The 144,179-nt window shown below is 40.8% G+C and overlaps 6 protein-coding genes, 1 long non-coding RNA gene and 4 other non-coding genes across 12 annotated transcripts in view; 7 read left to right on the forward strand and 4 right to left on the reverse strand.

Annotated features, from left to right (window-relative positions):
- Nucleotides 1–34,163: 34,163 nt before the first annotated feature.
- Nucleotides 34,164–47,276, forward strand: LOC135479201 (methylosome subunit pICln-like). 2 transcript variants are annotated; one of them, XM_064758991.1, is made up of 6 exons: nucleotides 34,164–34,567; nucleotides 35,540–35,676; nucleotides 37,146–37,244; nucleotides 42,746–42,826; nucleotides 43,547–43,693; nucleotides 46,232–47,276. In XM_064758991.1, exons 1-6 carry the CDS (start codon nucleotides 34,446–34,448, stop codon nucleotides 46,291–46,293), a joined length of 648 nt encoding a protein of 215 aa, XP_064615061.1. In that variant the 5' UTR covers nucleotides 34,164–34,445; the 3' UTR covers nucleotides 46,294–47,276. The 2 variants fall into 2 exon arrangements, with proteins under 2 accessions (XP_064615061.1, XP_064615062.1); XM_064758992.1 differs by having other exon boundaries at nucleotides 37,149–37,244.
- A 3,488-nt stretch (nucleotides 47,277–50,764) lies between these two features.
- On the reverse strand, nucleotides 50,765–71,152 carry LOC135479317 (centrosomal protein of 63 kDa-like). Its single transcript, XM_064759139.1, has 18 exons — nucleotides 71,046–71,152; nucleotides 69,726–69,906; nucleotides 68,148–68,337; nucleotides 67,573–67,668; nucleotides 67,078–67,221; nucleotides 66,500–66,613; nucleotides 65,832–65,966; nucleotides 64,638–64,757; nucleotides 63,671–63,816; nucleotides 62,911–62,997; nucleotides 61,847–61,958; nucleotides 61,305–61,367; nucleotides 59,117–59,314; nucleotides 58,297–58,452; nucleotides 57,352–57,494; nucleotides 56,867–57,072; nucleotides 56,096–56,274; nucleotides 50,765–52,279 (listed from the first exon to the last, which is right to left on the reverse strand). Exons 2-18 carry the CDS (start codon nucleotides 69,797–69,799, stop codon nucleotides 52,136–52,138), a joined length of 2,307 nt encoding a protein of 768 aa, XP_064615209.1. The 5' UTR covers nucleotides 69,800–69,906; nucleotides 71,046–71,152; the 3' UTR covers nucleotides 50,765–52,135.
- Nucleotides 71,153–71,467: 315 nt separating this feature from the next.
- On the forward strand, nucleotides 71,468–76,183 carry LOC135479347 (COMM domain-containing protein 2-like). The gene is made up of 5 exons (XM_064759170.1): nucleotides 71,468–71,603; nucleotides 71,910–71,987; nucleotides 73,033–73,115; nucleotides 73,555–73,728; nucleotides 74,919–76,183. Exons 1-5 carry the CDS (start codon nucleotides 71,537–71,539, stop codon nucleotides 75,114–75,116), a joined length of 600 nt encoding a protein of 199 aa, XP_064615240.1. The 5' UTR covers nucleotides 71,468–71,536; the 3' UTR covers nucleotides 75,117–76,183.
- A 3,802-nt stretch (nucleotides 76,184–79,985) lies between these two features.
- LOC135479190 (uncharacterized) lies at nucleotides 79,986–107,608 on the forward strand. Its single transcript, XM_064758971.1, has 22 exons — nucleotides 79,986–80,081; nucleotides 82,623–82,784; nucleotides 83,528–83,623; nucleotides 84,745–84,849; nucleotides 85,407–85,546; nucleotides 86,441–86,538; nucleotides 87,045–87,142; nucleotides 87,862–88,002; nucleotides 88,843–88,926; nucleotides 89,699–89,798; nucleotides 91,848–92,078; nucleotides 92,953–93,129; nucleotides 94,812–95,002; nucleotides 95,509–95,561; nucleotides 96,224–98,009; nucleotides 99,337–99,406; nucleotides 100,229–102,063; nucleotides 103,523–103,742; nucleotides 104,496–104,708; nucleotides 105,081–105,183; nucleotides 105,596–105,695; nucleotides 106,363–107,608. The coding sequence occupies exons 2-22, from the start codon at nucleotides 82,668–82,670 to the stop codon at nucleotides 106,405–106,407; spliced, it is 6,003 nt and encodes a 2,000-aa protein (XP_064615041.1). The 5' UTR covers nucleotides 79,986–80,081; nucleotides 82,623–82,667; the 3' UTR covers nucleotides 106,408–107,608.
- Nucleotides 107,609–112,956: 5,348 nt separating this feature from the next.
- On the reverse strand, nucleotides 112,957–121,359 carry LOC135479439 (lys-63-specific deubiquitinase BRCC36-like). The gene is made up of 7 exons (XM_064759266.1): nucleotides 121,190–121,359; nucleotides 119,443–119,563; nucleotides 118,616–118,702; nucleotides 117,293–117,381; nucleotides 114,550–114,614; nucleotides 113,817–113,992; nucleotides 112,957–113,291 (listed from the first exon to the last, which is right to left on the reverse strand). Exons 1-7 carry the CDS (start codon nucleotides 121,292–121,294, stop codon nucleotides 113,146–113,148), a joined length of 789 nt encoding a protein of 262 aa, XP_064615336.1. The 5' UTR covers nucleotides 121,295–121,359; the 3' UTR covers nucleotides 112,957–113,145.
- Nucleotides 121,360–121,467: 108 nt separating this feature from the next.
- LOC135479000 (uncharacterized) lies at nucleotides 121,468–127,051 on the forward strand. Its single transcript, XR_010445801.1, has 3 exons — nucleotides 121,468–121,814; nucleotides 125,814–125,925; nucleotides 126,981–127,051. It is a non-coding gene; the product is annotated as an uncharacterized LOC135479000 (long non-coding RNA).
- Nucleotides 127,052–127,131: 80 nt separating this feature from the next.
- On the forward strand, nucleotides 127,132–133,328 carry LOC135479318 (uncharacterized). Its single transcript, XM_064759140.1, has 3 exons — nucleotides 127,132–128,125; nucleotides 128,741–129,684; nucleotides 130,619–133,328. The coding sequence occupies exons 1-3, from the start codon at nucleotides 127,132–127,134 to the stop codon at nucleotides 130,904–130,906; spliced, it is 2,226 nt and encodes a 741-aa protein (XP_064615210.1). The 3' UTR covers nucleotides 130,907–133,328.
- Nucleotides 133,329–142,286: 8,958 nt separating this feature from the next.
- On the reverse strand, nucleotides 142,287–142,368 carry Trnal-aag (transfer RNA leucine (anticodon AAG)). Its single transcript has one exon. It is a non-coding gene; the product is annotated as a tRNA-Leu (tRNA).
- A 439-nt stretch (nucleotides 142,369–142,807) lies between these two features.
- Nucleotides 142,808–142,889, forward strand: Trnal-uag (transfer RNA leucine (anticodon UAG)). Its single transcript has one exon. It is a non-coding gene; the product is annotated as a tRNA-Leu (tRNA).
- Nucleotides 142,890–143,332: 443 nt separating this feature from the next.
- Nucleotides 143,333–143,414, reverse strand: Trnal-aag (transfer RNA leucine (anticodon AAG)). Its single transcript has one exon. It is a non-coding gene; the product is annotated as a tRNA-Leu (tRNA).
- A 728-nt stretch (nucleotides 143,415–144,142) lies between these two features.
- Trnal-uag (transfer RNA leucine (anticodon UAG)) overlaps nucleotides 144,143–144,179 on the forward strand; it is an 82-nt gene continuing 45 nt past the window's right edge. Inside the window, exon 1 of the tRNA in view lies at nucleotides 144,143–144,179. This exon is cut by the window's right edge and continues 45 nt beyond it. This is a non-coding gene — a tRNA (tRNA-Leu).

The raw sequence follows: 144,179 nt of genomic DNA on the forward strand, positions 1-144,179 counted from the left end.
TAACAAAATATGTATCTCAGTTGCGTTTTAATGGCATCTGTCCCTATATACCAACGTGGCAATTTAATTAACCACGATGAATGTACAGCATCTAGCGCAGGGTTAAGCGGAATTAGACACAATAATAAATCAGAACGCCAGAGACTCTACACTCTCCGTCCATATTTACTTGCAAAAGAATATTACTCATTGTAAAAGTTAAGAAACTTAGAGTGAAGGCGTTTGATGGAATAACCTTGACACACAAGATTTAAAGTAATAATTTGTGACGTTGATTGAAATCGTCACACAACACGCAGGATCTATCAAAGGCTACAAGGCGAGATATGTACACGCCATATCTAGGATCCTCCGGTGTATTGCTGTCCAAGTCAGGATAATTTACAATGTCAGAATTGAAACAACCTCTCTTGTCGTAAAGTCTGCCAGAGAAGAAACCGTTGGAAGAAGTCCATATATAGGACTTGTCGTCTGAGCCCGAGAGCGTGGAAGGTTCCCATTTCACAGATTCTTCAAACGTTTACACAATCAGCTAAGTAATCCTGCTCATGAGAGCGCGTCGAATGAACGGGGTAGCTCTAGCTAGCAGGAACAGCGTAACGTTGGAAACAGCGGGCATGCAACTGATTTGTTGGATCGTTCACAGGAAGCTTTATGACTTTGGAATCTAAGCGTCGAAACAGACATTGGTGTACCAACCGTTAAGCAAAAAGGACGTTCCAGGGGCGGAGTGCACAGTCTTGACAGCGCTTACACTGGAAGTCGAAAATTTGACACACTTGTCTTAAAACAATATTGATGAGGTCATCAAAATTTTGATTTTTTAAGTCTAAAAGTAAGCTTTAAGATTATAATTTCAAATTCTGGATTAAGTCAGACGTTGCTTTGTAGAATCGGCCCTTGGTCAATAATCGCAAGGCCAATTCCCTAAACGACGTTAAACACAAAGTACCAAAGAATCCAAAAAGTATAACAAGTACAAAAGTAGCATGGAATCATGCAAAGCGAAGCAGTCAACATTTTTCAGTGTTGTTGGAAAGGAGCAAGGTATGTTGGAGGCTACTGAGTAAACTCAGTATTCAAATCGTGTAGCATGCTAGAATATCAGTTGTCGATATTAAAATGTGTATCTCAGTTGTATGTATATGAACATTCATACCCTTCGTAGGGATCTGTAGGGATTGCTGTCCAAGTAAGGATAATTTACATTGGCAGAAATGAAACTCTCCCTCTTGTGGTAAAGTCTGCGAGAGAGGAAACCGGTTTGATCTTTGTACAAATATAGGTCCAAACAATACTTACCATCTGAGTAGTCTATATATATATATATATATATATATATATATATATATATATATCTTTCACAGCCTTTACTGTATATACATAGTTTGAAACCATCTGATCATCAATATGCCATTTAGTGAATAAGAAAGATTGGGCCTGGTGGGGATTACTCCTTAGTAGTTTCTGCATATAGTCGTATTCATACCAGAACAGGTATGTCAGTCAAAAAGAGAGAACAACTTGTATCCATTGGCCTACCTATGCATTGTTGATAAACAGTTTCCCCGAATTTCACATAGACGAAATCCCAAGTAGAGATATCTTTACACTGTATGCGTATTTTAGCGTCCGGTTCTTAAGTGAGATAACTTGATTTTTTTAGGCATCCGCATATAGTTGACGCTAGAATTTTTTCCAAGTATACAACAGTACGTCTTATCAAAATGATTACTTCTTGTAGTGTCTTCTTTAAGAGAGCAGATACAAGTTTGGTGGTACAGCTTCTCGATCGGCGATAAATGGAGCCGTGTATGCGGATTTACACATTTTAAATCGGTGTGACGGGAAGGTAAGAACTGTGAGAGGAAGGGGTGGCGTTTTGTAAATAGTTCCTCCAGAGCATTGATCGTTCTTAAATACGTTGATACCCAAGTAGGTGTTGTAGTGACACTAAACTTCTCTACAAGAACCATGTAGTAGTAATTCTTGCAGACGAATATTATATTTATAGGAGCTTTGTCCGTAGAAACAATAAACTTCTCTCTCTAACGGTCATAAAGTACATTTCGTACGGTAGGATCATACAGAATTTGCTCGGCTGTCGCCTGCGTATTAACATTAATGTCTCATCATCCAGGCTTATATCCTGTGTGAAAGTAGGCCTGTATAACAAACACACCTATAGGATAGCACGGAACTTTTATCTCTGCATTAAATGCCTTGTGCTGACAACTGAAATGCGGTTAGTTATATTTACTTAGCAGTGTCGAACGTGAGAAAAGGGGTCTACTCACATGAAGTTGAAATTGATAATGAGGGTCATTCGATGTGAACACAGATCTTCAACAGGGTAAGAGCACTAAGGTGGGCTTAGTGTGGCTCCGCTAACTTAACCCGCTCGCTCGACATGTCACTTTTCTCATTTTTCATGTCTTGTGTATTTGGGAAAAATAACACGCACCTTTCACATTTATGCACTGTTAGACATCAGGAGGTTGGCCTGGTAATACACGCCTTGAGTTTGTCCATTCTGGATGCAGATAGTCAACCATGACATATTTCTTGCTAGAGGTATTTTTCAATGTCCGAGTTTTACTTGTTATGCGGGAGTATAATTTATTGTAACATGAAGTAATGTAAAAGACTTTCAGCATAGAGTAAAACTACAGAAACGTCAAGTGTCAAATCTCTTACAAGTGAGGAAGACGCTGTGTGAGCCTTGGGAAGTCACTTACAAATGGAAGTGACGTAGGATGAGCGATGGGAAATCTCTGACCAGTGCGGAAGACATTGTGGGAGCGCTGAGAAATCTCTGGCGATATATATATATATATATATATATATATATATATATATATATATATATATATATATATATATATATATATATCCAGGAGCACAAGAATGTACAAGTTACATGTTATCAATCAATCAGTCAGTCAAAATAATCAATCAATCTAGCTTAATTCATACGGAAAAAAGTTATAAAACTGCCATTTGTAAGTTGATTCTTGATTCACAAGCATTGTATCCACAGAGCCTATTACTTGAATACAGAACCGATGATGCAAAAGATCGGTAATTGACGGTGATTTATCAAACTGTCCGCGTCAAACCACGGGCTATCTGCAATGACAGTCAATGCACTGTCGGGCGTTTTAAATACAATAACGACTGTTCGGAAACAGCATCACATGCAGCTGGTGAAAGAGTCATGAAGTAGCACGTACAATCCATCCTTGTTCAGGATTGGATCATAGCCCTGCTTGTTCGACGGCTCTCTCAGGTTGAGGGAGAGGGGGGGGGGGGTCTTTACTACGCTGACGGCGCTCGTGTGGCGGTTAGAGCACACTGGCATTCCTAGAAGGACGGCAAATGTGTCTGCTGAGCAGGTTATCTCCCTTTGTTGGGGGTCCAATAATGGTCACATCGCTGAAGGGATTCACTTATACATCGGTATCATGCATTGAATTGATGGGTCTGTTTGTTGATGGTGTCAATAATCCTCATATGAGGATACAATGTGAGGATTATTGACACCATATATTTGTGTATCCTATCACTGAGTCACCGGGTAAATAATAAAGTCGGAAAGTTCGTCAGCATTAGTTGCCAGGTGTCTAATGCTGTGTAGACAAACGTCTCTCCTAAGTTACATTCTGTCCAGCATTGCTTTTAACTCTGCTTGGTCAGTGAAGACGCAGGCTCGAATCCAGCTCTCGCTGCATGGCTGGGCCGTGTTTTTATGTAAATAGACAGATGAGGAAACAAAACATAACGCTTCGCAGCTGCTACATACTTCTATGTTAAGAAGTTGAGTCACAAATTCGTGTTTATTTTGTGTCACACAACAGAGTAATAAACCTTAATGCACTAACAAAAACAAGGCTGAATCCGTTACATTAGATTGGTTATAATCACATGTAATTTATCTGATTTTAATCTGTTAAAAAAACACCAGACAATGTGTAATAGTCCAGTGTGACGGATAAATTCCCAGTACACGCTTTTTTCTGTTTTTGTTTTTTAATATTTATCTGTGTCTGTATGATGGTGTTCAGAAGACATTACTGATTGTAAGTTTGATGTTACCTTTGGTAGCTTGGTCACAACCTCCGCAGCGCAGCGAATTAAAGAGATAACGCCACAAACAATATCAAGGCACTGGTTTAGGTGTCGCACAACGACCTGTTGACTGAAGCTATTGGTGTATACGGCTGTCTTACAGAAGCCATCCGGGCATCTGATGTCCGCAAACACGCATGCGTGGAGACGTCAGGGCATACAGCAAACACCCATATTCCCCGCCATTTGCGATTATGTCAACCAAATCATTCATGATTATTTTCATAAAACAAATCAAGGATACTTTTCATTACTTCCTTTGATCTCCTTACTTACCAAGCTGCGCAAAGGAAGTTTGTTTGGACAATAGATTGCGTGTGCTATTATATTTAAAGGTCTGTCGTTTAATTCCTCATTAATTTTGAGTAGACCGGACGTTACTGATATATGTACATGTAAACTTTACATGTCAACAGTTGGAGTATGATAGAGATTTGTGGTCTTTGATTGGCTGTACTTTTTTCAGATGTTGTTTGATGCTTTTGCACCGTGTGAGCGTACAGAGCATTGTAGCAATAAAGCAATAAAGCATTGGGTAATAACTGATCACTAACAAATAAGGTTGGTTGAGCGAATCCAGATTTCATTGGATTGGTTGCGTTTTTTTGGTAGGTTTTGTTTCAGGTTTCAGATAAAGGAATGTTGTTTTCCCCGGGTTCTGTAGGGTTTCCTCCACCCAAAATCTGAGTGAAACTTGTTCTTGAGCACTGACGTTAAACCCTTGTCAATGAAGCATCTTAGGTGTAGTGTGAAAACAAGACATGTCCTCTACCGTTTTGAGTCGTCAGAAGACATGTCCCCTACCGTTTTGAGTCGTCAGAAGACATGTCCCCTACCGGTCTGAGTCGTCAGAAGACATGTCCCCTACCGGTTTGAGTCGTCAGAAGACATGTCCCTTATTGATTTGAGTCGTCAGAGGACATGTCCCCTACCGGTTTGAGTCGTCAGAAGACATGTCCCCTACCGGTTTGAGTCGTCAGAGGACATGTCCCCTACCGTTTTGAGTCGTCAGAAGACATGTCCCCTACCGGTTTGAGTCGTCAGAGGACATGTCTCCTACCGGTTTGAGTCGTCAGAAGACAAGTTCCCTACCAGTTTGAGTCGTCCGAAGATATGTCCCCTACCGTTTTGAGTCGTCAGAAGACATGTCCCCTACCGGTTTGAGTCGTCAGAGGAAATGTCCCCTACCGGTTTGAGTCGTCAGAAGACACGTCCCCTACCGGTTTGAGTCCTCAGAAGGAAAACTACATGTATACGTCAAAGTCAAGAAAAAAAAACGTCAATAATTTTGTGAGAAAAAATCGAAAAAGCGGTCCAAAACGAAACTTGGTTAGTAACCTGTCGGTGATACAATGAGCAAAGCTTAAATTCAAAATAATCCACTGGTTTGAAAAAATTATACGTTACACATGCGCATTTCAGGCTGTTGGGTCCAAGATCTGCCTCCAAACTGAAAAGCCACCGGCCCCGATGTCTCAGTTGGTAGAGCGTCCGCTTCGGGGGCGATAGATCTAGGGTCAACCTTAGGTCAGGTCACACTAAGACCTTAAAAGAAGAAGTTGTAGCTTGTTCGCTTGGCGTGCAGCAGTAACGGATAGTGCAACGACTGGTTGACCCGTACCGGTATAATGGTTCGGGTGGGAAGGCTTACTTGCCTTCGGTAAGGCGTCTCGGTGTGAAGCAGCACTAGATAAATGATTGGTGGAAATATGTCCTGTAACAAGGAACCACATCACACGTACAGCACTCTAAGGACTCCTTCATCGTCATATGATTGAAAAATTGTTAAGTACGACGTTAAACCCTAATTACTCATCCACTCAGCCGAACTGAAGAGTGCAGGCGCACTGATTAGGTAATACTACCACACAGACATTTTAGGTTGTTGATACACTGTAGATTTCTGCACTGTTATTTTGCACCTAGTTAAAACAGTTAAAATATTTTGTCTGTGTAGGACAGAACTGAAAACCTTTTGGCCAGTGTGACTTCCAAGTAACCAAGGTAACACAATGCTATGACTTCACTCCCAACAACCACAGCTCAAAAATGTTGCTCATGCTAGTTTTTTTTTTATATGTTGTAGAGAAAAAAGTAGGCTGCACGTGGCGGTATGACATTTTACCACGCAAAAGTTAGGGGGCATATATTTTTGAGGTTGAAGTTGAGAAATTTAGAACATAAATAGTTAGGAAAATTAATGCGTTCGTCTAACCTTGTAGCGAGATCCATCGGTGCGATGGACGGTAAGCAGTGCTTGTACAAATTAAGGCATGTTTATTAACAAATGACAATTTATTCAAAGATACCTTCTCCCCCCGCCAAGAAAAAAAGCGAAGCCAATATTTATTTTCCTAGACCACAACGGCCTTTTAGATGAGTGCAACTTCATTTCAGTTTTTCTTTTTGCTTGAATTTTGAAATAGACTTGAAAAGAGTAGACAACCTAGACCAAATGTATTGGTCTACATGCATCGATAAAATATACATTAAATTTTAAAAACATACCTTTCTTATTCTGTGATTTAACAAGTATTTTTACTTATGTTGTTTCATAAATACGGGGCTTGTAGGGCCAATTCCACACAGCCATTTTTGACATAAGTCAAAAACCTCGTCACAATGCATAGTATTTATTTCTAGAAGATACAATTTCAAAGCATTTTGTGTTACGATTTGTGAGCTGGTCAAAATTGCCATGTATTGATCTTAAAAATAACTACTAAGATCGAACTGCAGATTTGGACTTCAGTGGATAATGTCTATGTGTAAATGGAGCCAGGGATGTAAACATGCAGGTACAAAAATGACATTTGCTGGGGTTGGATTCACGCAATGGCCTACGGGCCAACACGTGATTTAGCTGTTTGTGATCGATACACTCCAAACAGAGCACGCGTATTTCTCCTTTCAGAGGTATTGAGGAGCTGGTTTGTTATCGACAAACATGGGCATTACTTTTTGATATCAATTCTTGGAGTCGCATTTATTAAACAACTTAACACTTAAGTAAGAAATTGCATGTGTTTAAAAGGTCAAATCCGAAAAATGGAAACAATTCAAATTGTGGTTCGTACGTTTTGCTGTAAAAAATGAGTATACACATTTCAAACTTTCTAAAGCAAAACATGTTAAATGTATAGCTGTGTTAGAATTTTGACTTAAGTCTTAAGGCATCTGGTAAATATCGGCCCTGCTTTTATTAACTGGTGACGTTTCGGTGTAAATCCTAGCACCGTTTACACACCAAATGACCACGACATAACAGTGTGGAAATATTTGCAATAGTGTATATCTATTTAGCCATTCCTACCTGGAGGTTAGGCTATAATTATCCGTTCGTTCATTACCGCCTGCTGATATCACATCAGAAATCCGACTGATATCAGAAATCCGGCTGATATCACATCAGAAATCTGGCAGTTCCATAAATACACTTCCAGTTATATAGGGAATTAAGTGAATAACCGTTCATATCTGACAGAAGTGTCAAGCTGTCGGAAACTGGCAATTCCGGCTTAGCAACACAAAAAACATGGCCGTCGGCGAAGACAGCACCGCGTATCGAAAGAAATGGTTTTTCGGTGTTCGTCAAATTAGGGGAAACATTTGCCGACCCATAACAGTAAACAACGTCATCAAACTGACCAGGCATCTAACTGGGGGACGGTGTTATCGATATGACATGGAGAGTCACGCGCAAACCCGTGATTTGTAAGTTTAACGTCGATTATCAGTTTACTTGGATGACTTTGAACTCTATTAGGGATTCCCTCTAAAGCACATTGAGCGGGCTGAATGGATAATTTTACCTTTTCTGTTTGATCAAGTGCCAAAGTGTAAAGCTTACGTTCCATGCAACATACTTTCTGCACGTTTACCTAGTCAACACTATTTGACTAACTTGACGGTGGTAGACTAATAATTGAACAGGTGGGAAACAAAGAAACCCAGGTATGATCACTCACCCTTGTTCCCTTCAATCAATTAATCATTCAGTCAATTAGTCAAAGTGATTTTAGGCAAATATTATATACAGTTGCATAATGAGATTCCTTGTTGTTGTCAAATAAGGCAATAAAGCCTAATGAAATCGTTGATGCCTTCAGCTGTAACGCTTACAGTTTTCTAGTGAAGTTACAATACGCGTATCTAGCCTAAAGGTTCCATGCGTGACGTACCAATAATTATCATATGATAATAACAATAAATAAACTGAAATATAAATTATTTATTGGTCAATAGACAGTTTCTCCCTCGACATTCACAAGAAATTTAATTAGCCGACGTCAACTGAAAAACAAAGTTTATGCGACAACACTCTCTGAAAACTACATTGTTACATTGAAAACTGTAAGGTCACGAGGAGTGATTGCACTTATAAGAGTTACATGTACCTGACCAGTTTTATTAAGTGTTAATAATTGAACACTCTTCCAATGTGTTCATATTCCAACTTCGTTAGCAGTGGTAAATTTTTAAACTCTCTTTCAAGTGTTGGCTTAAGGTGTTGGTTAACCAACTTTTAATGGAGTTAAAATGTGAACAGCTTGAAGAGTCTTAAAGCATTAACACTTCATAAAAATGGCCAGATAATACAATCCGACCTCTTACAGTTTACTTGAGTTAGGGAATTGTTCTGTTAATGTGATTGCAACTTACATGCCTAGCCTCATGGCTAAGGGAGAATAAAATAAACATGCCGTAAGGTTGAGAGGAATTTACATCCGTCACTGGTCCAGAGCTACTCGGAATGCTGTTTCGTCACCACACATAATACACATGTCACGTGTAAAGGGACCAGTTTTAGTTGGTCACCAAAATTCTGATTTATGTATATAATTAAGACCCACAGCATAGAGAGCAAAATCATAACAGCAGCGACAGTGTGACAGCCCGTAACTGGTGAAATACGGCCTCTTGTCAATTTACCCCAGTTAGGGTTTTATTCTAACTAGTCATGTAAATGCATAAACAGTACCAAATTACACGCTCCCTAGCATCATTTCTTCAGGAGAATTACGTACAAAAAATGCAGTGATGATCATTGCCGGTTATTAAACGTCATTGATCTAAACGTACCCAAAATGCTGTGTTGTCATCACATTTAACATACAACAACATTAAAATAATGCAAAGGGACCGGGGTCCGCATTTATCAAGTACCTCAAGATTTTAAGTCCAAAACTGCAAGTGCTTGAAACTCCAAACTCATCGCAGAAAAGTACTTAAATTGTGACTGGCACATTGTTGTGCAGTAATGAATCACTGCACACATTTAAACTTCCTAGAGCAAAACATTTTGACTGTAGCTGAGTTTGAATATTTGACTGAAAGTCTTAAGACGTTTGAGAAATACAGACCCAGTCCTCAGATATTCTTAGTTCACCAGAAGAATCAGCATGAAGTCATTTAGTTGATGTATGCGTAAGATAGTTTAAAAGTCAATATATATATATATATATATATATATATATATATATATATATATATATATATATATATATATATACACTGTTAGCTCCGTCCAACATCATCATGTTGTTATTTTTTGAAACTAGAGCATATATTAGCATATACATGATTTTTACGGCACCTGTTTAATTATGTGAATGAAAATCGCACTTTAGCTATAAAAGACTACAGTGTGGTGAGTATGGCCAAAGCGGTAATGAGAGTGTGATCGTGGACAGAGTGACACAGGTAACGGTACAGTTTCAGGACGATATACCAGAAACTCGATAGCAAGTCCGAAAGCGTGTTGTCTGCTTTTTGGAACACATGTACTTGTTACTACCAAGTTAAAATATCTCAACCAACACTAAATTGAAAACCAAAGCCCGCTGATATTTCCGCCATCAAGAGATGGCTGACCCAACGAGAATTAAATCAGTTTGGTTCTGAAGGGTAATGTCACATTTTATCGATACTTGTAGCTGACACAGGCCAGTAGATGTAATAGACATGGATGGAGTTTCAGAGTACATCACACATCCAATAACGTATTGCCAGTCCCAGAGATCTTTTGTATATCTTCTTCCATAAAGCTTTGAGATCAATAAGAAATCTTTAGGGCTTTTACAAATGAGTTTGTGATGTTTTCCCCACAGTAGGGAGTTTCTTTAATATGTGTTTGTCTTCACGTTTGACACAGGATGTGAAAGTATACAGATACGGGTTCAGGGCGGGGTTCAGCGGTAGGATAACAGTCGTCAAGATGGCCGCCATCTCCCTGGTGAGGGGTCCTACTGTGATACTGATGACACTAGCCAGGATGACTGGGATCCAAGAAATGATGTTGGTGACGAGAACAATGGACAGGCGCCTAGCAACCACCAAATCGGACCTGTCCGTCCTACCTGCGGTCATCTGGGAATCTCGCACGCGACAGTAGATCGCGGCATACAGACCAATTATCACAATCAGACAGATGCCGTTCAGTCCCACAAAAACCACGGTAGCGTATTCCCATCCAGCGCTCCTGGGGTCTGTGAAACTGAAAGGCATACAGATGGAATTCTTTCCGTAAAAGTTATCAAAATGATTTGTTAGAGCGAGTGGAATTAAGGCCAGAATCAATGAAAAGACCCAAAGGCAGGCCATGAGAATCCACGCTCCTCGTACTGTGTGCAAAGCCAGAGTAAAGGGAAACTTCACAGTTAGAAAACGGTCGATAGCCAAAACTAACAAAGTAAACATGGACATTTCACAAGAAACTGTGGTCAGAATACCTAGGAACTGACAGGCACTTCCTTGACGCCACTCCAGGTCGTTAAGTATATAGGTCCCTCTATAGAACGTGTCCGTGGAGGCCAAGATGATTAGATACACCCCCATCAGGGTATCCGAGACGCTCAAGTTGAGGACGTACACAGACGGTCTGTTACGAAATCCTGAGTACACCCTCCACACGATAACAATGGTGTTACCCAAGATACAGGTGATACCCAGAAACCAGACCAAAGCTCTGAGAACAACGGTGGAGAGAAGGTCTTCACAGGACGAAAACACGTCCGTGTTCGGGTAGCATTCATCGACGTGACTTGACTCGACATAACAGCAGAATCTGAAAGAATCTGTCCACAGTTTCCTAGCGACGACTTGTCGAAATGCCTCAGCCGGTGTCCCATCCAATCGGTTTCCTGTCAAGTACAACCCATCAATACGGTTTGAAGGAGGCAGAAATCCCGTTTCTAAAACTGATATTTTGTTCTGGGTCAAATCTAGTCGTTGTAATTTCGGTAGACCGTCTAAAGCCTTTGTTTCTACTTTCGTGATGCCCAGGCCACTAAGGTTTAGGACCGGTAAGGAGTCAAGTCCCAAAAAACCTTGAGACGGTAGAACACGTAATGGGTTGCCGTCCAGACGTAGTTCTACCAGGCTTTTTAGACCGTCAAAGATATTCGTGTAGAGTGATGTGATGACGTTGAATCTCAGATCTAAAAGGCGTAGATTGTTGAGCTTCAAGAAGGTGTCAGCTGGGATATAAGTAATGTTATTTCTATACAGGCGTAGAGTTAAGAGAAAAGTGAAGTTTTGAAAAGAGGAATTTGTGATTTGTATTTCGTTATGCTGGAAGAGAAGGACTCTGGTTAATGGAGAGAGGTCCTCGGGAATCGCTGTGAGGTTGGCAGCGCTACAGTTCACTACATAGCCCTGGCACGAGCATCCTGACGGGCAGGACCAGCCGAGCAAATCACAGAACTGTTCATCACTCCAGGATCCTCTACAGTGAACTTTACCGTCACAGACTTGTTCTTTAGTCACACATTGGTTCGATCCTTTACACTTCAGCTTCCCAGGACAAGAATATTGGTCACAGTTGATCTCGTCAGCAGCGCCAACACAGTCCGCCCGTCCGTCACAGACTTTATACCAAGGAATACAGTATGACTGTGGACATTTAAACATACCAGGGCATTCGTAGCGTTCACAGTTTTTCAAATGCGTACCGTCTCGACAGTAGAGAATGTCGCCTTGCTCATTCTGATCATACTGACACATGTTCGCTCGGTTCATACACGTGATCCGATCCCGATGACATCTCCTTGACAAATAACTTCCTGGACACCAAGCGGTGTTGTCGCTCTGTCTGATATAGTTTGTATCCTCAGCGACGTAATATTTGAGTCTTTGATGTCTAGGAGACATCTCGTCGGCTTGTGAGCCATCTGGACAGTCTGGTACCAGGTCAGTGACACGGTAAAGAGGCTGACAGTCACCACCAGGGCATTCAAATCCTTTACATTCATCTAGGCCCCAGTCACAGGCCTTCTCATCGGAACCATCGAGACAATCATAAACAAAATCACATTTCTTTTCTCTAGGAATACACTGCTTGTTGTTACATTGAAACTCTTCCCTCAAGCATGCTCTGTGTTGACAACCGGTTTCGTCACTTCCGTTTCTGCAGTCTGGCCAGAAATCGCACACGTCGGATACGGAAATGACAGTACCATCAGCACATGGGAAGAACATATCAGCACTTGGCTCAGAACACAATATTTCGTCTTCACCGCCCAGACAATTCCAGGTCCCATCACAAACTCTGTTGTCATGTAAGCACGTACCGTCATGACAACGGAACTGGTGCTCGAAACAATTGGTGGAGAAAGGAACTGTTGGGCGTTGGCAAAGAACAAATCCCGTTCTCCCTTCATTCATGACACAGGCAATGGAATTGTCCTCAACTTTACCCCTGTCTCGTTGCTGTTGTAAAGTGGAAAACGAAGTACACCCCATCTGACCATTTTCTGTTTGCAACCAGATGTTTCCGTCGCCAGGATATATTCCCCAGATGTCAAGGTAATATAACAGAGTGTTTGCAGGAAGACCCGTCGCAATGTATCCCCCAATTTCCTCGCAAAGTCTTGGAGCTTTCAGCATTGGCGTGCTATGGTACAGGGGAATGTCCTCTGAAATCAAACTGTAACATCCTCCTTGTATGAAGGTCCAGCTTTCAGGACACATGTACAACGTTGCATTTACCGAGTTTTCAGTGATGTTTGCCAGTTTGTCGTGTATGCCCGGAGTTTGACTTTCTTGGAGTTCCCCAATGAAATGTGATGTGGTGTTCGTTACATTTCCAGAGTTCTGGCTGACGGTCGCATTTTCAGACAAATTCGTCCATTTGCAGACGTATGAGGGGTGAGGGTAACGTTTGAAGCACCCAATCTTCCTCCAGTTTGTGGAAAAGTAAACGTTTCCGACGGCCATGGCGACACAGCGTTTATTCTTCTCTGACACAGGCTGTGATGTTTTGGGATCTATTGGTAACGCCGGTTTGTGCGGCAGAATGTTGTTGTCCTTGTCCCACGCATGGAACCAGTCAGCCACGGATAGGGGATTGCCGTCTGTCCACCGATACACACCGGGCTGAAAACAGATTGTTTAATTTTTAAAAAGTGGATTTCGTCACATGTGGGTGGTCAAATCACCTTTTCGACATTTGGTTTTTACGTCGTGCTCAATATATTGTCCCTTATGCTTGGAGAAAACCGAGAGAGGCTCGGAGGAATAAATGCTTCTGTCAGAAACCTGGCGACCCTTCTGACGTCTATAGCGTTTTTACCAGAAACTTTAAAAGTCATCTGACTTTTAAAATGGGTAAAGAAATCTAGACATTGGAAAACCATTGGACATTCAACGTCATAAGGTTATGTGAATGGCTTTTAAAATCTGCAGCCAGAGCGATGCCATGTAAAGGGTGCGTGAAATTTGCAATTGGAACGAAGCCATAGGGGTCTGTGAAGCAGACATGAAGTCTGCGGCGAGAAAAACGCCATAGGTGTATGTGAACAGTGTCTGAAGTCTGCGATTAGCACGACGCCATAGGGTAGGTTAAAGGGTTGTAAAATTATAACCGGAACGACAAATATAGTCTGTGAAATCTGAAACCAGAACTACGACATATGGATGGTGAAGCGCATGTGAAGTCTCCAGCCAGGGCGATAAACAAAGGGGAGGTGAAGTCAGTATTCAGAACAATGGTGAAGCGCGGCGAGAAAAACGCCATAGGTGTATGTGAACAGTGTCTGAAGTCTGCGATTAGCACGACGCCATAGGGTAGGTTAAAGGGTTGTAAAATTATAACCGGAACGACAAATATAGTCTGTGAAATCTGAAACCAGAACTACGACATATGGATGGTGAAGCGCATGTGAAGTCTCCGGCCAGGGCGATAAACAAAGGGTAGGTGGAGTCCGCAGCCAGAACGACGTTATAGGGCCTTTGCCCGTATAAGCACTCGCATGTTGTGGGCGGCTAGACGATTAAGGGAACCTGCACATGGTCGTGTCTCTGCCAGGCTCCCCCCCTCCAACCCACAAATCACCCCCACCCATCATAATAGTGGACGGTGTTGTACAAGTAAATTACTCTTGGGTCCTATGTAAAACACCAATCAGAAACGATTATGGAAACAATGAGGTACATTTTTTTTTTACATGGCTGTATGCTCATGAGCCATGAGCTCGATGCAATAACAGTGTTTCACGCCGTACTGAATAGTATTTCACTAATGCGACAGCGGACAGGTTTAAGTGCATGCACGGGAGCCAGATTTATATATTGTTCTACACACTGTGATTCTAATTCATTTAAATAAATTGATCCTTGGGAAGTTGACTTTGGATATTATTTAACAGATTGACGGCCTGAATTGTGATTTACATACTTGGACGAGAGTTGCTTTCGAACCTTTGACCTCACTGGCCGTGAGTGGATTTGTTGCATCAATGGTTCACACTTCAATAAAATAAATAAATAAATGATTTAGTTGAGTAAAAAAACTTTACCTGTTGGATATCATTTAAGCCTATGTAAAGTAATCCGAAGGGAACTTTGAAGAAATCATTATTCCAGTGTGACAACAAAGCCTGTTTAATAAAGTCTAGTTCCTGTCTGTTGGTAACCGAGACAAGATGACCGCCTTTCTCTGCGCAGGAGCTTTCTGCTTGTTTCCACGTAAACCCTCCCTGGGCCCGGCGAAATTCGTAGCAATGATCCTCGTCACTTGAACAATATAAGCTGGATATGTCTTGTTTCTTCGTGTCTTGGTTCGGCAAAATTGGTGTTGTGATGTATTGTTTGGAGTACCTTAAATTCAAAGCTTGTGGTACGTAGGAGTGTATCCACATATGACTATAAGGTTCCATGGTACGATACCGCCTGAGACGACCCATATTGAGCTCCACGCTCAGAAACCTCGTCACCATGCTGGTTTGGCCGCCTCTGATCAATTCATGGACCTCTAAATAACATTGTTCAGGAGGTTGACGCCTGTTTAGTATGAGAAACAAAATATCGATGGTCCAGTAGAATGGTCTGGTGTCGGAATTGTCCTGAAGATACCAAAAGCATTTTTCCATCGGTTGAAATATAATCCCACATGGCTGGCTCGGAAACACCCGCTGGTTCTGACATTTAGGCAATTTGCTGCAAAGATGCGACCCGACGTCGCCAACAGTAAGACGGCCTAAACGCTGCGACCACGTAGCGTCTTTCCGCCCATAGAGACGGTATCGCGTCGCTCCAGCATCAGTGACGTTCCCGTTGTTGCGACACGTCCATTCCTGTGTAAACTTAGTCTTTTGAACTGGCAAGGTTAAAGTGACCTTATCCTTCTCACTAAAGTCTACATTCCTCATCGACCATATCTCACAAAGAGATGTTGAGACATTAGTCGCAGTCACAACAAATTCCACTTGCGGCTCTGAGTGTTTTCTAGGGTGAACGTAAAGTAAGAAACAGCCTTCGTCTCCATGACGAGAGTCGACGTTGATACTAAGCGGATGTTGTAGGCTCGATCCATTCTCTGGAGTAGGTAAAACAGCGTCAGTGACGTGACCTACGGAACATGTTGTAGGCCAGGGGTCTAATTCATATGTGTGCCTTCTTCTCCCTTCCGCATTGGTGTATCCATATAGAAAGACGTAAATCGTCGAGGAACTGCTTACAAAACTGTCGAACAGTTTGTATAGTCTGTTTGGTGTGGTTTCACATACAGGACCAATAGTTTGACTTTTGCTGAAGCCACCGTCGAAAACAACAACCCCTGCGCGAGAGCAATCCTCGTCATTCGGAAAATCTCGAAACAAACCGACATCACGCAGATCAAAGGCAATTGTTTTTCCCTGAGGGGCCACAACAGCGTGATAGACACAACACCTGAAAATTCTGTAAGGGTTGTCCACGAACGTGTAATCACCAATATCAAGGTAGCGAAACTGGATCTTATCGGTAAGGAAAAAGTTAAAAGTTTCGTACGTAATGTTCAGGTGAGACAACAACGACACGTCTGATAAGGTGATTTTAATGACCGCGTGAAAACCAGCGGACGTTCTGTCGGTGGAAAATGCAGTTAGGTCGTAAGAGTACTGGTCTATGTATGTGTCATCGGGTGCATCAATAAACGTCAGGCGGACTCTGCCTGACGAAACACCTGATTTAAGCTGTGCATTGACCCTAATGCGAAACCCAGGGTCGGCACGGAGATTCCAAGATATAGACGGGGTTTCTCCCACGGTTGACACGTTTTCCAAAGATAGTTGTCCACTCTCCTTTCCTATTAATCTTTTGTTCACTTGCGGAGCGGTTGGTCGTGGAGCGCTAGGTTTGAAAGAGATCACAAACCCACCCAAATTGTCGGAGTCATCCGTTACTAGTGTGAGCCGTGCAGACTTGGCATCCGTCACAACGACCGTCCATGGAGATCTTCGACCGCAAAATGTACCCAGATGTTGTTCCTCGCCCGTGACTATGCTTGTCTTGTACATACTAAGGCTATCCGCTGTACAAGAGTCCCCGGAGAACTCCATCTCAAAACGCCTGATGTCGATTAGAAGGGCACTGCCAGGGAAAGTCTTCAGCTCCCAAGAACAGTTGAGACTGGCGGGGTATTCGGACGTTTTACCGAGATGTTCGTTAGAAATTCGTCCGCCAAACAAATTACCGTGTTTCATATCTTTGCAAATGAAGTCGCTATCCAAATCCATTGCTTCATATTCTATTCTGAAGCCCTTCCCCGAAACTGAAAAATCCGATTTGAAGATGACTTCAATGCCATAAGCGACCAAGTTCCATCCGAAGGTTTTGTTTGGGAATTGCTCTATAGAGCCACATACAATAGGCTGCACAAGAGACTGACTTCCGTGGAGCGAAAACTTCTTTTGTACTTTCAGATAATCGTTTTTACACTGATGAGAATCTTCCATGTCAAACGTAGTCAGATTCAGGATAAACCTCATGGGTGAAGCTGCTGACAGATCCCACTGATTCTCAAGATTGTTTGGGTACGCGTTCGGGTAGAACGGACTTTCTATCACACCTGACCTATTCGTCAAATTCTTGGCCAAAACTACTTGGGCGAAAAATGTCACAACTACGCAGCATTTCAGCACAGGCATCTTTAGAATGTTTCCCTGCATTAATATTTTCTGCCTTTTTATGTTGGTTTGTTTAGCGGATGTTTCGTCTAAAGACAGCACATTCGCTTCTCAGTTCCTTCCGTGATGCCTGAAAAAAACTTTTAAGTATGAACAATGAAACAGTGAGTCAAAATTATGAGACATAAAAAGCCGTGAAGAAGCAATAAATCCGCTCAATAAAAGAAAGAGATAAATGGAATTTGTGTTAATCTCGTTCTATACAAAAATGCCACATATCGTAATTTCTTTATTATTTGATTGATGTTTTACACCGTACTCAAGAATACTTACTTAAAACGGCGGAGGTCAACATTATGGGGGGAGGAACCCGGGCAGAGCCCTGGGGATGCCATGACCATCCACAGATTGCTGAGAGACCCATGTCGTAATGACAATAAAATTATTGCAAGTCATTAGTACATTAATTATTATGTCTACTTTCATTAAGGTAACTCACACTCGAGTGGAAAGGCATGAAAGGCTCTGTTGGTTAGAGCAGGTATAATACGGTCGCAGAACTCACACAACCTGCGGGTGGTCGTGGGGGGTATCCCCTCGGGCTCGGGTCAGTTTCCTCTCACCATAATGCTGTCCGCCGTCTTATAGTTGAAATAGTCTTGAGTACGACGAAGTCAAACAAATAAACAAGTATAAGTCATATAAAACCATGAAAGCGCAAAGTATCCAGCGTACTAGCATGTTCAGCAGCTCTGCTATATTTGTTGATAATCTCATTCAGCCAAAATCGAATCAACAGGTCAGGGACTGTTGCAATGGTAATAATAATAATAAACATCTCTGGAGTCAAGTTCAATAAGCCATCCATTCCTGTCCCATTTGGTATGTGTCTCTCCTGGAGTTAGAATCTCTTACCCAATGGTTCCAATCGGATGTTTTATTACATATAACGATACAAAACTATTTTAGGGGGCTCACGGGGCAAAATAGTTAAGGCGCTGGCTCGCTGTTAGTATCAGACACTTATCCAATAAGGTCCTATGTCAAAACCCAGCCCGGAGGTTTTTCATGCACTTGGGGAAGGCTGGTTAATACCGCCAAGAATTTCATACACGCATAAATATGACTACCTCCATACATGTGGAACTTAACTCTGCGATCAACACCAATCTAATCAATAAATAAATATTTTTTGAATGAGGCTGAAATAATATTTGTAACACACCGGCTAGGTATATCTGGTGTAGGTGGTCGTGGGATATGACAGAGCCCAAAGTAGACCACATCCCACCCCCAGAAACATGTACCTGACATGTCTTCCCGACTGAGCCACAATGCTGGTTTTAGGAATGCGACGAAAACCACAGCAGTGAACACAGGCCTATAACCTAAGGTTGTTGACATATAACCTGAGGGAGTAGACCTATAACCTGAGGGAGTAGACCTATAACCTGAGGGAGTAGATCTGTAACCTGAGGAAGTAGGCCTATAACCTGAGGAAGTAGACCTATAACCTAAGATTTTTTTTTTTTTTTTTTTTTTGATTGGTGTTTTACGCCGTACTCAAGAATATTTCACTTATACGACGGCGGCCAGCATTATGGTGGGTGGAAACCGGGCACAGCCCGGGGGAAACCCACGACCATCCGCAGGTTGCTGAAAGACCTTCCCACTTACGGCCTATAACCTAAGAAAGTAGATTTATAACCTGAGGGAGTAGACCTATAACCTGAGGAAGTAGACCTATAACTAGACCTATAACCTGAGGAAGTAGACCTATAACCTGAGGAAGTAGACCTATTACCTGAGGAAGTAGACCTATAACCTGAGGGAGTAGACCTATAACCTGAGGGAGTAGACCTATAACCTGAGGAAATAGACCTATAACCTGAGGTAGTAGACCTGTAACCTGAAGAAGTAGACCTATAACCTGAGGGAGTAGATCTGCAACCTGAGGAAGTAGACCTATAACCTGAGGAAGTAGACCTATAACCTGAGGAAGTAGACCTATAACCTGAGGGAGTAGACCTATAACCTGAGGAAGTAGACCTATAACCTGAGGAAGTAGACCTATAACCTGAGGAAGTAGACCTATAACCTGAGGGAGTAGACCTATAACCTGAGGAAGTAGACCTGTAACCTGAGGGAGTAGATCTATAACCTGAGAATATAGAACTGTAAGCTGAGAACACAGATATGTAATCTGAAAACATAGACCTATAACCTGAAAACATAGACATATAACCCGAGAACATACACCTACAATCTGAGAATATGGACACTTAATCCGAAACATAGACTTATAACCTGAGAACATGGATCTATAACCTAAGAACAAAGACCTATAATGTGAGAACATAGATATATAACGAGAATGTAGACACATATTTATCTGATTTGTGTTTTACGCCGTACTCAAGAATCTTTCATTTCCTTCAAACGAACGACCAGAAAGGAAGCCAGCATGAGTTGGACTTGAACTCATAGGAGCAGCATTGATGAAAGGCTTCTAGGTCATTGCGCCGCGCTGGCGTGCTAACCACTTCGGCCAAGAGGCACCCATGGACATATAACTTGAAATCATAGACTTGTAACCGAAGAACAAAGACATATAACCTAAGAACTTACCTGAAGTACATAGGGATGTCGAAGGTGTTCCAGTGTTGTAACGTCATAGGAACGAAACTTAAGTCTTGATAACATCGAGACAGGCAAATCAGGACGTAAGACCATCACGGTCCAGTCTTAACGGATGTAAATCTCTTGGCATCCTGACTCATCTCGGTCTAAATCCGAATTTTCTTACGTAAGACTCTCAACGATTATCAGTTGACGAACAGCTTTTTTACTTTCCAATCGATATCCGTCCTGACCCGAGTTTATGTGTTTTCGGTGTTCTGCTTTTGAACACCGGGGTGTCAGCAAATCCTTGCGCTAGTCCGCCGGTTAGGTTTATGCCTATCTCCTCTCTCTCTCTCTCTCTCTCTTCAGCAATTAACAATAGGGGCCTTTTGTCATCGCCTTAGAATCCCCAAACATTACTAAACTGTGAACGACCACTATTGCATTATCTCCAAACTCTGTAGTATAGGTCCTAACTAAATAAAATTTTGCTTTGGAGAATCCTCACATTTCAGTGTGGAACGCAACAGTGTCCGAGCGTCACATTTCTTTAACGCCTTTGGCTTCACTTAGTTAACTATTAACTGAGACACTGTTCAGGTCATCACATCATTCCCGAAGATAGCCTCCTGCTAACAGTTTCACGGACGGCCTGGCCTGTCTCTAATGGAACTGGCACACAATGTATCGCTTTTATCTGTTTTCCCATCGCGCCATGGTTGATTGGTCCTATATTACCCACTTGCCCCCTTTTTGCGCTTATTTCCCCAGCCCCATCCTCATCACTGCCTGCACTCCTACCTAGCATCTCTCAACCTGATGGATGGACATCATAGATCAGTTTAAAATCCATGTCGTCGTTAATGACATAAACTAAAATAGACCGGGTTCCGGTTATAGATACGCTCGATACAATACAGTAGATTTTGCCCGAGGGGCCGGGTCATGGCAGACAGCACTTTGGCGGGAAAGCGCAGTGTTGTCCCGGAAACAGGGGTGAGCGTCTAGTTATCGACGTTTTCAAGATCACTGCTGACCTTTAATTTGGGGCTGAGAATGTATACAGGTTTGCTAGATGTAGTTTTCATCTTCCTCCAGTCGTTTCGGTTGTTGCACCCCAAATATTCAGATAATAATGCGAACAACTGGTTCTCTACGCTCCAGTGTTTTATATTTAATTCCTGCATAAGCCGGAATTCTACTGGTAGACCAAGCATCTCTGAGGACTGATCCTTTTGCATTACGTTAATGATATTGTAATGTGATGACGACACAGCATTTTGGGTATTTCTAGAGAGTGACGTCTAATAAATTGCAACTAAATTTCACTGCGACCCTTTTTTAACTTCTTAAGCCAGGGTGCCAGGGTGCCAGGGAATTTCGCGCTATTTAAGCATTTGAACGAACTGTTAAAATAAAACCTTAACCGAAGTAAACTGACGAGAGGCCATATTTCATCGGTTATGTGTGACCATTTGCCAACTATCACAGTGTCGTCACTCCTCGTTTTACTGTCCTATTATTGTTGCATTATATCCGACCGATTTCCTGCACCATGATGCTGGCTGACGTCGTATTAGTGAAACATTCTTGATTACGACGTAAAACACAAATCAAATAAATAAATAAACACAATTTTTTTCAACAGAATAAATCATCCACTGCACATTATGAAGGTATGAACGCAATAAGGCGAAGAAATCATCCACGTTTCAAAAAGAACAACACAGTTTTGGTTACAGCCTATATTAGTATGTGTATTAGGTGACTGGAACCATGGAGCCTTGATGTACTTTGAGAGTTCATTATTACAGCTTGTCATACGGATAAACTTTATCGGTGTCTAAAGCGGCTGTGCAGGCACACAGTTGAATTGACATTCTCAAGCCGTATATTTAAAATTTGGTGTCATATATCTGGGTGTTAAATTTTAGTGCATTGAAATGTAAGTTATTATCCATCTAAACATGGATATATTTCTAAAGAGACACCAGTCCCTGTCATGCTAGAACATTCAAAATCATAGACGTGCACAAATTTTCCATCATTCCCACGTTAAGAGCAGTATCAAACAGAGAATTAAATGATCCAGGTCCCAATTACCAACATCACTAAGTGCACTGTGAATATGTAATGTTTAATTACGGAAATCATGCCCGAAATCCGCCATTAAACCAGGGATAGTTAACTCCTTGTTACAGACAGTAATTTATTTATTTAATTGGTGTTTTGCGCCGTGCTCAAGAATATTTCACTTATGCGACGGCGGCAAGCATAATGGTGGCAGGAAACTGGACTGAGCTCGGAGGACACCCACGACCGTCAGCATGTTGCTTGGAAGCCTTCAAATTACGGCCGGAGAGGAAGTCAGCATGAACTGGGCGTGAACTCACAGGGACCCCATTGGTGAGCGGCTTCTAGGTCATTGTCCGATGCTGGCGTTCTAACGCAGGCCTCCACACAGTAATTAGGTTAATTTGCCTGTGCCATGTGAACTTCAAGCCTTTGTACACTTTTTATAGCAATAGACATTGGTGTCTATAGTTTATTTAGATGACACTATGCTAGTCCTCAAACTTCCGGTAGGCTGAAACACCACCACGCTTTACTGGTAATTACTACCCGAGGAAAATTGTATTCGCCTAAGCAGTTATTTCCCCTGAAAGGAGAAGAAAACTTCAAAAAATGACACTATAAGCTGAAAAGAGCCCATTTATTTCTATGTGGTGGTGCCTGCTGCATAATTTTGCGATTTTTCCTTGCCATACACGTAAAGCCTGAAAACGGTAAAGCTGGCACAAATCGTGTCCTCCATCTTTAATACCTTGTAATTTATGCTGGGGGTGTGTTGCCTCTCAGACAATGAGAGTCGTTAAAACTGCCGGCTTGTTCGTGTAAATTCGGAACCTACGTCCAACATTCCGGTTTCCCTATCGTCAAGCGGAAAACGAACTGTACTGTTCGCTACCTTCTGGGGAAAAAAGTTCTACCGGAAATCATCGGCGGTTTCCGACGGCAATTCTCCTCCTAACACAGAAGACTTCAGGACTAGTTCAAGCGAAATGGAGTCGCCCACAGCGGATTTTGGCGCTGACTTTATTTATCAAGTTGAGGTACACAATAAATTTTTTTATGGCAGGCACCTGCTAGGAAATGCATACTCCATTCAATGGTATTTGTTTGATATTTAAATTTTCTCCTCCTTTAAAATATGTGATCTCTTAATCCTTCAAGCGTCATTAGAATTGATTGAATTGATTTTTTTCTATATTTGATTGGTGATTTACTCTGTACTCAATAATGTTTCACTTATATGACGACACAGGCATTGTAGTGGGAGGAAACCAAACGGGGCACAGGGGGAATCCAAGACTATCCGCAGGTTTGTGACAAACCTTCCCACGCACCTGATTGTTTTGGGGGTTGTGTGTTAACATTAGCAAGTGAAAGCTAAACATGTTCTTTTCTAAGAAACAGATCAGGGAACGGCTTCAAAAGAAAGTCTAAAGGCTTCAGTGACCCGACCAGCAGGTCTATTTATCAACTAAAGTTTTTTTGCCTAAATGTTGAAAGTTAGAGCACAACAGCCAGTTACGTACCGAGGTGGCTAAGAGGAATTAAATTTGCGTACTCTCAGAAAAATAATCTTAATTTTAACCGAAAGTCTGTTGTCTGAGTGATGGTATAGATTGTATTCTACCTTGGCAGCAGTTTATTCTGTTAAATATAACACACACATTCCATTAATTCAACATAAAGATTCTCTTAGACTATCAGGATATTATGTTGAATATGACACAATATTGTGTTGTAATAAGAAATATATTGGGGAAGGTGGGGCAAAATGGGACACTTAACTTCATGTACCTGTGTGTAGCTAAATTATAAAGCTGGTGTGTAAAAACAGAGGGTTTGCGATGAAGGGTTATAATATCTTTAATTTTTTAATCATTTTTGGTTTGTATACGCGGACTATTCCAATAGAAAATAAAAATACTTTCTGTTCGGTATGTCCCATATTGCCCCACTGGGCGGGGCAAAATGGACCCACATGTCCCATTTTACCCCAACGTACATGAATTGAAGGAAGCAATACGTGTTTCAACACAACAAACAAATTTTGGTAGTTGTAGGCCTATGTATTGCCACCTCAAACAAAACACACCGTTCAAGATGATATAGTATTGTTTACAGTTTCATTGATTAGTTACAGTTACAGCGCAAGCTGGGTGTGCCCACAGTAAACATGTTGTACACTGGATCATTCCATCGGTGCCTTTGCTCCACAGTTCAGACCAATAGATACATTCTGTATCGGCTTCATCAGTTTCGAGCAAAGGGTGCGTTACATCTGCAACTTCAGGGGTTTTGGCAACTTTACACACAATCACTGATTTTGGAAGGTGGTTTCGTGTAGGCCTACGCTTTCCTTTACCTTGGGTTGATGTTTGTGCTTTGCGGGCGACTTCATGTCGTGAACTAGATGTTGTCCTGAGAGGCTGTACTTTATCACCAAGAAGTGAGGATTTGTATGGGCTGCTGGTGAGAATAACTGCCTTGCCACGGCGGACATTTGACTTCCGAGTTTGTCTGACGGTGACTCTGGGTGGGGGTGAAATGTCAAATGGTGACATGTAGCCTGGCGGAACTGAATTACCATCCGAGGACTTGCTGGTGGAAGACGACACAGGCTTAGACAGCGGCGGAGAAATAGAACAGGTTGGATTTTCGGACTCTGTTTCTGGAGCTTCCGGGATCGTGGGTAGGCCTACATGTAAAATAGTCTCCTCGGCATGTATGCCAGATGTTGACGGCTGCTGCTCAACCAAAGCTTCCTGTATCGCGCTCACGCCTGAAACGGACTCCCCTTGTCTGTCAGATGTTGGCTCATCAACAATTGCATCTGTTTGGATGCCATGATCATCTAAATCAATTAATGGGTTGACCGTTTGGGAGTTTGGATTTGGAACATCTGTAGGTTCTGCGGCAGCAAACTTGTGTGGTTGGAAAATATCCAACCACAGCTGTGGCTGCTTTGACATAGGCTCAGCCAAAGAGATCAGCAAGTTGGAAGGTGGTAATCACTCGACCGGGGTTGTTTCGCAGCCATTTCTCTAACTCCTGGTCGTAACAGGTTGATAGTGGCTTCATGAAACTCACATCTAATGGTTGCATTTTATGGGAGCAGTGTGGTGGTACACATAGTATTTCCACGCCATTCTCTCTGGCCAAATCAATCACTTGTATGTTTCTAGTGTGTGTGCATGTCCATCCAGAATGAGTAGAACTCGGTTGTCTTTGGAAGCGCCAGAAGCTCGAATAAAGTGCTGGAACCGTGTTGTGAATATATCCTTTGTTTGAAGAACTTGCCTAAATATAGTTAGGTTGATGTAGGGTGTAAAGCATCCTTATAAATCCCAAATAAACGTTAAGTATTATAACTTTAATAAAGCCACGAACTAGTTTGAGTTATACAGTAATATTAATGCAGATTGTTATATGGGGCAAAACGGGACACAGTGTGGGGCAAAATGGTCCACATGTCCCATTTTGCCCCATTCCAGTGTGTCCCGTTTTGCCCCCAACTGTTAAAATTGAATCATTGCCATCACGGGCTAAAACTTGTTGCTGAGTTCACATTATTTACTTGTTTGTGGGAGCTAATTATGCAAAGTTTCAAATGGATATGTTTAAGGTAGTATTTCTTAGGATACCGAGCTTAAAAACGTGCTTACCTTAGATCAAACGGACAAAATTCATAAACTCCCGCTAAAATGACTGCATGTCCACGTGAGCTTTTAATGACGACCTTGTTGTTGTAAATCGGTCTCGATCTGATTCTGGACGCGACATCATAGGTGACAGCACCAGTATTATGCGTTTCTGAGAACTGTCCCATTTTGCCCCGAGGGTCCATTTTGCCCCACTTTCCCCTTCTAGCACCGCTCAGACAACAGATTTTCGCTTAAATTTAACAGAATAATATTTTGAGTATATAGCATTGCTATGTGTCCCGCTTTTTAACATATTCAGCATGTACTGATTAAAAATCCATATAAATATACCGGCTTCTTTTAGCGCATCCGTTGTTGTTGCTTCGTCTCAAGTTTCTATCATGACAGTCGTCGTGTTGTGTTTTCAAAATGTGTGAAAGACGAAAATGACGTAGATATTATCATTTTCTGTTAATTATACATTGCTGTTTGATTCAAATGACATTGTCGGTTTTGGTAAGCTGGCTAAGCATTAGGCTGTTATACTTCTGTGAAACAACCTAGTCATTTTATTTTTCAGAGCCTACTTACGGAAGCTGGACAAGTTACCCTCAGTTTAAACTGCCAGGGAAGTTATGATCCGACAATTTCTTCAGTCGATAAAACTACAGGCTGCTTTCATGCCGTCTTTAAAGTTCTCTTGACCGAAATGTCACTTTTGCAGCACCTCAACCAGATTTATGAACATTTAACTTCTTCTTCTCGAATGACCTAATCTTTCGATACTTGGGTATTGGTGATTACACGTTTTTCCAAGGTAACAAATTCTTTCGCGAATGCATCTATCACGATCTGGTAGCTACTCACAACAAAAAGTTTGCCTTTAATTTGAAAACCGCCGAAAAGTTCCGAAACGTGTCTGATGATGAAGATTACTCAGATGATTGTCTGTGTGTGAGAAGACATAAAACAGGCTATCTGATGCATTTAATAACTTTGTAAGCAGCTTGTCGACGATTAACGTCTTTATGTCCGGTTATATGGAAGCCCAAAGCAGAATAATAGCAAACCACGTTTACGAGATCTATCCGTGGCCTACAACCTGCACAGCTCAGCACGTCACTACAATGCCGATAGAAGCAGAATGCTAGCAAACCACGTATACGAGATCTATCCGTGGCCTACAACCTGCACAGCTCAGCACGTCACTACAATGCCGATAGAAGCCACTGATGCCCGTACAGACACTCCAATGAATTTTCTCGTCAGCTCTGTTGAGCCGACGATTGTTTTTTTTTTTTGACTTTTTGTCCACCCCAGTAAACACTCAGAGCCTCCATTTCAATTCTCATCGACAAGGTTAACACAACGGCCTCGTTCAGTGAGATTTGGTCTCAGAAGACCGCCATGAAAGGCTTCGAGGAAACATCGATTCTTCCAACACAATACTCCAAATATTCCTATCTGTGGTCACGTTACAGATTGCCAAATTCAACTAACGAAGGACATTCATTGTTCTATCTCCATGGAAACAACAATGTAACCAGGTAATAACACTATTTAACAGCCAGACTCACCCAATAGCGCACAACGTAGCCCAACAGCTACATGTACTTGAGCAACAGCGTGTACACCCAAATAAAAATGAGGTGCGCCAAAAATGACATTACCCGTCTAACCCCGACAACTGTTCACCAGGATACGAAGAAATACTTAACTCGACCTGAACACTTGACAACATTCTTAACAATCAATTTTACTACGATTTTCAGCGAGTTTAGGGATAGTGGTCAGAGGCAGAAGACGCACGCGCAAGTAAGGGTGGCCATCTTCTGTCCGTCACCAACTCGCATGGATTCGATTTCATCAAGCGGGCTTTATTGTAAAACTAAGGAAACCACTTTTTCAGCCTTCCACTTGGTATTTAACAACATAGATGGCGCTGGTTGCCGAGTGTCTATCTTGTGAACCGGTTTTATACAGACCAGCATGTCATATGTAACATCATAGGTGGCGCCTCTTGTAGTATGAGATCCTTACATATTAACGCGAAAGACGTAATCGTCCGTTACTTTTGAATCACAATCTCTTGCGTTAAGGTTTGTAACGCTCGTCATAGCAACACACCGAGACTGCGTGGTTGCTCGTTGGTCCGTCACGTCTAAAGGACTCGCTCACGCGTGTGGTGCGAATGGAGTTCATTCATTGGTCAGTTTTGGCGCGAACGAAATGGAGCTCACCCATTGGTCTGTTTTGGCGCGCACCCATGCATCCGTTTTGACCCGACATGGAGCTGAAGGAGCTGCGCTCATTGGTCAGTTGGCGTACCTCGCGCATGCGCTCAGGGGAGCGCGGACCCAACTACATACCTGTTCCTCAGCAATACGACACGTTCGGCCTATTCTATACTACTGAAGTATGCTTGGCACATTAGCTTAGTCTACCTTACAATATACATGTAGCTTCATTTCGCTATATATTGTCGAGAATAGCTTAGGTCTTTCCTTACAAAATATCATTCAGGCAGAAATGGGGGACTGGGGAGGAGACCAGCCAGCAGCAGATTACCAGGCCTGATAAACTATAGAGAATTTTTACCATTTTAAATAAATAATACACCAAGAAGATTAAAAACGAGTAACGACGTCAGTGATATTCGGCAAATGGTGACACTTCGCCAGTAATGTCCGGTCTCAATTTGTCAATTTAATTCATTTATTCTAACTGTTGATGCAAGCACTTTAAAGGTAGCAATTTGATGCCGCCGAGAACAATGGCTTTATCTCTATTAATCTAATAATTGCAATTGATTAATTGTCAGTTTTCTAGCATTACTCATGTGTTGTCATCAAATAAAAACAAGTCCAGCCACCCTGTTTCCTAAAGTGTTGAATCCGTGGGCGAGTGGTTAGTGTTGTAGCACAGCACAGTGACTAAGGAGTACCTCATCAGTGCGGTCGCTCTCAGTTTCAATCAAGGTCATGCTGACTTCCTCTCCGGCCCTACGTGGGAAGGTCTGTCAGCAAACTGCTCATGTTGGAGGCTTTGCCGGGCTCCCAACTACCAGGAGGCTGGTCGCCGTTGCATAATTGAAATATTCTTAAGTATGAATAGATAAATACATAATCTGGTTATCTCAGCCTAACTACATCCTTGAAATAAATGCTTAAAGACGAAAACATGTTTTCCTCCATTTTTCTCTGCGTAAGTTTCGCTCCTCCGAAGTTTTCCCCGTTATATATTTCACATCTAGTCAGGCTTATTTTGCAAATAAATCCAGGGATCAACGAATGCACATTTTCTTTCTCATGTCATCTGGCTATCACAACGCATTTCGTCCTCTTATATGACTTTCGCACTTCGCTCTTCTCAGCCCGGTGTTTATCGGTGGACAGACGACAATCCCGAATCTGTGGCTGACTGGTTCCATGTCTGGGACAAGGACAACGACAATCTATCGCACAAACCGGCGTTACCAATAGACCCCAGAACATCAGTCTGTTTCAGAGACGAATAAACGCTGTGTCGCCATAGCCGCCAGAAACGCTTACTTCTCAACAAAGTGGAGAAAGATTGGGTGTTTCTGTCGTAACTATAGTCCTTCATACTTCGGCAAATGGCAAATTGAGAAAGAGAATGCCTACAGCAATTGAACCTTTGAGGTTAACTCGGACGTCCACAGGTTGGGTAACGTCACCCAGACACCAGTCGTCAAGACTCTGTATAGTTGTCGGAAAACTGGACTTATATGTAAGGAAAATGTTACAGTTTGATTTCAAAAGACACAAATGTGTCCACAAGCTTTCAGTCATGGAAGACCCCAGTGTTATGTGCAGACGCCTAGTGCAAATTGCAAACGGTGTTGATTTTGTCAGGGACATGCTACTGTGTTACTTTAAGCTATGGGGAGTCAGCCCCGGCGATGGAAATTTGAGATATAATGAAGGGAATCTTCGGTGTGTGTCAGTTACGACAGTATCAGTTAAAACTGAGAGTCTTTATGTTGATAACTCAACGATCTGCGTCATAAATGAAGCTTTGATTGCATTTGTTCTTTATGAATCACAGGCAGTTCCCCTGTTCACCACCTGTCTTGACCACCAGTTCCGCTGCCATGACGGCACTTGCTTATATATTTCTAGAATGTGCAATGGGCAATATGACTCTCTAGGTGGTGAAGACGAATCGTTATGCGGCAACGATACGAAAAAAAAAAATACGATTTTTTCTTCTCCTGCGAGGACGGCGCCTTTATCTTGATGTCAGATGTGTGCGACTTCTGGCCTGACTGCAGAGACGGAAGTGACGAAACCGGATGTTATCAAAGAGCATGTCTGTCGGACGAGTTCCGACGTGGCAGTAAACAGTGCATTCTTAGAGAGAAGAAATGATTGTGACTTTGTAAATGATTGTCTGGATAGGTCTGACGAGGAGGCTTGTGACTGGGGCGTGGAAATGTGGCAGAGGTTTGTGTGCCCTTAGGGCGAGTTCAGTAAACATAAAACTATCATATTATTCGTTCATTGATAAAGGATGGCTTCTCAAAAATGACCTCTCGCCACACTGCCAGAAGTCAAAATTGTCATGATGTCATCGGGATCGGGTCACGTGTATGAACCGAGCGAAAATGTGTCAGTTTGATCGGAATGAGCAAGGCGACATTCTCTACTGTCGCGACGGTACGCATTTGAAAAGTTGTGAGCTCTACGAATGTCCTGGTATATGTGTAAATGTGCACAGTCTTACTGTATTCCTTGGTATAAAGTCTGTGACCGCCACTGTTATCAATATTCTTGCCCCAGGAAGCAAAAGTGTAAAGGATCGGACCAGTGTGTTCGCGTCAAGGCTATGCCGTACACTGTAGCGCTGCCAACCTCACGGAATTTCCCGAAGACCTCCCGTCGTCAACCAGAGTCCTCCTTCTTTAAGAGAATAGGATAAATCTCGTCAATTCTTCTTTACACAGATTTTCTTTTCTGCTCACTCTCCGTCTGCACAGGAATGACATTGCTTACATTCCCAATAATACTTTCTCAGAGCTCTATAATCAGCACACGCTCGATCTGAGGTTCAATTCCATCAGTTCGCTGTACGTGAAAGTGTTTAAAGACCTAAAAAGCCTGATGCAATTACTTTCAGAGCGTAACCGCCTTCAAATTTTACCACCTCAAGGTTTTCAGGGATTAAATTATTTAACTTCTTTGAAACTAAGTGGGCTATTGATAAGCAAGGTTGGCAATACTACCTTGCCATTTGCTGTGTTTAGGTCCATTATTCTTGGTTTCATATTTGTATGTATGGACGCTTGTTGAAGTCATTGACAAATACGGACATTTCAGAAATCTTAAATTTCGTAGGAAACTATACGCAGAAAAGATAAGATTTCTTGTTATTGTTGTGAAAAAGGGTTGTCTGTGGTTGTATGTATTTTAATATTGTAAACTGAAGCCATTTTTCAGGTTTCGGAAATGTAAGCCCTTGAGAAACAGTTCCACTGTTTGTCTTATCTCATCCTGCTTACAGCGCATGTACCACCTTCTTCGTTATACATCACTGCCACCAATAGCAAATTATGTCTAGTCATCTTTAAAAAGGCTGAAGCCCATGAAGTCTGATGTCTCTGATCCGTGTGCTGTTTTCTTCCCCCCCCCCCCCCCCCACCCCCCCACCCCCCAAATGCCTCTTCATCATTGTCACGTGCTAACTTACCCTTGTAACACTCTTCGTATACTACTCTGTATCGATATGGGACATGGTTTTCGGGGGACTTCGGGGTTCATGGCTGTAAGTCTCATTTTGCTGAAGAAATGCAAGAAGGAGAAAAAGCACATATGATGTCATATTTGTGACCAGGATTTTTCCAGCAGAGACTCTCCAATCGGTGGTTTCAATGCAATATGTTAAAAGCGAATATCAAACTTTGCCTACATATTTCAGAAAAATTAGCTGAGAGAGTGATCGATTTCTAAAGGTGTTTTTTTTTTACTTTCTTCACAGCACCTAAACGTCATTTTAAAGGAAGAGTACACAATGAAATGTGCATCGGGATAAAGGCCATTGTAAAATATCTTCTTATTTTTCTTACAGGGGGCCTACGTGGTTAGCGCGCTAGCGCAGCGTGATGACACATGAGCTTCTCACCAATGCGGTCGCTGTAAAGTTCAGCTCATGCTGGCTTTCTCTCTGGCCGTGCGTGGGAAGGTCTGCGGCAACCTGCGGATGGTCGTGGGTTTACCTGGGCTCTGTCCGCTTTCCTCCCACCATAATGCTGTCCGCCGTCGTATCATAAAACATTCTTGCGTACGGCTTAAAAATAAATAAATTTTATTTTTCTTACATTATTTTTCTTCACGGAATTAAATATAATCAAAATATTTGAATTGTAAATGAGCTTTATCGTTAAGAAGTAGATCCTTCAATAGCTTTGTTATACATGTGCGAACGTCTAGATATGCCAGAGTGGTGATGCTCTGGTATTTTACCATGATACGATGATGCGACGTACTGGTGTGATTCATGCATGTGCGATCGTCCAAATATGCCAGAGTGGTGATGCTCTGGTATTTTACCATGATACGATGATGCGACGTACTGGTGTGATTCATGCATGTGCGATCGTCCAGATATGCCAGAGTGGTGATGCTCTGGTATTTTACCATGATACGATGATGCGACGTACTGGTGTGACGGAGTCATTTTGCAAGTTGATGAAGTGGCAGATTGATGAACTTTATGTACAGAGGGTTGATAAAGTCAGGCCAAATACAGCTGATCGTACTTGAATGTATCCGGTCAACCAAGATGGACTTTTCAGGTCAATAATTGCAAGGCCAATTACCAGAACGACGTTTAACACAAACTACTAAAGAACTAAGAAGGCATATAATGTGCAAAAATCTTGGAATCTTGCAAGAGAAGCAGTTAACAGTTTTCAATGATGTTGTGGCCCTCTCATTCACACATCCACTCAACACTGAAAAGAGCAGTCGCATATACGTATGTCCATACAGAGTGGTAGTTAGGATAAATATAGGTGGTAGTCAGATATGTGTAAATACAACAACAACAACAAAAAGACATGGGCCTAAGGACAAACAGTATGACAGCAGAAAAAGAATGAAGGCATCGTTTTGAGCATTATATATATATATATATATATATATATATATATATATATATATATATATATATATATATATAATATCACCAGTTTAAAAAAGATCACACATATGTTAATATACAGTAGGCCTAAATATGATAAATTGTATACAACAGTAGTCAGACATATGTGAATACAAGAGATACAGATTAACAGTAACAAAATACTTGAAGACAAAACCGCCACCTCCCCCCCACCCCAAACAAATTAATGTAATAATTAAAACTTATAATTTATAACTGCAATGTTGGATTTATAATTCCGAATTTGGGATATGTATGGTTAACTGTTGTTTGCTGGCTGAACGAAGTTGTCTTTCATGATGGTTTTTCCTTTTATAAAGATTGGTCATGTAATCTGGGTAGAAACCATTGAGAAATTTGTAGAAAGCGGTGGCTTTGTGGATTTTCACTGTGTTAAAGAGTTCAAATAGTTCAGGTCTGTCGGCAACCCGTGGATGGATGTGGGTTCCCCCGGGCTCCTGCGGTTTCCTCCCACCACAATGGTGGTCGCCGTCTCATAAGTGAAACATTCTTGAGCATGGTCTTGTTAGGCCTACCAATGAAGGGTTGATCCTATATGATAAAGCCACATAGAATAACTTACGACAAGTTTTGGACAAAAAAGATTTTAGGAAGCTTATTGATCCATGACCCTTTCTTAAGCAGTATTGACACAAGAGTTGAAACTTGAGAAAGGTCATACTGGGATTAAGACAGACGTCTATCTAAATCCCAGGTGGAATCCAAGGTAATTAGTTTGGTTTATGTACTCAGCCATGCTAATTAAACTTAATTATAATTGGCGCCAAGGTCCTTCTTAAGTGGACGAAGTATATCAATTGAAAAATTGGATACCATACCGATACCTGAGAGTGCAAAATCTACGAGAAATTCGCAATGAAACGAAAAATACAGTTGAGCCTGGTATTAATATATAGATCTATCAAAATCCCAGCGTGAACGAAAATGATAAAGGTAAAGAAACTTATCTATCAGCTAGGTTTTTTAACAGTTATGTTATTCCGAGATAAGATTGCAATTAATATAAGAGACGCCTTGCTCGGTTTCCGAATATGTGTTCAGATCTACTTTTATGGTTCTGAGGAAGTGACGAAAATGAGCTGATTTCATTGGTTATAATGACTGACAACGACGTGCGCACGTTTTTGGCGCTGCAGGCAAACAGCATGTGATTATCTTCACAAGAGGGTGTTAATTAGAGTAATTTTTACTTGACATCACCTACAATTGTATCAATTTTGCAAGGCAAAGACAGTATTGTTGTTGCTAAGAAGGACAGTCAATTGGACATCGTGTGTAAGCTGATCACCTGTCGTACGTTGTCATCAGAGTACAACAACAACAACAACACCTGTACATCTGGAGAGGGGTGAAAGCATTGCTCTTGATCGGCGTTTTTTTTACTGTTCCAAAGATGGTTGTGATTCTAAGATCGTTCCCTCCTCCCACGGATGGTGTGCGACTCAATCAGAGCGGCACGCAGGCGTTTATCGGAGATAAATCCTACGGCAGTGGATCGTTGTACATCACAGAAAGGTAAGACTGGTTACGTGTGACTAGTTATCAACATGGCACTGTCCTCACTGCTATGGTTTTACTCTCCATGCCTTAGTCCTATACATTTATATTAGGCTGTTGTAAAGACTAGGTTGTGTTTACGTTTAGCTTTCGCATCACTACTTATGTCACACATTCAGTCTGCCCAGAGTGGGGCTTGCTAATTATGGAGGAAACCCTTTCCAGACGTAGTTCGAACAAATTTACATGCGCATTCTACCATTACCATGTTTATCTGCCTTAAACACGTTTAAAAAACACATTCTCTCATGACAGCTGAATTGGTCAAGTAGTGGAACTACAGACCCAACATGATGTCTGAAGGAAGTTCGAATCCACAGCTTCTCACAATGAACCAAGAGGTAGTACAATGAAGTGAAAATATGTACCACAACTAGGTGATCACTGAACACTCATGGATGACAGTATCACGAACTCTTTGCGTATGCTGAATGTTTCTTATTCATTGTTTAGCCAATGAAAAGTCAGTAAAAACATGTGACCATGGAAAAGAAAATGATATCAATAAGAATGTGGAAACCAACTCTTAAACCCGAACCTAGTCTTTACAAAGCCCACAACTCCGCTCTTTGCTGTTTGAATGTTTGTTATTGATACCTGGTGAGAGCACCAGACCCCTGTAACCAGGAAACAGTACAGGCATAATGAACTGAAAGGGAACTTAATAGACTACTGCACCGAGAGTAAAACCAGAGCATCGATGACAGCATGATATTTGACAAAGGGGACACTCATTGCATTTAGATGGACTTATGGCAGTTTTCGCTGTAGCTTAAAGTCAGGTTTGTCTAGTTTACACCGTGTAATCCGGTTTTCACCATTCCATCTAATCACTGTCATATAAATAAAAAATTCTTGAGCGTGGGTTAAACACTAAGCAATAAGCAAATCAATCAGTATTTTAACAACTCATGTTATGCTTAATTTCAGCTGTGTGTCATGGATAAGTGATGCTGGGCAGGGTTTTACTCTGGAGTACAAGAAGATCAGCTTGCACGCAGTGTCACGGGACCTGACGGCCTTTCCACATGAGTGCCTCTACCTCATGGTGGAAGGAAAACTGCCAGGTAACTCCTGCATGTTATTTTCTGATTGGGACACTCATGGGATCAGTGTCTTAGTTTGAGTATATCTGATATGAAATGTACAAAACCACTGTATAGTGTCAAAAACCATCATGTCCTGATTAAAGAAAAAAACATATCCTGATGAAAAACCCACTCTATCCTGAGTAAAGAATAAACCATACCCTGGTAAAAAGCACCATACCCTGACAAAACACCATATCCTGACAAAAACACCATATCCTGATGAAAACCACCATATTCTACAGACATGAGAATTTACTGTCTTTTACTGGGGCAAGGGGACTCAGTTTGGCAAGAAGAGCACTCGTGTAATAATTGATTTGACATACATGTATTTTCCCGTGCCGGGTGTCGATCACTTCAACTGATCACTGTGTTGACAAATTTGTAGTACCGTATGTGGGCATGAATTTCAGTTATGCATCTAAGCAACATTTATTTACTTTTCAAATAAATGGTTAAAAAGTTTTGGCAATTATTATGTCTTTCGATGTGAAGGCTATTGATGGCAGTGTCAAAAATGAGTGGAACTGGAATTGACTTGAGTGCACTGTGGTCAGCACATAAGACTGTTACCCAGAGGTGCTCGGTTCAATTCCCAGTTGATACTGAAATACTGACCCGTCATCATATATGCGACATACCCTCTGAGTAGGGCATGAAACCACAATAGTCAGTGTAATTAAACGCACTGATAAAACTAACAACTGAAAATTTGATACTTTTTGAAAAAAAAAAAAAGATGATATATTTTATGTAGTGAGTAATCAAGTGAGATTCAGTAAAATCATATTTTCCTGTCCTCTTTGAGTACGGCGTAAAACATCAATCAAATAAATAAATAAATATCCTGACAAAAACCACAATATCCTGACAAAACCATCATATCCTGACAAAACCACCATATCCTGATGAAAACCACCATATCCTGACAAACCTACCATATCCTGACAAACCTGCCATACCCTGACAAACCTGCCATATCCTGATACATCCATCATATGCTGATGAAAACCACCATATCCTGACAAACCACCATATCCTGACAAACCTGCCATATCCTGACAAACCTGCCATATCCTGATAAATCCATCATTATCAGGATGAAAACCACCATATCCTGACAAACCTGCCATATCCTGATAAATCCATCATATGCTGATGAAAACCACCATATCCTGATAAATCCATCATATGCTGATGAAAACCACCATATGCTGAACCCTTTCATCAGGTTCATATGTTCCAGATCCAGATCACCACCAAAGTGTTATGCCCAAGCCCACCTATCCACGGAAGTCCATACAAATCTGTGAATAACTTATTCTGTGAGAAATACATCCTCCAGTCCTTGACAGAGGTAGTGAATAAAATCTGTGCCATATCCTTATGGTATATGAGAACAGATTCAAAGAGGACATAAGAAAATTATGGTTGTTTGTTTACAGAAGAATCTGCAGCAGGAGATGAATCCTCGTCCTCTTCATCAGATGAAGATGATCAGGTGACCACTGACGTACGCTTCGTGCCCGCTGATAAAGGCACTTGTAAGTACACTACACGGCTGACGCAGCGCATTGTGCCCGCTGATAAAGGCACTTGTAAGTTAACTACACGGCTGACACAGCACATTGTGCCCGCTGGTAAAGGCACTTGTAAGTAGACCACACGTCTGATGCAGCGCATTGTGCCCGCTGATAAAAGCACTTGTAAGTACACTACACGGCTGGTGCAGCACATTGTGCCCGCTGGTAAAGGCACTTGTAAGTACACTACACGGCTGACACAGCACATTATGCCCACTGATAAAGACACTTGTAAGTACACTACACGGCTGACACAGCACATTGTGCCCACTGATAAAGACACTTGTAAGTACACTACACGGCTGACACAGCACATTGTGCCCACTGATAAAGGCACTTGTAAGTACACTACACGGCTGGTGCAGCACATTGTGCCCGCTGATAAAGGCACTTGTAAGTACACTACACGGCTGACACAGCACATTGTGCCCGCTGGTAAAGGCATTTGTAAGTACACTACACGGCTGACACAGCACATTGTGCCCGCTGATAAAGGCACTTGTAAGTACACTACACGGCTGGCGCAGCGCATTGTGCCCGCTGGTAAAGGCACTTGTAAGTACACTACTCGGCTGACACAGCACATTGTGCCCGCTGATAAAGGCACTTGTAAGTACACTACACAGCTGACACAGCACATTGTGCCCGCTGATAAAGGCACTTGTAAGTACACTACACAGCTGACACAGCACATTGTGCCCGCTGATAAAGGCACTTGTAAGTACACTACACAGCTGACACAGCACATTGTGCCCGCTGATAAAGGCACTTGTAAGTACACTACAGGGCTGACACAGCACATTGTGCCCGCTGGTAAAGGCACTTGTGAGTACACTACACGGCTGACACAGCACATTGTTCCCGCTGGTAAAGGCACTAGTAAGTACACCACACAGCTGACACAGCACATTGTGCCCACTGATAAAGGCACTTGTAAGTACACTACACAGCTGACACAGCACATTGTGCCGACTGATAAAGGCACTTGTAAGTAGACTACACGGCTGACACAGCACATTGTGCGCGCAGATAAAGACACTTGTAAGTACACTACACGGCTGACACAGCACGTTCTGCCCGCTGATAAAGGCACTTGTAAGTACACTACACGGCTGACACAGCACATTGTGCCGACTGATAAAGGCACTTGTAAGTAGACTACACAGCTGACACAGCACATTGTGCCGACTGATAAAGACACTTGTAAGTACACCACACGGCTGACACAGTACACTGTGCCCACTGATAAAGGCACTTGTGAGTACACTACAGGGCTGACACAGCACATTGTGCCCGCTGGTAAAGGCATTTGTAAGTACACTACAGGGCTGACACAGCACATTGTGCCCGCTGGTAAAGGCACTTGTGAGTACACTACACGGCTGACACAGCACATTGTTCCCGCTGATAAAGGCACTAGTAAGTACACCACACAGCTGACACAGCACATTGTGCCCACTGATAAAGGCACTTGTAAGTACACTACAGGGCTGACACAGCACATTGTGCCCACTGATAAAGGCACTTGTAAGTAGACTACACGGCTGACACAGCACATTGTGCCCGCAGATAAAGACACTTGTAAGTACACTACACGGCTGACACAGCACATTTTGCCCGCTGGTAAAGGCATTTGTAAGTACACTACACGGCTGACACAGCACATTGTGCCCGCTGATAAAGGCACTTGTAAGTACACTACACGGCTGACGCAGCGCATTGTGCCCGCTGGTAAAGGCACTTGTAAGTACACTACACAGCTGACACAGCACATTGTGCCCGCTGATAAAGGCACTTGTAAGTGCACTACACGGCTGGCGCAGCGCATTGTGCCCGCTGCTAAAGGCACTTGTAAGTACACTACTCGGCTGACACAGCACATTGTTCCCGCTGATAAAGGCACTTGTAAGTACACCACACAGCTGACACAGCACATTGTGCCCACTGATAAAGGCACTTGTAAGTACACTACACAGCTGACACAGCACATTGTGCCGACTGATAAAGGCACTTGTAAGTAGACTACACGGCTGACACAGCACATTGTGCCCGCAGATAAAGACACTTGTAAGTACACTACATGGCTGACACAGCACGTTGTGGCCGCTGATAAAGGCACTTGTAAGTACACTACACGGCTGACACAGCACATTGTGCCGACTGATAAAGGCACTTGTAAGTAGACTACACAGCTGACACAGCACATTGTGCCCACTGATAAAGACACTTGTAAGTACACTACACGGCTGACACAGTACACTGTGCCCACTGATAAAGGCACTTGTGAGTACACTACACGGCTGACACAGCACATTGTGCCCGCTGGTAAAGGCATTTGTAAGTACACTACACGGCTGACACAGCACATTGTGCCCGATGATAAAGGCACTTGTAAGTACACTACACGGCTGACACAGCGCATTGTGCCCGGTGGTAAAGGCACTTGTAAGTACACTACACGGCTGACACAGCACATTGTGCCCGCTGATAAAGGCACTTGTAAGTGCACTACACGGCTGGCGCAGCGCATTGTGCCCGCTGGTAAAGGCACTTGTAAGTACACTACTCGGCTGACACAGCACATTGTGCCCGCTGATAAAGGCACTTGTAAGTACACTACACAGCTGACACAGCACATTGTGCCCACTGATAAAGGCACTTGTAAGTACACTACAGGGCTGACACAGCACATTGTGCCCGCTGGTAAAGGCACTTATGAGTACACTACACGGCTGACACAGCACATTGTGCCCGCTGGTAAAGGCATTTGTAAGTACACTACACGGCTGACACAGCACATTGTGCCCGATGATAAAGGCACTTGTAAGTACACTACACGGCTGACACAGCGCATTGTGCCCGGTGGTAAAGGCACTTGTAAGTACACTACACGGCTGACACAGCACATTGTGCCCGCTGATAAAGGCACTTGTAAGTGCACTACACGGCTGGCGCAGCGCATTGTGCCCGCTGGTAAAGGCACTTGTAAGTACACTACTCGGCTGACACAGCACATTGTGCCCGCTGATAAAGGCACTTGTAAGTACACTACACAGCTGACACAGCACATTGTGCCCACTGATAAAGGCACTTGTAAGTACACTACAGGGCTGACACAGCACATTGTGCCCGCTGGTAAAGGCACTTATGAGTACACTACACGGCTGACACAGCACATTGTTCCCGCTGATAAAGGCACTAGTAAGTACACCACACAGCTGACACAGCACATTGTGCCCACTGATAAAGGCACTTGTAAGTACACTACACAGCTGACACAGCACATTGTGCCGACTGATAAAGGCACTTGTAAGTAGACTACACGGCTGACACAGCACATTGTGCCCGCAGATAAAGACACTTGTAAGTACACTACACGGCTGACACAGCACATTGTGCCCGCTGGTAAAGGCATTTGTAAGTACACTACACGGCTGACACAGCACATTGTGCCCGCTGATAAAGGCACTTGTAAGTACACTACACGGCTGACGCAGCGCATTGTGCCCGCTGGTAAAGGCACTTGTAAGTACACTACACAGCTGACACAGCACATTGTGCCCGCTGATAAAGGCACTTGTAAGTGCACTACACGGCTGGCGCAGCGCATTGTGCCCGCTGGTAAAGGCACTTGTAAGTACACTACTCGGCTGACACAGCACATTGTGCCCGCTGATAAAGGCACTTGTAAGTACACTACACAGCTGACACAGCACATTGTGCCCACTGATAAAGGCACTTGTAAGTACACTACAGGGCTGACACAGCACATTGTGCCCGCTGGTAAAGACACTTGTAAGTACACTACACGGCTGACACAGCACATTGTGCCCACTGATAAAGGCACTTGTAAGTAGACTACACGGCTGACACAGCACATTGTGCCTCCTGATAAAGGCACTTGTAAGTACACTACACGGCTGACACAGCACATTTTGCCCGCTGATAAAGGCACTTGTAAGTAGACTACACGGCTGACACAGCACATTGTGCCCGCAGATAAAGACACTTGTAAGTACACTACACGGCTGACACAGCACATTGTGCCCGCTGATAAAGGCACTTGTAAGTACACTACACGGCTGACACAGCACATTGTGCCGACTGATAAAGGCACTTGTAAGTAGACTACACAGCTGACACAGCACATTGTGCCGACTGATAAAGGCACTTGTAAGTAGACTACACAGCTGACACAGTACACTGTGCCCACTGATAAAGGCACTTGTGAGTACACTACACGGCTGACACAGCACATTGTGCCCGCTGGTAAAGGCATTTGTAAGTAGACTACACAGCTGACACAGCACATTGTGCCCGCTGATCAAGGCACTTGTGAGTACACCACACGGCTGATGCAGCACATTGTGCCCGCTGATAAAGGCACTTGTAAGTACACCACACGGCTGACACAGCACATTGTATCCGCTGATAAAGACACTTGTAAGTACACTACACGGCTGACACAGGACATCGTGCCCGCTGGTAAAGTACGCACTGTACTTGATACAGTAGTTATTTTATGCCGCACTTACAAATATTTCACCTAAATGACATCGGAAACATCTTCATTAACTGTATCTTTCTCCTCACTTTATTATTCTACATTTAAATTGAGGGCTTCATTTTTGTCATTATTAACAGGATTTAGATGGATTTTTTTTCTTAATCTAGTCCAAATCTGTTCCACCAAGTAGTTGCTCTAAGTGAAGATGTGTATGTTTATAACAGTTTGATGTAACAAATTGTGGGAATTTCACGGTGTGAAATATTGTGTATTCTACTATAATAAAACTGTGAACTTGACTGTGACTTTTTTAAGGAGTTTCTCCAAGTTTTGGATTATGAGACTCATTACGAGTCTGATTCCCTGATTCCCATCCTGTGGGCGCCCATTCCACAATTTCTGTTTCTGACTTGTCAAAACTGAAAAACTCTTTACGATGCTTACTTTTTGATACTAGTTGTTGAAATGTAGTCACATCATTCTCTAGGCCAAAATTTCAATTTCCAAAGCCCAACAGTAAGCTTTAAGATCATGTTTCAAAATTTGACTTGAGTCAGAAATGGTTTTGTGGAATCGTTATTTGGCTCTGGGATCGCGTAGCAATCTAAGACTTGTGACAACATTTCAGATCACTTTAAAATTGTTATTTCGTATGTAACAAGTTCTAAATATTGTTTGACAAAATAAATTCTGGGTAAGTTGTTGTAAAATAAATTTTGAGCTAAAATAACAGAAAGGAACATACAGTACCAAGTTTGATGATGGAAATTTTGATTTTAGTCTAAGATCACTTTGCAATCCCGGGGAAAGATATCTAAATCTCCTGCTCTGAATGCTGCTGTCATCAAAATGTACCTACATACAGTCTCAAATCGTCTGTATTTCTTTCATTGGCCAAGCAGTCATGACGATGGGTAACATATTTGTGTATCTTGTCATTTGATGGTAATTTCAGTGGATGCTATGTTTGAGGCGATGTCAGACTGTCAAGCTTTACACCCAGATGATGAGGACTCCTTCTCTGATGGTGACGATGGTAAGCATGGTAACGAGTCTGTACGCAAGCGGGATGAAGGCCATGACTTTATGAGTGGTGATCAAATAATCAATACTATAACATTCAAATTGAGAAGTAAATGTTGTCTTTCTCCACAAAATCTGACGCGTCATGTAAGGAAATCCCGGTTTTTCAGGGTCCATTGTGCTTTCAAATTTGGAGACGTGTTTGATGGAAGTGTACTAGGTTAGATGTACACATAATCTGTGTATCTCTAACTGTGCCCCATCCCCCCCCCCCCCAATCTGTATTAATTAACTAGACAATCACTGTACAAGTTGAAACCTGACGACTGTGTGAAACATCAGTCCCATGATACACTCAACTAGTGGGTTAATGGTTGTCTTTCATCACAGCAACACACGAGTCGCAAGTTCAGATTTGGTCTTTGTGAGGAAATTTGTACATTCCCCGGGTCACACTACTTCTGAGTCCTTGCCATCAATCAGTATGCATGGCTGTTTTCACTGTCTTTCGTTCATTATAGACCACTTGTCTTCAACCAGTATGGTGTGTACATCTGCACATGTACATCACATTTGGGAAAGTTTCTCAGTAACCTGCCAAAGGTCAGTGGTTTATGCCGGGCATCCTGGTTTCTTCTAGTGATCTGACACTCTTGAGTATGGCATCGAAGAACACAGAAATAGAATATATGATATCAATAAATCATATTACATATTTAAACATTCTCCACAGATGGGTATTATGAAGATGCAGAAGAGGCTGAGCTGACTCAGCAAGGGCAGGCAACCCTGGACAGACTAGAGGAGATGTTTATGGCCAGGGGGGATAACCCACATGTTCATCCAAACGGACAAATCCAGCTGGAGGCCCCTGGACCAGGTGAGACAGAATTATGATGTGGATGTGAGAAATGGTGTGATTAGGTACAGGTACATGTGTGATGTCAGGACCAGGTGAGGCAGTATTGTGATGTGGATGTGAGAAATGGTGTGATTAGATACAGGTACATGTGTGATGTCAGGACCAGGTGAGACAGTATTGTGATGTGGATGTGAGAAATGGTGTGATTAGATACAGGTACGTGTGTGATGTCATAACCAGATGAGACAGTATTGTGATGTGGATGTGAGAAATGGTGTGATAAGATACAGGTACATGTGTGATGTCAGGACCAGGTGAGGCAGTATTGTGATGTGGATGTGAGAAATGATGTGATTAGATACAGGTACGTGTGTGATGTCATAACCAGATGAGACAGTATTGTGATGTGGATGTGAGAAATGGTGTGATAAGATACAGTTACATGTGTGATGTCAGGACCAGGTGAGGCAGTATTGTGATGTGGATGTGAGAAATGATGTAATTAGATACAGGTACGTGTGTGATGTCATAACCAGATGAGACAGTATTGTGATGTGGATGTGAGAAATGATGTGATAAGATACAGGTACATGTGTGATGTCAGAACCAGGTGAGGCAGTATTGTGATGTGGAAGTGAGAAATGGTGTGATTAGATACAGGTACACATGTGATGTCAGGACCAGGTGAGGCAATATTGTGATGTGGATGTGAGAAATGGTGTGATTAGATACAGGTACAAGCGTGATGTCAGGACCAGGTGAGACAGTATTGTGATGTGGATGTGAGAAATGATGTGATAAGATACAGGTACATGTGTGATGTCAGGACCAGGTGAGACAGTATTGTGATGTGGATGTGAGAAATGGTGTGATTAGATACAGGTACATGTGTGATGTCAGAACCAGGTGAGACAGTATTGTGATGTGGATGTGAGAAATGATGTGATAAGATACAGGTACACGTGTGATGTGAGTACCAGGTGAGGCAGTATTGTGATGTGGATGTGAGAAATGGTGTGATAAGATACAGGTACATGTGTGATGTCAGAACCAGGTGAGGCAGTATTGTGATGTGGAAGTGAGAAATGGTGTGATTAGATACAGGTACACATGTGATGTCAGGACCAGGTGAGGCAATATTGTGATGTGGATGTGAGAAATGGTGTGATTAGATACAGGTACAAGCGTGATGTCAGGACCAGGTGAGACAGTATTGTGATGTGGATGTGAGAAATGATGTGATTAGATACAGGTACGTGTGTGATGTCATAACCAGGTGAGACAGTATTGTGATGTGGATGTGAGAAATGGTGTGATGAGATACAGGTACATGTGTAATGTCAGAACCAGGTGAGGCAGTATTGTGATGTGGATGTGAGAAATGGTGTGATTAGATACAGGTACAGGTACATGAGTGATGTCAGGACCAGGTGAGACAGTATTGTGATGTGGATGTGAGAAATGATGTGATTAGATACAGGTACATGTGTGATGTCAGGACCAGGTGAGACAGTATTGTGATGTGGATGTGAGAAATGGTGTGATTAGATACAGGTACAGGTACATGAGTGATGTCAGGACCAGGTGAGACAGTATTGTGATGTGGATGTGAGAAATGGTGTGATTAGATACAGGTACAGGTACATGAGTGATGTCAGGACCAGGTGAGACAGTATTGTGATGTGGATGTGAGAAATGGTGTGATTAGATACAGGTACATGAGTGATGTCAGGACCAGGTGAGACAGTATTGTGATGTGAATGTGAGAAATGGTGTGATTAGATACAGGTACATGTGTGATGTCAGGACCAGGTGAGACAGTATTGTGATGTGGATGTGAGAAATGATGTGATTAGATACAGGTACGTGGATGTGAGAAATGATGTGATTAGATACAGGTACAAGCGTGATGTGAGTACCAGGTGAGGCAGTATTGTGATGTGGATGTGAGAAATGGTGTGATTAGATACAGGTACATGTGTGATGTGAGAACCAGATGAGACAGTATTGTGATGTGGATGTGAGAAATGGTGTGATTAGATACAGGTACATGTGTGATGTCAGATCCAGGTGAGACAGTATTGTGATGTGGAAGTGAGAAATGATGTGATTAGATAATTGGAAGCACATGACGACAGTTTTGCTGTATTTCATGTAGCAGTCTTGCAAGATTTTTTGACAGCACAATCATTTTAATGACATGGTTTTATTTCGTGCTTGGGAAGGTGTGGCAGCCACTTGCGGATGGTCATGAGTATTCAGCGGGCTCTGCCCGGTTTCCTTCCACCATAATGCTGGTCACCTTCGTATATGTGAAATATTCTTGCATATTGTGTAAAGTTCCATTAGAATAAAAACATGGACATCACAATACTGGCTGGCATGTAAGTGAAAAATTCTTGAGTGTTGCGTGTAAACAACGATCAAATGAATCCATAAATAAATGAATGCTGTGTTTCCTGTCTTGGCATATGGTTATTCTGGTCTGACAGATGTCTGTAGTCAAATCCTGTATAATGCGGGGAGCTAATGAACAATTTAAATGTCTCTTGGCAGTGCCCGAGCAGGGATCAGAAGAACCTATGGACCAGGGTCAATTTGAAGATGCCGACGGGTGAAGAGATGAAGGAAGAAACATTAAAATTATCATACAAATATTTGTCATTCGATTGTCGTGCTATCCATCGTTTTCATTGAAGCTGCTGTCAGTAACAGTGGAGTTCTTGTGTTCATTGTCATCCTCTTGTCACCCACCAAAATGCAAATGGTATTAACCATGCCGTTGTGCTTAATTGTCATTGAACTGTTCCATTTTCAGTATATGTGAGACGCAAGGAATGTTTGCTTGGAGGTGCTTAAATGTAATGCTGGAAGAGAAAATTCTGTTCCATATTTTTTTCTGTCTTTGTTTTTCACATTTCTTGACGTGAAGCCTATTCATGGTATTGGTGATGTTCATTTCAAGGAAAGTTAGAAGCTACTCGGAAATGTAGTAATTAACGTGAAGCAGGGTTTCAGTCATTAATGTGTTGAAATTAATCATCATTGTGAAATGGCAATGAAAGATGTGAAGGACTATTTTTGTACTATGTGAGAGGTTAATGAAAAAAAAAAGAGAAAACATGGCTGATTAGTAGAATGTGGAAGCTTCACTCTGCCATAATTTAAAGCTATCTGTAAAATGATGGAATAAGCATTGGCAATTTGCAAGTTTGCTTTACTTCTGCATGTATGTGTGCAGTCTGCATGTATGTGTGCAGTCTGCATGTATGTGTGCAGTCTGCATGTATGTGCGCAGTCTGCATGTATGCGTGCAGTCTGCATGTGTGCATGTATGCGTGCAGTCTGCATGTGTGCGTGCAGTCTGCATGTGTGCGAAAGACAAAAAATGAAAAAATGGTCTCATTGAATAGAGATCTGATTAAGTTCTGCATGCAGGCAGCAATTATACCAAAGTGAAGGAATGTTATAAAGGTGATGGATTCATGTCTGTGTCTTGTACATGTAAATTGCCTCAGGATACAAGTGACATAGATAAGTTCCAGTCAGTCCGGTGTCAGTACCAGCTTTGTTTCCAGCATGTCATTGCAGTGAGGCAGCATTATGCCGCCAGGAGATCGCTTTGTTGCGAATGAGACCAAAATGGCACTTTCAGTGGTTAACATTTCAACCTGTGAACATTGAAAAAGAAAGAAAGTGGAAGCTAATACTGTTCTTTTTTCTTTGTAATATAAGAAACCCAATGGCGTGGGTTGTGTGGTTAGGCAGATGAAGGTAGACCTACATGTATGTCTAATCAGTATACAAAACATGTCGAGTGTAAAAACATTGTAGCAGGTTAGAAAACAGTCATGCCCTTGACTGTATTATGTGTATATGCAGGTACATTAAGTAAGGTTATCTGTATGGTAATTTACTCTTGCTTTGATTACTTTTTTCCTTTGTTTTTTGTTGTTTTGTTATTTTTTCTGTACCGATACTCTGGTTTTTATAATTTGAAAATTTTGGTTACATTATATTTGTGAAAAAAAAAAATGTCAACATCAGGTGCATCCAAGAAACATTACTGTTAAGTGATCTGCAGGAATGCACGGAAAGAAATGCTCCTTAGGTAAAGTGCTCAACATTTCACATTTTGTCAAATGACAATAAAGTCAATCCATCAGACAAAAAGTGTGAAGTATTGAAAACAGTCTGGGGCCTACTGGGATAGAACTAACAGTCCTGATCATCGTGTGTAGTAGTACAGCTTGTTTTAGTGGCATTTAGAAGTTAGCACAGAAGTACACTAGAGAAGGCATTGCTTATGGATTGAAGACATTAAGCATTAATCAGTACGACTAGAAAGAAATGAAAGCTACAGGAAACCATCCTGATCAAAAGACTGAAGCCCAACCTGAAGAGAGATCAAAGTGTCTGTCTCCCTTCGTGACAATGTGACAATAAACCAAGAAGTTGTAAATCCATAAGCAATGCCCTGTCTAGTGTGTGTGGCAGTAGTCTGGTTTGACTACACACTCTTTCTAATTTCTTTCTAAAGTGCTTGTAAAGTTATTGCAGTTTTAACATTTATATAGAGAAATGTGTCAAAATAAGTTATTTAGCAAATAAAGTTTCTTTTTATTATAGACATGATAGAGATACAAGTACACGTTTCAGAAGTGATTTGGTGATGCACACAACCAGTGGTAATACAATTTGTCAGTGAACAGGTGAAAATGCTCAGGACTACCTTTGCTCTTTGTTTAAGTGTTGCATAGTGTATTGTTTTCATGAGTTTGTTGTTTTAGTGGGGCTGCTGGGAGTTCAAGTCCAGCTCATGCTGGCTACCGCTTCCTCGTTCTTTATGGGAGGGTTTGTTCAAAAGCCTGCGGGTGGTCATGGGTTTTCCCCGGGCTCTTCCTGATTTCCTCCCACCATAATGCTGGCCACCGTCGTATAAGTGAAATGTTCTTGAGTACGGCGTAAAACTCTAATAAAATAAATAAATAAATTTTGTCCTGGTGCTTACTTTGCCACTTCAGTGTCAGTAATCCATTTCCTGTATTCTTATTGAAATCTGTCGCTGTTGTGCTGGTGAAGATTGTGTTCTGACAAAGCCCTATTTTTGACACTTTTTGCATTTCTTGTAAACTGTCATCTTGAAATATAAGTTGTTCAAAGCGTACCTCATGGGATGCCTTCATTCTGTATATAGTTTTTGTTTTCTTTTGCTGTCTTTAGCATAGAATACTTCTCCGCCTTGATTGGGTCAATCCAGGACAACAAATAAAGATGCATGTACAGTAAGAAATCTCCGAGATAGGAGTCGTCCTAAGAGCTTGGAACCTTAAAAATCACAGCTTTTTTTGTTTTTCTCTTTGTACATGTAGTCAGGCCTGGCAAAACCTAGAAAATGACCATTCACCAAACACGCACAAGGTACAAGTTCAAATCCAGCCTTGGTTACAAGTCACGGTCGACGCTGCTCGTGCGGTCGGTGGTGCTGTCTGAAGACCACTTGTCTTCCGCCAAATATGTTGTGCACATTTATATGTGACCTGCGTGAAAGTGCACCAGCGATGTGCCAAAGGTGGTTTCCACCAGGCACTAGGCTTCCTCCATTCACAAAAACATGAAGTGTAGCACTGAAGAACACACCTTTAGGAAAAAAAAGGTACCCTATTTCTTCTACTTTTAAAATTACATTTCTCTCTCAGTAATTTGGGAAAGTCAAAATATGAATATGTTGGTCATTAGATGTACTAACCACGTGAAAAAAAGAAACTAAATATTCCTGCTACAATTACATGTAAATTGGTTGAAAACAGCAGACCAGGTGTCCAAAAATTGAGAAGAATTAGGGTGAGGATTAACCAGGATCTTGACGGGAAAAAATGCGTTCTGGAACTCTGTCTGACCTGTTGACAGCGCGTACACATTTCTGATTTCATAATGTACGTTTGATTTATTTCACTTGACTGGTGTTTTATGGCATCCTCTAGAATATTTATTTATTCATTTGATTGGTGTTTTACGTCGTACTTATATTATATTATAATATTTCACTTATACGACGGCGGCCAGCATTATGGTGGGGGGAACCCATGGCCATCCGCAGGTTGCTGCCAGACCTTCCCACGTACGGCCGGAGAGGAAACCAGCATGAGCTGGACTTGAATTCATAGCAACCGTGTTGGTGAGAGACTCCTGGGTCATTACGCTGTGCTAGCACACTAACCAACTGAGCCACGGAGGCCCCAACTCTAGAAAATGTCACTTACATGATGGCAGACAACATTATGGTGGTAGGAAAATGGGCAGAGCCCAGGAGAAACCCACAGCCATCTGCAAGTTGCTGGCAGACCAGTATGTGTTTGTGATGTATACATATTAATTCTACTGGTCACACTGGGAAAACTAGTGTCGTATGTCAGCAACTTCTGTTTTAAGTCACAGATTTCGTGGTCGAGTGACTTTGTTAACAGTAACTCCGATGTGCAGGATGACTGAGCATGATTGATGGAACAGACTGCCCTTGACCAGGCACCTGACAAACATCCTGACTTTAAGCTCCAAGCTAACCAGTGAACACCAGGCCTCATGGATAGATCCTGCCTGCCCGATGACCCAGCAACCCTTCTCCTGATGGCCATATGTGGGAAGGTCTGCCAGCAACCTGCAGATGGTTGTGGGTTTCCCTTGGCCTCTGCCAGGTTTCCCCTCTACATAGGACTGGCTGCCATCGTACAAGTGAAATATTTTTGAGTACCATGTAAAACACCAATTAAACAAACCCTTTTCATGACCATATTGTTTAAATTATTACATGTGACTGTGGCAAGAACTGGAGATTTTCATCAGGAGCAGCCACAGTTGATCCTTGTACTTTTATATACACAAAGGGATGACTTTTCTTTAGTGTACATAGAAGAACCCATCAGACCTCTTGGCCAGTGATGGCTTCTGGAGTATTGTTGAAATGGATGTGAACGCTGCAAGAAAAGGGTTGAATAACCACCAACTCAGAAAAGTAAACAGGACAAGAAAAAAATTCGTTAAATCGTGGCCATATTTCATACATGTATTAAGAGAACACGAAAGCACTCGAAGTTCCTATAAATTAGTACAGCAGGAAACTGTAATAAATATCCCTTGTGTGTGGTCAAAATAACCCAATACAATAATAACCCAAATAGATACTGTGCATCTATACACACTATCCCTGATCTGTTTGAAATGAGTCTTAACAGTATAGATATAACAGTTGTGGTGTGTTGTAGTTGTTCTGTATTACAAGTATGTGGCTGAGGCTCACGTTTCAAAATACTACACCCAGCTGTGACAGATCAACAATGATGAGAGTCAGATCTGCTATGTTACAAAGTACTACACCTAGTTGTGACAGATCAACACTGACGAAAGTCAGATCTGCTATGTTATAGGCCCGACATCTACGGAACTGCCCAGGTTTTCCACCTTGAAAGCTACGGGTGGGCAGACAAGGAGTTAGTCGAAAAGCAGAAAAGAGGAACAAATGTATCTTTTTTTTTCGTTTGATGGACAAAAACAGTGATGTCATTCTGTATGTACAATTGACTGTTCCTCTACTTTAAATCTGATAACACAGAGCCTGCAGAGACAATACCAACATTCTGAGATATACGTATTGCAAACAGACATAGACGTATGTACACAAACATGATATTAATACACACTAGCAAAAATTTCATTGCAGGTCTACATGTATGTAGATAATCACAAACTGGTCAATTCCAATCTTCACAAAATGTATCTCTGTTTCTGTGATAAAACACACCAAATTAATCTTGCCACGAAAAAAACAGTCACCACAGTTGCCTTCCTGTAAAGAGTCCATGAGCTTTGTTCACAAGACAAAGCTTTTAGTTGTCATTGCACCAGCTTGCACGAGTGTCACAATGATACTGTTTCAGATTTAAAGATATCACAGATGTTTACATATTGCCACAGTCTTCCTCCATTAGTCATGTTAACACAGTTGTTCAAATGTGCATTAGAACCAAAGCTCTGTATTAAGTGCCAGTCTTCCTCCATTAGTCTCGTTAACACAGTTGTTCAAATGTGTATTAGAACCAAAGCTCTGTATTAAGTGCCACAGTCTTCCTCCATTAGTCATGTTAACACAGTTGTTCAAATGTGTATTAGGACCACAGCTCTGTATTAAGTGCCACAGTCTTCCTCCATTAGTCATGTTAACACAGTTGTTCAAATGTGCATTAGGGCCACAGCTCTGTATTAAGTGCCACAGTCTTCCTCCATTAGTCTCGTTAACACAGTTGTTCAAATGTGTATTAGGACCACAGCTCTGTATTAAGTGCCACAGTCTTCCTCCATTAGTCATGTTAACACAGTTGTTCAAATGTGCATTAGGGCCACAGCTCTGTATTAAGTGCCACAGTCTTCCTCCATTAGGTCTCTAAAGGTCTTTATCTCTCTCCCTTAGCTCACCCACTTCTGAATAACAGCGTCAGTGTCCAATTTCAGATTTTCTATATGCGAGTCAATCAGTTTTTCCAGCTCTCTGGCGCGGATGTTTTCCTCCGCCAAGAATCGCTCTGAGAATGATACATCACTCTGCTGTCCCTGTGCAGGTAGAAAAAATAGATAATACATATAACAAAATGAATGACAAAAATATGAAATAAAAAAAAAAGGGCCAGCATGGCTCAGGAGAAAGATACTTTTGTCAAGAATAATAAACTAAACAGGAATTACGGCCCATTACACAAAGCGACAGTAACGCTATGCTTATGCAACTACCATGTCAGTGTACATGTAACATCTGCTTGTACAGTACTGGCCAGGCCACTTTCACAGAACTTCATACATGTAACTACCATGTCAGTGTCCTAGTAATACCTGCTTGTACAGTACTCGCCGGATCACTTTCACAGAACTTCCATACATGTAACTACCATGTCAGTGTACATGTAACATCTGCTTGTACAGTACTGGCCAGGCCACTTTCACAGAACTTCATACATGTAACTACCATGTCAGTGTACATGTAATACCTGCTTGTATAGTACTGGCCACGCCACTTTCACAGAACTTCATACATGTAACTACTATGTCAGTGTACATGTAACATCTGCTTGTACAGTACTGGCCAGGCCACTTTCACAGAACTTCATACATGTAACTACCATGTCAGTGTACATGTAACATCTGCTTGTACAGTACTGGCCAGGCCACTTTCACAGAACTTCATACATGTAACTACCATGTCAGTGTACATGTAACATCTGCTTGTATAGAACTGGCCAGGCCACTTTCACAGAACTTCATACATGTAACTACCATGTCAGTGTACATGTAACATCTGCTTGTACAGTACTGGCCAGGCCACTTTCACAGAACTTCATACATGTAACTACCACGTAAGTGTACATGTAACATCTGCTTGTACAGTACTGGCCGGGCCACTTTCACAGAATTTCATACATGTAACTACTATGTCAGTGTACATGTAACATCTGCTTGTATAGTACTGGCCGGGCCACTTTCACAGAACTTCATACATGTAACTACCATGTCAGTGTACATGTAACATCTGCTTGTATAGTACTGGCCGGGCCACTTTCACAGAACTTCATACATGTAACTACTATGTCAGTGTACATGTAACATCTGCTTGTACAGTACTGGCCGGACCACTTTCACAGAACTTCATACATGTAACTACTATGTCAGTGTACATGTAACATCTGCTTGTATAGTACTGGCCGGGCCACTTTCACAGAACTTCATACATGTAACTACCATGTCAGTGTACATGTAACATCTGCTTGTATAGTACTGGCCGGGTCACTTTCACAGAACTTCATACATGTAACTACCATGTCAGTGTACATGTAACATCTGCTTGTATAGTACTGGCCGGGTCACTTTCACAGAACTTCATACATGTAACTACCATGTAAGTGTACATGTAACATCTGCTTGTATAGTACTGGCCGGGCCACTTTCACAGAACTTCATACATGTAACTACCATGTCAGTGTACATGTAACATCTGCTTGTACAGTACTGGCCGGGCCACTTTCACAGAACTTCATACATGTATCTACCATGTCAGTGTACATGTAACATCTGCTTGTACAGTACTGGCCGGGCCACTCTCACAGAACTTCATACATGTAACTACCATGTCAGTGTACATGTAACATCTGCATGTATAGTACTGGCCGGGCCACATTCACAGAACTTCATACATGTAACTACCATGTCAGTGTACATGTAACATCTGCTTGTACAGTACTGGCCAGGCCACTTTCACAGAACTTCATACATGTAACTACCATGTCAGTGTACATGTAACATCTGCTTGTATAGTACTGGCCGGGCCACTTTCACAGAACTTCATACATCTAACTACCATGTCAGTGTACATGTAACATCTGCTTGTATAGTACTGGCCGGGCCACTTTCACAGAACTTCATACATGTATCTACCATGTCAGTGTACATGTAATACCTGCTTGTATAGTACTGGCCGGGTCACTTTCACAGAACTTCATACATGTAACTACCATGTCAGTGTACATGTAATACCTGCTTGTACAGTACTGGCCGGGCCACTTTCACAGAACTTCATACATGTAACTACCATGTCAGTGTACATGTAACATCTGCTTGTATAGTACTGGTCGGGTCACTTTCACAGAACTCCATACATGTATCTACCATGTCAGTGTACATGTAACATCTGCTTGTATAGTACTGGCCGGGTCACTTTCACAGAATTTCATACATGTAACTACCATGTCAGTGTGCATGTAACATCTGCTTGTATAGTACTGGCCGGGCCACATTCACAGAACTTCATACATGTAACTACCATGTCAGTGTACATGTAACATCTGCTTGTACAGTACTGGCCGGGCCACTTTCACAGAACTTCATACATGTAACTACCATGTAAGTGTACATGTAACATCTGCTTGTATAGTACTGGCCAGGCCACTTTCACAGAACTCCATACATGTATCTACCATGTCAGTGTACATGTAACATCTGCTTGTATAGTACTGGCCAGGCCACTTTCACAGAATTTCATACATGTAACTACTATGTCAGTGTACATGTAACATCTGCTTGTACAGTACTGGCCGGGCCACTTTCACAGAACTTCATACATCTAACTACCATGTAAGTGTACATGTAACATCTGCTTGTACAGTACTGGCCGGGTCACTTTCACAGAACTTCATACATGTAACTACCATGTCAGTGTACATGTAACATCTGCTTGTACAGTACTGGCCGGGCCACTTTCACAGAACTTCATACATGTAACTACCATGTCAGTGTACATGTAACATCTGCTTGTACAGTACTCGCCGGGCCACTTTCACAGAACTTCATACATGTAACTACCATGTAAGTGTACATGTAACATCTGCTTGTATAGTACTGGCCGGGCCACTTTCACAGAACTTCATACATGTAACTACCATGTCAGTGTACATGTAACATCTGCTTGTACAGTACTGGCCGGGCCACTTTCACAGAACTTCATACATGTAACTACCATGTCAGTGTACATGTAACATCTGCTTGTACAGTACTGGCCGGGCCACTTTCACAGAACTTCATACATGTAACTACCATGTAAGTGTACATGTAACATCTGCTTGTATAGTACTGGCCGGGCCACTTTCACAGAACTTCATACATGTAACTACCATGTCAGTGTACATGTAACATCTGCTTGTATAGTACTGGCCGCGCCACTCTCACAGAACTTCATACATGTAACTACCATGTCAGTGTACATGTAACATCTGCTTGTATAGTACTGGCCGGGCCACTTTCACAGAACTTCATACATGTAAGTCACATTTCTCATAACTTTTTTCTGAAAACATGTTGTCTAGGTTATAGGGCCATAAGTTGACGTCATTTATGAGAAAAGTTATGAAACATTGATTCACAAAGTTTTGTGAAAGTGCCTCCAGGTCGTACTGGGAGTTATGTGTCTGTCACACAATATGCGCTTTGTGAAACCTTTCCTCCGAACACTTAATTCTACATACTGGGTGTAAAGATTTCCTTAAGACTCGCTGTTTTTATCTCTGCTTGTTACAAACCTGTCCACAGTTATGATGTGAAACATCATAACACTCCCTTAAACAAGAGTAATAAATACAATATATCAAAACACATTTTCTTTAAATTTCACTCAAAGAAGTGCCTTTCCCGAGCCATATAAAATATTTTGGTGATGAAACTTAATTTTTCAAGTAACATATCACACTATTTTCAAAACATACCTCAAACACCTTTCTAAGATCAATAGACCTCTCAGAAGAGGACAAAATTTACAACTTAGCAATGGGCAAAATGTTAGGTTATTTACTGAAAAAATATGAAGCTATTAAAATGAGCCACACTTACATTTTCACTTGCACTCTCCTCGCTCCTGTGATATGCACTGTCCCTAGACTCCTTGTCATCCTGTATGGAGCTCACCACAGAAATGGAGAGTCGAGAATCCCACAGACCAGGAGAGTTCCGAGATGAGTCTTCTGTGAACGTAAGTGTCTTGCTTGTGTTGGACGGGCTCTGAGCTCTACCTGGAGTTTACATTATCAGAGAGACATTCAAATTTGTGGTAAAAGTAAGTTCATGTATATGCATATGTATCAAAAAAAAAAAAGGTAAAAGATATCAGGGTTCATTGTCTTACAATGCTTGATTGGTGTTAAGCACAGCACTCAAGAACAGGTATTTTCTGTTCTGTCTGCACCTCTTCAATTATTTTTCAAGAATCACCAGTTCTCCACTACCTGTTGGTGTATTTTCGTGCGGCAAGATAAAATTAGGATTGCTTTGGATGAAACACAAAGAAGCACAAAGAATTTGCTCTGCACTGAGCCAAATACCTCTCAGGTAATTACATTAATTACTTAATGATCTCCCAGAAACTCTCTAGTGTACATCATTCTACACACTTCACTCTTGGAGGCAGGTAAACATATTCTTCACATTAACTTCACCAATATGACGATAAGCTGCTTGATTGGCAATGACAAGACATTTGCAATGTCATAAAGAAAAATACATAATTTCTGCTGAATTCTTTCCAAATCAGTGTGTTTTTCTAGTGCCAGCAAAGTGAACTTCCACAAGTTTGTTCTTTAAGACAGTCACCAGTTGAGTTTCTACCTTCATGTATGGATGCGTCTGTCTCGTTGCTCCTCTGCGAAGTCCTCAGTGAAGATGACATGCCTGGTGACCCACGCATACACGCTCCAGGGGACGCTGACCCCCCGGGGGAAGGTGGGTATTCTAGTCCCTGTACACTGGTAGACATCTCCCGTTGTATGCGATGGATCCGCTTCTCCGCAGACTTCTCAACCTCCTTGATTTTCCTATAATTGTAAAATGGAGGATAGAATGGATAAGGTGAGTTATGCACTGACACAGGTGGCACAGGTAAAGTCCTTACCACAGTGCATCAGCTCCTCATCAATCAGGCTGCAGGCTTCAGGGCAGCTCTGGTCATTTTGGCTGCAGGTTAAAGGCTGAGCCCCCTGAGTAAACTGTCGCGCTTCATCAAGTACGCCACACCTGAACCATCGAGAGCTGAAACAGCCCTGTGGCTAAGCCTCAACCTCTATCAAAGCAGGTGTGTCTGCTAACGTTCTCACCTGTGCTCCTTCAGCTTGAGCTCCTGCAGGGAGGTGTTGGTTTGCTCCTTGGTCAACCTCAGCTGGCCTTGTACACTCTCCAGGGCTCCTGTAAACTCAGACTTCAGTTGGGAGAGGTCGTCTTTCAGTCGCTTGTTCTCATCCTAACAGAAAAATCAAACAGTTTCATGTGGAAGGATATCTGTTCAAAACTGTCTTACTGTTGCTAAGCCTCTTTGGAGATCTTTGCACAAACACAGGTATGTCAAAGGCAATAAAAAGACTTGAGATGTGACCACATGTTTGTCAATGTTGTACACTTCCTTCGATCCCCACCAATACACGTAATGAGTGTCAACTTGAACAAAGGAATTTTTGTAGAGAAAATCAATGGTCAATTGTCCATACATAGACAGAAATCTTTCACACCTGAGAAGCAGTTGCATTGTCAATATTGCCTACAGGTACCTCATAACTCCAGTATTTCACTGCATTACAAAATCCCCTCAAAATAAGCAGTAAATCTCAACTACAGTCTACTGTGGTCTTTCTGCAGACACTGTGGTCTTTCTGCAGACACTCACAATGTGCATTTTCTCACAATGGGGGAATTTCAAACTCTTTTGTCGTTAAAGGTAAAAACAGTCCTACTGTATCAGATGATTTGTGGAAAATGTTAAGCAACGTTTCCTGACTTTAATTTACGGATCAACTATTGCACTGCGTTGCATTTAGGAACTTACTGAGTTCAGTTTTCTCTTTGGTTTGTCTACTTTAAATAACTTTTTGCGAAACCTTTATCAGACTTCCTGTGCGTTTAGGGATAGAAGAGTTTTGAACTTGAAACTCCCTTATTGGCATCTTGCAATCTCAGCTGACATTTCCGCAGATATTAGTGACCACCATCATGACTGATACATCTATACGCACAGATTAGAGAACAATTTCTCTCGCTGCTCTGTTTACCTCTAGCTGGTGTATGTTGTTGTTGTAGGTGTCAGTCATCTCAGACACACGCCTTTTTAGCCGACTTATTTCGCTCCTCGATTGATCGCTATGTGAAATCTCTTGACGTAACTCGCGATTTTCTTTCCTTAACGTCTCCAACTGAGAATTGGCTACCTGCAAAGGTAAAATGATGATCAAACAAATGTTGTAGATTCAGACACGTTATTATTAGTGAATGTCTAGGTCTAAGGATTATACCAGACTATGGCCAAAACTTGACACAAGGAAAAACAAAAATATAATCTCCAAGGCTAGCAAATGAGAAAATGCTATTTTACTGAAACACAAGAAGGTACTTTACATACAGGCAATGCCAAAACTGCATGAGAAAGTGTACACTACATATCTTACAAGTGGTAACTTATTCCTTATGTCTAGCATGGTTTCAGTCAGGTTTATATGTTGGGAAAGCAGGCACACTGCATTAACAAACACATTAATATCAAAATTAATTGACTGTAATGCTTCAACCTGGTGTTTATTCAGGCATATTTTGGAGGCATTTTTCTGTGTTGACTGATAAAATTATACTTTTTGTGTAGCACTTAAAATGGCTAATCCAACCAGTGTACTTTTGCCTCCAAAATGAAAATAAAAATGTGGCCATAAATGGCACTGAAAGTTGCTCTGTGTGAAAAGGTTGAGAGATTAGGGTAACATGGCAAACATTCCGACAAATAATCTGCATGGCTGGGTAACTGCTGGATTTGAACTCAGGGTTTCAATGACAAGCCAGTAGTCATAAGTTATGTTAGCATCCACAACCATGTGGTCTTACATAAATTTCAGCGTCTTTCTTATCCAGGACAACAGTGCCCTCTCGGAGTTGTCGTTTCATCCCAGCGTTCTCCTCAGTCAGCTTCGTCACAGTTGTTGTACGATCGTGCAGCTCACTCATCATGGTGGACAACTCTTTCCTCATACCCTCGAATTCAGACGAGTGCGAACCCTCCAACAAGGCTAGCTTATCTTTTAACTGCCAACAGTCAACAGTTCTCTGGGTACAAAGGTGCTGTCTATAAGCACATAACTGACACAAATACAATTCCATTAGGAACATTTACAGCACACGACACAACAACAACATCTCCGCACAATAATTATTCATATATTTGATAGGTGTTTTATGCCGTACTCAAGAATATTTAACCAATACGACAGCGGGCAGCTTTATGGAGGGGGGAAACTGGAAAGCCCGAGGGAAACCCACGACCAATTGGAGACCTTCCAATGTACTTCCACAGAATAAAGCTTAGATTTATACCTAAAGTGCTGCAATGCAGGCAAACAGTACTGACATGACCGAGTGGTAACTATACCGCGCAGTACAGTTTTTACACAGTACTCAGCTGCTGTCACAAAGTGTTATGTGGGTGCTGTGGCTTATGACCGTACTACAGCATATGCTACCGCTAATACTAGTACTGACATGACTGAGTTGTAACTATACCATGCTGTACAGTTTTTACACAGTACCCAGCAGATGTCACAAGGTGTTATATGGGTACTGTGGCTTATAACCGTACTACAGCATACGGTATCGCTAATACTAGTACTGACATGAATGACTGGTAATTATACCGTGCTGTACAGTTTTTACACAGTACCCAGCAGATGTCACAAAGTGTTATGTGGGTACTGTGGCTTATGACCATACTACAGCATATGGTACAGCTAATACTAGTACTAACATGACCGAGTGGTAACTATATCGTGCTGTACAGTTTTTACACGGTACCCAGCAGATGTCACAAGGTGTTATGTGGGTACTGTGGCTTATAACCGTACTACAGCATACGGTATCGCTAATACTAGTACTGACATGACTGAGTGGTAACTATACTGTGCTGTACAGTTTTTACACGGTACTGAGCAGATGTCACAAGGTGTTATGTGGGTACTGTGGCTTATGACCGTACTACAGCATATGGTACTGCTAATACTAGTACTGACATGACTGAGTGGTAATTATACCGTGCTGTACAGTTTTTACACAGTACCCAGCAGATGTCACAAGGTGTTATGTGGGTACTGTATCTTATGACCGTACTATAGCATACGGTACCGCTAATACTAGTACTGACATGACTGAGTTGTAACTATACCATGCTGTACAGTTTTTACACAGTACTGAGCAGCTGTCACAAGGTGTTATATGGGTACTGTGGCTTATGACCATACTACAGCATATGGCACTGCTAATACTAGTACTGACATGACCGAGTGGTAACTATACCGTGCTGTACAGTTTTTACACAGTACCCAGCAGATGTCACAAGGTGTTATGTGGGTACTGTATCTTATGACCGTACTATAGCATACGGTACCGCTAACACTAGTACTGACATGACTGAGTGGTAATTATACTGTGCTGTACAGTTTTTACACAGTACTGAGCAGCTGTCACAAAGTGTTATGTGGGTACTGTATCTTATGACCGTACTATAGCATACGCTACCGCTAATACTAGTACTGACATGACTGAGTGGTAACTATACCGTGCTGTACAGTTTTTACACGGCACTCAGCAGCTGTCACAAAGTGTTATGTGGGTGCTGTGGCTTATAACCGTACTATAGCATACGGTACCGCTAATACTAGTACTAACAGTAGTTGCCACATACCACAGAGCAGATTACAGTATTCTGTATGATCATCTATGACAACATGTTGAGGCCTTTCTGGGCACAGATGCACTTTTCAGAGCTGTACAGTACTATCAGGTCTTGACAAAATATGCACCATTTGCACCATTTCCCCGTGCAATTCTGAGAGAAAATGAAATAAGCTTACCCCAATATAATACACAATTACTAAAAATTAAACAAGTCTGCATGAAACAGAGGGATTTTTTTCTCGTTTTTTGTTTAGTTCATTTCATCAAAAATTTTTTTAAAAAGTGGAAACATCTCATGAACTTTCTTCTGCAAACGATGAACCCACGACCCTGCCAGAATGAGACTAACCTTTTTTATTTCTGACCTCAGAGATTGGATTTCTTTCTGCTCCAGGGACCCCAACTGTTGGGTCTGAAAATAGCAAAGTTACAGTTTTCATACTAGCTACAAGGTTAATTTACAATGATCCGTGGCTATTTTACACTACCCTGGTTCTTCATCCTTTTTGCAGATGAAAGAGAAACTTTCCGACAGAGCGTAATTTTTGCACATTTTTAATTTGATTTTGGAGACAAAACTAAACTGGTTGGGTTGGCTAGTTTCAGAATATGCTTGAATAAACACCACGGAAACATGAGACAAGGTTGAAGAATTACAGTACAATTTAAAAAGTGTACATTTTCCTGAGAGTCATGAGAGCATAAAAAAAACAGTTTCTAGCTTTTGACAGAAAAGTAAATTATGAATACATATGTACGTCTCCTGGCACATGGTCTGTTTATGTCAGAAAAAGAAACACAAAAAGAACAGGCTTAGGTCATAAATCTTGGGACAGGTGTGTTACACATCAGCTTTTGTGGAGCCAGTGCTGTGGGTCTTCATACTTGTACCTTATTGGTAAGCTGTTTGCAGATGTCCTCAAAGTCAATCTGGAGCTGCTCGTTCTCTGCTTTCAGAGCTGTGATCGTCTCTAATAGAGACTTCTCCGAGCGTCTGGAATTCCTAGGTAACAGAGCACCAAGATAGTTTAGCTGAGTTAACCAGAAAAATACACAAGCCCCTGCAACACTACTGGTTCTATGGACAGTTTCCAAAAATTGCCCTCAGACATTTATTCATTTAATTGGCATTTCTCAAGAATATTTCGCTTAGCAGGCCAGCATTACGGTCATTAGCGTGCTGGCACAGCTTTATTACCCAGAAACCTCTCCCCAATGTGGCCACTGTGAGCTCCAGCTCAAGTCCTGCTTGTGCTGGGGTCCTCCCACTTCATACATGAGAAGGTCTGCTACAAATCTGCAGATGGTCATGGGTTTCCCTCCCAGACTCTGCCCAATTTTCTCCCACCATAAAGCCAGCTCTCATCATATGCATGAAATGTACAGCGTAAAAAAATCAATCAATCAATCAATAAATAAATCAATCAACTATCATGACTATGGCCAAGCACATTAAAATAGCTTTTTACAAGAATGCTTGACATCCATTTCTGAGGATCATGCTAAAGAAGCATTCAGAAAGTATTGCCATACATATTCCCTACAAGTTGGACCCATCAAAATAATAACAGCTGTACATGTATGTAAGAACCCATAGCCGAAAAAAACAACAGAGAGAAAAACGGCCATAAACGTAAGTATGCTGAAAATGGTTCCACCAGAAACACGAACTGTTATTTGTCTTGGTGATGAAGCCATGTGCGAAAAGTCAATCCAGAGTAATGGCCCCTTTTCAAAGAAAGTATGAAAATTGTTTTATAGGTGATAGAGAGACAAGGTAGGGAGCTAGAGAAAAGTTTGCCAATGTACGCAGATGCTAAATGAATATTTAGCTTACATGACTTCTACTAAATTGTTACCTCCTGTATGACATACATGATGAAAATGAATATTCATTAGAACCATGTCAGGGTTTGTTAAGACGAGTAGAGATTATAAGAATGTAGAAATCTCACTTGGTTTCTTGGCGTGAATTTCGCAGCTCCACTTTCATTCTCTGCACCTCCTCTGATTCCTCTTGCCGGCTCGCCTCCGTGAGGGATCTACAACAACAGCAACGTTCACACCACACACAAATCTCACAAAACATAACACATGCAATATGCTACTTCATGGTATATACAAATGATGGAACTTTATTCGATGCCTGTTGGTCATTTTGGCAAATAAGAGTTTTATTTATCCTGGGAAAGCATTCTGAGGTTAGTCTGAAAGGTAGAGTGATGCAAAAGTGTAGGCCTAAGTCACGGCACTAAACGTAACACTTTCTGATACTTATTTGTCTCACAATAGGCACAGTTTTGGGTGATTTATTAGGTCATTTAGTATAGTTTGTTATGTTGGTTTGAAGAAAATAACTGGATATTGTTTGTTTGCTTTCAGGTTCAACATTTAAACCTGAGAAATAACCTGTCCAATGATTAAATCTGGTTAATCTGGTAAAGTGGTTACTTTAACCCCTCAGCAACTACAGTGTCGTAAAAATCAATGAATAATGTCACTTGAATAAAAATAACTCAAAGGTTAACAAAAGTTGGAGAAGGTACCTGTTTTCATGAGTATTACTTTTCTCCGATTCTTTAGATATTATGCATGCTCTTAAGAAGAAAATCCTTCTTAACAATCTTTAAAACTTTCTGTGAAGAAAGGAAGGCCAAAAGAGTCACCACCTGCCAAAGGGAGATAATCACTAAAGGGGGGTAACTCTATCTGTACCTGATGACTTCATCCTTGTCAGCCAGTGTTTGCTCCATCCTGATCAGATCTTGATTCCTCTGACTCAAATCCTCCTCTAACATCCTGATAAAACCCTCCTGGGATTGGACGTCACCCTCAATCTTACATTTACCATCTTCTAGGGTCTGGAGGGGAAAATGTATACATGCAGTAAGAAATCAGCTGTACATCAATAGAAGAGCTTCCATGAACAGATGTATGTTTGACTACACATGCTTCTTGTTCACTATTTGAGTACGATAATTCAAACAAATCATGTTTCAAAATCTCATGAAAATAAGTGTCACTAATTTATTTATTTATTTATTTGATTGGTGTTTTATGCCATACTCTGGAATATTTGACTTATACAATGGCGGCCAGCACTATGGTGGGAGGAAACTGGGAAGAGCCCGGGGAAAACCCACAACCATCCGCAGGCTGCTGGCAGACCTTCCCACGTAAGAGTGTTACTAATTGCTTCAGTATATGGTGACTCAGAGAAACATTAAACTTCAGTTTAATTTTATGTGTTTATTTTAAATTAAACTTGAACTGAACAGTCACAATTTAAAAATACCCCCATCCACCGCTCTTCATTTCTTGAATTATTGTTGCTCAACTCATTAAGTGCTTACTTGAAATAACATCACTAAAACTCTCTAACACATAGCATGAATCATCTGAAAACATCACACTTATTATTCTATGTTTATATGTGACAGCTTTGATTTATTTACGCAAAATGATATACAAAAAATCTGTACATTTCTGAATTATTGCCAGTTAACTTATTATGCTGAAAAGGGAACCTTTCCTGCCAAAGGTTATTTTGGTATAAGTTGTCCAGTTTTTTGTTCTTTGCCCGATGATTTCTGGACAAATTGGTACTATATATACTAATGTATTGCAAGAGAACACTGGTCAAACTAACATTGACCTACACCATTACTGACATTGTACTCACTCTAATTCTGGAATTAGCTGCATTCAGATCTTCCAGCAGCTTCTCATTCTCTCTCGTCCCCTCTCTCTGTGTAACGGTCATCTCATCAAGAGACGCCTTTAGTTTGTCTATCTTCTCTTCCTGTACATCCACATAAAACAAAATATCAGAATACCAAGGAGCAAATACCGCACTGACCTAAACTTTCATCAAATGGCTAAGATAGTCATTTAGCTTAGTCCAAGACAAATTTTAATTCTGTTAATTCTTGTTTGGACAGCAGAGTATAAACGCTATGTATTTTTTAAGCCATTTGGGAGACTCGAGGGTGATCTCCACAAAAGGTCCAAATGACCGCAGAACGCATCTTTTGTGACACTGCAGTGCCTGAGCACTTCATATATGTTTTCTATGAGCAAGCATGCACCGATGATTGTGATGTAATAAAGGAAAGAGCAAAAGGCTTCCCAGCTCTGGATCGTCTTGATACAAGCAGGGAGGAGATTTACATGTTCCCCACTTATTAATGCTGGCCAAAATACAAAACTCTGTCAAATGTATATATATATATATATATATATATATATATATATATATATATATATTCCACTTCACCCGAAAAACATCAACTGCATTTAAGATCTCTCAACACTTATGCGACTCTCCAAAGCTGATGTCCTATTTTTTAACATTCTGTTGTTTCTGGAAAATATTTGTCACTTTTGTGACATAACCTACAAATACATGCTGCAAGTCTCAATACTACGAAGGGGCCTCCGTGGCTCAGTTGGTTAGCGCGCTAGTGCAGCGTAATGACCCAGGAGTCTCTCACCAATGCAGTCGCTGTGAGTTCAAGTCCAGCTCATGCTGGCTTCCTCTCCGGCCGTATGTGGGAAGGTCTGTCAGCTACCTGCGGATGGTCGTGGGTTTCCCCCGGGTTGTGCCCGGTTTCCACCCACCATAATGCTGGCCGCCGTCGTATAAGTGAAATATTCTTGAGTACGGCGTAAAACACCAATCAAAAAAAAAAAAAAAAAAAAAAACACCACTACAAGGTCCCACTTATCGTAGTTTCACGCCTTAAGACCTAATCTTGGGTTATGTCATAGTCTCTATTGTGTAACAAGGGTGGTAATTCAGATATATTAAAGAATGTTTTCGAGCACTTTGTAATTATGAGTTTTCTTGGCCTTGAAAGTTTTCACAATTACTCACCTGTACAGCAATGGTATCCTTAGCTCTCTGTAGCTGACCTTCTAACTGTGTGATCTGAGTCTTTAGGTTAAACTCTGAGCTGTCCAGTATTTGTCGTCGTCGGTCTAGCTGGGACTGATACGTTTTGGACTGTTGCTGTAAACAAAAGCAACACATTCATAGACTGATGGATTTTACACTCTACATATTATATAATACATAATTATATATTCTGCCTTGTGGTAAGATGCAGACAGCTACTCAAAAAGCGAATATACAGCGACACTGTATCACTTCAGGTTGTCTTGCAAAATTTGTGTGAATTTAAGAAATACAGGCCATATGATTCCAGAGTTATGTGCTATATAACAGTCAAAATATGTCTGAAAAAAAAATTTGCCATTTACTAGACCAGCAAATATGTACAAGGGCAGACAACTCCTAAAAAGGACAAAGTCTGATGTAAGTCTAAGACAGCTTTGTGATTCTGGGGCCAGCGCTGTCAAACAGTAGTAAGTATGCTTTCTGGAATATAGTGACCGACAAGTTAGAACCACATGTCAGGGTCTCACTCATTCCACAAGCAAACTAAGGGCAAACTACTGGCAGACTAGAGGCTCACTGCAAAGTTGCCTGTAGAGCATTATTAGCCTGACTTGTACAGTATTAGCCATTACTCCATGACCTACCTGTAGGAAGTCACACTTTTCACTGACAGCCTTCTTCTGTGCCTCCAGGTTCTCTATCTGGTTGAGGTACGACCTCTGCTGAATCTCCCAGTCACGGCTTTCCTGCTGACACGCCTGGTGAATACAGAGACCAGTGCACAATGGTTATCTGATCGGTGTTTTATACCATACTCAAGAATATTTCATTTATACAATGGCGGTCAGCATTATGGTGGGAGGAAACCGAGCAGAGTCCCGTGGAAACCCACGAACATTGGCAGGTTGCTGCAAGACCTTTCCATGTCCAGCCGTAGAGGAAGCAAGCATGAGCTGGACTTGAACTCACAGCAACCCGTATTGGTGAGAAGCTCCTGGGTTCTTGCAACGCGTTAACCCCCTCAGCCAAGGAGGCCCTTCACTGTACAAAGTTAGAATGAAACCTAAACTGAGTAAAATTGTCAGGAGGCCTGATGTAATGTATGACTATTTCCTCACTCTCAAGCTGTCTTTGCTATTCATGCTTGACTTTTATATAGCCAAATCTGCACGTCCAAATTCAAACAAATTCTCTGTGAGCTTCAGACAGCTGCATGCCTCACCTCTAGTTTCACTTTCAGTTTCTCCACCTCATGCACTGTCTCCTGGTGATCGTCGGTCACTTTCTCTTTCTCTCGCTCAGCATCTTTAGAACTTTTCTGCTGCTTCTTCTGCAGCCTGTCGTAATCACGTTTAATTTTCTGAACCTGTTTGTAGACATGACAGATGGACTACTATTGAACTATATTGAAAATTCTGACTGATACCCAGTTAACACTTGGTTCACTGTTTGCAAACAATATGCACCTGGCTCTGCCATAAAAGCACTCTCTCTTACACCCAGTATATGTAAAAAAATAACAAAAAAATAAACAACAGAGAAAGTTTTAAAAACTGCATGCAAAATATTCTCAGCAGAAATCATTTATACACATGATTATTAGTGTATGAATGACATGTATTTCATTTACAGTACTTCATTACCATAAAATTTAACTGATTGCAAGAACTACATTTTATCAAAGGCAAAAGATTTAAATAAGGAAACACCTGCTCACCTCTTTCCTGAGCAGAGTTATCTGCCCCTCGTACTGAGCCACCAGTTCCTCCTGAGCATGGGTCAGTTCTTCGAGTTTCTCTCTCAGCTCCACCACCTGTATGTGAGGTGGGATTGGGGGGGGAGGAGAAATAAGAACAGATACATGTTACACATACAATTGCTCATACCCTTTAGCTCTGTCTTAAGACTTCCATCCATCCAATCACTGTATTGAGAAACGGGCTATTACAGTACAAGTTAATCTTTAACGCTGGCACAGCTAAAAAATGGCCTGATCAGGTGTAAAACTTTCTATCTGTCAACTGGTTTGACACAGGAGCTTCATACAAGTTGAAAACAGTTGATTAAAACAGAATTCTTGGATAAATATCCTGATGAAGCCTTTCAGGAACAATGTCATACAAAGCATATCAATTATTTCATGAACACCTTTTTCATCTGATCTTTATAATGTTTTCTTGACAGGACACCTAATCTACTGACGTCGAAACCCTGTATGCCCTGAAAGAAAACATTATAAAAACTCCACCCTCCACACAGATTTATGTATAAGCAGTAATGTCCTTGAGGTACCTCTCTCTGTTTCTGCTCCAGCATCTTTCGCTGCTTGTTGACTTCTCTGTCCCTGACCTCCAGCTGTGAGGTCACAGCCTTCAGCTCGCGCTCCCACTCCAGTTTCCGTGTGTTCACCATAATGTCAATCTGCCGCATCAACTCCTGAAGTTCCACCTCACAAGCTGTCGTCAATGTACCTTTAGGGAGCCTGCCAATGAAATCACACCATGGTGTTCTACAGGGGAGTTGTCTGCTGCCTCATCTATTTTAATTTTTATTTGCTTATTTTATTTATTGGATATTTTGTCTGATTTGTGATAAATGAAGTATTCAAAAGTGAGATATGCAAAGTCTTCAACATTTGCAGAATGGTTGTCTACCACTTTCTGATGGTATGTTATAAGTTAGACTTCAAATCAAAGGGAGACAAACCTTGTGGTTTAAGAAAAAATGATTTTTGTTATCTAGTTTCTGTTGTTCATTTTAGCACAGCAAATGTAACAAGTTCAAATTTTAAACCACAGTGCCACAACCTACAAAACATGAATACCAGATTGAGGAACAAGATAGCATGGTCTTCCATCAAACTGTGAAATCTCTAAATGATATCAACTAGCACAGTACTGTGACATACGTGCACACGTACCAGTCCTTTACCGGAGCAATGAACAATCATACACACCTGTTAATAAATGCCTTAAACTGTTCCTCCATAACAGTATATTTTCATACCTCTAAGGTAAATTTGCTCCTTGGGACAGTGTCACACAGTCTGTGGCAAGCCTAGGTACTGTGGTATAAATATTCCACTATATCCAGTTTGCATGACACCTTTCCGAGGTGTTAACAACATGTGTGATTGTCACAAAACATGAACGAATGGCATCATATGTCACATGTCTGAATGACTGTCACTTGTGTACCTGCTTTAATAGCCCCAACAAAACAATGTTGTCACTCAGTCCGACAATCTGACATTATACCAGGAACCAGCTCTGACACCACACCTGTACATCTAACAATGTTTTCAAACCTTTGTGAACTGTATAACACATGCACTGCTTTCAGAGCTACATGTACCAGTTTGTAATAAACTTTGCAGACAATCACCAGGTTGTTCAGCAATATTTACCTTGTCTGTCTTTTGGCAAGAAATATGCAATAAACATGTAAGCTCTTGGATAGTTGGAGAGACTTCTTGATCTTTGACTTAGCTAAACAGTCAACCTAGACAGTGTGCAAGTTAAGGCATGTCACAAATAAAGCTGCACGCCTCATGGGGTGTGGTTCTTTTTCTAACACTGCGGGAGCTTTAAGCACAGTACATGTTTAGATAATATGTATTATACATATATCACTGCAAGGCATGATTTTCAGTGTATTGTTTAATTGATGCACAACATTGTAATGTCTCTTTCTGCACTCAGTACTGCTGGCAAATTCACATACATGTAGAATAAATTGCACGAACAACCTACCATGTAAGTAAACTTTACAACTGAGGGCATCTCAGTGATACCTTGCCTTCAGGCTGTAAATAAATTGTTGTAATTAGAGAACATTGCTAGCCAATAATCTGCTTTGTTCTGGTCCTACCTGTCTGAAGACTGGAGCTCTTCCCAGAGACAAGACACCCTCTCGATCGAGTGGCTTCTTTTGGGGGACTGCATCGTGATCAGGGTTAGTGGACAGTAGTCTTAGGAATATTTGGCATCAGACATTACACATCATTCATGTAGGATCAGCTACTGATAGCCACTTCATGACAGTTACAGATCTGCAAAGAGAGATTCAAGATTTACAAAAATAATGGAAAAGTTACACACACATGTCGTACTATTTTGTTACCAAGATTTTTGCTGAAATTTCCAGCTTTGGCTTAGAACAAACGTCTTATTTTCTCTGATCTCTCACGTTACCTGTAATCATACATGTACACAACTATTAAAAAATTTAATTAAATTATTTAGAATGCATATAAGGAACATAAAACTTTGCCATTTCAGGATGATTTTCCAATTAATTAATGATCTTTAAGAATGAGCAAATATTAAATATAGTCATACAGCATGCAACAAATAGCCCAAAGATAAGCTGGACATTCCTACTGTAACGCCCAACTTTGGTTATATAGATTTCCACGCTGACAATTTCACAAAAAAAAACAACCCAGCTTGAACGCTACCTTATTTTTGCTATCCACCAATTCCCTATAATGCCCGAAATGTTATTTGTCAAAGCCAGCATTGGTAAACCATCTTTCAACAGTAATCCAGCTGTTTAAACTTTTGAATCAAAAAACTCAATCAACGTCTGCCATGTTCAGAATTGTTTTACAGGGCATGCAATTCTTAAAGAGAATGTTGGGCAGGATAAAACTGTTGTGGCCCATCACCTTGCTATCGAAGAAGAAATTCCAAACATTGCAGATGTTGATTTGAGATTTGATTTGTCAGAGTCGATATGTTTAAAATGCTGGATTGCTGTTGAAAGATGGTTTACTAATGCTGGCTATATATAAGTTATATTTCAGGCATTTTAGGAAATTGGTTGTTAGCTACAATAGAGTAGGTTTCCAGTCATTGTGTTTAGTGAAATTGCCCACGTGGAAGTCCATATGATCGCAGCTGGGTAAATAGTAAAATCGTCCAGATTAGCATTGGGCTAGCAACGTTAAACTTTCCTAGTTCTTACTACTGCATTCGTCATTCCAAACGGTTAATCTCTACCAAAATAGCTTCAACTTTGTGTGTTTCATCGGTTAGTAACAATTCTCATGTAAGTCTCGCTTAAAGGTTGCATGTACATTGTAGATGCAGGTTACGACAGAAGTTTGGAAAATTTTCAGTCAACATGGTCAATGCACATTACTCTTGGAAGTACTGAAAACTGAATGTGTAGGGAAATTTGACCAACCTGGCATGATTAATGATTTGTTCTTAATCCCGACGCAGTGGGATTGTCTTATCGTCGGCGTTGTCTGATCGTGTTAAAACATGTCTGTCAGTGTCACAAAATTGGTGAAAAAAACAGCAGCGTCGGTGACAACATCGGAAGCCTGCAGGGCTGTTTTGAGGACAACTCACGCAACTGTCACGAAAACACAGCAAGATTCAAACAATCCAGACTGCTGTATTTTCTTAGGTGTAAGGTGTTAAAGTCTCAGCAAACACTTCACAAAATAAGAGACATCTTTACGGATTTTCAAACAAACCGGGGAAACTGTCATCGTTCCGGAAGTAAACAAAAGGCCCGATTTTTGGTGCCAAAAATCGGGTACAGGCATGCGTATTTTGATAATTTGAAACTTCCGGGGCGTGATAAAGCAGACGATTTTTGGCTTCACAATTCCTGCGTGATTTACTTACTTACTTTGATCCTATTTCTGTGTATTTGACGGTGTCACAATGCTTCTGATGTTGGAAGATGAGCACAAAGAACATCTCTCGTTTCTTACTGATGTAAATCTAGACGGTAGGACCATTAATCCTAAAATAATTGCCTAAATACGAAAAAAAGCTTTTGTTTAGCAATGATTCAATGAGACTCAGAATGTCTTAAAATCTCTATTTGACAAATTGAAAGATTCATACGAAAAGACCTTCAGTAAAGAACTGTTCTGTCTATGTGCAGATATAGGTCGAAAATAATAACATTATGTCAGCATAAGAAAGGAACATTATTCGTACAATATCAGATATAGGCCTACATTATTCCATCCCATTGATTATTATGTCATAGCTGATTTGCTCCCTCCTGCTTTTCTGTTTTAACCCGCAGTTGTGAGAGAGTTCTGTCGGATATCCTTGGAATTCATAAAGAAGGGAACGAACACAAAAGTGTACCAAGGGGCAGCACGTATGTAGATGCCTTTCCAGATGTGTTGACTTTGTTTTGTGTGGAATCCAAGAGGACTTGTAATTGTCTTAATCATTTAATGTCTGCTAAGCTCATTTGTCTGCACTATGTCTTCATGAAGTTGATTATCAATGGGGAACTTGTAAAGCTCCTTCCAGCCTGTAACAAGACGGTCCAAAGCTATGAACTGGTGTTCTTTCCTTCATCACATCACAGTGATCGGATGGGTGTTGATGAGTGCTTATAAAACAGATGTGACATAGGGAGGCATTGCCATGTCAATTGTCTCACTTAATCGCTGAACTACACTTACATTTGTTGGTGAATCGTGTGGAAATTACTTATAAGTGATGATATGCTCCAGACTTAATTAGGGTCTGAAATTGTTTTTGACCTAGCTGCCTGAGCCTAAGTGTTCTTAAGAGTTGTTTTAGTTTCAGTTTTCACACATGTACATCAACATGTATGTATAAATGATTTTAAATTTGCGGTCCTGTATTATTGTGGATTTAATAACCATATTTATTGTATGACACTTATTTGAGCTGTATGGTAGTTACTTGCTTTATGTTGTACAAATAAGTGTAATTTTTGGTTAGTTTTACAAATATGTGTTAAAATTGATTTGAGCAAGAAACACTAATTGGTAAGTATCAGGTTTGAACTCTTTAATTGCTTAGGTAAAAACAGTCCTACTGTACCAAATATTGTTGACATTAATTTACCCATCACCTGTTTCTCTATATTCTGAAGGAACAAATAATACCTGTGTCCTACAGGAACATCTGAAGTTCAGAAACATTCAATTCCCCAGTGTTCTCCATTGATTGTCTTCTCTGAATATGTGTGAAATTTGTTTCAGATGCCCATGTTATAATAACTGTAATCCAGAATAGGTGCCTGACATTTCTGACAGCTAACATGATAGTGTAGGACTTTTTTATGTTTAATGATAGCAAAGTTTAAACTTGAAACTGCCCTATTGGTTCTTTAAACCATTCTTTATGAAGTGTATATTGTGAGAGAGACTCCTCTTGGGTTTCAGAAAAACTTGGCGTATCCCCAGAAAAAGTCCACCATGGTGTTGAAGGGTTGATGTATCTGCTGACAGAGAGCTCCAAGCTCATGGTAAATAGTATGTCAATTCTGAAGGAATTAGTATTTGCAAATTGTGGTTCATCATTTTAAAATCTGCGGTCGCTGGGAGTTCAATTCCAACGCATGCTGGCTTCCTTCGTGGGGAAATGCGTACAAGTAAACTGTGGACAGTTGTGGGTGTTCCCGGGGTTCTGCCCAATTTCCTCCCACCCTAATGCTGGCCGCCGTGGTGAAATAAGCTTTAGTGTGACATGAAATACCAGTCAAATAAATAAATCATTTGAATATAGTGCTAGAATTTTTCGTTTCTGTTCATTGGAGCTCAGCTACATTGTAAGATTCCTCCATCTGAAAACCTTACCGTTGTCTTTTAAGTGAATAAATGTTTACTGAGCACAGTGTGAAACTGATGAAAATCTTAACCAGAGTATTTGATATGTAGCGATCATCTAGTCTTTGTTTTTTTCAGCTGAGCGAAATTGACTTCCAGGACTCCATCTTGACGTTAGGATTCTCAGAGGAGCTGAGATCCGAGTTGCTGACGATGTATTTAGAGAACAGACGGAGCATCAGATCCATCTTGTCTGAGATGTCCATGGGCTTGCCTCATTATCATAACTTAGAGTGGAGATTTGATATCAGGGTAAGGTCATTAATTTGCAATCATTCAGCTATCAGGAGAGTGCACATGAACCTGCAAACTTGTGTCAGTGAAATGAATAACATCACCATATATAACAAAGACAGATAAAACAAAGCTTGCCAGTTTCTCTACTGATTGTTTTCAGCTTTAATGTTTACTTCACATGGAATTTCTTGAAAGGTAGAAAAATCACTGCTGCAGACTTTGGATAGTTAAAAATTATTTCTCTCTGAAGAAGTTTTTCACCATGGGTGAAAAGCACAAGAAAGGCACTTTGAGAGGGCAAAATGAAACACAAATCCTCTTTGTTACATGTTATGATGAAAGGTCAACAAAATTTAAATCTTCAGTGACTTGATATGACATGATATTTGCCTGGGCCGCTGTGGTGTAGATAGTGAAAGCACAGTTTCTCCATGACCATTATGTCATTTACCAATTAGGTCATATGTTTGAATATAGCTCTGGCTGTTTTGGCTGTGACTTTGAGTGAAGAGGTTTGTCAGGCACATGGAGAAAGTTGGCAGTTTCCTCAACCAGTAGTCCCATAAGCCTGGCAACAGTTGTGGAATTGAAACATTTTTGATTACTGCATTGAACCTAAAACAGTTAAATATATGAATGTTACTAGATATATAAGCAATATCTACCTCCAAGCTGGAGGGAATTTGCCCTTAGTCTAGTCAAGGCCTCCATGGCTCAGGAGTCTCTCACCTATGCAGTCACCGTGAGTTCAAGTCTAGCTCATGCTGGCTTTCTTTCCAGCCATATGTGGGAAGGTCTGACAGTAACCTGTGGATGATCATGGGTTTCCTCAGCTCTGATTGGTTTCCTCCCTCCATAAAGAGTAAATCAAATAAATTTAATTTAGTGATAGAAGCGTGGACTCCAAATCCAGAGATTCCTGGTTCAAACCCCCAGCTGGTAGGCTTTGATGGTTTGGTGGACCCTATGTATGTTGGACCCCTGCTTTCCTGGGTAGTCACGAGGAATTCACGAGGAAAACTGGGGGTGAGTGTATTAGTCTAGTGGTAGAAGTGTGGATTCCAAACCCAGAGATCACTGCTTCAAATCCCCGGCTTGTAAGCCACATCACATTAATAAAATAACATATATTGGGGAAATTTGATTTATTAATCAATCATTTATCAGCTTCATTCAATGGAGTCACCCATGACCTCTGATTTCAGTTGGCAAGTCGCTGCCTCAGGTACCAGGTTAATCCCATAATGCTCATGAAGCTCCACCTGGACAATGGGGGAAAAAGGGAGACAACTGTACTACAGGCTGACCCTGTCAATCTTGTTCACTTGACAAATGTCCTAGATGGCGCTTTGCAAGAAATGAAATCAGCACATTGTCGGAGGATAGTACGGAACATCAAGTGACGAAAAGACATCGTTGACTTGTGTATCATACTTGTTTATTATGTAAATGTATTATGTAAATGTATTATGTAAATGTATGACTGTTCACACAATTCCATTGTATTCTTGTTCTGTGAATGCAGCTAACAGATACCCTTGAGGACATCAGGGATCACAAAGCAATCTTGGACTGAATACTTCAAATCACTTTAAAATTGTTATCTCTTATGTAACAGCATCAAAATATTTCACCGTAACGGAAATTCTTGGTAGGCTATTGTAAGACAAATTTCAGCTAAAATAACCAAAACGGAAATGAAAAGCTTAAAATTTGTAAATTGACTGAAGTCTAAGATCGCTTCATGATACAAGGGCCAGTGATGTGGCCAAGTCTAAACAGGGCTATGGGCATTGCACAGACTCCATGATCCCGGGGCCAGTGATGTGGCCAAGCCTAAACAGGGCTATGTGCATTGCACAGACTCCATGATCCCAGGGCCAGTGGTGTGGCCTAAACTGAACAAGGCTATGTGCATTGCACAGACTCCATGATCCCGGGGCCAGTGATGTGGCCAAGCCTAAACAGGGCTATGTGCATTGCACAGACTCCATGATCCTGGGGCCAGTGATGTGGCCAAACCTGAACAAGGCTTTGTGCATTGCACAGACTCCATGATCTCAGGGCCAGTGGTGTGGCCAAAACTGAACAAGGCTATGTGCATTGCACAGACTCCATGATCCCAGGGCCAGTGGTGTGGCCAAACCTGAGCAAGGCTATGTGCATTGCACAGACTCCATGATCCCGGGGCCAGTGATGTGGCCAAACCTGAACAAGGCTATGTGCATTGCACAGACTCCATGATCCCGGGGCCGGTGATGTGGCCAAACCTGAACAAGGCTATGTGCATTGCACAGACTCCATGATCCTGGGGCCAGTGGTGCCATACTTGTCAGGCCATACATTAAAGCGTCAGACTAATAAACTAATATAATTTAAGATGTACAGCCCAAAGAGCAGGACTAGAAAAACGACAGTGTGATAGCTGGCTGATGGTCACAAGTAACTGGTGAAATACACCCTCTTGTCAATTTACCTCACAAGGTTTCATTCTAACTGTTCATGTAAATGCATAAATAGTAGCAGAAAACGATTGTAATGATGTTAACTGCCATTTATTAGATGTCACAGGTCTAGAATTACTCAAAATGCTGTGTTAGACGGATCCTCTGGTTATATTTATAGACATGCCTCACTGTAATTTATGCCAAAGAGAGACTCTCAAGGCCCCAGGCATTTACAGTGTATGGACAACAGTTAACCAGTACTTCACACATCCCCATTCTGATCATTGTGAACTAAAACAGAGCGCCAATTTGAACATTTTGGCAAAACCAAGCATCCAGGCTTTAATCCACGTGTCTTACTTTAATCAAAACAAGACGAAAGTCCTAAACCCTCTAGTAAGATTCACTGGGAAACAAAGCAGTACACAGAAATCTACATTTCTTTTAAATACATTTAAAAACTTTATTTAAAGCACAGGAGTTGAACAAAGGGCAAGTTTTTTTCTTATATTTACACACATGTAGGCTGAACCATATAATGTATTAAACAGTCACAATCATCTCGATGTTGTTGGGTGTTTGCATGGTGGCTGAGTACATTATGTAATGTGTGCATTACTGAGGTAATGCATATATTGAGTATATCTACAAAATGAATACATTATTGAGTAAATGTACAATATGAATAAATTTTTGAGTAAATGTACAAAATGAGTACATTATTGAGTAAATGTACAAAATGAATACATTATTGAATAAATGTGCAAAATGAATCCATTATTGAGTGCGTGTTCAGACTGTTTATCAAAGTAACAATAATATGTGTAGGGCCTCTGTGGCTCAGTTGGTTAGCGCGCTAGCACAGTGTAATGACCCAGAAGCCTCTCACCAATGAGGTCGCTGTGAGTTCAAGCCCAGCTCATGCTGGCTTCCTCTCTGGGAAGGTCTGCAGCAACCTGCGGATAGTCGTGGGTATCTGCCCAGTTTCCTCCCACCATAATGCTGGCTGCCATCGTATAAGTGAAATATTTTTGGGTAACACCAATCAAATAAGTAAGTTTAAGTGTATATTATGTGTAAAGCTGAAATAATGTCACCAGACTAAAACCGATTTGCATGATCAAGCTGTGATGGATGTGACATTACACATTCTCAGGAACTTAGGATTTACTCCGGGCACTCTGTTTTCCTCTACCAATAAAACTGACCTCCACCGTATGCACAAAAATTTTAGGATGTGGTAAAAAAAATTTATGGCATTAACCAAAAATCAATTAAATAACGATCATATGGCACAAGTGTTTTAAAGGAAAAGACCTGTAAAAATCAAAGCAGGCATCACCAAACAGATAGCTTAAAACTATCCACAAGTATACTTTCATTTTTTTCTATTTTTTTGAAAAGAGTTCAAGGCTTTCAAGCATTTGTGGGCTTTATGGACCATACTATCAGGGTTTAGGAACTCTAACGTCACAGAAAGCTTTTCAAACTCTATTTACGACACTGAATGTTGGAATAACTCCTTTTACCCATGAGTATAACAATTAACATTACTGAAATAATGTTCCCAAAAATTTGTTTCCTCTGGTGAACATCAGGAAAGAAGATGATGTGATGAGAGAGTTCTCAGATACCGCCAGTAGAGCTTGTGAAGCCCACATAACATTCAAATATTTGAATGCCTTTCAACACTCTTAAACAATTCTAAAAAAATAAATGAAAGTATTTTAATGCATAGTTTTCCATAGTGAAACCAGAAGATTTGCAGCATTTCCACATGCAGCATACTGCAGGTGTTTCGACACCTGAGCTAAAAACATATTTGTAGAAGTAGACATTAGTGATTCATGAAAAAATAAGTTGAAGTTATCTGCATGTAAAAAAATATACATGTATGAACGCCAGTTAAAACATGACTGTCAAATATATTTATAGCCTACACTTGAAGGCATACTGGTTGTTATTTCATTTAAAATTTCATTTTGCAAACAAATCCCACCTTGTTCGATCTTTGGGCGTGTGATATTTTACTAAACGGTATTGTCGTTATTAACACTTTCTGAATCTATATGAAAATTCTGTGACTAGTCACATGACATGTTACACGCTTTGGAAAAGCAACGGCATCACTGCATGGCAACAAATCAAGGCAAGTCTTTCTTCCCCTTGCAGGCCTCTTAAAGGAGCAATCAGCTGCAAATCCAAGGCATTAGAGCTGTAAAATTCGATGTCTTCACTTCCAAACAGGCTGACACACCATCTAATATTCATTTACAAGTACAGGTTGTTTCCTTGAACAGGTTAGCATGAACGTGATGAAGAGCACACCATAAGTGTAAAAGTTTTCCATGTGATTGAGAGGTCTCCCAATATACTGTGTGTAAAAAGAAACACTCTAACATATCAGATCTGATAGATACATAAACGCATTTATATAAACACACATTTCTAATGCTATCAAACAGTTCCCTGAATAGTATGATTGCTTCTGCTGTTCTTTGCATGTCAACTTGACCCTGATGGATCATTCTCCTTTTGGACGTGTTTTGACGTAGATGTAGGCTACTAGCATGGCTGCCAGAATGATGAGAACGGGCAAGGCTATTGTGAAAAACTGATTCTTGCTGCGTACATTTTCCAGCTTCCTTTCACGTTTTTCCTTCCTTGATTCTTTCACTTTTCCTTTTAGCTGCCTCATTTTGGAAACTCACTTCCTTGTCTCTGAAGAGAGGAACTGAAAACAAAAACATCATTAGTGATTTATTTATTCCTTCTTATTTATTTATTTATTTATTCAACTGTTGTTTAAAGCCTTACTCCAGAATTTTAACTTACACACAGCGAGAACTGTGGAACAAAAGACAGACTAAGGAACCAATATAGAGTCTGATGGAAGTTTGAACCCAGAGGTCATGCATGTAATCTAATCATGTGTCTATGGAGAAGCACATGCCTGTGTACCAAATGACAAAGCTAGTTGGCCTATAGTAAAATCAGTGAATGTGCCATCTGAGCTCCCCATTCATTTTTTTTTTTTTTAGCCAAAAAACATCAGTAAATGCACGTGACCGTGGGAAAACAAATGACATCGAAGGGCACGTGGAATGCTAGGCGTAAATAGCAATGTAGTATTTACAATTCCATTAAATGCCCTTAGTTTGACTTGTCTGATATCAGCCTCAGCACACATCGCCACTTCGCTCGTACATGTACATATTTGGAATTTAAGACCTGTCCAAAAGCTCATGAAGATGATCGAACGAGAATAATATTCCTTATTCTGATCACAACCTCAAGTCAGGGAGATTTGGGAAGACTGCCGGAGACATCAGTTACTTACACTTCAGTAAATTCACAGAAAGAGTCAAATAGTTCAGATTTCTCTCTTGCAGTTTACACTCATCACTTTCTAACGTCAGACATGTTATTTCAAAACGCCACGTGTGACACCACAACGATTTTGTTATGTAAGGGAGGAAACTCGTTAAACATCAACAGCATTACCTCCCTTGACCATAAATATTATCCGCTTGAAGCTGCAAGGAACAGCTTTCCCTCCCACAAGCAACGCTTGTGTGATTATAACATAAATCAGAAGTATCGTCTGTATGAAAAGAACGTATATTAAGTAGTTTTGTCCAAAAGTTCAGAAGAAATTTTGTTTATCAAAGAAAAAAAGCACCAGGCGGAAAGTCCGATTCCATAACATTTCCTTAGGTGATACACATTTACTTGATGTCGTAAAACAGTTCGAACCATGTCGCAAAAGCTGCGCGCGCAAACAGGAAGCGGCCTTTTCAAAACGTTGTTTATGTTCGGACTTGTCAGGGATTTAGCGGCATGACCACGTAAAGTTTTTGGTTATCTGTCACGATTTGACTGATTTCCACAGAACAATAAACGAGGATGAAGACATAGCTGGTGAGTATATCAGGGAAGACATAACTCTTGTTACAAAATATATAATTTAGTACTATGTGTTAATTTTCGGCTTGATCCTTTCAGTTTTCTCTCCAAATTTTGGATTATTTCTTTCTCGATTTGGCAGGCAGTAGGATGACAGCTGCAAGTGAGACAAAGATGGCATGGGCATGTGCCGTTTATGTGATTTGGACCACAAATCCAAATTAACTTAAGCTGAAAGAAGAAAATGAAATGGATTATGACATCTTCGAATAGGCAAAATTTGTACATGATTTATTTATTTATTTAATTTATGGTCTACATGTAGGTCTATAAATCTTTTTGATTGATGCTCAAAGCCATACTCAAGAAGCCTATGAACTTCCAACCTTTAGGAAGTTACTTATGAGCTTTCCCATATGTGACACACCAGTGTTTACAACACCTGGCTGGAACACAAGCCATCTTTAATAATATCATTATACTGTGCGACTAGTCACATAGTCTGAGTGCACTGGCTGTTGCTTGAGAAATGTTTGGATATGCCACATTCATGGCTGCTCAACCTACAGCCAGATACAAGCACCTTTGTTGGGAAGAGGTGGCAGCCTGAACAACCACTCCACGTACCCATGGAACATGGGTGCTCATTTCTGACTGTCACAAGCATTGGAGTATAACATATCCAAATATTCCTCAACAAACAGTCAGTATACTTGATCTGAGTACGTGAGCAACGTGCGCATGGTCGTAGGTTTCCCCAGGGCCATGCCGGTTTCCTCCCACCATAATGCTGGCCGCTATCGTATAAGTGAAATATTCTTGAGTACGGCGTAAAACACCAATCAAATAAATAAATAAATACTTGAACTAAGGCCCCTCAATCAGTGACAACTGTGAGTTCTATGTGAGTTTTGAACCCACACCTAGTGTGTCAGATTTGAGCAAGCTCCATTTCAAAACCTTCTTCGGTTGGCAAAGCAGTTATTCAAGGTGCTATAGACAAAAATTACCTGTCAAATAAGTTTCCACTAGAATGCATGTAAGTCTGTTGTCACTTTCATTATTGTCCATTGATTTAATGGAAGTGTATCACCTTTCCGTGATCATTTCTCTTTGGTAATGATCAGTGTAAAATGCTGTATCAACGGCCTCAACCTGCTGTGATTGACAAGGGCAGGTATCTGCATCATATTTTTATATGGTGCACTCACCATGTTCAGGTGAATGTTTGGAGCATTCCTAGTCTTAACAAAAAGTTTGCCCAAGCTATCAGCAGAGCAGTCTCAGACTTAAATGAACATTTTCAATCTGAACACCTGCAGTGCACTTAGCTAAAGTGTTACTGTGCAGTTTGCAGTGAGAGTCTCTAGATTCTAAAGAACACAGTTTTTTCAAGTCAGATTTTCTCATAAAAGTGTGTTTCCTTACCTTGCAATATTGCATTGTTGAAATGCATCTGAACTTTTACCAGGTTTGTTGGTCTTCATTGCTAAGACCCCTGAGTCTGGTCATCCTTAGTGCTAGACTACTTTTGCCAGTCATGTTTTGCTTCTGCGACTTGACAACAGTCACGTTATGTTAACACTGTACATACGTGCAGATCTGGCAACCTGCTGGCACTCTCAACATTTTATTGGCATTTCCCTGATGCCATCTCAACCTGGCCTGTGTTGAGGCAGGTTGTGATTAGGAACCTTAATCAAGGTATGGGATTAATCCAGAGGTTAATCCTTTAATCCCTACAGTCAGTTCTGTACACGTAATTCTGGTTACATTCTTACCTAGAACAGCTGTGAAAAGGTCAACCAGACTGTGTTGGTTGTGGGCCTTGTTATACACAGACACATTTCAAGTTCTCTGATTGACTTCATTGTGTTGGTTTTACCTGAGTGTGAAAACAGTATCGCAGTACAGCATGATCCATGTACAAGTTATGATAAATGTACTGTAACATTAAGACGATGCATTTGAAGCTTCAGCGATGGTAGGAGAGCAGTATATTCTCTGTAATACTGGGCTCGGAGTATATGCTTATGAAACTTGATCTGTGTGGATGTGTTTACCGTGGTTTTGTGTGAGTCCTCGTGTAAACTAAACATGGTGAGTTCTGTGGGCCATTGTCAGATTGTGGATTCTGTAATCTATCTTCACGTACATGTATGTGCAAGTGTCTTGCTTCTGTGCATGCTGCTGTCTCCATGTGATACATTAACTAATACAATCATTGTTCTGTGATGCTGCGACCATGATATGGCTGTGATATTGCTGATATTCATGCACATAAATAGACATCATTAATACATTCATTTCAGCAGACTCTGCACAAAGTCAGAAGTTGCCTGATAATTATTTTGCGAAAAATAATGATGATCCATCAAGTTTTCCCTGAAAGCTATGAATTTTTAAATTCTCTATCTTCTGACGGGTTGCTTTGTGCATAACTTAAATATATATATATATAGACATCTAGAATTTAGATATAGACATATAGCAAATCGTGTCAGTTTTCAGGAGAGATTTGTTTTTGAACATGTTTGTCTTTCTGGTGTTTTTCAGCCACACGTAAGTTATGTGTATGAAGGGAATTTGAGGCCTCTGAAGATGAAGTCCAAACATGCCAAAGGTATACGGTGTAACGGGTATCGCCTTAGCCCTAATGAGGAGGCGAGGATTCTCCAGGAGGAGACAGAGAAGAGGCGGAAACTGCGGCTTCTGCAGGTGAGGGCAGGTGTACTTATGAGGGCAAAGGTCAAACGGATTACTCACATCTCTATGATATATGTTCTCTTCTATTTGCCTTCAAATTTGTCAGAAGAAATAAATGTTTAGAGGCAGTTAAATGTCATTAGATATTACTCTTGGTGCTGAAACTCACAAATTTTCAGTAGGTTGTCATGTTACCTTCCAAACAAGCCTCCAGACTCCTTCACTAAGATGAGGAATCAGTATTCTGAGAATAAGGGAAACTGATCAACTTACGGGACATGTAGTCATGGTCAAACTTTTGGGTTGTGAATTTCCATTCAGATGTCCGAAGACAGATTTTGGACTTTGGTCTTTTTGTTTTTTGTTTTTTTTTTTCAGAATTTACAAAACCAAATAAGTTTGTGCAAAACCTTGAATCTTGCTTGAACTGTTTAGAAAGGATCAGGTACACAGATCTGTATATATGCTGTGGATGGAAATTCTGACTGATGTATTTCATCAGCCTGTTGTCACATATAAAAGGTTTTCTTATTTGTCTGCACAGGTATAACAGTACATGTGCATGTGTCCATATCCAAATTCCCTGGTAGAATATTGTTGGAATTAAACATGTCCATGATACAAGTGAAATATTCCAAATTATGGGATACACATACATGCATGTCAAACACAAATCAAACAGATAAGTACATGTAAAATGAATATGGTTTGGGGTTTTTTCTGTAATCTATGAAATATGCTTGATGGGTATCCAGGTGAGAGAGCTTTCCAAACGCAATGCAGCCAGCATACGACAGTCCGTGAAAGCGGAGAAAGAGCAGCAAATACAGAAACTGGCCAAGAAACTAGAGGTGAGATTCTAAAGATAATATTGTTCAATGGACCGAGAGACTGGAGCTTTGTGCCACTCTCTAACAACACTATGGGCATCAAGGTGGAAGTGGTTTCAGTTATATTCTTAAAAAGAAAGAAACTGTACATTTGAAGCTAGCTTCAATTTAAAGATCCTTGAAAACACGTGTGTCTGAAAATACCTTTGCTAATTTTATTAAATACAGTCTTATATTGGGAATGTAAGGTGGGTTTGACGTACCCTATTGTTAGTGTACGTTATCATTGATGTCACGCATCATTGTCTGTACCTTAGTGTTCAGTGAGTGAGTGAGTGACTTAGGGAGTGAGTGAGTGCTTGGGGTTTAACATCGTACTTAACAATTTTTCAGTCATGACAATGAAGGAATCCTGAGAGTGCATGTAATGTACCCCCTTGTTGCTAGTGTTCAGTGCTGAACAAAATCTGTATGAACTGTAGGCTTGCAATTTGTGTGCTTGGGGTTTTCGCTTGCAATTTGTGCCTGTGGAAGAAAAGGCAAACATGTATCTGGTATTAAATACTTGTTCTAGGGCCGGGAAAAAGTTGAGACAATGGGTCGAATTGGGAAAGGGTCTTGGGTGCACTGGTGCAACCAGTACGTGCATCCTTAATTTCAAAGTGCTTCACGCTCAGCAGTGAGAGGTTAGAGCAAGGAAATAGGACTGGTTGGACTGGTGTCAGTATAATGTGACTGCATGGGTTTCGGGTGCACTGGTGCAACCAGTACGTGCATTCTTAATTTCAAAGCGCTTCATGCTCAGCAGTGAGAGGTTAGAGCAAGGAAACAGGACTGGTTGGACTGGTGTCAGTATAATGTGACTGGGTGGGGTGTTATGTCTGGTGTCTTCAGCATGATACTTCAGTGGTGGCAGCACTGTGCCACAAGGAGACACAGTATATGTACACACCCCTAATGGCTTGTCGTCGTGATATAACGTGAAAAATTATGAAGTACAACGTTAAACCCCAAGCATTCATTCATTCATTTTTTGTTTGATTTCCAAGCCTAGTACTCCATTACCATAAATCATTATGTGTGCAAGGATTGCTGACCACAAAAAGAGATAAAGCTATATTGTGAATACATTGTTATTACAGAAGAACTTAGCATCTGTGAAGGAAGAAAAACTGAGGAATCTTGAGGCGAGATATGATAACAGTATGCGGACCATCGGGATAGCCCACAAGGAGGCTGAGCAACAGGTATGTCTGTGTGCCCAAGAAATCAGGATGAGGCTTGTGACGTGTGTTTCAAGCAGGTGCTTGTAGTGATCAGTTGTCTTGGCTGTATCACGTCACAACAAATTGTCACCCTAGAACAAATTACACGTCACCCTATGTGTAATGAGTGGAAAGGTTTGTCACCAGTAGCATAAGGAGGGATATTTGGCAACATTTACAGCCCTCTTATATACAGCCATGACTGCGGTTGTGTTTGTCTGAGACGGCTGAATGATCAGAGTGTTGGTCTCAGAATTCAGAGAGGCATATTCTCAAGTCTTCACTCAAGTAGTGCCTGAATATACTAATAATGACATTACTCAGAGACTGAGTATTGAGATGGATATCTTTGCACTGTTCCCCCGTACATGTAGCTAATAACCTACAGATGGTCATTTGGTTCCCCTAGGCTATGCCCAGTTTCCACTCACCACAATGTTGGCCACCGTCATATAAGAAGTGAAATATTTGCGAGTGCCATGCAAAAGACTTAATCTGATAAACAAATAAATATTGTAACTAGACATTTGCATCTGCAGGAGGACAAAACTGAAGAGTTACTAGCCCTTGCCGAGGAGAATACCAGAAAGGCAGAGCTGCGGTATAAAACAGCTCTGGATGCGCTTCATGTGGAGCAAGAACAGCAGCAGATGGAGGAGAAATATCACATACTGGCGAGGTGAGTGACCAGGCTTTGTGGCCTCGTGCTAGCATACATTGCTCTCAGGCAGGGGCAACTTTTCCAAAACTTCATATATAATACTTCTTGTAACTTTTTGTGTTAAAGACGTCATCATTTACGAAACAAGTTGTCAAAAATTAATTTTTGTGAAAGTGGGCCCTGACTCTCCTTTCTCATATAGTGAGGATGTCATCTCAGGTTCAAACCCAGCTAAGGGCAGGGAATTTGTACACATACTCTCTATCACTGCTTGTAGGGCCTTGGTGACAGTAAGTAGTATATACCTTAATTCTTCTCATTTTGGTGATTAGTATTAGTGGTGATGAAAGCAGAAGAGTACATTTCTTTCCCAGCATTTTGGAAAAGTTATGACATGAGTATGTTGTTCATGATGATCTAACCATGTGAGAAAAAAGAAACTATTCCTGCTACAATTACATATGTATATATAGGCTAAAAAAGAGCAGACCAGATGTCCCAAAAGTTAGAAGAAATAGGGTCTGCTCATGTGGCCATTTGAAGAGACTAATATTGGTTGAAAACCACTCATCTTTCTCTAACATGTTGTGCATATATGTACGTCACAGGTGGGAAAATTCTTTGTTAAATTGCCAAAGGTCAGTGGCACTGTAGTTTGCTGCACCCATGGAAGTGGTATAAGTGGAAAATTTCTGGAGTGTAACAGTAAACAGCAGACAAAATCAAATCATCAAATCAAGTTGTGCTTCTACACCCCAATCAGATAAATAAATAAATAAATATATCAGTGCTGAATGAAAGCTACCTTAAGTTTTGTCTGACTATATTTGTGAACAGTTTTAGTACAGCTGTGTACTTTAACTGTGTTTAAAATGATAGTCAATGAAGTTAGTAACATTTTGTGATTTTCAGAAAAGCAGCTTTGGAAATGGAAAGAATCAGAGCCAATCAGATTGCATCTCTTCCTCCTCCTCCACCCGACCCGACATTAGACATCGGCAAAGCTAAACGTAAGGATACGCATAATTATCAAAATGTTTTGCATGTATGCTTCATATTAAAATTTACCATCTCTGTTTGACATTTATTTTACTTTAATCATTGCCATAAAATGTTTGGTAAATTTGCTTCACTGATCTGATATTGGTACTACTGTGTGCATACATTCTGACCATAAATACATATGATATTTGGGTGTAAAAGCTACATTTTATGGAAAAATAGTTTACCTGGTGTAATAATTGAGCTTCACTATATGACATTAATCTATGCCTTTCGTCAGGTAATCCATGTATGAGTATTGCAGTTTAGTTCTCCTAAAGCTGTAGTTCAGTAATTGGATAATTCCACCACCAGTAAGGTCTTGGGTTCAAATCCAGATGATCATGTACTTGTAAGTCTGCAAATTGCAATTTTTGCCATGCTGAACTTGCCTTGGCGTCTGTCTTATGCTTGAAATGTTTCGAAAAAAAAAAAATGTAACAGAACTCGAATAATTGTCAGTCATTGTTTTTAGATAAACCTGTGAAGATGACAGATGCAACAGCTTTCTCTCTGACACATTTTCATATGGCTCAAGATATTGCTGTGGAGAAGGAAAACCCAGAATTACAGGTAGAGTTAGCTCCCTTGTTTTGTTTTTTCTTTAATCTTTTTTTACTGAAATATATTAGTAAATAGAAGCATTGTTAGAGCATATTTTGCAAACATTTGCCCCTATAATTTCAGTCTTCTTCAGTAGGGTACATGGACATTAGAAACTCCAGAGCTGAAGGAATCCATAAACCTTTCTGAACTCTCAGTCAAATACTATCATAAATGCATTTAACAAGTCATAGCCAAATATTCAGCGTTTCTGTGACACGGTAGTGTCAGGGTGGGGAAGCAGCACATTTTCAATCCTGTGTAGCAGTGCCAGTATGAAGAGGGGTGAGAAGAGACATTGTTACATAAAAAACTGATTGCAACAACGTATCAGTTTCTGCTGTCATGATGTATGTAATATGGTGAGCAGTGAATTCTGCTCCAGGCCATTTGCTGGGTTCCCATTTCTTTAATGTATTGGAATGAAATGAGAAGTTGTTACAATAAGAGTTGGTGGGACATCTGTCCAGTATGTGATTAAGTCTGGTTCATAGCATGCGTATAATGTTGGCGTAAAGGTTAGCAAAAGATGTATGACAAATCTGCATTCGATATTTTGAATTTTTTTTTTTTTATCTACCTGGTGGTACTTACCTGTATGATGCTGATAAATGCAAGTACATATTTAAAGGAAGTTGGGTAACTTTTGTGATTAGAACAATAACAAATTTTTTCTCTCAACCACGCAGGCTGATGCCAGAGTATTGGCTGTCGATGAAGAGGAGAGAATCAAAGAAGAACAGCGGAAGATTGAGCAAGGGGAGCAGGAGAGGCGAGAGAGAGCACGAGTGCGACACAACCTGGCACGGGAGAAGGAACTACTCAAACAGGTAAACCATTGAGTGGAAAAAAGGTAACCCTGTGAGGGAGAAAACAGGTAACCCCGTGAGGAAGAAAACAGGTAACCCTTTGAGGGAGAAAACAGGTAACCCCGTAAGGAAGAAAACAGGTAACCCCATGAGGAAGAAAACAGGTAACCTTGTGAGGAAGAAAACAGATAACCCATTCAGGGAGAAAACAGGTAACCCTGTGAGGGAGAAAACATAACCCAGTGAGGAAGAAAACCGATAACCCCGTGAGGGAGAAAACAGATAACCCAGTCAGGGAGAAAACAGGTAACCCTTTAAGGGAGAAAACAGGTAACCCCAGGAGGGAGCAAACAGGTAACCCCTTGAAGAAGAAAACAGATAACCCCGTGAGGGAGCAAACAGGTAACCACGTCAGGAAGAAAACAGATAACCCAGTCAGGGAGAAAACAGGTAACCCCGTGAGGGAGAAAGCAGGTAACCCTGTGAGGGAGAAAACAGGTAACCCTTTGAGGAAGAAAACAGATAACCCTGTGAGGGAGAAAACAGGTAACCCTGTGAGGGAGAAAACAGGTAACCCCGTGAGGAAGAAAACAGATAACCCAGTCAGGGAGAAAACAGGTAACCCCGTGAGGGAGCAAACAGGTAAACCAGTCAGGGGAAAGCAGGTAATCCCATGAGGTAGCATACAGGTAAACAAGTCAAGGGAAAACAGGTAAACCAGTCAGGGAGAAAACAGGTAACCTCGTGAGGGAGCAAACAGGTAAACCAATCAGGGAAAAACAGGTAAACGAGTGATGAGGAAAGCAGATAAGCCAATGCATGTATATATATGTACATCTGTACATTGTGTTGTTGTTGTAGGACTATGAGCACATGCTCCATGACCTCAGTGACCTCCAGAGGGCAGACATGTACAGACGACAGAAAGTTGTGGCAAATATCCCGGTAAGTATCACACTCTATCAAAGAGGTTTTACTACTTGACCAATATCTGTAATAAGTGACCTATTTTGCCCATGGTGTCCCATTAATCGTGGAAAGGTGTGTTGAGGTTTGTTTGGAGGTAATATGTCATGTTTGCCTCTAAATGTGTATCTTTTTGGGGGAACATCTTTAGGGCAAATACAATAACCATGTGTTCACATTTTCCAAGTTTTCAGTTTATCGTATTTAAAAAGAATGGGTTTTTATAAGATCTCTTGAGATCAGGGTAGGTATGATTTATAATACTGAAGTTAAATGGAAATACTGTAAATACTGTACTTATAATTCACTGGAATTTATCTTTGCTGATTTACTCCTAAAACATGTTCGCGTGAATTAATTTTCATGTATTTAATCAAGGGAATACTGAAAAAAAAATCTTAAAAGTGTTTAATTATCCCAGTTGTAACGTGGCTGAAATTACTCAAGCACGTCAAACAGGTTGTATAAAGGTTGCCATTGGTCCTCCTCTCTTGCCTGCAGTGTCACTAAACACCTTATTTCTTAGAATGTTGTCTGTCGCACACCTTAACTCAGTCATGAGAGTGATTCTCACACAGTATACTGAGTTTTCATTTGATGTAAAAAATGTTAGAAATTTACAAATCTTATCTCCAGTCATTTGTGACAGCCAGTTGTTATAAAGTCTACATGCATGCCCCCGTTAAAGCATTGGTACAGTTTTGTCTAATTCTGTTTATGTTCCCTTTTCCCTCCCACCACCTGCTAACAGAAGCAGGTGTTTGAGCCCCCTCACCGCCGCCTGGAGCACCGCCGGGACAGACAGCGCACCATGGAGCAGGCATTTGAGGATATGTACATGAAGGCTACAGGTGAGCTAGGGAGTTAACTCCATAAGGTCACTGTGCTGTACTGAAAGATCGATTTGTGGTTTGCTTGTGGTTGCTTAAGTATTTAACATTCTCGGGGTTTGACTCAGTACGAAACTCTATGGTACACAACAAACAAAAAGACGAAGGTCCTAAGGTAAATTCTGCCTCCAAAAATGAAGAAAATGGCATATTTCAGGCATCTCTTTCTGTGGTTCTCTTTCACTTTTTCCACAGAGGTCATGCATTTTAGACCAATCAACACTAAGCTTAGGACATTGCAATTAACCTAGATACTACAGAGCTGTGTTTGTATCACGTGCCTTATTGTGGTGACTAAAACTTTGCTGTACATTTGGGTGTGAAATATCAAAAATGTTAAAACAAAGTGAGCGATAGATCTGTAAACTGTGCTAAGTAACACTTTGATCACTGAATTAAATTCCTATAGTTCGCCTTTATATATATTATTATTTCTTATCATAAAAACAAATCTAACAAGTAAATAAATCCAAATTCTTTTATTTGTAGAAATAAACAGCATGAACTGATATTATTCTGGGAGGTAAACACACCGGCCAGTGTTTTGCTGGATGTTTGAAAGGTCATCTCTATTCATTGTGTATTTGTACACGGCCCACAAATAACAGCAGGGCAGAATTACTGATGATTGATGTTATTCAAATACCACAGCAAGCCTTACACTTACACAAAGCTGTATTATTTTATACCCTCTCTGGCATGTCGTGTATGGTAACAATTTTAGATTTTATGAAGAGCTTGTAAATTGATCATTTCAACTGCTATATTGTTTCTTGTCCAAAATTAAGATTAAAGCTGAGATTCCTTACATGCGGTAGCGGTATACGGTACGCGGTATGCGGTACGCGGCAAAAAATCGAAATAGTTAAAATAAGTTGCAATGATTCCATAGGTATGGTCGCGGATCCGTTTTTTAATGCGGAAACGTATACGGCAAAATCAATCGCACCAATTAGCGATCGGTGCGGTATGCGTTTTCAAAACCGGACAGGGTATCCCAAGAAATGACGTCACTGGTGGGGTGTTTCCCCGACACGTGGTCGGAACTTGTTTGAATTGTTCTCTGGTTAGACGAAAGTACTGTTGGAATTTTTCTCCATCCAGCTGCAATTCCAAGACCAAGTTTTCGGAAAGCTCCCTGCTGAGCTCTTTGCCGCAAAATACTGTGGACCCACCATCGGTGTTTTCTCTTTTTACGCTTCTTTAGTTGCAACAACTTATATGACATTGCTATTATGGCAAGGTCTGAATCTTGCTCTAAAGCCACACGTCGTGAAATGGAGGAATGCGACATGTTTGCTCTGATAAAAACGCACCATGAATGAAAGAAAACGCATAGGTTACCGCATAAATGGAATCAGAGAAAGCGCACACCGCATGACGTATCCGCGTACCGCGTGCCGTATACCGCAAACCGCATACCGCGTATATGGAATCTCAGCTTAATTATGCTGAACATAGTTTGCTGCTTTATGTACAGATAGGTTGGATGACACAACTTTATGTGGTTACATATACATGTTCCTGACACAACTGCATGTGGATGCATATACATGTTCCTGATACGACTTCATGTGGTTGCATTTACATATTCCAGACGCAACTTCATGTGGTTGTATGTACATGTTCCTGAAACAACTGCATATGGATACATATACATGTTCCTGACACGACTTCATGATGATGCATATACATGTTTCTGATGCAACTTCATGTGGTTGTATGTACATGTTCCTGAAACAACTGCATGTGGATACATATACATGTTCCTGACACGACTTCATGACGATGCATATACATGTTTCTGATGCAACTTCATGTGGTTGTATATACATGTTCCTGAAACAACTGCATGTGGATACATATACATGTTCCTGACACGACTTCATGATGATGCATATACATGTTTCTGATGCAACTTCATGTGGTTGTATGTACATGTTCCTGACACAGGTTTATGTGGTTGCATGTACATGTTCCTAGCATATCTCCATTGTGTGTGTTTTACAGATTACACAGGTGATTTGAGCCTGGCCCTGGACCCTTACCCTCAGATGGACACGCCATCTGCCACAGAAGCCTCAGAGGTGTCAGCCACATCAGATGCTGACCAAGCCCATGATCTGTCAACCACCCAGACAGACAGGCCTCAGCCCCTCCCACCACCCCCTCGCTCAGAGACCCTCAAAGATGTCACCAATGTTGCTAAAGATTCCAGTGGACAGAGCCCTAAGAAATCAGGTTAGAATTACTGTATTTGATCTAAAATTGTGACGTTTAGAAGGTAGGATGATATTCTATTGAAAAAATTAAGTTTCAGCACTAAGATATTTTGTGACCTTATTTACTTCTAAAAATGCACTTTTTGGAGGCCAATTTTTAGAGCAAATGCAAAGGTGTCGAAAAACCAGCCATCACAGCTTTGAGCGTAATATTTTCACATTTCGAAGGCATTAATTTATTCCCTCACTTATTATTTTCAGAATAAAAGAAGGCTGTTTTATGAGGTTTAAACACTAAACAACACAATGTTTTTAGCAAATTTTAGGGACAGAAATGATACGATTGCCTCTTTTGTGATGCCAAATGAATGATAAGCAAAGTAGAAAGCTGATACTCATGCTCTTGGACCTTCAAATTATATTCTTCCATCTGTAATTTGAGTGAGTGAGTGAGTGAGTGATTGGGGTTTAATGTCATACTTAATCTTTAATTTGAGAAGATGTGTTTGTTAATTTATTTTTTTGATTTCATTGGAGTTTTGTGCCATACTCAAAGATATTTCACTTACACGACTGCAATCAGCATTAGAATGAGAGGAAACTGGGCAAAGCCCGGGGGGAAACCCACGGCGATCTACATGTTTTGCTAGCAGACCTTCTTCTTGAGGAAGGACGCATGCGCTGGACATGAACTCACAAAACTGGCGTTGGTTAGAAGCTCCTGGGTCATTTTGCTGAGCTAGCATGCTGACCACCAGGCCAGTTAGGCCCCCAATAATAAAACTAATATAGGTAACAACGGTACATTTCAGTTAAACATAGAATTTAATTTTCATAAACTTTCTCTTATTGCACCAGTATGTTGCTCTTACAATTTTCATTTTTGTTATCAGAGACAGTCCTGAAGAAACTTCTGAATCAAATCAAGAACCAGCGAGATGATTGGATAACCAGGTCCAGTCAGGAGGCCCCGGAACCTGAAGACGTCCTGTCCATGTCACCTCAATTGTTCAAGAAGTACCAAAGAGAGAAGGAGTGTCCAGTAGCTACCCTACCTAAGACAAATCAAGGTAAGATAAATGAGTGTTTTCTCAACCTCTTACTGGTGGTATTTGTCAAGTGCCATTCTTTTGTTGTCAGTTTTGTGTGTTGTTGTTGATGCTCTGATCTCTAACACTGTAATGTCAATAGTTAGGCAAGTAGCCCTACAATGTCTGATCTCTAACACTGTAATGTTAATAGTTAGGCAAGTAGCCCTACAATGTCTGATCTCTAACACTGTAATGTCAATAGTTAGGCAAGTAGCCCTACAATGTCTGATCTCTAACACTGTAATGTCAATAGTTAGGCAAGTAGCCCTACAATGTCTGATCTCTAACACTGTAATGTTAATAGTTAGGCAAGTAGTCCTACAATGTCTGATCTCTAACACTGTAATGTCAATAGTTAGGCAAGTAGCCCTACAATGTCTGATCTCTAACACTGTAATGTTAATAGTTAGGCAAGTAGCCCTACAACGTCTGATCTCTAACACTATAATGTTAATAGTTAGGCAAGTAGCCCTACAGTGTCTGATCTCTAACACTGTAATGTCAATAGTTAGGCAAGTAGCCCAACAATGTCTGATCTCTAACTCTGTAATGTTAATAGTTAGGCAAGTAGCCCTACAATGTCTGATCTCTAACACTGTAATGTTAATAATTAGGCAAGTAGCCCTACAATGTCTGATCTCTAACACTGTAATGTTAATAGGCAAATAGCCCTACAATGTCTGATTTCTAACACCATAATGTTAATAGTTAGGCAAGTAGCCCTACAATGTCTGATCTCTAACACTGTGATGTTAATAGTTAGGCAAATAGCCCTACAATGTCTGATTTCTAACACCGTAATGTTAATAGGTAGGCAAGTAGCCCTACAATGTCTGATCTCTAACACTGTAATGTTAATAGTTAGGCAAGTAGCCCTACAATGTCTGATCTCTAACACTATAATGTTAATAGGCAAGTAGCCATACAATGCCTGATCTCTAACACTGTAATGTTAATAGTTAGGTAAGTAGTCCTACAATGTCTGATCTCTAACACTATAATGTTAATAGTTAGGCAAATAGCCCTACAGTGTCTGATCTCTAACACTGTAATGTTAATAGGCAAGTAGCCCTACAATGTCTGATCTCTAACACTGTAATGTTAATAGGCAAGTGGCCCTACAATGTCTGATCTCTAACACTGTAATGTTAATAGGCAAGTAGCCCTACAATGTCTGATCTCTAACACTATAATGTTAATAGTTAGGCAAGTAGCCATACAATGTCTGATCTGTAACACTATAATGTTAATAGTTAGGCAAGTAGCCCTACAATGTCTGATCTCTAACACTATAATGTTAATAGTTAGGTAAGTAGCCCTACAATGTCTGATCTCTAACACTATAATGTTAATAGTTAGGCAAGTAGCCCTACAATGTATGATCTCTAACACTATAATGTTAATAGTTAGGAAAGTAGCCCTACAATGTCTGATCTCTAACACTATAATGTTAATAGGCAAGTAGCCATACAATGTCTGATCTCTAACACTATAAAGTTAATAGTTAGGCAAGTAGCCCAATGATGTCTGATCATAAAATACTATCATGTTAAAAGATAGACAAGTAGCCCTACCATGCCGTAAACATTTCTTTGTAAATTTAAATTAGCTCTACATGCACTTGTATTTGAAGTTTAATTAACATGTTGGTGTTTGTACAGACAACCACGTCCCAGATACTTTGGCGTCTCCTCCCCATGCGTTAACTGACATGCCATCAGAAAAGGCTTTTCCATTGGGAAGAGAGCAAGGTCGTCATCAAAAGTTGTCTCCCCCTGTCAAGGACCAACCAAGTCAACATGTGACAAGCGATAGGGAGCCTGTTGGAAAGGTGCCTGCTGGGGTTGCAGAGGTCAGTTTACATGTTGCTTCATTTAGTGCTGCTAGACTGTTCATTGGAAATTCTGTATTTGTGAAGCACTGATTTGCCAGTCTTCATGGTTTGCACTTCCTGGTTATTTTTACGTACGCATCGGTGTTAAACACCAATGCAGTCAGGTAGGTAAATAATTCAATAGAACCTCAGAGGATTTCAAAGTCATCATTGTGGTTTACAGGTCATGGATTTCCCCCAGGCTCTGCTCGGTTTCCTGTCACCATAAAACTGGCTGCCATTGTATTCAGTGTACGGCGTAAAAACAAATAAATAAATGTGCTTTACAAAGCTTGTCTTTACTAAAATTCAGCCTATGAAGGCATTAAATCCTTAATATTCATTTAAATTTAAATTAAGTTAAAATTAATAACACAGGGAAAGGTATGTGTTGAATACAGTTTGGAGTGTTCGTCTAATAATTTTATGTATTTTGGAAGGTGATTTTTGGTGGTTTGTTGATCATGTTGCCATCTTGTCAGCAGGACTCTCATGAACGTTGTGTGGAGGAAGCCAGAAGGGAGCTACAGCAAATACAGTAAGTACTAACGTGTCAGATCCCACTCAAGCCATGGTTTGGGTGGAACTGACACGGTACAGGACCTAAAATTTCACCCGTCACCGAGGTGCAGCCTGATTCTGAGTTCCTGTAATCTTAGAAATGTGTTTTGAGGCTTGTTTGAAAGGTAAGGTGATATCCTAATGGAAAAAGATGAGTTTCACCAACAAATGTAATCTTTTATGACATTTAATGGCCTCTAAAAAAAATCACTTTGTTGGGCAAAAGTTTAGGTTGTTTGTCGTATTTACAGTGTAGAAGATATTTACACTGTTCTAGTGAAAGGTGAAACTGATAATAGAAAAAATATTTGCACTGTTCTAGTGAAAGGTGAAACTGATTATAGAAAAAAAATATATATGCATGTATGTTTTCAGGCCACACATGGCACACCACTGCAGGTTCCCTTGAACTTCCTGATAAAAGAGCTCTCCATTCATTCACATGCCATGAGATGAAGATTTGAAGCTTCAGAAGGGTTATTGTTTTCAGAAATGTCTTAAGAAAAGTATTTATCACCTGAAAATGTAACTGGAGTATTGTATTTAAATCTCTTTTGACTCATCCTGAATGCCCCAGCTTGGTGTGAGGGCTCATAATCAGTTAAACAGTTTTGATTGTATCCTGGTTTTTCTTTACAGAGAGAAGAAAGCCGCTTTGGAAGAAAAACTGAGACAGTATGCTGTACAGCAACAACAACAGCAGCACAAGCAGCAGATGGAAGAGTCTGTCGTCACGAGGTCTAAAAATGTGCTAGGTAACCTTGACAACCAGCTACAAGATCAACATTTGTATGTAGCAAGAAATCTCAAGGATATTGATAATGCTGATCAAGTGATATTTGCTACTAGTGCCCTTCCACCCGGAGCGGAATCCACACAAGAGGGTCAGAAAACTTTAGACGATGATGTTTATCCAGAAAGTTTGGCAATAGTCAGAGGACAGACTGGAATTAAAACAGCAGACCAACAAGATAGCGAGCAATTGCGAGGAGAGCCTGCTGGTTTGGACCTGAATGTCTTGTCCGAGGTGTTGGCGGGTAACACTGAATCAGACCATGTGCGTCGAATCAGGGAATACCAGCAGCGTTTGCTGGAGCGACACAAGAGCTGGAAGATGTTGGCTGAGACGAGGTCTGATATTGAGCGACGGCGCATTGAGCTTCGTCAGCGTTATCCTCAGCTTAACATTCCGCAGATGGAACCTCTGCCAACTTCAGGCTCATTAAGTCTCCTTAATGCACCAAGACCTTTTCCTCCAACGTCATCGGTACTCCCGTCACAAGACCCACTCGTGACTGCAGAACCCTCTCTGGCTCAGCCTGTTTCAGCCATCCACAACATAAATCCAAACCCCAAAGAACAACCAAATACATTTTCTCTTCAACAGTCTAATGGTGTCTCAGCAACCATTTTTCCTCCTGCATTGCCATCTGGTGTTGTTGCCATGCCAACCACTAGTTCAACAATTCTTCAGACTAATGGTTTATCAGATAAAGGGGCCCTTGCTTCCAAAGTGGAACAACCCAAAATGGACAATGTTCGTAAGCAACTTCTTTTTGATTCAGAGACACCTAAAACTAGCCCAGAGAAACAGAAACCCAAAAGCCCTTTGACAGGGAGAAGAGACATGAATCGAGTTGTCCATTCGGAGAAAAACGAGCTACCACCAAACGCTGCAGTCAGTGATTTTGCTACAGCAGTTCCGCTCGGTCAGTCAAGAGTGAGGAAGAAAATCCAAGTCTCTCCAGCAAACATTTCTCCAACAGAAGACCAGTCTTTGGACCATTCAGGAATTGATCCTATCCTGGCTCTCACAGAAGCAGCCAAGGAACGGAAACTTTATTTTGAAAAACGACAGAGGCAACTGACGCAGCAACTTGAAGAGATTCAGAACCAAAAGGCTGCATACCTGAGCCAGCATGAAGACAGTCAAAGGAGACTGCAAGAACACCGCCAACGTGTTCTGCGAGAACTCATTCAAGGCTTTCCTTCTGAAACCTTGGACGATGCTATAACTCGTGAACAGCCCTTAGAGGTTCTGAGATCATCAAATTCTGTGGCCAAGCCAGAAACTGGAACCAGGCATCCAGATTCTTTGCAGAATGTTTCTTTTAAATCATTGAGTTCGGTTGGTCGCAAAACCTGGGCAGACCTTCTTCACGACGCAACAGAAAGTGCTGACTCAGCATCAATAGATCCAGTGTCACTTCTGAATGGCAGCCAGGCATCTGCGCCCGACTCCCATCAACCACACGAGCTGAGCACTATTCTGGAGGTGGACACGCCCCCACAGAGCAAGAGTCTGTCGACAAGCCGGAGAAGAAGTGAGGGACAGGATGACGCTGATGGTCTTGTCATTGGACCACCTTCCCATGGCAACAGCATCTCCGGTGCTGAAATAACAGATGACAGATTTTCATCTCAGGTGAGCCATTTTCTCCTTAGTCCCACATGTATTTATGATGTTTTAACATGGCATTTCCAATCTACATGTTTAGACTGTGATTTATTTTTGAACCAGTGCTTATACGCTCTGACTGAGTGGAGTTGTCCAGCCCTGTACATAGGGAACAAATACTATTACTCAGCAGTGCCCTTTACCTGCTTGAATAATAATGTCAGCTTACATCAGTGCCCTCTACCTGCTTGAATAACATTGTCAGCTTACATCTGTGCCCCCTACCTGCTCGAATAACAATGTCAGCTTACATCTGTGCCCTCTACCTGCTCGAATAACAATGTCAGCTTACATCAGTGCCCTCTACCTGCTTGAATAACATTGTCAGCTTACATCTGTGCCCTCTACCTGCTCGAATAACAATGTCAGCTTACATCTGTGCCCTCTACCTGCTCGAATAACGTTGTCAGCTTACATCTGTGCCCTCTACCTGCTCGAATAACATTGTCAGCTTACATCTGTGCCCTCTACCTGCTTGAATAACATTGTCAGCTTACATCTGTGCCCCCTACCTGCTCGAATAACAATGTCAGCTTACATCTGTGCCCTCTACCTGCTCGAATAACAATGTCAGCTTACATCAGTGCCCTCTACCTGCTTGAATAACATTGTCAGCTTACATCTGTGCCCTCTACCTGCTCGAATAACAATGTCAGCTTACATCTGTGCCCTCTACCTGCTCGAATAACGTTGTCAGCTTACATCTGTGCCCTCTACCTGCTCGAATAACAATGTCAGCTTACATCAGTGCCCTCTACCTGCTTGAATAACAATGTCAGCTTACATCAGTGCCCTCTACCTGCTTGAATAACATTGTCAGCTTACATCAGTGCCCTCTATCTGCTTGAATAACAATGTCAGCTTACATCAGTGCCCTCTACCTGCTCGAATAACAATGTCAGCTTACATCAGTGCCCTCTACCTGCTCGAATAACAATGTCAGCTTACATCAGTGCCCTCTATCTGCTTGAATAACAATGTCAGCTTACATCAGTGCCCTCTACCTGCTCGAATAACAATGTCAGCTTACATCAGTGCCCTCTACCTGCTCGAATAACAATGTCAGCTTACATCAGTGCCCTCTACCTGCTCGAATAACAATGTCAGCTTACATCAATGCCCTCTAATATAGTTAATCATATGCATGTACATAGAGGCCACAGTTGTTTTATGTGTTGCAAGATTAGCCTCCCCTACATAACATTAAATGTAACGTTTAATCCAAAGCAAACAAATGAATGTAGTTTTAGGATATGTATTAATTTATAAAAGAAGTTATTGTGTGTGTTTGCAGAGGATTTCAATGCTGCCACCACCCGGTTATGAAGATGTAACCAGAATAAGAGATGGTTTGGATGAGGATGGTTTGTACCGTTTGTTGGGTTTTTTTCCTGAGTTACAAGAGAAGATACAAAATACAAAACTACACACACTGTAAACATGTATTGGTTGTTCTGAGAGTTTATAGAACAATATGCACCCTTGTTATGCATGAGCATGTTAAAACATATCTTAGTTTTTGAGAGCTGCTGTCATGTAAGTGAAATATTACAGCGCAAAATTCAAATCAAGGTAATAAAACAAACATTTTTTTGGAGAAATCATGTCAACAAAATAACACATTTTCTTTGAGGCTGAAAATTGAAAAAGTGATCACATCTAAAGTTTAATCAGGCTTTGTTCTCATTCAGCAAATTTAGAAGCTGTATGTCAAATGGTTCTGTGGGCCTCCATGCAAGCACAGCACAGCACAATGGCTGAGGAGCCTCTTACAAATATGGTCGTTGTGAGTTTATGTCCAGCTCATGCTGGCTTCCTCACTGGACATGCACGGCGAAGTCTTCCAGCAACCTGCGGATTGTCGTGTGTTTACGCTGGGCTCGATTTCCTCCCAATATAATGATGGCCAGGGTCATATATGTATAAGTGAAATATTCTTGAGTACAGTGTAAAATACCAGTCAAAGAAATTCATAAATCAAATAGTTTTTGTAGAAATCATATCCACAAGCATGACAAGGAACACACACACAGACAGATGGGTGCAAATCAAGATCCATTTCCAAAGGTGAATAAAAATACACTAGGAGAATGTCATTTTAAGGGTCAGTGATATTCCTAGAATCTAGTATTAATTCATTACATTTAAACCTGAACAACTGATCATCTCATTTATTGTCTTTGTAGATTTTGAAGAAGGTTACGAGCCATTTGCTACTGGACTGGTGTTGAGAAAGTCTGATGACATCACGCTGAAAACAGTCAGCGAAGCCTCAGCGGCAGTGGCTAGAGCCCACCAACTCTTAGCCCAAACGGCAATCCCTCTGCTCACAGGTTCCGATACAGACGCACATCTCTACGACAACCAGTCGTCTGGAAGCGATTTAGTCAGTGCGATTTCAGGATCACAGAGCCACGCATCTGCCGAGTTTTGCGGCGCAGAGTTGCTGTTTTCCAAACGTGACCAGAAGGAGAGCTCAAACAACAGCTCTGTGTGGAGATCGCCTGATATATATGAGGGGTCTTCCCCGCATAGCTCAGAGGTAACCCAGTATTCTGCTCCTTCTGAGTCTGCTCGGTCAAACGGCTCTGAGGCAATCAAGTCAACGGAAAGTCTCACTCAGTACATGGCCTACAGCAATGGTGAGAAATGGGGTAATGGCACCATGTGGATGACCAAGGATCGGCAGCTCTCTCCCTCAGGGGTATCAGAGGTAACTCAGTACTCTGGGGCGTCGGGGGTATCCCAGGACTCCACTGGGAAAAGATTGCACTCCTCGGAAGTTTTGGGAGATTCAGGAAAAGTCAGGGAGATGGGATCAGCAGAGATGAAGGGTAGAATTGTGGACAAGGTCGCGACCTTCAACTCACCTTCAGAACTAGAGCTGACCCAGTTTTCTCACAATTCAGAAAAAACGTCCAGTCAGGATAAGTCTTCCACTCTGTTTATAACGAGCAAGTCTCAGGTTGATGAAGAAACCATTCCTGGTTACCACGGCAACGATCCGTTGACAAGCCACACAGAAATTGCAGAGTTGCGTCCGAAATCTTCAACCAGTGTGTCTGCCACAGAAATAACGCAATATTCGTGCTCCCCAATATTAGAATTAAATACAGAACTTGAAGTTAAAGGCGGAAAATCGACTGAGACAAAAGAGTTGACACATGCAACATCACCTAGCATGCCTGGTATTGAGGAAGGCACAAACATTCCAGTCACAACCGAGTCCCAAATCCTGGAAAACGCCTCGTCACAGATGGAATTGACAAAAAATGTTCTCAACAAGCAGAGTTTGCACTCTGCCAAGTCTTTGACTGAAAGACGTGCAGTGACATCAAGCGAGAATGTCTGGTCATCTGATCTTACTGAGTGTTCGGCCACTTCAGTTGGAGAAAGTTGTCAGAGAAACAACAAAACCTATCCGCAGAAAAACTCATCTCTGAGGGAAGTGTCAGACATAGGAGACATGACTTCCTACAGTTCAAGTCCTGCTGATCACAGCACACCTGCTCAATCAGAACTAGGGAGAGATGTGAAACAAATGTCTAACTCAGAATCACAAAAAGAATCACTCCCTTTCCTGGATTTGTCACAGAAATCCAAGGAAAACCAGAGAGATATTTTCCGAGCCGTCAAAGTTTTCATAGAACCCCCAAACAGCCAGTCGTCTCCTCAAGGAACGGAGCGGTCGGGAAGGGATCGCACGCAGGGATCGTCAGTATCACAGGGCGTTGGCATAGACGTGCAATCAGGCCCTTCAGAGAGCAGTAGTTACATGACTCTGCCTGCCATGAGCAGAGCAAATCCCCTGGCCATGACAGACTTTTCTGCCTTCAGCAGCCATGTTAATGGAGACTTCCACTCCAAGACAGACTCTTTCGAAACTTTTGGTAGCTCCGGGTACCAGCCTCTTTCTGAAGATTCCTGGAAAACGCCGGGTATGACCTCACATCACGAGGACTCCCTGGCCCTGGACCTTCACAAGTGGAAGGAGTATTTGCAGCTGGGTAGCCCTGATAAGGTGAGAATGAAAGAAAAGAATCCAATTTTCTGATATGTCGGTCAACTGGAAATTCCCTGACAGATTGAAATACAGGTATGGTCTTGATGAAACTGGTTACATGTGTTTGCATAAGTGCGATGTGTTTGTACAGCATTGTTCACATTGTTCAAATTGTGCTGACAGTGTACACGTCATACGTGGTTGTTTGACAGTGTACACATCGTGTGTGGTTATGTGACAGTGTACACATCATATGTGGTTATGTGACAGTGTACACATTGTATGCGGTTATGTGACAGTGTACACATCGTATGCAGTTATGTGACAGTGTAACATCGTATGTGGTTATGTGACAGTGTACACATTGTATGTGGTTATGTGATAGTGTACACATTGTATGTGGTTATGTGACAGTGTAACATCGTATGTGGTTATGTGATAGTGTACACATTGTATGTGGTTATGTGACAGTGTACACATTGTATGTGGTTATGTGACAGTGTACACATTGTATGTGGTTATGTGACAGTGTACACATTGTATGTGGTTATTTGATAGTGTACACATTGTATGTGGTTATGTGACAGTGTAACATCGTATGTGGTTATGTGACAGTGTACACATTGTATGTGGTTATGTGACAGTGTACACATCGTATGTGTTTATGTGACAGTGTAACATCGTATGTGGTTATGTGACAGTGTACACATTGTATGTGGTTATGTGATAGTGTACACATTGTATGTGGTTATGTGATAGTGTACACATTGTATGTGGGTATGTGACAGTGCACACATAGAATGTGTACATGTATGTTAGGATTATTGTATTTCACCCAAAGGTTGGCTTGTAAAAATGTACTTTCAAGTTGCACATATTGTGCTTTAAATATATTATAAACAATATTATTGATGCCAGCGCTAAAGTTTTTCTGATGATGAATTAATGCAGCTTCACAAGAATTTCTTAAGAGGCCATTTACATGTAAGGTGGATAAATCAATCAGAATTGAGCAAAATGTTTCCCTTGAAAAGACCAACTAAACTTAAGGTGATACAGTATGTATAAATATAACTATCATGAGTGTCATCTTTCACATCAGTGAGATGAGTGTCATTTTTGATGAAGGTTGTTTTCAGATAGTTCATTTCAAGCAGAGGGTTAACAAAAAATGTGAAAAAGGGTGTCCAAACAGCTTTTCCTGAAGCTTTTTTATTTCAACAGAATGTTCAGATTTTCGAACAGTGCAGAAAATACATTAAGCAGAATTAAACGTCAACCAAGGAAAGAAACATTTCTTAAAGAACAAGGCGAACTATGCCGAACCTGTAACTGTTCAATCTTTTTGAAAAGTGATATTGCATTTTTGTGTCAACTGAAGTGGTTTTAAAGTTGCCATGCCAATTTAACCACAGCTTCATTTTAATAACACGTTTTAACTCCAATGGTCAATAAATGTTGCTTTTGTTGTTGTTAGTCGCAGATCTCCCTCTCAGAGCCTGGCATAATGGAGGAGGCTGAATTGACATTGGTGTCATCTGCATCAATAACCAGTCCATCCCGACTGCACGACAGCCAATCGGAGAGCTTGGTGTCATTTGAGCGTCACGAGGCCAGTGTGGATGACATCGGAGTGCTGACTCCCCGGCAGAAGTCAGACCAGCGTCATGACGACATCATGCTGTATTTGGAACCTGGTGAGTTAGCCCTCAGTAGATGACTTCTGTGTTGTTGTTGTTGTTGTTAGGAGAAAAAATAGTGCCGGTGATAAGATTCATATTATAATCCATATTTGAAAATCTTTCAAAGACATGCTGATATACATACATGTATACGTGTACATGTGTTCAACCTGGAAATGGCAAACATCCTAAATCTTCTACTGGAACCGTTGCTGGTCTAAAGGACTGTATGTGGCTTCATAGCCTTTCTTTGCCTTTGACCAGTGAGGTCACGTGTTCAAATCCGGCTCGCTGTTTTGGCCACAGTTCTATGCCAGGACGTTTGTTTGTTTTGTTGCTTTATTTTGTTGTGTTTGGCATAAATGTACCCACTGTACATTTGCATTCAATGCCAGCGGCACCCTGTTTTAGTGGCTATTTTCAAAGGTCATAGTGAATTGCCCCCGTGTACATGTCACTTTTTTTTTTGTCATTTATTTATTTCATTGATGTTTTATGCCATACTCAAGAATATTTCACTAAGACGGCGGCCAGCATTATGGTGGGTTGAAACCAGGCAAAGCCCGAGGGAAACCTACGACCATCCACAGGTTGTTGGCTGACCTTCCCACGTACAGCCGGAGAGAAAGCCAGCATGAGCTGGACTTGAACTCAATGTGACCGCATTGGTGAGAGACTCCTGGGTCATTATGCTGTGCTGTGCTATGATCTTGTCAAACTTGGAGTGTTTCACCACTGTGATACACTGCTCTCAATGTTGTTTGGCAGGAGACAAGATGAGCTCAGAAAAACGAGGCATGACATTACAAGATGCATTCCTGGCCAAGAAGAAGGGCTTTGCGACCGCGTCAGAGAAGAGGGTTCTGGAAGCGAAAGAGAAAGCGCTTGGGCTCAGTGCCAAAGAAAAACCTCATGTGGAACCAGCTCAATCTGGTCTGACCAAAATGCTCGCATCATGGAAAAAATCTAGAGGCATTAGAGGTACAAGATTTAATATTGCTTCTGTGTCTGCTGTTTTTGTCTTCATGTGTTTTTTTCCCTCTGATAAGTGTTTTATGCTGAACTAACAGAATTTCGCTTGCATCCGATAGCATCAAAAATGACCTTTTTTGTAACCCCCCGTCTTTCTCATTTAACATGTTGGATGTCACATGTGAAGTACAACCCAGACTATGTCATTCATTGTATTTGAGGACAATTTACGTACTCGTTTCATCAGAATGTCTTTTCTCTTTTTTTTTGCCTTAAGGTTTCTCTGGTATAATTACGGTGATCTTCGGTCGATATGAACTGACAGATTGTTTATACAATCAGAAATAATACTGTAAAACAATTCTCTTCCTATTATTTCAGCTCCCTCAAAGCCTTCTCCTGGCAGATCACAGCTGACACAGAAAACCAAGACGACCCCAGATCGTAAAAAACAGGAGAAAGAGAAAGTGGAGAGGACAAAGAGGTAAGGGGAGATAACCGTGTGTATCCAGCTTTTTCATGTCAAATTTTAGGAAAGTTATCACAGGCACTTTGGTTTCCATAAAACTGGCTGTTAGTTAAAAATTCCGGAGGACAGCATTTAACAACAATCAGATAAATAATGCATGTGTTTACATAAATTCTTAACCTTGTTACTACATTGAGAAAACTACATTGATTGGATTGGCCAGTGTCATGGCGTCTCAATGAGTATAATATTATCAGTCAACACAAAATAATGCCATCAGAATATGCTTGAATAAAAATGTTGTGGACTTGTGAAGCGATTGAAGAACTACAGTATGTCATGTGCATTGTGTGCTGACCACTGTGGTGTTTGCTGATCACTACTTACTGATTCTCTGTGAAAGTTTTGAGGCCTTCTCATTGGTCAGGTTGTACAATCAGCTGGAGGAAGTGAAGGAGAGAAACCTCATAAAAGAGAGAGAAAAACAGTACGCCGCTAACAGAGACAAAGCCAAACAGTATCACAAGGTATGCACCAAAACCTCAACTACAAGTGGCTCTGGATCCCATTGTTCTAGGTTGTCCCTGTACCGAGAATTATGGTCTACCGTATTTCACCTTAAGTTTGGCGTATAAAACTATAAAGCTGCTGTTTTCAGGAGCACATAAAGGCCTTAAAATGATACTTCTGATATCAACATTGTTTTTGATAAGAAATTTATCAAACTTTACAAAATTTTTTTAATTTTATTCTTCAGATAAATCCCCATATACCTCAACACACTGTTAACACGTTTTTCTGAGCATTGGTATTAAATAGAAATTATTTCTGCACACATGTGAAGCTGAGCTGTAAATTCAAGTTATTTTAAAGTTCATACAAAAGGTCTCAAATGTTGTTATAAAATTGGATGAATAAGTCAGAATCAAGCAATATGTGTCACCTGAAATGTGCCAAACCCCTCGTGAAATACGGTACCTGTGTATAGCTGGCTGTGAACATGTTGGCTATCTTAAAAGTATTCATTTCTCCTCCTGGATCATGTCTTTTGCTTTGTGCACTGGACCATATAGTTCTTTAATTGTTAGAGATCCAACATGGCCGCAAGTACATGTAGATGTGAGGTATACAGCAATAGTTTTACACATTTGTAGTGTATATTACTGTAACTGTAAGATTTTTTTATTTTTGCAGAAAATGCAAGAAAACCTGAAGAAGAAGAGAGCATCAAAGAAATGAATTTCAGCATGTAATACAAGACCATGAAAAAAAAAATCCTTCCTGTTTTAAATGTTAATAGTGCTTTTATTAAACAAGATATGAGATCACACATCGAGTAGTGTAACACCAATCATCATCAAGGATATCGCCACTCTTCAAAACCACCTCTCTGGCTCATTTACCAATGTGTTATTGCCGCAGGTGATTGCCCCGGCATCTAAATCACAGACTTCATTCCACCTGCAGATGGTATTTGTGTTGGTGTTGAAAGGTACCTAGCATTCATGTTTCATTCTTGTCACTTTTCCACTGTTATCTTACTTATGTTGTCTTAAGAAAACACTAAACTTACAAAATTCAAACGTGAGGATTGCCTAGGATCAAACTGCCCACAGCCATTGCTCAGTTGACAGCGTCTGCTACCTCTAGCAGAGCAGGGATTAACAGAGTTGTGATAATCCAGGAAGCAGTGTCAGAATCATTAGTCTATGAATGGTGATTACGGGAAGTTATCTCTTTTATAAACTGAAACAGTACATAAATGATGCCTGTGTACTTTGTATTGACGAATGCTAAAAAAAAAAAAAAATAGACTTATTTGCACCTAAGTACCAGTCAGTAGTTCCAAGACACCCGTGTGTCAGGAGATCAAGAGGTCGACACTTGTCAAGTGTCTACTGTAAGAGATGTTCAGCTATGTTAACTCAGAGAATGCAGTATCGAAATTTTTCAGGACTAAATAACTGCATGCATGCTTGAGGTTTAACCCTTGAATAATTCTACAAGCGTATATACTGCCCAATTTGCAAGGTAATTAGGCCAACTGGTAAAATGTAAATTTATGTGTGTAAAATTGATCAGTTACCATTTGTTGTATTTACATAAGGTCTTTACAGATAACAAGTTTATGGAGGCTTGCACGAACATGTATATATGTACAGGGACCAGTTTTGAATGAGCTGATTTACTAATTGTAATTACAAAGGGTAACAGCTGTTACTTACATCTATTACTCTTTAAGTGTAAGTAACATGATTAGTCTAACCTGAGTATTACAAAGAACCATTACTTTCTGTAATGAATGGGTCATATCACGTTTCTGTAACACAGAAGAAATATACGTTGATACATTTTGCCATGTACTCTCAAAGTAATTTATTGTACAAATGTACATACAAATATGTTACCTTCTATCTATTTATTTTGCTAACAATAAATCTGTGCTGTTATATTATGTAAGTTGTCATGTTATTTATCTCATGCAAGCCATAATCTAGAGACATATACGATGGTGGTCAAATTTAGTAGGAAAGTGCCTGGGGAAAACCACTGACCTTTGGCAAGTTTCTTGCATAGCTTCCACATATGCACACCAAATTGGTGGAAAACAGGTGATCTTCAATGAATGTTGAAGAGAGCAAACAAATTTATTTGTCTTTGGCTGGGTTTGAACCCATACCTAATGTTTTATAGTGAAAGGCAAACTCAAGTTCTCATAACATTACAAGCGTACATGTACAACATTTACCACTGGTCGTGATGTTTCACCTTCAATATGTACGACATGTATCAGTGATAGTGATATTCCACCTTCAGTATGTACGACATGTATCAGTGGTAGTGATGTTCCACCTTCAGTATGTATGACATGTATCAGTGGTAGTGATGTTCCACCTTCAGTATGTGTGACGTATCAGTGGTAGTGATGTTCCACCTTCAATATGTACGACATGTATCAGTGGTAGTGATGTTCCACCTTCAGTATGTACGACATGTATCAGTGGTAGTGATGTTCCACCTTCAGTATGTACGACATGTATCAATGGTAGTGATGTTCCACCTTCAGTATGTGTGACATGTATCAGTGGTAGTGATGTTTCACCTTCAGTATATGTGACATGTATCAGTGGTAGTGATATTCCACCTTCAGTATGCACGACATGTATCAGTGGTAGTGATGTTCCACCTTCAGTATATGTGACATGTATCAGTGGTAGTGATATTCCACCTTCAGTATGCACGACATGTATCAGTGGTAGTGATGTTCCACCTTCAGTATGTGTGACATGTATCAGTGGTAGTGATGTTCCACCTTCAGTATGTGTGACATGTATCAGTGGTAGTGATGTTCCACCTTCAGTATGTGTGATATGTATCAGTGGTAGTGATGTTCCACCTTCAGTATGTACGACATGTATCAGTGGTAGTGATGTTCCACCTTCAGTATGTACATGTATCAGTGGTAGTGATGTTCCACCTTCAGTATGTACGACATGTATCGGTGGTAGTGATGTTCCACCTTTAGTATGTACGACATGTATCAATGGTAGTGATGTTCCACCTTCAGTATGTGTGACATGTATCAGTGGTAGTGATGTTCCACCTTCAGTATGTGTGATATGTATCAGTGGTAGTGATGTTCCACCTTCAGTATGTACGACATGTATCAGTGGTAGTCATGTTCCACCTTCAGTATGTACGACATGTATCAGTGGTAGTGATGTTCCACCTTCAGTATGTACGACATGTATCAGTGGTAGTGATATTCCACCTTCAGCATGTACGACATGTATCAATGGTAGTGATGTTCCACCTTCAGTATGTGTGACATGTATCAGTGGTAGTGATGTTTCACCTTCAGTATATGTGACATGTATCAGTGGTAGTGATGTTCCACCTTCAGCATGTGCGACATGTATCAGTGGTAGTGATGTTCCACCTTCAGTATGTATGACATGTATCGGTGGTAGTGATGTTCCACCTTCAGTATGTACGACATGTATCAGTGGTAGTGATGTTCCACCTTCAGTATGTACGACATGCATCAGTGGTAGTGATGTTCCACCTTCAGTATGTACGACATGTATCAATGGTAGTGATGTTCCACCTTCAGTATGTGTGACACGTATCAGTGGTAGTGATGTTCCACCTTCAGTATGTGTGACATGTATCAGTGGTAGTGATGTTCCACCTTCAGTATGTACGACATGTATCAGTGGTAGTGATGTTCCACCTTCAGTATGTACAACATGTATCAGTGGTAGTGATGTTCCACCTTCAGTATGTACGACATGTATCAGTGGTAGTGATGTTCCACCTTCAGTATGTACGACATGTATCAGTGGTAGTGATGTTCCACCTTCAGTATGTGTGACATGTATCAATGGTAGTGATGTTCCACCTTCAGTATGTGTGACATGTATCAGTGGTAGTGATGTTCCACCTTCAGTATGTACGACATGTATCAGTGGTAGTGATGTTCCACCTTGAGTATGTACATGTATCAGTGGTAGTGATGTTCCACCTTCAGTATGTGTGACATGTATCAGTGGTAGTGATGTTTCACCTTCAGTATATGTGACATGTATCAGTGGTAGTGATGTTCCACCTTCAGAATGTACGACATGTATCAGTGGTAGTGATGTTCCACCTTCAGTGTGTACGACATGCATCAGTGGTAGTGATGTTCCACCTTCAGTATGTGTGATGTATCAGTGGTAGTGATGTTCCACCTTCAGTATATGTGTCATGTATCAGTGGTAGTGATATTCCACCTTCAGTATGCACGACATGTATCAATGGTAGTGATGTTCCACCTTCAGTATGTGTGACATGTATCGGTGGTAGTGATGTTCCACCTTCAGTATGTGTGACATGTATCAGTGGTAGTGATGTTCCACCTTCAGTATGTACAACATGTATCAGTGGTAGTGATGTTTCATCTTCAGTATGTACAACATGTATCAGTGGTAGTGATGTTCCACCTTCAGTATGTATGACATGTATCAGTGGTAGTGATGTTCCACCTTCAGTATGTACAACATGTATCAGTGGTAGTGATGTTCCACCTTCAGTATGTGTGACATGTATCAGTGGTAGTGATGTTCCACCTTCAGTATGTGTGACATGTATCAGTGGTAGTGATGTTCCACCTTGAGTATGTGTGACATGTATCAGTGGTAGTGATATTCCACCTTCAGTATGTACATGTATCAGTGGTAGTGATGTTCCACCTTTAGTATGTACAACCTGTATCAGTGGTAGCGATGTTCCACCTTCAGTATGTACGACATGTATCAGTGGTAGTGATGTTCCACCTTCAGTATGTGTGACATGTATCAGTGGTAGTGATGTTCCACCTTCAGTATGTACGACATGTATCAGTGGTAGTCATGTTTCACCTTCAGTATGTACGACATGTATCAGTGGTAGTGATGTTCCACCTTCAGTATGTACGACATGCATCAGTGGTAGTGATGTTCCACCTTCAGTATGTGCGACATGTATCAGTGGTAGTGATGTTCCACCTTCAGTATGTACGACATGTATCAGTGGTAGTGATGTTCCACCTTCAGTATGTGCGACATGTATCAGTGGTAGTGATGTTCCACCTTCAGTATGTGCGACATGTATCAGTGGTAGTGATGTTCCACCTTCAGTATGTACGACATGTATCAGTGGTAGTGATGTTCCACCTTCAGTAAGTGTGACATGTATCAGTGGTAGTGATGTTCCACCTTCAGTATGCCAACATGTATCAGTGGTAGTGATGTTTCATCTTCAGTATGTACAACATGTATCAGTGGTAGTGATGTTCCACCTTCAGTGATGTTCTTCCTTGGTGTAGGAAGCATTATGGCTTGTACAGCCATTGCTGTACCTTTTTTCAGCAAAAAAAAAAGGAAAATACAAATCACAATTAAAGTGGAATAAATTTAATGGCAGCTCAACAAAATGAAGGCCCATGCACACACGTGCACTGTAGACTGTGAAGCTCATAAAACTAATTTGCATCTATGAAGAATACAAAGCAGGACATCCCAAATCATGGCCTTTTGTGCTGAGATAGTCAACCAATGGCGTTACCACTTTGAAATTGCTTTCGACTTGCCTGCTTGAAGTTGGTGCCAGCTAAGACCTTTCCACGGGTTCAGCCATGACTTCAAGGAGTTTCGTAAGATAAAGGGCCATGTGTTGCAATTTACTGTGGACTGATAAAATTTTGTATGTTTTCTGCATGTATTTATTGGCTTTCAGAGAGACGTACACTTTCTCCATACTCCGTTCAGTGTCACATATCGTGTATACATAGCTAAAGATGCTTTATTATAGTCCTGTCAGTTACATACTATATAAGGCATATATAAACAGGTGTTTTAAACACCAGCCCCGGTTGTTCCAAAGTGTATTTGTTGATACCAGTACTAAGCTTTATTACATACATGTATGTAATCAGTACAATTGTAAATAAATCAAATGGCACAGCAGCATATTTAATTCATATTTAACATGCTGATGTGCAATAATGTTTCGGCCAAGTATGAACTTATGAACCGGTTTGTACATGTGAATACCATGGGTATGGTATGTAGTGATGGTTTTGCTATGAACCTGTTTGTACATGTGAATACTGTGTGTATGGTATGTAGTGATGGTTCTGTTGTGAACCTGCTGGTACATGTGAATACCATGGGTATGGTATGTAGTGATGGTTTTGCTATGAACCTGTTTGTACATGTGAATACTGTGTGTATGGTATGTAGTGATGGTTCTGTTGTGAACCTGCTGGTACATGTGAATACCATGGGTATGGTATGTAGTGATGGTTCTGTTGTGAACCTGTTGGTACATGTCAATACTGTGTGTATGGTATGTAGTGATGGTTTTGCTGTGAACCTGTTTGTACATGTGAATACCATGGGTATTGTATGTAGTGATGGTTTTGCTGTGAACCTGCTGGTACATGTGAATACTGTGTGTATGGTATGTAGTGATGGTTCTGTTGTGAACCTGCTGGTACATGTGAATACTGTGTGTATGGAATGTAGTGATGGTTCTGTTGTGAACCTGCTGGTACATGTGAATACTGTGTGTATGGTATGTAGTGATGGTTCTGTTGTGAACCTGCTGGTACATGTGAATACTGTGTGTATGGTATGTAGTGATGGTTCTGTTGTTAACCTGTTGGTACATGTGAATACCATGTGTATGGTATGTAGTGATGGTTCTGTTGTTAACCTGTTGGTACATGTGAATACCGTGTGTATGGTATGTAGTGATGGTTCTGTTGTTAACCTGTTGGTACATGTGAATACCGTGTGTATGGTATGTAGTGATGGTTTTGCTATGAACCTGTTGGTACATGTGAATACCGTGTGTATGGCATGTAGTGATGAACAGTGGGAAACGTCTTCATTTGCATTAAAGGAAAAGATCTCTAACAATCGCAATACGCCAGAGTTTTTAGATACCATTGGTATGGCTCATAAAGCTCACCATCGTATTCAAATATTAGAATGTCTTTCAACACTTAAAATAAATGAAAGTATTTTTATGCATAGTTTTTAGTTGTCTGTATGATGAACCTTACTTCACACCTCCACCGTGGTCACTTAGCTGACTGGAGTTTAACACTATGGTGCTGAGTTTTTGGCTCACAGGGACATGACAGAGGCCAGGTTTATGGGTGGAGGAACCAGGAGTACCTGCTGGTCTTCAAGTACAAATACCTGACAAACCTATAACGCCCCATCCAAAACAGCAATAGCCGGATTTGAACACGTGACCTCAATGGTGAAGGGCCTGATAGTGACAACGAGCCAGTGGTTTAACCATCATTTCATAGCAGAAAAAGCGCAATTCAGAGCTGGTGAAATTTCAATGTCTTTATTTACAAACCTATTCAGACAGCACAAGAGATCACAAGACACCACAAATACATTGTACACAGAACATGGAGATATATATATATATGATTTATGTGCGTAGTTCCTCCAGCATTTCTTCTTTTCTCCTCTCAAGCTCGTTTATTCTGACTTTGTTCCGTTCTAGTCTGTTTTCCAGGGACTGGATGAGGGGGCCCGTCATCACGTCCATGATGTGAGACAGAGACTTGGTGTACACTGATAAAAAAAACAAAAAAAAGAAACCACACACACGCCGATTAATATAATGACTGACTGACTGATTATGGCTTAATGCCATACTCAAGCATTTCTCACGTGTATGATAGCAGTCAGCTTCATGGATGGAGGCCAATGAGTGCCAAGCATAAACCACCGACCTTTGGCAAATTACTGACATTCCCACACGTAACGTACAGACATGCATCCCATATGGGTGGAAGACAAGTGGTCTTCAATGACCATGAAACTGTGCATACTGCAACACTGAGAGTGGAGGGAATCTACAAAATCCCTGTCCAAGTCTGGTTTTGAACCCACTCCTCTTTTGCCCTATGTACTGAGAGCAAAGTGCCTTGAACGACTAGACCATGGCCCACTCCTTGGCCATTCTACACTATAATCTGAAGATGTACATGTATATGTATGCATTCCCAATAATCATGTCACAGGTATGCTATAATAAGCATTTAGAACAGAAGACTGGACAAACCTGGCACTGACATAGTTACACAACCATATTACCTGCAGCATTGTGTATACAGGTCATGAGGTCAAGGTCTTTGTTCTGTCGGATCTGCTCATAAGCCTCAGACTCTTCAAGACGTAGAATGTTAGGTAATTCTACCAGGGACTCCAGACATGCTGGCCCCACCCTAGCGCTGGGGACAATATGGAGTGGCACCTCAATACGGCTGTACCTATAACAAGCAAATGTGCACAAAATTCAGGTCTAACTCAGGGGACCATTTCTTTTATTGAACAGTTCACTGGGGTTTAATGCTGGATATTTCATTCATATATATGACAACAATCAGTTTCATGAGTGGAGTAAAGCTTTTGATGTAAAAGGATCAGATTTGGCTTAGTTCATTTCATTGGTGTTTTACGCTGTACTTAGGAATATTTCACTTATGTGCCGGCACCCAGCAAAGAAATCAGACGGGGAAATTGCTGGCAGACTTTCCCACGAACAGTTGGAGAGGAAGCCAGCATAAGCTGGACTTGAACCCATAGTGACCCGGAAAGGATAAAACAAAATGATAGACAGTTAACATTAATTTATTAATACATATTGATAACTTTAATGTTTTTGTGCAACATACATCTAATTCCCATCGGTCATGTCTGTTGAGAACAAAATACATTGTAACATACAGATGCAGTGACCAGAGTGTACATGCGAACATTTGCCGTGACAAAAAACTGAGACTGTATCTGCTGCGTCAGCATGTTGATTGAGTAGATGTGTACTCACTGGGAGGGCTGTCCCTCAGGGCTGTGATTGACAGACTGGAAACAGGTCACCTGGATTCTGTTATTCTACATGGAAAATGGAATTTGTTTGGACCACAAACACATGTGTATGCATTTAAAACACACTTCATACTTTAACATTGAAGCCACTCCCACACATACATGTATGTAAGGTACATACATTTCATTGGTTTGCCATACTCAACAATTTCTCACTTACACAACGGCCATCAGCTTTTTGGGTGGAGGAAACCACAGTGCCTGGAGTAAACCACCAACCTTTGGTAAGTTAAAGGATTAGTGTCCAGATTTACCTACTTGTCCTAAGTATAAAGACTATAACCTGTTCAACAATATGTTACCACAAGGGCCTCTGAGAAACTAATTACGACTTTAACTCCAACTAAACCAAAAGATTTACAACCCTAGCCAATCTCCAGCTGGCTGTCCAGTAAAGCTCAGCAGGTGACGTCACAGATGGCCAACCCAAGTCTAGCTGGCCTATATAACCTGGGAATTCGTATCAAAACTATGTCATTTTCGAGAATCTAGCCACACAGAAGCACATATATGGCAGCATCAATTTGAACCCATAGTATACGACATTGAAGTTCCGATTTATGACACTGACATCGTGGATCAGACTTCAGATTCCGAGTTTTCAGGCGCTGAATTTGATCTTTCTTCAGGTATTTCCAACCGCACTGGCGCAGACGTACAGACTGGTCAGCTATAGCTTTATCCTGTGTTACACTGTAGGTCTACATTTCATGTGTATATCAGATTTAATATTTAGTATTCTCTCCTTCTGTCCGCTTCAAAGTAAATATCATTCTATTCCCAAAGTGGATTTACTTCAAAAATGGGTTCGCAGGAATTAATTTTCCTGCATTCGATCAAGTCAATACTGAAAATATTCTTACAACTGTTTAATTTTCCTAGTTATATTATATCCGGAATTACTCGAGCACATCAAACAGGTGTTATGAAGGGTGGCTTTAATCCTCTTTCGCTTCCTGAAGTGCTGCTAATCCTCATAATCTGGATCAGACGGAGATTAAAACAATGGGGGGTGGATTATCACTATGTAAGATTGCTTTCGCACCTACCCTGAGCAGTATTCAAAGAGATGTCACTTGTTTTCACACCTTTGATGTGTAATTTTAATTAACAACCAGTATTTCAACCTCAGTCATTAATTCTTGATTTACGCAGACAAGCAACACGATTAGTTTTGGATTGTTTTCAGATTTAATTGTCCTCTATCTGGTCCGCTAACATTGCTGTAGCTGCCAAATGGCCATTGCGTTGTCATACACGGTTCACAATTTGTTAGAAGCTTACTCATTGGTCCACACAGGGACACAGCCAGTGGGATGGCATGTATCATAGCAACATTCATTGGAAGCCATGACATGGATATATCTAATTTCCTTTAATTTTACCGGCATACTGAAGATTGGTCACACTAATGATGAAAGATATCCTGCTTTGTTTTACGCCCATCAAGCCCTCTCACCACAGTTTTTATACATATATCTAAAGCCTAATTTTTCCTCCATGATGTTAAAATTTAGCCGCCTGCCAGGATTTCTTATCTCAACTCCTGTCAGCTCAGCAAAGTTTTGGCTGTGTTTGGTGGGTATAAAACCCATTCGTCTTGTTGCTAATTATGAATAAATAACAAATCTGAACACTAATCCTTTAACACTGATATACACATATGGCATATATTTGATTTGTCTGATTGGTGTTTTACGCCGTACTCAAGAATATTTCACAGATACATCTGCTGCCAGCATTATCGTGGGAGGAAACCGGGCAGAGCCTGGGGGAAACCCACGATCATCCACAGGTTGCTGCAAGACCTTTCTAATTACGGCCAGAGAGGAAGCCAACATGAGCTGGGCTTGAACTCACAGTGATCACACTAATGAGAGGGTATATATCTGAAGAAAGAAAACAATTTTTTCAATTAAAGCCTAGACATTTAAGTCTATTTCCTCCTTGGTCATATTGGTTTAGGGCCAACTGGCTGTGTTGTAAAGCCTCTTTACTGACATGCATTTACATCAGCATGTATGATAACAGAAAATAAATAACCATATGAACATTATACTACTGGCATTGTAATGTTTTTGACTGATAGCTATTTCACCTAGTTCAGAGGCACACAAAGGCCTTAAAATGACACTTTTTGTTCCAGCACTATAATTTTTCTGATAAGGAATTAATCAAACTTCACAAAAGAACTCTTGAAGGGATATAAAATCAACGCAGATTGGCTGACAGTGGAGATAGGGTTCCCTGGGTTAAATCTTGCAGCCTTGGTCATGCTTGAATAAATGTACCACACCTAAAATTCAGCTTAGACAAAGGTAAAGCCTGGACTTGCCTATCTCTCACGTCAGCCAATCAGAATGGATTCTGTATCCGTTTAAGTGACAATATAAAGTTATAAAGCACATGGATTTGCCAAAACTGTCATCAACTATCAGACTATCTGCCTGGCGACTTTTCAACAACGCTACCTTTGCCTATATTAACTAACAAGGTTATGAGTACATGTATTTGTAATGAGAACCTTATCAGCTTTGGTTTGGTAAAAGCCTTCCCTGCTTTCTCAGAGGCATTTACAAGTTGATGAGGGCGTACACAGTAACTAACATGATGTTCTTAGTGGACTGACACCTTGTTGATTGATCTGCACCAAATCCTCCTTACCTGCACCAAATCCTCCTTACCTTTGATACTTTATCCTGGTTGAATACTGATAAGATTAAGCCAATAAATCCCTCATCCATCATTTGGTACATAGCCTGTGTCCTCACATCTGCAAACAAGCATGTGAGCTGAGATTAGCTGCTCAATACACGTATATATCACATTAAGCATAACAAGAATTGGCCATTGCAATACGCGTAACAAGTACTATCTACACATACATGAATGAATGAATGGTTGGGATGGATGAAACCCTTTATTTCTAGAGGGTGCCTCTGTCAAAATGTACAATTCATTCTTCCCAGAGGCCTTTTATAACATTGTTTCTCAGTGTATATTTATTTATTTACTTATCTATTTATTTGATTGGTGTTCTATGCTGTAGTCAAAAATATTTCACTTATACGGTGGCAGCCAGCATTATGGTGGGAAGAAACTGGGCAGAGCCCAGGGGAAACCCACGACCATCCGCAGGTTGATGGAAGACCTTCCCACTTATGGCTGGAGAGGAAGTCAGTATGAGCTGGACTTAAACACACAGCGAACGCATTGGTGAGAGACTCTGGGTCATTACTCTGCGCTAGCACGCTAACCACCTGAGCCATGAAGGCCCCTCTCTGCGTTTAGTTGCCTGGTATGTTTGTGTCAGTTTCAAATTGGGTAATGCTTTAGACATCCTTCACTCAGTTAGTCCACCTTTACAAAATACTCTGTTGGGCATAACCTGCACCTATAGGGAAAAAATAGGGCAGCTTCCTTTATGTTCTGGCTATTAATAAAGACAGGGATTTTAAAGAAATTAACACAAAAGGACAAAATCGATAAAAGGAAAAACTGATAACAAGGAAAAAATATCCCAATAAAACTAAGTTCTGTTTTAGAAGGTTAGTAGGATTATGCTTAACCAGCAGATTCTCAATGTTGGCTAACCATAGTATGCCAACATTTACTGCTCATTCAGCCTAAGGGAACAGGCCTAGTGCTAGAGGGCCTGTCGCAGGTTATGGTGCATACATGTACATATGTAAATGTATCTGGTGTTTCAGTACAACGTTGTTGTTATCCATGGTCCTGCAAGAATTCCACATTATTGACTGATTTACAGCATTACCAAACACATCAAAACAAAACTGGCTGAGGCTTTTTAGGTCTCCTTCCGCGCCTTTTCTGAAACAACTAAGGTTCGATAAGCCGTTTGTCTTTTCTCTCAATCAATAAAACTTCAAGGAAATGGTTCAAGCTGACCAAATAAACCTGTAAACATGTAAAATCTTTAATCCAGTGATCACACTGATTTCATCTTGCTGTGCATGCACATCATAGCTGTGTAGCCTGTTTCTTACCAACATGTGAGGGCCAGACTGTGATGTGAGGGTGAGAGTGATACCAGCCTAACACCCGCATCGGCCGGTCAAGCTCCTGTGCTAATCTGTGCGCATGGTTAAGAAACGAAATCAGTGCTCCTGTTGTAACTACCAGATCAACAGTTATCCAGCAAACATTTCATAAAAAAACCTGTAATCACTGACATCTGTTTTTACTTATTCATTTACCTGGTAGTTCATTGGAGTTTTATGCTGCATACTTGTATGGCAGCAGCAAGCATTATGGTGGATTTGAACTCACAGTGATCGCACTAATGTCAGGCTCTTGGGTTAATGTGCAGCGTTATCATGCTAACTACTAGATCATTGACATCTGAGGTCAATCTAAGTACATGTAAATATAAAACTACATACGGACTGTGGTTAGCACGCAAGGACGGTGCTATGCCCCAAAGCCTCTCGCCAATGTGGTTGCTGTGCAAGTTAACCAATGACTTCAAAAGCGTTCGGGGGCCTCCGTTGTTCAGTTGGTTAGCGCACTAGCGCAGCATAATGACCCAGAAGCCTCTCATCAATGCGGTCGCTGTAAGTTCAAGTCCAGCTCATGCTGGCTTCCTCTCCAGCCATATGTGGGAAGGTCTAGCAGCAACATGCAGATGGACGTGGGTTTCCCCTGGACTCTGCCTGGGTTCCTCCCACTATGGTGCTGGCTGCAGTCGCATAAGTGAAATATTCTTAAGTACGGCGTAAAACACCAACCAGATAAATAATAATAAATATAACTACATGTACATGCAGGTACGGATTAAAAGAGATTACATGTATTTCCACATTCCAAAAGGATATCTCTGCTTTGGTTGAAGCGTCGGACAGCTGCTCTGGAGAAATTTCCACTCTGTCTGGTTGCTTATCTGATCGTCGCAACATTATCACAGCTGATATCCGCGAAACTCTCTGCTCATCAATCTGCAGCAATTACATGTTGTTATTAAATGCTTCAATAAAACTGGCTTACCATCAATGGCCTCAAGACAGACATTCACCTATTATTTATTTGACGAATAACATAAATCCATCTGATAGTAATAAACTCTCATCTTAAACATTCAAGTACTGGTTAATAAATGAACATAAATGAGTAGATCTGTAAAGGTGTTTGTTTCAATCTGAATTTACATACATGTATTCATCCTATACCATATGTTTCTATGTTTCTGAGGTTTTGACTTTGGCACAGTTGACTTTGGCACAGTATGAAGGCAGAACTATAAACAGGCTTTCATATCATATTTACAAGCCAGGTCAGAATCAAAACTTAAAATCGACTGTCCCATCACACTCCCATCACAGGCTCATATTAATAAGCTATGAACAGCGTAAAACATCAATCAAATAAATAAATAAATAATAAGCTATGCTAAGTTTTGTACCAATATCTGTCTGTCATGTCTATGTAACTGTTTTTGTCACTCTACAACAGTAAAACATGTGTTAAGAGCCAGTTTTTAAACTGATGAGAAGACTCTGGTTTTGTCTGAGACGACAGAATATATGATATACTAGTATCAGATTTCCTATAATTTGTGTTTTTAATGGTGGTTAGTGGGGTAAAGCAGTCAAATGTTACACTGCCGGCTGGCTGATGAATAGTAGTACGTTGTCTGATATGGTGAACTACATGTATGTAACAGTTAAACAGCACATACCGTGAAAGTATCACAAGAGCTCTCATCTGTTCAGTCGGACATTGCTTTGACGTTGGGCTTGGCAAGATTGCTCTGACATTGGATTTGGCAAAATTTTATTCGGCCAAGGATGGCCCCAAACCAACATCAGAGAGCACTCCATTTAATCACCTGATGGAGTTGCTGTAGCTGTGTGTCACGGTGTTTGACATTAAAATTATCCATCAAATACCTCTCCATGGCCTTAAGTTTACAGACATTTATGTTCCTTATCTTTTTGTCTGTCGATTTATCACGTGCACAATGTCGATAGGTCATTTCTAGGCTGTGTAGGCCCGGCATTTCTTGATGATGCTCAAAGAACCCAACGTATTGACGGCCTCAACATATCTGATAAGTGCTGGTGACTACGTCAGGTTTTTACATCTTAAAAACACTATGTAGAATGTCATGTATCCTTGTGTGCTGAGGGAACAATTGGACAGCCAGTAGATATTAGAACTACTGTCACAGTGGTGGATATGAAATATTCAACATGCTGGCAATAGAGCTTAATTCCGATGACAATGACAGCCCTCCTTGCGTCGTTCCATTAGTTTCGGATGAGAAAATGTGGGACCAACAGAATTACATGTACATACACTAGCCCTGGATGTCGTAGTCATGGCTGGGTCTCCTTTAGCCCGGTAGGCTGAATTGTAAAATTTCGGAAAATAATCGATTACTAACCTAACTCGCTCATCCAGCCACTTCTTTAAAGTTTTATAATTCCTCCTACCCGGCTAAAAAGGGGACCCAGCCATGACTACGCGACGCCCTACGAGCGTTGTCATCCAGGCCTATATATGCATGAACTCCATTACATTTACATTGTGAGTTACAATGCATAACATATCTGCTAATTTACCTCTCCAATGAGAAGACCCATCACCTCCTCGCGTTCTGTAGACAGAGCGTGGGTCAGACAAACCATATAGGCGTCTGATTCCAAATAAACTTTTTCTACTGCCATTTTCAGTTAACCTCAATCACTTTAAATTGTTAAATTCAACTCATTTCTGTCACTCACACACTGATCCGGAAGTAGTGCGGTGGACTATATGTACCTCCGAAAAGGGGAGAGCTGTGAAAGTCAAACTTTGACATCGGCGTAATAGAAGCGGCAGGCTCAGACGTAGAGGTATTCCGCAAGTCGAAAAGGTTGCGGCCGTCATGCTTGACAGCAGATCCGTTGTTATCAGATGGCATTGTCAAGCGTTCGGGGGGAGTAGTGTCAGAGGTGATAACGCCGTGCTGACCCGCTGACTGACTGGTAGAGGTTTGTATCGTGTATTTGCTGTGCAGAGCCTAACCCGTGTCGTCGGCCGCCAGCTGATCTCTGCATGCTGGAAACACGGCATATCCTCCCTTCATCCAGGTTCAGGGAGATCGAAAACAGACCCACAGATCCGCCGACAGAATGACAGAACAGTCAATTGATTAGTGTGCCGTGATAAATTGTGCAGAAGATCGTCCCTTGGACTTTGCCACAGGTGCGAATGATTTGTGTTAGTAGTCCTATGGTATATATAGGCTTACTTACCTCCATGAGGCTGCTGGTATAATAAAATAGCGTGTATGATCAGTAGGTTGGATGTCATAGGCATGATGGCAGATAGATGATGGAGGACAGAGATGCATTCTAACAGTTTCATGACAGATTGCGCAGTTTGTTCCGTTTTACATTTCATTTCAGATATAGGCCTACATGTAGAGCCATCTGGTTTGCAGGTACATGAATGTTTGATTTGATTGATGTTTTATGCAGTAGGAACATGCAGGTAGGTCTACCGTTAAGACCGTAGTGGCAAACACGTAACTCTAATTCAAGTGGCACAGCCACAAGAATTACAATGCGAAACAAGATGTATCATAGAATAATTTGCAGCACCTCTGCACAGAGTTATATTTTAGCCTGGCACCTTACCTGAACTCTTTTGCTGTAGCAGTGCAGATGAGTCTGGGAAGAGTGCACAAATTTTCAGAAAAGGAAAAGGAGATATTGCAAAAATGCAAGCTTGTCCGTGGGATTTCTTTTTGCGGTAAGGACTCATTTATAATGTACAGCAACCAGTGATAGCTGTGCATTCCTTCGTGGCTTTTATTGAAGAAATTGATACGACAAATGTGCTTCTTAGGCAGATATGTTTTACATGTTTTGGTCAACTATAAACACACTTTTTTTTGTTCAGTTGCACAGAACTATTGTACCAATGTTTTATATATGAATAGGTCTAGAGGAAAATTGAGGAAAATAATAATTTAGAAATATAATAATAATTTATACATGTTTTTAATTTGATCTGTAAAGCAGGCTATAGCTGTATGTAATCTGTACATGTAGCTGTTTTAATGACTGGGTCCTGCTGTTTTCAGCAGTAAGCATGTTAACTACCATTAGGTAAAACATGCAACTTGATGGATAATAAAATAAACCCTGAAGCAGCCTTGCAATTCACTAAAAGCACATTCAAATTTGAATAACCCAACAACAATATTTTTTCGCACTGTAAACTTTCCTCTCCTCAGTAGTCAGAAAACTATCACTGCCCTCACATTATCTTACATGTTTTCCGGTTGTTTTCATGTCATGTGTTATTTTAGGGGAATTTGTCAATGTTGACAATTGTTGGGCTCTGTTGCAATATGTCCAGTTGTAAATTATACTAGTTTGAATTTGTTTCACTGTATAGAAATACGTGTATTGAAACTGTATTAGGATGTGTGTTAGTAGGGTACCGACCAATCCGATTCTCATGTATGTGTGTCACTGACATGTAAACTCTCATACAGATGATATAATGTGTGGGCTAAAAATAAATCTCTTGTCCAACAGTACACAGCATATACATGTAGATTAGCGTATATCAGGCTCAGTTTTAAGGTATATATCACATGGATTTTTAAAACAAATAGCTTTTTACAGATATGAATTTATGTATTATACACCTATATGTACATGCATGTATTGTTGGGGTATCCCTCTGCATGTTTGTGTATCCCTCTGCATGTTAATGTATCCCATTGAATGTTTGTGTATCCCTCCGCAAGGTGGTGTGTGTATCCCTCAGCGTGTTGTTTTATCCCTTTGCATGATAGTGTATTTCTCAGCATGTTTGTGTATCCCTAAGCATTTGTGTGCATCCCTCAGCATGTTTGTGTATCGCTTTGCATGTTTGTGTATCCCTCGGCATGTTTGTGTATCCCTTTACATGTTGGTGTGTCCCTAAGCAAGTTGGTGTATCCCTTACCATGTTGGTGTATCTCTCAGCATGTTGGTGTATCTCTCAGCATGTTAGTGTATCCTTCAGCATGTTGGTGCATCCTCCAGCATTTTGGTGCATCCTTCAGCATATTGGTGTATCTCTCAGCATGTTGGTGTATGTTGGTGCATCCTCCAGCATGTTGGTGTATCCTCCAGCCTGTTGGTGCATCCTCCAGCATGTTGGTGTACCCTCCAGCCTGTTGGTGCCTCCTCCAGCATGTTGGTGTATCTCTCAGCATGTTGATGTATCTCTCAGCATGTTGCTGCATCCTCCAGCATGTTGGTGTATCCTCCAACATTTTGCTGCACCCTCCAGCCTGTTGGTGCCTCCCTCAGCATGTTGGTGCCTCCTCCAGCATGTTGGTGCATCCTCCAGCATGTTGGTGCATCCTCCAGCATGTTGGTGCATCCTCAAGCCTGTTGGTGTATTTTTCAGCATGTTGGTGCATCCTCCAGCATGTTGATGTATCCTCCAGCATGTTGGTGCATCCTTCAACATGTTGGTGCATCCTCCAGCATGTTGGTGTATCCTCCAGCATGTTGGTGCATCCTCCAGCATGTTGGTGCATCCTCCAGCATGTTGGTGTATCCTTCAGCATGTTGGTGCATCCTCCAACATGTTGGTGTATCCTCAAGCCTGTTGGTGCATCCTCCAGCATGTTGGTGTATCCTCCAGCATGTTGATGCACCCTCCAGCATGTTGGTGCATCCTCCAGCATGTTGGTGTATCCTCCAACATTTTGCTGCACCCTCCAGCCTGTTGGTGCCTCCCTCAGCATGTTGGTGCCTCCTCCAGCATGTTGGTGCATCCTCCAGCATGTTGGTGCATCCTCAAGCCTGTTGGTGTATTTTTCAGCATGTTGGTGCATCCTCCAGCATGTTGATGTATCCTCCAGCATGTTGGTGCATCCTTCAACATGTTGGTGCATCCTCCAGCATGTTGGTGTATCCTCCAGCATGTTGGTGCATCCTCCAGCATGTTGGTGCATCCTCCAGCATGTTGGTGTATCCTTCAGCATGTTGGTGCATCCTCCAACATGTTGGTGTATCCTCAAGCCTGTTGGTGCATCCTCCAGCATGTTGGTGTATCCTCCAGCATGTTGATGCACCCTCCAGCATGTTGGTGCATCCTCCAGCATGTTGGTGCATCCTCCAGCATGTTGGTGTATCCTCCAGCATGTTGAGGTATATTTTGGTGTATATGTTAGCCAATTCATGTGTTTAAGCAGCAATTTACACAGCAGTTTATAAGAAGACGAAAACATGCAGATTCAATCCTGGATTATTTCAGTTCAAATTTTATCTAAAACAATTTTGAAACATACACCCCTTGTGAGTGTACATGTATATGTGTACAGTATGTGACAGTAGGTTTACACTTCAGAGTATAAGCATACAATGACAGATAGCAATCAGCCAGATGTGGCTGAAGGATGGGATCCAAATATTTACACAGCACACAAGGGCATGTCTAACAAACCGAGGCAGTCAATGTCATTTGTAATACATGTATATCAACAGGCTGTGTTACACTCTAAGCAAGGTTAATGTCTGTGGAATGTACATAGAACTGTTCCTGAAAACCATACTCCAAAATGACACGTTTTACAGCATGAAATAAAATGTTTTCACATGACTCTAGAAACATGGTGATGATTCTAGCCTTCTATAATACATTTTGATCTCACCCTGTATTAAAGTGGAGCAGTTAAAAAGATTCCTTGGGCGTTAGGAGAGGAAATAAACAGTTGACAGGTTCTCATAGACCCATTTATTTGTTTTGGTTGTTGTTTAAGTCTTGATCAGTGGGCTCATTGAGGTGATGCAGAAATTAAAACTCAGTTGTGTCAATATGTCGTACACACCGAAGTTCACCAGCTGCATGCCATCAGCTACTGCTTTATTTCGGAGACGCTGATTTCCTCCACCCACCAATGTTCATGTACGAACCCTGCTCTACATGTTGTATATACGTACGTTAATAGTTTGTTGTTCATATTTTTGTGCCATGTTACATGGCCATTCTGATGTGGATTTTGGCATCTCACATAACACCCCTGCGCTCGGGTATTAATGGATACAAAGAGTGCATATATAGATAAGTGTAGATCTGTTTGATGATGTTTGATGATGTTTGATGATGTATGTGTTTACCACAGTGATGCGTGGAACGTGTGTGTGTTTTGTTTATACGTAGTGAGACAGAATGTTTCATTTCCTTTTACAGATTCTAAATCTTGCCTATTGATGATGATGGATGTAGTCATGACAGTGGCAGAGAGAAGAAGCTAGAAATTAAAGAAGAGAAACTGAACTTCTGAGCATTGATGCAAGTGGCGGTCAGTTAATGTTCACCATCATAAACTGTTTGTGGCTGAGCGATTTGCATGCTAGTGTAGCATAGTAACTCAGGGGCCCGTCACCAGTGCAGTCACTGTGAGTTGGGAAGGTCTGTCAGCAACCTGCGGAAGGTCGTTGGTTTCCCCCTGCAGCTTTGAACGTTGTTGGCTTATCGTAGTCTTATACATTCAGCTGACCTAACCCTTACTACAGTTACATTAATTCTTCAACCTTTTCACATCTTTGCAAGAAGGGGCCTCCGTGGCTCAGTTGGTTAGCGCGCTAGTGCAGCATAATGACCCAGGAGCCTATCACCAATGCAGTCGCTGTGAGTTCAAGCCCAGCTCATGCTGGGTTCCTCTCCGGCCGTACGTGGGAAGGTCTGCAGCAACCTGCGGATGGTCGTGGGTTCCCCCCGGGTTCTGCCCGGTTTCCAGCCACCATAATGCTGACCGCCATTGTATATGGGAAATATTTTTGAGTACGGCGTAAAACACCAATCAAATAAATAAATAAATCTTTGCAAGGCGTTTAATTAATCAAGCATATTCTCCACATATTTGTCTCTCGGTTCTCAGTCGAACTCATATCCTGCTGATACAACTGTGGCTTTGATTTGGCCAGTTTGTCATGAATTGCAGATGTATTTTGACAAGTTTCATTTCTGTGGAAATGGGATGTTCATCCATTCATAAACCTGGCCTCTGTGTAATGTAAGATAAATACTCCTGAGTAGATACTTGGTTAAACTTCAATCAGGGGTTATTTTTCCATGTGCGAATCACCAGTCTTGGGAGGAAATTAAATATTTCTTTCAGTCCAAATTGAGTTTTTTATTCAATCGACAAACCGAGTACCGGACTGAATACGGAGACGACTTCATTGAACCCCTGAGAATAAATAAATAACCTGCTGAGCAAAATAATACGTGGGTGTTTGATTTTTAAATGTGGACTTTACTGCATCCTTGAATGATGTTAGCCATTTGTATAAAAAGTCAGTCTCATTAAGGGTGTAAGTTTTTGATGCAGTAATTGTGTTTTGTATCCCACAGGTCTGACAACTGGCTCACTATGAGACTGAGAGCATTTTTGCGGGGGCGATTTTACCGTTCAAAACTGGGAGGTTTTCTGCTATGGCTGGTGGTTTGTGGAGTCATCTTCCTCGCTCTGGATTTGTACTTCGGAGCTCATCTTGTCGTTAACATGGACCTATCTCACACGGCTATTGGTGATCAGCCAGGAAATGTGAACGATCTGAAACTGAAAGCTGCTGATTTGGCGAGTCTGCGAGGAGGTGTGTCTGACCAGTCCGTTTCCGGCAGCTCAAAACCCCACGGCCCGAGACAGATGAATCCTCACCGTCTGAACAAAGTCCAGATTTGCAATCATCCGAATCTGGACCTGGAGCACGATGCTAATAAAGAAGCATTTTACACGATGAATGCTCTTGTCTGTCTGGGCACCAGTTTATTCAGCAGCAAAGATGGAGTGCTCTCCCTTAACAGAACTCTCCTGGGCCAAAACAAACTTAATAAGTGCACGTACAGAGGAATTGTAAGGTTTGACGACAACTCTGCCACCTACACTCAAGAATTGGTCCGTTCTGAGGAGCCTTTCGAAATTGTGATCAAGCATGACTTCTTTCGAATCCAGTGTAATTTGAAGAATGGAGGCAGCAGGCGGCTTCTTGGCTTCAATGAAAAAACAGCAGTGGGCATAAAGCAAGAAAATCATTCTAGTGTTAACGGTTTTTCTAATTTACGAACATTAAAAACTTCAAAGGAAGATGCTGACATTGATTTGATTGGGATAAACCTGGGAGATGATGTAAATACCACTGAGTATGACCAGTACAAAGATTTCTTTGGAAATTACCCAGATTTTGGATTAACAGACGATTCAACCGAGTCAGAATCTGCTGACTTTGATCAGTTCATCGCTCAAGTTTATCCTTCAAAGGAGGTGTTTGAGCGCATTGATGGTATTCGTAAGGAGATGAAGGAACAGGGACAATCACAACCCCATGATCCCATGAACGTCCTGGTATTTTGTCTCGACTCTCTCTCTCATCTCTCATATCAAAGAAAACTTCCTCTGACATACAAGTTTATCAAGAACGCTCTTGGGGCAACAATCCTGCATGGATATAACATCGTAGGAGACGCTACCACGGCCAACCTGCTGCCCCTTCTTACTGGTAAGTAATACATGCCCAGCTCTGCCTTTCACTGTGTTACCATGACAACTCTCCCATTCCTGATGTAATAACACTTTGTTGCCATGGCAACCCTAGTCCTCTTTTCACAGGTGATTACTTTCTCATGGCCAACTCTGTCATTGTCCATAAGCCACCCACCTTTGGTAAAGTTAGTGACAAACTTTCCCACTCGTGACAAACTTTCCCACTCGTGACAAACTTTCTCACTCGTGACAAACTTTCCCACTTGTGACAAATTTCTCACTCGTGACAAACTTTCCCACTCCTGACAAACTATCCCACTCCTGACAAACTATCCCACTCCTGACAAACTTGCAAACCACTTCTTGTTACTAAAGCCCTTATGATAAAGCAGGGGAACAATCTACATGTAGAAATTGCCAAAGGCTGGGGTTGAAGTCACACCACATGTGCTCCCCACTTTTCTGCTTGTTTGATTAAAACGTGTTGAGAGTGATGTTAAATCTTGAGCAAACCCCCCAAAAAAAGGGAAATTACCTGTATCAGATGTTAAGTGATCACATTGTTTTGTGCAGATATGTTTGTACTGTTCAGAATTTTCAAAATTTGTTTGTTTTTTTTTTGGTTTTTTAGGGAAAGCCCATGATGAATTGCCAGAAACAAGATCGGATGTGGCAGACAGCAACTATGTGGACACTTACCCTCTTCTTTGGTACAAGTACGAGCGTAAAGGTTATGCTACACTGTTTGCTGAAGACGAACCTACAATAGGATCGTTCAACTTGCGGCTGAATGGCTTTGAACATCAGCCGACAGATCATTATATGCGTCCATTCTGGCAAACCATTTGGGCGTCGTCCTTGAACAAGGACAGTATGAAGTATTGCCTCGGCAACAAACCCAAACACCAGTACACTTTAGAGTATGTGCAAGATTTCTTCCACGTTTACCACCAGATCCCCAAGTTTGCGTTTGTCATGCATGCCGAGCTGACACATTGGGATAACAACCCTGGACAGTTTATCGATGCTGACTTGACTGCTTTCTTGGCTGGCCTACAGAGAAATGGACACCTGAACAATACCGTGGTGATCCTGATGGGTGATCATGGTGCACGGTACAGCAAGGTGCGCTGGACGGTGCAAGGGAAGCTGGAAGAACGGCTGCCGATGATGTCTTGGGTCATTCCGGACTGGTTCGCCAAGAAATACCCAAAACTTGTGCAAAATTTCAAGCAAAATTCTCACAAACTAACCACGCCATATGACATTCACGAGACACTCTTAGATGTTCTGGACTTGACAAGGACGACAAAACCTTTGAAGCATTCTGATCGTGGCCTGAGCCTTTTCCATTCCATCCCTCTGAATCGTACATGCAAATCGGCAGGAATTGACATGCACTGGTGCACCTGCCTCACTCAGCAAATAGTGCACACCTCCAATGAGCATGTGCAGAAGTCTGTCGCAGAGGTCATGAATCACATCAATGAGAAAACGGCGAAATTCAGGGACCTCTGTGAGGAACTGAAACTGAAGTCCATAAAGAGTGCAATGTTGGTTGTGCCAAATGAAAAGGTAAATTAAAGGGACATACTGTCAAAAGAAATTAATAATTTTTGAGTTGGCTCAGCTAAATAAAAAAATCAGTTGCATTTGACTCCTAACTAATCCCCCTGGGCCTATATTTTCCAAAAAATGTCAGCAATCTGTCACTGATCTATAGGGTCCATTCGAGAAGATAACATGTGCAAATGATGCAGCGCAAAGATTCCCATAATGCAACGTTCACTTGTGGATCAAACATGTAAACAATACGATAAGTTTAAAATCGAATTTATAAGTCTAGTAAACCAAATATGATCTATCTTTTCCATCGCTAAAGTTTTATAAAGTATTCATAATTCCCAGCAATTTGTATGGCAGAACTGAAGTTACACGGTAGACCGCATAACTTATTGTGTCTGACATTTGACAAGTTTGCTGAACATAGCTCGTCGTCTAGACAACAAGGGAGGTAACTGATTCCAAAAATCAGGCCCTCTAAATACAGCAACTTGAGTGAGTTGATCGAAGGGAAACCTTAGACAAAACTGAACGTTGTTTTTTCATTCAAAGTAGGATACAGGTCAGTAGACATCTTGAAGTCTCAGCTTTATTTAAATGACGTCTAAAATAACAACCCAATTTTTTCAACATTGGCACTATGTTTCTCTACAAACTGTGTGCATTTTCATGAAAAGTTTGTTGACATGTACCATCAGCCATTTCATCGTTTTCATCTGTATAATTAAAAAGAGTTGACATTCTGGTGTGCAGACATGTGCGAGAAAAATCAAAAAATGAAAACACCCTTTCAACAGTTGAATGAAAGTTCGATAAGTTCGAAATATAATGATGTAGAAATTGACGTTTAATGTGTCTTTCGTTTCGTATTTTACATAAATCTGTATATGTATACATAAGTGGTTTTCTCGTAGCATGTTGATGATGGTTTTTCTCTAATTTTCAGGTGTTACGCTATCAATTTTCCCAAGACGATGATCACCGCGTGGCAAATTTCAGCAGCAGAGCCAAGCTAGATATCGCCTATTATCAGGTCACCATAGTAACAGAACCTGGTGAAGGCTTATACGAAGCAACAGTGCAAGCGAATTTCCTGAGTTCGGCGTACACCATCAATGCTCAGGTGAGCCGCGTGAACAAGTACGGTAAACAGGCCGAATGCGTGCAGGAAAAACATCCAAGTATACGAAAGTTTTGCTACTGCAAGCCAAAACAGGCGGAGGAGAAAGCATAATAGGTGCATGCTGTTTTAACAGTGCCATTGCGATTGTGATGTAAAGGTTTACTTGACAGACTCAGAGAATGTTTATATAGTAAATGATAATGGACATTTAGTCTGTCTGTTTGTTGTACACTTTACAGAGGAATATGTGGACATGTATAACACTTCAAAGTAAGCTACTTGTCTCATAACTCACTTTTTTATATATTTATTTATACATATATATAATTGTTTGTTCTTTTTTTTTTTATTTTTGCCATGATAAGCACCAAAGCTTGCTTTTTGCATTCAAAATTGTTTTTAATTTCAAGCTGATTCTATATATGGAACCGTGATAGGAAGAAATAATTTTTAAACCACCTGGCTGCTCCAAAATAAACAGTGAATTTTATAATAATTCTCCAAGTCTTGTTAATTTAAAGATAGTGCCCACTAAAGTTGTGACACGTTTTATAAGCTTTAAAACTTCCAAATCTAGATTGGATCAGATCAGGTCAAAAAATAAAATAAATTTGACCTGGTTTGGAGCTGTGTGTATGATTGTGACCATCATGACCTTGCTCAAACAGGCCTGTGACTCTTGTGAGTTGGTATTTAATCAGATGATCTTGTCGGGTGTGCCTCATCAGTATTTAGTGGACAGACATGCAATTTTGGGCCAAATCAGTATTCTTTGCCATGTATATATTTCTTTTCTTTTTTGGCAGTGGGGTATTTTTTTTTTGGTTTTTCTTTCATGGTAATAATTTCTTATGACAGCATTTTGTTAACCCTTCATGAATTGATGTAAATTACAGAGCACCATATTTTGATACTTGCTATGTGTTTGGTCGTGAAAATATTCTGACTATATGTATTACATGGATTGGCACGTATATAGTGAAACCATGCAGAGGTTCTCTCCCTTGTTGATAAATGTGATATTTGGTGTTTATTCTGATTAGTCCTGTCATATTTCAAAAGGATGGTGTTAGGTGGTAAAATAAGGCTTTTCCCAAATGTTCACATATGTTCAGATACTCAAAGGTTGACATATATTCACACACTAAAAGGATGACACATATTCACACACCCAAAGGTTGACATATATTCACATACTCAAAGGTTAACATATTCACACACTCAAAGGTTGACATATATTCACACACTTAAAGGATGACATATATTCACACACCCAAAGGTTGACATATATTCACATACTCAAAGGTTGACATATTCACACACTCAAAGGTTGACATATATTCACACACTAAAAGGATGACACATATTCACACACCCAAAGGTTGACATATATTCACACACCGAAAGGTTGACATATATTCACACACCCAAAGGTTGACATATATTCACACACTCAAAGGTTGACATATATTCACACACTTAAAAGATGACATATATTCACACACCCAAAGGTTGACATATATTCCTACGCTCAAATGCTCACGGATACAAAGGGCATGTATACATATGTGTGCATCATTCCCTTGCTGTAGAAAGTTTTCAAGCTTTGTAGTGTGTACATGTGAACTTTGTACATACAGGATATAGCAGAGGTAATGTCAGCAAATTTTGCAAGTCTGACATGGTCAAAATTTGTAAATTGTCATTGACAAGCTGGTTGACATGTCACATGATACGGTAGAGCTGTGTTTTGCATTACTGGCAAAAGACCTAAAACTGTAAATGTTGTAGAAAGAGTTTCAAGTGTTTGTGAAAAACAACATTACAAAAAACACTCTGTATATGATTTTTTTTCCCAAGTTTCCAGACTTTCAGAACAGTGATTTTTGTCATGTTGTTTCTAACTAACAACTCAGTGCCTGTATTCACTTGGGTTTCAAGTTTAGGTTTCGCTGCGTGATGGCTGCTGTGGGGTAATTGAGCTCCCACAAAAACACGGATCCATGTAAATATCTGACGGACACACGTAGCATTGTGGGACATTTGTGCCATTGTGATGACACGAAAATCTGATAAAATAATTTTTGTTGCTGTGATTTTTATAAAGTTGTTAGTTGATAGAAGATTTATTTTAGAAAATGTTGTTAAAATTAAATATTTTTATATGATTTTTGTTTTTGTAGAAAATTTATAAAGATAGTGTCGATATTTTCTGGGTATCGATGCATGTACACATAGCTTTGTGGTTTTGAATTAAACGAATGATAGTCTTTTAATAGAGAATAATAGTTTTAATAGAGAGGAAAATAAACAGGATCAGTTGTGAATGAAGACTTTTGAAGATTTTATACAGATTACTCTGACAGATATAAAATGATCAAAATATAATAGGCTAAAGGCGCATGCATTCCACCAGTTTTCTCGTCACAGATGGATGAGTACAGCTGTAGCATGTACTGCACACGAATGCAGCTGTATCTCCCCCATTGATTTTGATGACAAAAATTGTATTTAAACCCTGAACAAAAAAACATGGGGAAAATATGTTAGACTTTAAACCATGACTTAGATGATGTGTACATGTATATATTGAACCAGTAACAGCTTAATTTACATGGATCTGTCCATTTGATTAATTTTGTCAGATCTTTATAATATCAGTATTGTGTACTAAATTAGCACAATGTATTCTATACATGTGGTTGTAAATACAGGTGCACGCATAGTGAATATTATCCTTTGTATATAAACATTGTTCAATCTTCAGAAAAAAAAATCCTGGTGTGTCAAACACATTTATTGCATTTCAGATACATATGTACTTGAATACGCTTAGTTATGCACAAATTGTGCAAAGGTTTCTGACTGTTGTATGAGATTAAGATATGCTTATGTCATCTCTTCAACTCGTCATTAGTGTGATGTCTCCATGTATGTCAGTTCATGTTTTTTTCATTTGATAGCAGTAATCGTAGTTTATTGATTTTGTGAAGTTAAGGTTAATTGATGCATTTGTTTCTGATTATCATTTATTTCTTCTTCTTCTTATTATTATTATTATTATATATCAGTGTGTGTACAGTGGTAGAATGATTGAGATGATGAACTAAAATAGTGTTTACATGACTTTTGACAGTGGAGTAGATAAAGCTGACTTTGCGTAAGATAATGGAAATCCAGATGTTTTCAAATGAGCTTCCTAACGCTTTGTGATTATATTGTTGTTTGTAGAGGATACATGTATTGTAGTATCTTTGAAAGTCTATAAAATTCCATGAATTCCACTATTAAACAACCCTTCTTAACTTTGCAATCCTCTTTTTTGTACACTAATATCCCTGAATATATTTTCAATGAAATCCACAACCACTGACTCACTCATAGCAGAATTCAACCCACTAACTCCCCCACAGTTTGAATCCAGCCCACTTATTCCCTCAAAATGTAATCCACCCTACTGATTCCCACACAGTGAAATCCCCACCCACTGACTCTCAAACAGTGAAATCCACCCCACTGATTCCCACACTGTAGAATCAACCCCACTGACTCCCACACAGTGAAATCCACATTCATTGAGCTCCACACAGTGAAAGCCATTCCACTGACTCCCACACGGTTGAATCCACTTCACTCCCACACAGTAAAATACATACCTACTGACTCCCACATAATGCAGTGTATGCCCACGGACTCCCACACACAGAGAAATCCACATTTTCTGACTCTCACACAGCAAAGTCCACAGCCACTGACTCCTACACAGTTACAACCACTCTACTAACTCAAACAGAATGAAATTCATCACACTGAGTCTTGACCTAACCCATCACACTGACTCTATTACTGAAAACATAGTTTTATTCTGCAAAAGTAAGCTGCCATATATTTTTCTCACTTAAAGACATATTCCATATGCAACAAAGATCATTTTGCACATGTGCATAGCATTGCATATCATTCATACTGTTTCGCAAAAATGCTTTATTTTTTTTCCAGTCGCTTTGGTTCTGGGAAAGGTAATCTTCTAAATACCCCTTCTCTAAATTTGTTTATTTATTTATTTGATTGGTGTTTTACGCCGTACTCAAGAATATTACACTTATACGACGGCGGCCAGCATTATGGTGGGAGGAAATCGGGCAGAGCCCAGGGAAAACCCAGAACCATCCGCAGGTTGCTGCAGACCTTCCCACGTGCGGCCGGAGAGAAAGCCAGCATGAGCTGGACTTGAACTCACAGCGACCGCATTTGTGAGAGGCTCCCAAGTCATTACGCTTCGCTAGCGCGCTAACCAACTGAGCCACGGAGGCACCACCCCCCCCCCCTCCCCCATATTTGGTGTATTTGACACCGCCCTCAAGAATATTTCAGTTATACGACTGTGGCTTGTCGTAATGTTAAGTGTGTACCACACGTTAGATTCTTCATACAAGTGTACCTGTGGTCTATATCCCTAGCTGTAAAGAACGGAATGCTGATTTTGGCAGATTTCTGAACAGGACCCTGAAACCATCATATTTGAAGGTACAACAATCGTATGAGATTTTTAAAAATGTCCCAGAGAATTTCTAACTTCATCCATCGTAATTACTGCATTGTGGTGCTCCTTGCAACATGTTTCCTTGCTGGTTTGCATGAAATGTAATTTTAGCCCATGGTATGAAGCGTGTCGTCCAGTTTTTCACTTTCACATTGCATCAGGTTCCTCGGTTCAAATCTCGGTGGAACCTTATGCCTCTAGTCATCTAATTTTTGCAATATAGCAACTATTATCCGGGAAAAATTCACCGGATAGCCAAAGCTTCAAAGATTTTATTACGACAAACATTTTTAGGTCACCTCCTCAAGATTACCTCATATCCCTAGGAAGAAAGGGCCAAAGGACATGCCGGTAAACAGGAAATTGATTTAGGGAGGGGCGGCCATTGCTAGAGACATTAGTTTGCCAAAAGTTCCACCTGGTTCCATAGTGTAACGGTTTGCACTCTGGACTTTGAATCAACCAAGCCGAGTTCAAATCTCGGTGAAACCTGATTTATTTTTTTTCAAACAATCGTATGAGATTTTTGAAATTGTTCCGGTGAATTTCTGACGTTTTCCAGCGTAATGACTGCAGTGTGGTGTTAGTTGCAGCGTGTTTTATTAGTGGTTTGTATAATATTTAATTTTAGCCCACGGTATAAAGCGTGTCATTATGCTATTTTAACCCCGCAAATTGCATCAGCTTCCATGGTGTAATGGTTAGCACTCTGGACTTTGATCCCAGCGGTCGGAATTCAAATCTCGGTGGAATCTTTGGCTCTTTTTATCTAATTTTTGCAATATGGCAACTATTAGGCTGGAAGAATTCTGAAATTGTCATGCCATGCAAAGCCTAAACCTTTTCCACATGCCTGAAGACATTGTCAGCATGGTCTGGCGGTTGCTTTTAGCATGTTGTCAAATTACATTTGATTTTTAGGCTTTTTCTAGCTTCTTTTCTTTAAATTATCAACATTGACCAAATAATCAATTATATTTTGAATAAGTTTTCATTTTGTCATCTAAAAGACGATTAATTGTCTGGGTCACAAAAGTTTTTAAAGATTTTATTACGACAAACACTAATAGGCCACCTCCTCATCATTAGGCCTACTTCACATCGGTAAGGAGAAAGGGTGAAAGGACATGCCTTCCCCTGTTTTTATCTAATTTTTGAAATATGACAACTATTATACTGGGGAAATTTTTCGCGCTAGATTCTAGCATGTTGTCAAATTACATCTATTTTCAATTATTTGGGCTATTTCTCGTTTCTTTTCTTTATATTATCAACACTGACCAGGTAATCAATTAATTTTTAATTAACTTTTCAGTTTTTCAGCTAAAAAACGTATACTATACCGGGTCACCTCTTAAAGATTATTTACATCCGTAAAAAGAAAGGGTGAAAAGACATGCCGATCAGCAGGAAACTGCTTTAGACAGAGGCGTTCATTGCTAGAGACATTAGTTTGATATCTGTTTACACATTTGTGCAACAACAACGCTTGTTTTTCAGACTGATTTTCTGGTGAACTGGGAGCCCACAGAGCTTGAGTTTGGCCAGTGGTTACTGCGTGTGCCCCGTTGGATCACAAGCCCGTGTCGTTTTCGCCTGTAAACAGGCCAAGCAGAACTTTGTCTGTGTCAATCTCTACACGAAGCAGCCCGGCATTTTCTACGGCTGTCCAGAGGGACTTTATTCCTTTTCTGTCAAGTGTGTTAAATATCAAGACAGAGCTAATAAGTTTTCAGAAGAATTATTTAAAGAAACACTTCTATCTCCGCGTGTCTACAGTGGCTGGGCATAATGCCCTAGTGAGTAAATCCAATGTTGTTATAAATGGAACGACGTGGTCCATTATGCCCGCGTCGTCAGTTTACCTGAATCTGACGGCCCACTGGGCACCGGATGAAATGTCAGATGACACTATCGAGGCAGCTTTGAAACCCTATGGTGAATGCCTGGGTGTGACGAAACCCAGATTTTCAGACCCGGAGCTCTCACATGTTCGGACAGGTATTCGGATTTACAGATTTAGGTGTCACAAAGTTCGTTATGTACCAAATTTTATTAATTTCGGTGGTGACATTGTTATGTTTACCTACCCCGGGCAAACTTATGAATGTCGGAAGTGTGGCCAAAAATCACACAAGGCGGCAGAGTGTAGAGCACTGTGGTGTTCTAACTGCGACGGTTTCTCCCCCCATGAGAATCCTCATACAGAGAAGGACTGTACAAATCCATGCCGAATGTGTGACTCAGGGCTTCATACGGTCAGTGACTGTTGTGCGAGAGCAGTGTCGTACGCGGCGCGAGTTAAGGGAAACCTACCGACTATGCGCCAGTATAATAAGGAAGACGCCGTAAAACAAGATGACATTGATGTTGACGTCAGCGACGATGATGATCCATTCAACGCACCTGCTATGGAACTGGTTCAAGACAGCGAGGAGAACGAAGACGAAATCGACGGGAATGGTGACGACAGCGCCGATGAAGACGTCAGCGACGACAGCGAGTCTGATAAGGAGATGGACGTCCGGGAGAATACTAAGAACACCGAAGAAGTGGATGTTGGTGATAATGAAACGTCATCAGCTGTCCCAAGGGTGAAGAATGTGGTCGTGGCTGACGTGCATGCTCCCGACGTGCGTTCACCAGTCCCAGTCGAGGAAAAGCGAGCTAAGTTGGACAATGGCAGTACAGCCGAAGAGGCAGCGTCATCTATCCCGCCCAGTTCCCATCCTACTGATTATGATGGTGTTGATGCTGATCAGTCGTCAGACTGTATGACGCCGACCCCATCTCAGGAGGGGGACACCATGCTTCTGGAATACAGGAAAAGAAAATCGCTTGCTTCTCGTGCGAGGCAGCGAATGAAAAGAGACAAATGATTTGTAGCGTAATTAGGACTCTCTTATTTGACCACAATGGGTATGTACGCTCTACCTTTACTTACTTTGTATAATGAGCTTAAATAATATTCGTTTTGGGACTTTAAACATTAATGGTTTACGGGATCCGTCTAAACAAGAACATGTCAAGCAATTTGTTTTCGATAAAGGAATTGATGTACTATTCTTACAGGAAACACACTTCGAAAACTATAATGACATTAAATATTTGCAAATCCCAGGCGATGCAAGGTGGGCGTATGGGTCAAATCGAAGTTGTGGGGTGGGAATAATTATTAGGTATACGGTAGACTGCTTTATACGGAAAATACAGAGGTGCCCTAACGGTCGCTACATAAGCCTTAGGGTTGAGCTCAACAACACTGCTTTAAACCTTGTTTGTGTATATGCCCCTAATAATCCAAAGGAAAGAAAAGAGTTTATTTCTAATCTAGATAATGTGATGCAGGGCAGTGAGTTGGTTATTATGGGTGGGGATTTTAATTGTGTTGAGAGCATTGAATTAGATAGAGCTGACTGTGCCACTAATGGAAGGAATGATGGAGTGGACGAAATTAATAATTTGAAAAGAGATTTTGGTATTTGTGATATTTTTAGGAAACTGCATCCGGATAAGAATTGTTACACGTGGTCTAGGCGCCAGTGTGCCAGTAGATTGGATAGATTTTATATCCCTAACGCTGTGTTTAAGTATGTAACCCAGTGTGATGCTGTACATGTGTCTTTTTCTGATCATTCGTGTTTGTTTTTTGATATCTCTTTTGAAGATGTCATTTCATGGGGGCCGTTCTACTGGAAGTGTAATACTTCTGTGTTAAATGACACGGAGCTTGTTGATGATATTAAATCCGTCTTCCATGATATTTTCTCTGTCTGTACAACTGGTCATGCAGATCTAATAGACAGATGGGAGACATTTAAAAGGGAATGTAAAGATAGGATTCGGAGTTACTGTAAGGAAAAATCTATGAACAAAAAACGTGATTTGTTGGTACTTGAACAAGAATTAAATGCGTTGAAATCTAGTCCAATCATTAACTGTGAGCGTATTGACAATGTGAAAAAGACTCTAAATGCCCTTTATAAGTCGAATCATGCGGGAGCGGTTATCCGTGCTAAAGCTGTTCATTTTGATCAGGGAGAAAAACCAACCAAATTATTTCATTAGACGAGAAGTTGGTAGGGGCAGAAAGAAGATGATCAAAAGTATTACTTGTCATAGTGATTCTTCAATATCCCATGAATCTCAGGAAGGCATTGCTAAGTGTATAAGGTCGTATTGTATGAAATTGTATACTGAACAAGATACTGACTCCTCCATTCAAGATGAGTTCTTGTCATCGCTTCCGATGTTAAATGACGATTGTAAAACTGCCTGCGAAGGCCTTTTGACTGAACAGGAGTTGTTTTTTGCAGTAAAAAATATGTCTAAAAACCGTTCGCCGGGATGCGACGGTTTGCCAGCAGAGTTTTATGTACAATTTTGGCCACTGTTTTCGGGTGTGTTTACGGATGTAGTTAATCACTGTTTTAACTTGGGTAGATTAAGTAATTCACAGCGTTCTGGGTTAATCACACTATTATGTAAGGACCCCGACAATGCCGAAAGCATAAAAAACTGGAGGCCAATTAGCTTACTAAATGTAGATTATAAGATTGTTTCTAAAGCTTTGTGCAATCGGTTAAAAAATGTGATCGATACAATTGTACTTCAGAATCAGACATGTGGAATACCAGGCCGAAGTATTTTTGACAACCTTCACTTATTACGAAATACATATGATTATGTTGAACAAAAAGATTTAAAAGGATGCTTTCTTAACTTAGACCAGGAGAAAGCCTTTGACAGAGTAGACTGGTCATTTTTGTTCAAATGTTTAGAGAAATTTAACTTCGGACCCGACTTTTGTAAGTGGGTGCAATTATTATATACTGACATTACAAGTAGTGTTATTGTGAACGGGCACATAACAGAAGAATTTAAACTGAGTCGAGGTGTCCGACAGGGTTGTTCTTTGTCACCATTATTGTATGTTTTGTCCTTAGAGCCCTTTATAGCCGCCATTAGAAACAATGACGAAATTAATGGTGTACGGTTACCCGGCACAAATAAGGAAACAAGAGTGTCGGCATTTGCAGATGATACGACTGCAATTTTATCTGAAGAGAGTTCTGTTCCGCATGTAATTAAACTAGCAGAAAGTTATGGAAAAGCCTCAGGAGCAAAACTCAACTTGTTGAAAAGCACGGTTCTTCCCATTGGTAACTGGGACGAAACTAACGTGCACAGTGGTGGGCTTATCATCACTACAAATTCAAAGATTTGTGGGGTATTTTTTGGACCAGATCAAACAGAACTCAATTCTGAGCGTGTTTTAAGTAAGGTAAAGAAACATGTATCAGCATGGAATGGAAGATATTTGACCCTACGGGGGAGGTCTGTCTTAATTAATACAGTTGCTTTAGCTGTTTTATGGTTTTCTGCACAGTGTACTCTGTTGCCACCTAAATGTGTCAATCAATGTTCCCAAACTGTGTTCAGATTTTTGTGGGATAACAAGCCCGAAAGTTTGAAGAGAGTTGTCGTACATAATAAAATAGGGAATGGAGGTCTAAACGTACATAATATAGATTGTAAAATAAAAGCACTTGGTACTCGGCATGTTTTAAAATTAATTCATGCAACAACAGCGGAATGGAAATACTTTGCCATCTATTGGTTGGGTTTACCCCTAAGACATGTTTGTCGTGAATTCTGTCGTTCCAATGTCCCACATTCTGAAAACATTCCACCTTTTTATAGACTGGCCTTGAGCGCCTGGAGAGAATTTACCACAGGTGTACAGCAACCTGTAACATTGTGTTCAAGCAGGTATATTTATGAATATTTTGTAACAAAAATAGTACATTGTCCAAGAGCAATGGTGTCTATGCCGCATTTGGACTGGGTTAGAATACGGAAAACTGTTTTTCATCAATTCTTAGATCACAATTTGGTCAACTTCAGTTACAAGTTGGTTCATGACATTTTGCCCGTTAAGGAAAAACTTCTTAGGAGAAATGTAGCCACCGATGACTTGTGTGTTTTTTGCTCCCTGTCTGAAACTCGGCAACATCTGTTTGTACAACGCAAAATCGTTCAGGATGTGTTTAATGACTTTAACCGGATATTTGTTTTGTTTGCGAACTACCTACCAAATATGGACTCGGAAACATTAATTTACAAGGTATTCAATTCCACCTTTAACCAGGAAGTTAGAGCTGTGATGGTGTATGTCATATGTGTTCTTCAGTTTAGTATTTGGTGTGTACGCAACGACATAATATTTCAGAAAAAAAAACAGGGATTCTGTTGCTATTGTTAAGGCCGCCAAAGGAATAATTAAAACCCGTATTCATGTTTCGACTAGACAGGCCATCTTTCGAGAAAATCTGGTGTATAAACAAAGTCTTCTGTACATTACGGAATGATAAATTAGTGTATTTATTGAAATGAGCAATTGTTCTATTCACAAAGCAGTCATCTTTTCTGTGATCTTTTATTTCAATTAAGACTGCCTTGTGATTTCAAAAGTTTGTGATAGCCGGGTATTGTGAAATCTTGTGTATTTGATAACAATCTGGGAATAAATTCAACAATTTTCAAAAAAAAAAAAAAAATACTTTGACATGCTCTCAGACGAACACTCTTGAAACTTTCTCATTTTCCTTTGACGATTGGAAGTGAACCAAAATGTAAACTTTAAAAAAGACAAAGAAACTGAAGTTTAGGCTATAATTATTTCCAATGTTACAAATGCTGTTAAATGTGGAAAAATTATCTATTAATGAAAAGTGTTGCAAAATGATACCGTACGGTCTTAACACTTTCGTCAAATACGTTATGAAACTTTAAGAAAGGATAAGCGTCAAGATTTTTGGAACAAATAACGATTAGTTCTGGTGTGTTTTATCAGAAAACCAAACAAAATGACAAAAAAAGAGAAAAAAAACCCCCAACTCTACAACTTTACATAAATGATATAAAAACAAGAAAAGAAATAGCAAATGGCAGCGGTGGGATTCGAACCCACGCCTCCGAAGAGACTGGTGCCTTAAACCAGCGCCTTAGACCGCTCGGCCACGCTACCAGATCCCATAGCCGTAGCGATCGCGTGTGATTTTAAAAGCTAAGAGGCATTCGGAAAGTGGCTCCTCTTAAGGAATAAAGGCAGGTGTGACGTTATTGTTGGGTGATACATAAGTATATTTTCCACTGTGATTTGTGTAAGCTGTTAAAATATATGAGAATTTAGTTTGTTTTTGAGAAAAAGTTTACTGCAGATGGGTGCTATGAGCCTATCCGCCATAGCGAAGGTTATCTTTGCAAAATGTTATGATTTTACGTCCAGAAGCAAGAGCTGAACAATGTTAATGCATGACAAGTTGACTTCGCCAACTTCACCAGATGAATTTTCAGAAAAAGTAGTGTGCTCTTGTGTAACATATAAAATATGTGCTAACCGGAAGTGGTGTAGGCCTTGTTAGAATGTCAGTGTTTTTTTTTCCGAAATGTTCAATCATCTGTCAGGTAGCGTGGCCGAGCGGTCTAAGGCGCTGGTTATAGGCACCAGCCTCTCAGGAGGCGTGGGTTCGAATCCCACCGCTTCCATACGGGTTTTTTTTAATTTTTGGCTTGAAATAAAATACGTGCTTTGCTTTGCCGAATACTTTGACATGCTCTCAGACGAGCACTCTTGAAACTTTCTCATTTTCCTTTGACGATTGGAAGTGAACCAAAATGTAAACTTTAAAAAAGACAAAGAAACTGAAGTTTAGGCTATGTCTATTTCCATTGTTACCAATGCTGTTAAATGTGGAAAAGATATCTATTAATGAAAAGTGTTGCAAAATGATACCGTACGGTCTTAACACTTTCGTCAAATACGATATGAAACTTTAAGAAAGGAGAAGCGTCTGGATATTTGGAACAAATAACGATTAGTTCTGGTGTGTTTCATCAGAAAACCAAACAAAATGACAAAAAAAGAGACAAAAAAACCCCAACACCACAGCTTTACATAAATGATATGAAACAAGAAAAGAAATAGCAAATGGCAGCGGTGGGATTCGAACCCACGCCTCCGAAGAGACTGGTGCCTTAAACCGGCGCCTTAGACCGCTCGGCCACGCTACCAGATCCCATTACCGTAGCGATCGCGTGTGATTTTAAAAGCTAAGAGGCATTCGGAAAGTGGCTCCTCTTAAGGAATAAAGGCAGGTGTGACGTTGTTGTTGGGTGATACACCAGTATATTGTCCACTGTGATTTTTGTAAGCTGTTAAAATATATGAGAGTTTAGTTTCTTTTTGAAAAAAAGTTTACTGCAGATGGCTGCTATGAGCCTATCCACCATAGCGAAGGTTAGGTTTGCAAAATGTTATGATTTTACGTCCAGAAGCAAGAGTCGAACAATGTTAATGCATGACAAGTTGACTTCGCCAACTTCACCAGATGAATTTTCAGAAAAAGTAGTGTGCTCTTGTGTAACATATAAAATACGTGCTAACCGGAAGTGGTGTAGGCCTTGTTAGAATGTCAGTGTTTTTTTTTCCGAAATGTTCAATCATCTGTCAGTTATGAGAGTTTAGTTTGTTTGTGAGAAAAAGTTTAATGCAGATGGCTGCTATGAGCCTATCCGCCATAGCGAAGGTTGGCTTTGCAAAATGTTATGATTTTACGTCCAGAAGGAAGAGTCGAACAATGTTAATGCATGACAAGTTGACTTCGCCAACTTCACCAGATGAATATTCAGAAAAAGGAGTGAGCTCTTGTATAAACTATAAAATATGTGCTAACCGGAAGTGGTGTAGGCCTTGTTAGAATGTCAGTGTTTTTTTTTCCGAAATGTTCAATCATCTGTCAGGTAGCGTGGCCGAGCGGTCTAAGGCGCTGGTTATAG

Source organism: Liolophura sinensis, chromosome 12 (genome assembly GCF_032854445.1).
Source record: "Liolophura sinensis isolate JHLJ2023 chromosome 12, CUHK_Ljap_v2, whole genome shotgun sequence".
NCBI lineage: Eukaryota > Metazoa > Mollusca > Polyplacophora > Chitonida > Chitonidae > Liolophura > Liolophura sinensis.

What these genes read in the sequence shown, in the direction of transcription:
- LOC135479201 (XM_064758991.1), top strand. Translation starts at nt 34,446, where the DNA reads ATGGTTGTGATTCTAAGATCGTTCCCTCCTCCCACGGATGGTGTGCGA. An exon ending in TCGTTGTACATCACAGAAAG is followed by an intron (nt 34,568 to 35,539) that starts GTAAGACTGGTT and finishes GCTTAATTTCAG; the next exon opens with CTGTGTGTCATGGATAAGTG. An exon ending in GCCCGCTGATAAAGGCACTT is followed by an intron (nt 37,245 to 42,745) that starts GTAAGTACACTA and finishes TGGTAATTTCAG; the next exon opens with TGGATGCTATGTTTGAGGCG.
- LOC135479317 (XM_064759139.1), bottom strand. Translation starts at nt 69,799, where the DNA reads ATGCAGTCCCCCAAAAGAAGCCACTCGATCGAGAGGGTGTCTTGTCTC. An exon ending in TGGAGCAGAAACAGAGAGAG is followed by an intron (nt 67,669 to 68,147) that starts GTACCTCAAGGA and finishes CCTCACATACAG; the next exon opens with GTGGTGGAGCTGAGAGAGAA. An exon ending in AGACGCATCCATACATGAAG is followed by an intron (nt 56,275 to 56,866) that starts GTAGAAACTCAA and finishes TGTAAACTCCAG; the next exon opens with GTAGAGCTCAGAGCCCGTCC.
- LOC135479347 (XM_064759170.1), top strand. Translation starts at nt 71,537, where the DNA reads ATGCTTCTGATGTTGGAAGATGAGCACAAAGAACATCTCTCGTTTCTT. An exon ending in CAGAGAGCTCCAAGCTCATG is followed by an intron (nt 73,116 to 73,554) that starts GTAAATAGTATG and finishes TGTTTTTTTCAG; the next exon opens with CTGAGCGAAATTGACTTCCA. An exon ending in AGTGGAGATTTGATATCAGG is followed by an intron (nt 73,729 to 74,918) that starts GTAAGGTCATTA and finishes CTCTGATTTCAG; the next exon opens with TTGGCAAGTCGCTGCCTCAG.
- LOC135479190 (XM_064758971.1), top strand. Translation starts at nt 82,668, where the DNA reads ATGAAGTCCAAACATGCCAAAGGTATACGGTGTAACGGGTATCGCCTT. An exon ending in ACAAGGAGGCTGAGCAACAG is followed by an intron (nt 84,850 to 85,406) that starts GTATGTCTGTGT and finishes TTGCATCTGCAG; the next exon opens with GAGGACAAAACTGAAGAGTT. An exon ending in ACAGAGCCCTAAGAAATCAG is followed by an intron (nt 92,079 to 92,952) that starts GTTAGAATTACT and finishes TTTTGTTATCAG; the next exon opens with AGACAGTCCTGAAGAAACTT.
- LOC135479439 (XM_064759266.1), bottom strand. Translation starts at nt 121,294, where the DNA reads ATGGCAGTAGAAAAAGTTTATTTGGAATCAGACGCCTATATGGTTTGT. An exon ending in CGCTTCAACCAAAGCAGAGA is followed by an intron (nt 118,703 to 119,442) that starts TATCCTTTTGGA and finishes ACCATGCGCACA; the next exon opens with GATTAGCACAGGAGCTTGAC. An exon ending in CCTGAGGGACAGCCCTCCCA is followed by an intron (nt 113,993 to 114,549) that starts GTGAGTACACAT and finishes TGCTTGTTATAG; the next exon opens with GTACAGCCGTATTGAGGTGC.
- LOC135479318 (XM_064759140.1), top strand. Translation starts at nt 127,132, where the DNA reads ATGGACCTATCTCACACGGCTATTGGTGATCAGCCAGGAAATGTGAAC. An exon ending in CCTGCTGCCCCTTCTTACTG is followed by an intron (nt 128,126 to 128,740) that starts GTAAGTAATACA and finishes TTGGTTTTTTAG; the next exon opens with GGAAAGCCCATGATGAATTG. An exon ending in TGGTTGTGCCAAATGAAAAG is followed by an intron (nt 129,685 to 130,618) that starts GTAAATTAAAGG and finishes TCTAATTTTCAG; the next exon opens with GTGTTACGCTATCAATTTTC.